Here is a 121,896-nt window from a genome sequence, read left to right on the forward strand (position 1 = left end):
CAGATTACGAAAGATGTGACCTTGAAACTAGAGAGTGGATGGGACACAGGGTAGGAAGGACTCCAGGCGGACAAGGGGCATGAGAACCAGGGCCGGGAGAGGGAAGAGCTTGACCCCGGGAGCCTCTTGCTGCAAGTGCTCTCAAAGAGGCAGTTTGTACAAGAAAGGACCACTTCGTTGGAGTCAGCCGCAGTCAGCCTGCCCTTTATTGGCTATGTGCCCTGGGATGGGGTCATTTAATTTCTCTAAGCCTTGACTTCTTCATCTAAAAATCCTCTAATAAGGCTGATGTGAGAATTCAACAAGTTAATGCGTGTAGAACACTTAGCATAGTGTACATAGTAGGTGCTCAATAAGTTAGCTTCTTGTTTCAGTTATCTATTGCTGTGTAAGAAAGCACCCCAAAACTTAGTGGCTTAAAACAACACTCATTTATTTGCTCACAATTTTGCCATTTGGGCAGGGCTCAGAGGGAACAGCTCGTCATTGTTTCCCATAGTGTGCTCTGGGGCAACGCAACGGAAATTAGGGAGTCTGCTCCCGAGAGAGCTCGCTGACACATCTGGCAAGTGGATGCTGGAAGCTGGCCGTGAACTCAGCTGGGACTGTCAGCTGGGGCAGAGGGTAGGGGAGGGAGCACCTCGGTTCTCTCCGTGCGCCTCTCCACGCAGCTGATCGGAATCTTTGTACATTATAATGGGGTCCAGGTCACAGAAAAGGCCTATCTGTGCAGACTTGCTTGGAAATCTTCCTGAAAAGACTTACTGACCCCTGGAGAAATTCCAGGCCACTGGTTGGGGCCCTCAGAGGGCGGGCGTGGATGGTTTCTGGGAGGAACAGGCACGGAGAAACCCAGCTCTCTTGGTTAGAGATGATGACCCAGAGCAAGGCGGGATGTGGTTTTCAAAATGGCCTGTCCAGTGACGGAGGCCTTGAGGCTGTGCCGGAGGTGCTGGCTCTCTGCTCCGCCCCGTCCCCTGCCCAGCCCCTGAGCTTCAGAGCTCAGCTGGGGTGTCACTTCCTCAGGAGGCTTTCCCAACCGCCCCCCAGCCCTGGTTAGCACACCCCCGCTTCACTCCTAGCTCCCAAAGCCCCTTCTCCCTAACTCTGGTCCCCTCTGGGTCATTTTCCCACCGTTTTCCCTGCCAGGGCTCCCTGGCCGCAGGGACCTCATGCACCTTGCTCCCAGCTGTAGCCCAGCTCTGGGAATGGCTCTTCCGTTCCCCAGTTGCGCAAGCAAGCGGGAAACTCCTGCCACTGCCTCTCCCCACACATCCCCTAGGTGATAAGATAGCCTCCTGACACCCTTCAAATCCACCCACGGCTCTTCTTCCTCTAGTCCAGCTCCATGTTCCCTCTCAGGACAAAGTACAAGCTCCATAACCCCACAAGGCCCTTCGTGAGCGGATGTTGCTTTCACCCTCACCGTGTCCTTTGTAGTCTAATTTCAGCCACACTGAAGGTTGACTTCCTCAAATACGCCAGGTTCTTTTTCCAGCCTTTAAACCTTTGCCTCTGCTGTTCTTTCTGCTCAGGACAACTTTCCTTCTCACCACTTTCCCAAGTCTTCGTCCTCCTCCATGTCCAGCTCAGGTGCTGCTTCCTCCGGGGAGCCCTCTGGGCTCACACCCTGTGCTTCCCCTCTCACGTGCTATCACACTGTACTGTAATTACATGTTTAATGCCCGTGTCCTGCTCTAAATCCTACAGGACGTTTCCTCAGCCTCAGCATGATTGACCCGGGGGCTGTACAGTTCCTTGTGGCAAGGCTGCCCTGTCCATTGTAGATGCCGAGCCGCAGTCCTGGCCTCTGCCCACCATATTCTCGGAGCACCCCAGCCAGTGTGACAACAGAATTGTAACCAGACAATGCCAAGTGTCCCCTGGCAGCAAAATCGCCTCCGGTTGAGAACCGCTGTCGTCTTCACAGGTACTTTTCAAGTAGACAGTACAGTCCCTGATGTATACTAGGACCTGAACGGACGTTTCCATACAGTTTTGCGGCAGTGTTAGTTGGATCAAATGCTGACAGCTTTCCTGTGAGATGGTTGGCGTTTCCCCAGTTTGACTGGTGAGGAAACAAAGTCAAGACTCACCCAGTGGCCCACATTTTGTCAGTGGCCAAACTGGGAGTCTAACCCAGGTGTGCCTGGCTCCACAGCCTCCTCATTGTGAGTCACCTTCCCCTGAGAGCGTGAGTGTGAATCAGCCTTCAGGACCCTAGACGTGGACCTGTGGCAGGTGCACCAGGAGCCCCGCCCTGAGAAGTCAGGCCCCTCCGAGTGCCCTGTGGCCTTGGGCAAGTCGGGCCTCCTTGTTGGACTGCCCCTGCCTCTCCCAGCTCAGTGCTGATGAGAAGATTAAATGAGATTCATGATATGAGATAAACAGCAGGAGGCACTGTGCAAAGGGGACCCCAAGCAGAGCCTGGCCCCTAGAGAGTAATGGATGGAAGGGGCCCACCTGAGGACCCAATCCAGCATGTTCTCCAGGGGTTCTGCTGACCCTGGGATTGTAAATTCAGATGCCTTAACGGTCACTCAGATTATGAGTCCTTTGGCTCAGATAACAAATCCTGTGCCGTCCCTGTAGGAGGCCAACTAGGTGAAGGTTGAACTGAGATGCAGGCAATACTAAAGGTCAGGAATGTGGGCCTGTCCTGCCAGATTTTTCCTTTTTACAAAAACAGCCCGAAATCTGGGTTTTGATGTGAAATCTCCCAAGTTAAACATTTTGACTACTAAGTATTTTTAAATCCTGTGCAGACCAAACAAAACACCTATGGGCTGGATTCAACTCATGGTAGTCAGTTGGCAAGCCCTGTACTTAACCCTTTGGGGGCTTGGGCCCATAGGCCTTCATGATCTCAGCTGGCTCCTTCTAGGACCTTCTCCCTCTTGCACCTCAGGCTCCCCATCATGCTAGGAGCTTGGGCCATTCTAGCTGGGGTGTTCCCTAGTAAGGATACGCTCCTTTGCTCAGGCTGGGCCTGACTCACTGGGAGGACCTGGGCTGGACACTTGGCTGAGTCAGTGTTGGTACACGTTGGCAATGATACTCACATGCCACCTGCTTGTCAGGAACCAAGAGTGAACTGGGACCGGCCGCCGCAGGGGCCACCAAGGCCGAGGCTGGCAGAAGCACTATTTCCAGGCAGGCCTCCAACAGGACCCTGTCTGGGCAGGAGGTTGGGCCAACAACCTTTATGACCTCATCTGGTTGTTTTTAGTGTCTGCTAAGCACCCAGGGCTCCTCCAGCTGTGGCGTTCTGATTTTGTTCTGGGGTGCCATCCCTCCCTGAACACTCAGTGCATGTAGTCTGGGACTGGGGTCCCAGCTCTGGCTTCAGGGATGAGGACTTGTCCATGAGAACCAGGACTTGTCCATGAGAGTCACACATCTCTCTGTCCACAGTGATTGGTTAATGGATGAGCACATGACCAAGGTGGGACCAATGAGAGCCTGCCTTGGGACTTTTCCTTGTGCTCCCTGGGAAATGGGCTGTTCTGTCCTCTGATGTCTCCAAATTGATAAGATGAAAATCTGAGGTTCTTAGGGGGTCACCAGTGGGAAGATCCCTCCTAAGAATAAAGCCAACCCAGGAGAAAGCTGAGCAGAGGATGGAGAAAGGTTTCAGGTGGATTTTTAAAAAAATAAATCAATTTTATTGATACCTGTTAATAAAACATACAAATCAAAGGTATTTTGTATAATCATATAGTTTTGTGTTCAATCACTTCTTATTAGAGCATTTTCATTATATCAGTAATAATAATAAACAAAAAACAGACAAATGAAAAAATGCACAAGAAAATTCTTTCTTTTCTTTTTCTTTTGTCTTTGTTTTTTTAATTATTACATTAAAAAAATATGAGGTCCCCATATACCCCCCACCCCCAAGAAAATTCTTAACTTCTCAGTCTCTCTATGCTTGCCCTGACGTACATAGCTGCAATTTCTGGCTCCTCTTGCACATTTATTTATTTATGAGCAGTTTTATTGAGATATATTCACATACCATAAAATCTATCTGAAATGTATAATAAATGGCTTTAGTGTAATCACCATATTGTGCATTCATCACCACAAAATTTTGTAGAACAATTTCATTACTCCAAAAAGAAGAACTTCACACCCCTTAGCAGTACTTCCCCTAGAGCTAATAACCACTAATCTAATTTCTCTTTATAAATTGATTTATATTTACATTTTATGTAAATGGAATCATACAATATATAGTACTTTGTGTCTGGTTTCTTTCACTTAGCAAAATGTGTTTTGTTGATATTAACATCTTGTAGTATGAACATACATTTGTTCAGCTTCAAAGAAAAACAGTCATATATGCAATAATCCCCGCGTTCATATTTCACATGCGGTTTTACTATGCTACACAGTTCCACCGTTACATTTTTTAGCCTTCCTTTTAGCAATGTACATAACCTTAGACTTTCTCTTTAAACCCCTTTCATACTCACATCATGTACTGCTAGTTACAGACATTATGTTGGGCTTCCATCTTTTCTATTCATTTCCAAAAATTAACACACAGCCTTTTTATCAATTCTGCATAAGTTAACCTTCAGCTTTCCATTCTCTAATCTCTTTCTATTTTCTGGTGACTTGTATTCAAGTTGTTAACTCCGTGAGATTATATAATATATTTAGTTCATAGTAGCACAATTATACTGTATTTGTCCTTTTGTGCCTGGCCTGCTTCACTCAACATAATGTCTTGCAGGTTCATCCATGTTGTCATATGCTTTGCGACTTCATTTCTTCTCATAGCTGCATAATATTCTGTCGTGTGTATACACCACAGTTTATCCAATCATCAGTTGATGGACGCCTGGATGGTTTCCAACTTTTGGCAATTGTGAATAATGCCGGTACGAACATCAGTGTGCAGATGTCTGTTTGGGTCACTGCTCTTAGTTCTTCTGAGTATATACCCAGTAGTGGTATTGGCAGGTCACATGGCATATCTATATTCAATTTCTTTAAGAACTGCTAAACAGTCCTTTACTGTGGCTGTAACTTTTTACATTCCCACCAACAGTGAATAAGTGTTCCTATCTCTCCATATCCTCTCCAACACTTGTAGTTCTCTGCCTTTTTAATTGTGGCCATTCTGATTGGTGTGAAATGGTATCTCATTGTAGTTTTTTTTTTTAAGATTTTTTTTTTTTATTTCTCTCCCCTTCCCTGCCATTGTCTGCTCTCTGTGTCCATTTGCTGTGTGTTCTTCTGTGTCTGCTTGCATTATCAGGCGGCACCAGGAAAATGCATCTCTTTTTTGTTGTGTCATCTTGCTGTGTCAGCTCTCTGTGTGTGCAACGCCACTCCTGGGTGGGCTGTGCTTTTTTCAAGTGGGGTGGCTCTCCTTGTGGGGCGCATTCCTTGCGCATGGGGCACCCCTACGGGGGGGCACCCCTGTGTGACATGGTACTCCTTGCACACAGCAGCACTGCACATGAGCCAGCTTACCACACAGGTCAGGAGGCCCTGGGTATCGAACCCTGGACCCTCCATATGGTAGGTGGATGCTCTGTCAGTTGAGTCACATTCCACTTCCCTCATTGTAGTTTTGATTTGCATTTCCATAATCATTTGTGATGTTGAGTATTTTTTCATGTGATTTTTTGTTGTTGTTTGTATTTCTTCTTTGAACAAATGCCTATTCAAGTCTTTTGCCCATTTTTTAATTTTGTCATTTGTCTTTTTATTGTTGAGTTGATATATTTCTTTAAATATCATGGATATTAAACCCTTATCAGACATGTGTTTTCAAATATTTTCTCCCATTGAGTCAGCTGCCTTTTCATCCTTTTGGTAATATCCTGTGAGGTACAAAAGTGTTTAATTTTGAGGAGATCCCATTTATCTATTTTTTCTTTTGTTGCACATGCTTTGTGTGTAAAGTCTAAGAAACCACTACCTACCACAAGGCCTTTAAGATGTTTCCCTACATTTTCTTCTAATAGTTTTATGGTCCTGGCTTTTATATTTAAGTCTTTGATTCATTTTGAGTTGATTCTTGTATAGGGATTGAGATAGGGGTCTTCTTTCATTCTTTTGGTTATGGATATCCAGTTCTCCATGTTGGCTATAGAGGTGAGGGTTTATTTCTGGACTCTCAATTCTATTCCACTGATTGATGCGTCTATCTTTATGCCAATACCATGCTGTTTTGACAACTGTAGCTCTGTAATATGTTTCCAAAAAAAATTTTTTTTTGAGGTACCTGCAGCTGGGGAATGAACCTGGGACCCCATATGTGGGAAGCCAGATCTCAACCACTGAGCCACATCAGCTCCCCAGAGTTGGTTTTCACATTTGTTTTTGCTTATTGACTGTTTGTTGTCCTTAGGAGGCCCCAGAACCAAACCCAGGATCTCCCATGTGGAAGCAGGTGTCAACTGCTTGAATCACTAATATGTTTCAAGTTCAGGCAGTGAAAGTCCTCCCACATTGCTCTTCTTTTTTAGAATGCTTTGGCTATTCGGGTGCACTTTCCCTTCCAAATGAATTTGGTAATTGCCTTTTCAATTTCTGAAAAGTAGGCTGTTGGAATAGTGACTGGTATTGCACTGAATCTATAAATCAGTTTGCATAAGATTGACATCCTTGGGGGGGTGGGGTTGAATGGGACCTCACATATATATTTTTAATGTAATATTATTACAAAGTCAATAAAAAATAAAAAAATTAAAAAAAAAAAAAAAAAAAAAAGATTGACATCTTCACGATATTTAGTCTTCCAGTCCATGAATATGGAATGTCTTTCCATTAGTTTAGGTCTTCATTGATTTATTTTAGCATTGTTTTGTAGTTTTCTGCATATAGGTCCTCTACTTCTTTGATTAAATTGATTCCTAGATATTTGAGTCTTTTTGTTGCTATTGTAAATGGAAAATTTTCCCTAATTTCTTCCTCAGATTGTTCAATACAATCAGAAACACAACTGATTTTTGCATGTTGATCTGATGAATTCACTTATTAGTTCAAGTAGCTTTGTCATAGACGTTTCAGAATTTTCCAAATATAGGATTATGTCATCTGACAATAGTGAGAGTTTTACTTCCTCTTTTCCTATTTGGATGCCTTTTTAAAAAAACAATTTTTTATTAATCCCCCTACACCGTGTTGTTTGCGCCCACTGTTTGCTCTCTGTGTCTGTTCATTGTGTGTTTGTCTTCTTTTTTAGGAGGCACTGGGAACCGAATCTGGGACCTCCCATGTGGAAGGGAGGTACCCAATGGCTTGAGCTATCTCCACTCCTGCTTGTTGTGTTTCTCATTGTGTTTCCTCATTGTGTCTCTTCATTGCGCCATCTCATTGTGTCATCTTCTTGTGCCAGCTCACTGTGCCAGCCCATTATGTCAGCTTGCTGTCTTGCTCATCTTCTTTAGGAGGCATTGGGAACCAAATGGGGGAACCTCTTGTGTGGTAGGCAGGTGCCCAACTGCTTGAGGCACAACTGCTTCCCTGGATGCCTTTTATTATTATTTTTTTAAATCTAATTTCTTTAGCTAGAACTTCTAGTACAATGTTGAATAACGGTGGTGACAGTGAGCATCCTTGTCTTGTTCCTGATCTTAGCAGGGAAGTTTTGAGCATTTCCCCATTGAGTATGATGCTGCTTGTGGGTTTTTCATATATGCCTTTTATCATATTGAGGAATTTTCCTTCTTCTATTTCTATCTTTTGAAGTGCTTTTTTTTTTTTAAATCAAGAAAGGATGCTGGATTTTGTCAAATGCCTTTTCCATTTCGATTGAAATGATCATGTGGTTTTTCCCCTTCAGTTAGTTAATGTGGTATATTATGTTAATTGATTTTCTTATGTTGAATCATCCTGGCATAACAGGAATAAATCCCAATTGGTTGTGATATATAATTCTTTTGATAAGCTGCTGGATTTTATTTGCAAGTATTTTCTTGAGAATTTTTGCATCTACAGTCATTAGAGAAGTTGGTCTGTAATTTTCTTTTCTTGTAGTATCTTTATCTGGCTTTGGAATGAGGGTGATGTTGGCTTCATAAAATGTGTTGGGTAATTTTCCCTCCTCTTTATTTTTTGGTGTTAATTTTCCTTGAAATGCTTGGTGGAATTCTCCTGTGAAGCCATTTGGTCCTGGACTTTTCTTTGTTGGAAGATTTTTGATGACTGACTCAATCTCTTTAAATGTGGTTGGTTTTTTAAGTTCTTGTATTTCTTGTAGCATCAGTGTAAGTTGTTTGTGCATTTCTAGGAATTTGTCCGTTTCATCTAGGTTGTCTAGTTTGTTGGCATGCAGTTTCTCATAATATCCTCTTATGATCCTTTTTGTTTCTGTGGGTCAATTGTAACTTTGCTCCTTTCATTTCCGACTTTTTGTATTTGCATCTTCCCTCTTCTTTTCTTTGTTATTCTAGTTAGGGGTTTGTCAATTTTATTAATCTTCTCAAAGAACCAGCTTTTGGTTTTGTTGAATTTCTCTATTTTTATTTGTTCTCAATTTCATTTATTTTTGCTCTAATCTTTATTTTTTCTTTTCTTCTGCTTGCTTTAGGAATGTTTTGCTGTTCTTTTTCTCCGGTTGTTCAGTTAGAGCTTTGATTTTATCTCTTTCTTCTTTTTTAATTAAGGCGTTTAGGGATATAAATTCCCCCCTCGAGACTGCCTTTGCTGTAACCCATAAGTTTTGATAAGCTGTGTTCTCATTTTCATTTGTCTCAATATATTTACTAACTTCCCTTGCAATTTCTTCTTTGACCCACTGATTATTTAGGAGTGTGTTGTTCAGCCTCCACACATTTGTGAATATACCTCTTTCCTGTCTATTATTGATTTCCGGTTTCATTTCATTATGATCTGAGAAGGTGCTTTGTATAATTTTGATCTATTTATATTTATTGGGATCTATCTTGTGACCTTACATGTGGTTTCTCTTGGAGAAAGATCCATAGGCATCTGAGAAGAATGTATAACCTACTGAGTTTGGATGCAAACTCATTTAGTTGCCTATAAGGTCTAACTCATTTATCGTATTGTTCAACTTCTTTGTTTCTTTGTTGATCTTCTGTCTAGTTGTTCTAACTAATGATGTGTGAGATGTGTTGAAGTTTCCAATGATTTATTGTAGAGATGTCTATTTCTCCCTTCATTTTTGCCAGAGTTTACCTCATGTGTTTTGGAGCACCCTGGATATGTGCATAGATATTTATGACTCTTAGATCTTCCTGGTAGATTATCTTATAACTTTTTTGCATTTAAAATCTGTTTTGGGGGTGGCAGACTTGGCCTAGTGGTTAGGGTGTCCGCCTACCACATGGGAGGTCCGCAGTTCAAACCCCGGGCCTCCTTGACCCGTGTGCAGTGGTTCATGCACAGTGCTGATACGCACAAGGAGTGCTGTGCCATGCCATGTAGGGGTGTCCCCCGCGTAGGGGAGCCCCACGCATAAGTAGTGCACCCCATAAGGAAAGCCGCCCAGCGCGAAAGAAAGTGCAGCCTGCCCAGGAATGGTGCCGCACACATGGAGAGCTGACACAACAAGATGATGCAACAAAAAGAAACACAGATTCCCGTGCCGCTGACAACAACAGAAGCGGACAAAGAAGACGATGCAGCAAATAGACACAGAGAACAGACAACCCGGGTGGCGGGGTGGGGGGGAGCGGGAAATAAATAAATAAATAAAAATCTTTGAAAAAATCTATTTTGTCTGTTATTAGTATAGCTATTTCTGCTCCTTTTTGTTTATAGTTTGTGTGGAGTATCTTTTCAATCTTTTACTTTCAACCGATTTGTATTCCTGGGTCTAAGGTGACTCTCATGCAGGCAGCATATGGATGGCTCATTTAAAAAAATCTATCTAGCCCCGCCCCCTGAGACGGCTCCTTCTGTTTGCTCATTGTTTTTGCCTGTTGATTTTGCTCATTTTCTGTTTTTTTTCTCTTTAGGAGGCACTGGGAACTGAACCCGGGACCTCCCATAGGGGAGAAGGTGCTCAACTGCTTGAGCCACATCTGCTCCCAGCCTCTATCTTTTCATTTCTGAGTTTAATCCATTCACATTCAATGATATTACTGTGAATGCATTATTTACTTCCACCATTTTATTCTTTGGTTTTTATATGTCTTATCTTATTTTGGTCTGTCTTTTTACTCTTTTGGTTATTCTTTCTGCTATTCTTTCTTCTATACTCTCCCCCAAGCCTCTCTCTCCTGTCTTTTTTTTCAGGCTGTAAAGCTTCCTTTAACATTTCCTGCAAAAATGGATTCTTTTTAAGAACTCTCTTAGTTTCTGTTTGTTTGTGAATATTTAATACTAGCTGTATTAGTCAGAGTTGTCTAGGGAACAGAATCAACAGGAGATATCTGTAAATAGCATGATATTCTGTAAGAGTCTCTCACACGACCGTGGGGATGCACAAGTCCAGGTTCCGCAGGCAGGCTGCAAACCAGGGGCTCTGATGAAAGTCCAATGAAGGTCCTTGATGAGTTTCCAGGAGACATTGGCTGTCCAAAGACGAGCTGGGAAATTCTCTCTGAATGCTGAAATCACTTCCCCTTTTAAGGCATTCAACTGATTGGATAAAACGTCACTCATTGCTGATGGTAATCTCCCTGGTTGATGGTAGTCGTAATCAGCCATCTGTGCGGTAAACTCCCTGATGACTAAAGCCCATAAATGTCCTTTTATTACAGTTAGCCCAGTGCTTCCTTGACCAAACAGCTGGGCACATTTACCTGGCCGAGTTGACACATGAACCTAACCATCACACTTGTCTTCATATTTGAAGGACAATTTTAATGGGTAAAGAATTCTAGGCTGGCAGTTTTTTCTTTCAGGATCCTAATTGTGGCAGTTTTTTTTTTTCAGTATTCTAATTGTACCATACCACTATCTTTTCACCCTCATGGTTTCTGAAGAGAAAGCTGTACTAAGTCTTTCTGGGCATCCCTTGTGTGTGATGGTTTGCTTCTCCCTTTCTACTCTCAGAACTTTATTTTTGACGTTGGACATTCTGAGTAGTATGTGGCTTAGAATAGGCCTATTTGCATTTATTCCAATCAGGGTTCATTGCGCTTCTTGGACATGTAAGTTCATTTTTTTCATGAGAGAATTTTCAGCTATTATCTCCTCAAATACGCTTTCCGCCCCCCTTTCTCTTCTCCTTCTGGAACTCCCATGACATGTATGTTGTTGCACTTTGTGTTATCATTCAATTCCATGAGCACTTACTCAATTTTTTCCCCATTCTTTTCTCTCTTCAATTTCAGCAGTTCTGTCTTCTGTATCACTTATTCTTTTTTCTATTATTTCAAGTCTCCTGTTGTAGGGAAGCGGACTTGGCCCAATGGATAGGGTGTCCACCTACCACATGGGAGGTCTGCGTTTCAAACTCTGGGCCTCCTTGACCCGTGTGGAGCTGGCCCATGCGCAGTGCTGATGCACGCAAGGAGTGCCGTGCCACACAGGGGTGTCCCCCACGTAGGGGAGCCCCACGCACAAGGAGTGCACCCCGTAAGGAGAGCCGCCCAGCGCGAAAGAAAGTGCAGCCTGCCCAGGAATGGCGCCGCCCACACGGAGAGCTGACATCAACAAGATGACGCAACAAAAAGAAACACAGGTTCCCATGCTGCTGACAACAGAAGTGGATAAAGAAGATGCAGCAAATAGACACAGAGATCAGACAACCAGGGTGAGGGTGGGGGGGAAGGGGAGAGAAATAAATAAATAAATCTTTTTTAAAAAAGTCTATTGTATGCCTCTATAGTATTTTTTTAAATAGGTGGATATTTATTTGTTTGCTTATTTATTTATTTATAGGAGGTATCAAGGATCAAACCCAGGACCTTGTACATGGGAAGCAGGCGCCCAATCACTGAGCTACACCTGCTCCCCTCTGTTACTTTTGTTTTTTTATTTCTCCTCCTTCCCCCCCACCCCCATTGTCTGCTGTGTCCATTCACTGTGTGTTCTTCGGTGTCCGTTGTATTCTCATTGGTGGCTCTGGGAACCCATCCTGGGACCTTCTGGAGTGGGAGAGAGGCGACCATTCTCTTGCTCCACCTCAGCTCCCTAGTTTGCTGTGTCTCATACTGTTGCATCATCTTGCTATGTTAGCTCTCTGTGTGGGTGGCTCTACTCTTGGGTGGTCTGCCCTCTTGTGTGGGGCTGCACTCCTTCACGGGGGCTGTTCCTTGGGCGGGGGGACACCCCTGTGTGGGGCAACACTCCTTGTGCATGGCAGCACTCCACATGGGCCAGCCCACCACACGGGCCAGGAGGCCCTGGGTATTGAACCCTGGACCTCCTAAATGGTAGGCGGAAGCTCTATCTATTGAGCCATATCTGCTTCCCTGTTACTTTTTTATTCAGGGTTTCAAATTCTTCTTTGGGCTCACTCAATGTATTTTTTTTTTTTTTTAGGTACCAGGGCTGAGGATTGAATCTAGGACCTCAAATGTGGGAAGCAGGTGCTCAACCCCTGAGCCTCATCAGCTCCCCTGAGTTGGTTTTTTCATTTGTTTGCTTTTTGTTTGTTTTTGTTTTTAGGAGGCACTGCAGACCAAATCTGAGAACTCCCATATGCTCATTGTCTTCCTGATGGCCCTTATCTCTTTAGCTATATTGTCTTTCAACTCATTAATTTGATTTTGGAAATTTGATTGCATCTCATTGATCAGTTGTCTCAAATCCTGCATCTCTTCTGGGGCTTTGATATATTCCTTTTCTTGGGTCATTTCTTCCATTTTCTTAGTATGGCCTGTAATTTTTTTTGATGTCTAGGCATCTGATTAGGGTGGTGAGTTTACATAGATGCTTGATTTTTCTCTCCTTTTTAGGTTTTAGCGGTGGGAGGCTGTGTGTTGCTGCTGTTCTTTGATCTTGGTTCAACTTGTTCTGGGTGTTTAGGATTGCCCTGCGAGTTCTTCAGTTCTGGGCCCTCGACCCAGTAATGGGCTACAGACTCACTTTCTAGGGCCTTGGGGAGGGAGGCTATAAAAATTGGAAAAAGCCTCTGTTACTTATTTACTTTTAATTTCTGCCATGCACTTCCTTGACCTGCCAGCAGATGACTGTCTTTGGCAGCTCTCTCAGGTCAGTGCCTGGTTGAGTGCAACACAGACCTGGTCAATGTGATAGACGATCCTGCCCAGAGCCTAAGAGCCTCGTAATTCAAATTACTCAGAGGCAGTTCTCCAACCTTTGCTGGCAACCTTTTCCCAGATAGGATTTAACTTTGCTCACCTCTGGGTCCTCAACAACCAGTCTTGGTCAGTAGAGAGGGAGATTGAGAGGATCAGATTTTTAGTCCCCAGCCGGCTCCCAGGGCAGACGATGGTACAGCTGCTCCCAGCCTGGAAGGTTCCCAGGGCCCAGCAGACCAAATTTGTGGGTCAAAAGCTGAGTCAGCCTTAGGCTGTGTCCCTCTCTCTTCACTTTCCTGAGGAGGTGGATCCCTGGGGCCCTCTTGGTCCCTGTAGCCACCAGCCCCAAGGCCTGACAATTCAAAAGTGTCTACAGAGTGGGGGAAGATGCCAGCATTTGCATCCGTGGCTTTTACTATTCTTTTCCTTTGCTCCTCTCTCCTCTAGGGAGTGTCCAGCCTACCCTTGGTGTCCTAAATCCTAGATTTTTTTCCCAGGTCATTTCTGCCTGTCCTTTAGCTATTTTTCTGGGAAAGAAGAGAGTCCTGCATCTTTCTAGTCCACCATCTTCCCAGAAGTTCTCCCAATTGTATTAAAAAAAAAGAGATGTATTTATTTATTTCTCTCCCCTTCCCCCCCTCCCCCATTGTCTGCTCTTTGTCCATTCGCTGTGTGTTCTTCTGTGTCCACTTATATTCTTGCCAGCAGCACCAGGAATCGGTCTCTTCTTGTTGCGTCATCTTGCTGCATCAGCTCTCTGTGTGTGTGGTGCCACTCCTGGGCAGGCTGCACTTTTTTTGCATGGGGCGGCTCTCCTTACAGGGTGCACTCCTTGCGTGTGAGGCTCACCTACATGGGGACACCCCTGCGTGGCAGGGCACTCCTTGTGCGCACCAGCACTGCACATGGGCCAGCTCCACACGGGTCAGGAGGCCCTGGGTTTGAACCCTGGACATCCCATGTGGTAGGCGGATGTTCTATCAGTTGAGCCAAATCCTCTCAGTTGGAGTTTGAATACTTGGGTTCAGTAGTTTCTGAAGTTAGAGCTATCCTCCTGGACTTATCAGTTACAAATCTCCTTTTTTGCTTATGTCTTTTAAAACACAGTGTCTGACATTAGCTGAAAATGTCTCTTGCTTTTTCCGACCCTAAGCTTCTGTGATTCAAATTCTAGTTCAAAATACCTTTGGGAAATTTTAGACCAGTTGTTTCTCAAGTTGTATTAGCTGAGTGGCACCTGCTTTAGGATCATCCTGGTGGGTTGTTAACACATTTCTGGCCTCAGACCTACTGAAACAGATACTTGGACAGATACTTGGGGGAAGTGAGGGCTGGATTGTTTTGTTTTAATTCCAGTAACATATATAACTTAGGGCTGAATTTTTAACAAGGCTGGGTGATTCTTTTTTTTTTTAGTAGGTACCAGAGACTGAACCCTGGACCTCAGACATGCAAAGCAGGTGCTCAACCACTGAGCTACACCTGCTCCCCTGGGTGATTCTGATGGAATTGAAGGAAACCCCCCAGGGGTCCCTCTGCATTCTTGCCCAGAGCAGATGAATTGGAGTCCACACTGGGATGGTCATGAGAGAAAGTGGGTTTATTAAGTCTGGTGGGACAGCAGGCAACCGGGGTGTCTCAAATCTGCCTTCTCCAAACCAGGGGAGCAGTAGCTTTTGTGGATTTAAACAGGGATAAGACCTGTCCAGAATGACCAACACAATAGCAGATCTAGGCTAAATCCAGCCAGTCTCAGCAACCTCTGACACCAAACTTTTGCTATTTTATAATATAAAGGCATCTATATAATGATTTTATAATTGTAGTTATTTGTTCATTCTTAATGCTTGGTTACAGTTTCAGGCTTCATTTTCACTTTGAAACAAGCTGGGCACTATTGTTTATCAATGAGGCAACTAAACGATTTTAACGTTAGGTTACAGAGGACAGGACTGCCTTCATCAAGACCCTGGTGTTCACAGAAACCACGGTTTCTGAGCTGGGCTTAAAATGCTGTGCTTCAGAATCTCAGGTTTGAGAACACTGGCCGAGCTTCTGCTCCTTCTCCTTTCCAGCCTTCTTCCTCCATTTTTTTAAGTAAATGATGCTTCCCGTTGGTTGACTGGGCGGAGAGAGGATACCTGACCCAAATTGGGGCAATTGGTTTTCTTTTTCTTTTTTTTAAAGATTTATTTATTTGTTTATTTCTCTCCCTTCCCCCTCACCCCAGTTGTCTGTTCTCTGTGTCTATTTGCTGCGTCTTCTTTGTCCGCTTCTGTTGTTGTCAGCGGCATGGGAATCTGGGTCTCTTTTTGCTGCGTCATCTTGTTGTGTCAGCTCTCCGTGTGGGTGGCGCCATTCCTGGGCAGGCTGCACTCTCCTTCGCGCTGGGTGGCTCTCCTTATGGGGTGCGCTCCTTGCGCGTGGGGCTCCCCTACGCGGGGACACCTCTGTGTGGCACAGCACTCCTTGTATGCGTCAGCACTGTGCACGGGCCAGCTCCACACGGGTCAAGGAGGCCTGGGGTTTGAACCGCGGACCTCCCATGTGGTATGCGGATGCCCTAACCACTGGGCCAAGTCTGCCGCTGCAATCGATTTTCTTTACCAAAAAATTTGGAATTGGGATCCAGAGACTCCCTCAGTCTTTACAGGCTGTATGTACCTTCTTCCACCTCACACGGAGGCAGAAAAGGATGCTTGATAGAGGGCGATGGAGGAGGAGGCGTGAACAGGGCGGAGCTGAGACCTTCCAGTGCAGGGCCCTCGTACAGTGAATTTCCCCGGCACAGCTCTGGCACCTCAAGGCCACCTTTCTCACTGCCTGCGGGCCCCAGGATTCTTATAACCCTGCTCTCTTTTTGCTGCGACTAACTTGGGTGACTTCCATTACTTGTGAGAGAACCATACTTAAGATGAAGTTTACAGGAAAAGGATGTGGTTCAAGCAGTTGAGCACCTGCCTACCACACGGGAGGTTCCAGGTTCAGTTCCTAGTGCCTCTTAAAAAGAAGACAAGCAGAGGGCGCACACATGAACAGACACAGAGAGCAGGCAGCAAGAGCAAACAACGATGGGAAACGGACTTGGCCCAGTGGTTAGGGCGTCCGTCTACCACATGGGAGGTCCGCGGTTCAAACCCTGGGCCTCCTTGACCCGTGTGGAGCTGGCCCATGCGCAGTGCTGATGTGCACAAGGAGTGCCCTGCCACGCAGGGGTGTCCCCCGCGTAGGGGAGCCTCATGGGCAAGAAGTGCGCCCCGTAAGGAGAGCCGCCCAGCGTGAAAGAAAGTGCAGCCTGCCCAGGAATGGCACCACCCACACTTCCCATGCTGCCGACGACAACAGAAGCGGACAAAGAAACAAGACGCAGCAAATAGACACAGAGAACAGACAACCGGGGTGGGGGTGGGGGGCGGAATTAAATAAATAAATAAATCTTAAAAAAAAAAAGAGCAAACAACAAGGGGGTGGCGTGTAGAAACAAATAAGATAAATCTTAAAAAAAAAAAGATGAAGTTTACATCTTAGGGTCTCATTTTCCTTATTTGTAAAATGACCAGAGTTGTGAGTCAGTGCCCACGTGTCCCCATCTGCAGCAGGTCCTCACTGAAGATTCCAGGTGTAACCTACTCCATCAGGAAAAACCTTGGGTGATTAGGGCCATAGGGGCAGGAGTATTTCACTTCAAGAGTGCTTCTCAAGCTTTGGTGTGCATGGAAATTACCTGGAAACCTTAAAAATGCAGAGTCCTAGGCCCTCTACAGGGAGGCTGTGATCATTGAGAAGGTCTGGTGGAGCCCAGTTATATATATGTATATATATATACACACATATATATATATTTTACAGTTTTATTGTAGTCTAGTTGATGCACATTAAATGCCACATATTTAACAAATTGTTGAGTGTGCATACACCCACACCTGAAACCATCACCACAATTAAGACAGTAAACATCTCCCGTCACCTCCAAGTTTTTTAACGCCCCTTCATAATCTATCCTTCCCTCCCCACTCCCTTCCCTCTCCTCCCAAGCAACCACTGATGTGCTTTCTGTCATTATAGATTAGCTTTTCTAGAATTTTACATAAATAAAATGATACGGTATGTACTCTTTCCCTGGCTTCTTTCATGGGGCATAATTATTTTGAGAAGTATCCATATTGTTGTGGCTATCAGTAAATCTTTCCTTTACTGCTGAGTATGATATATCATAATTTATCTATTCAATCATATATTGATAGATGTTTTTGTTATTTCCAGTATTTAGCTATCACAAATAAAGCTTCTGTGAACACGTGTCCAAGTCTTTCTAGAGCATATATTTTCATTCCTCTTGGGTAAACAATAGGAATGCAATGGCTGCGTCCTGTGGTAAGTGTATTTTAACTTATTAAGAAACTGCCAATGGGACGCGGACTTGGCCCAGTGGTTAGGGCGCTCATCTACCACATGGGAGGTCCATGGTTCAAACCCCGGGGCCTCCTTGACTCGTGTGGAGCTGGCCCATGCACAGTGCTGATGCGCGCAAGGAGTGCTCTGCCATGCAGGGGCGTCCCCGCGTAGGGGAGCCCCACGCGCAAGGAGTGCACCCCATAAGGAGAGCTGCCCAGCGTGAAAGAAAGTGCAGCCTGCCCAGGAATGGCGCTGCACATACGGAGAGCTGACATAACAAGATGACGCAATAAAAAGAAACACAGATTCCCGTGCCGCTGACAACGACAGAAGTGGACAAAAGAAGAACACACAGCAAATAGACACAGAGAACAGACAACAGGGGTGGGGGGGGGGGCTGGGGAGGGGGAAGGGGAGAGAAATTTTAAAAAAACCTGCCAAATTGTTTAACTGTTTTCCTACATGGCACACTGCTACCACGAGTGTATGAGAGTTCCAGTTGCTCCACATCCTCGCCAACGCTTGGTATGATCAGTCTTTTTTATTTTAACCACTCTAACAGGTGTTTAATGGTAGCTCATTGTGGCTTCAATTCGTATTTCCTTAAGACTAATGGTGGGGGAAGCAGACTTGGCCCAGTGGATAGGGCGTCTGCCTACCACATGGGAGGTCCACAGTTCAAACCCCGGGCCTCCTTGACCCATGTGGAGCTGGCCCACGCGCAGTGCTGATGCGCCCAAGGAGTGCCGTGCCATGCAGGGGTGTCCCCCACGTAGGGGAGCCCCACGCACAAGGAGTGTGCCCCATAAAGAGAGCCGCCCAGCGCGACAGAAAATGCAGCCTGCCCAGGATGGTGCTGCACACACGGAGAGCTGACACAGCAAGATGATGCAGCAAAAAGAAACACAGATTCCCATGTCACTGACAACAACAGAAGTGGACAAAAAGAAGAACATGCAGCAAATGGACACAGAGAACAGACAACTGGAGGGGGGTGGGAGGGGAGAGAAATAAAATAAATCTTAAAAAAAAAAAGACTAATGGTGGACATCTTTTCATGTACTTATTTACCATTCATTCATCTTCCTGGCTGAAGTATCTATCAAGTCTTTTACCCATTTTTAAATTGTCTTCTTATTAAGTGTTAAGGGTTCTTTATATATCTAGATACAAGTCCTTTGTTGGGTGTATTAGTCAGGGTTCTCTAATCAATGACAGATATCAATAAGAGATATCTGTCAATAGTATGCAATTTTGTAAGAGTCTCTCATGTGACTTGGGGATGCACAAGTCCAGGTTCTGCAGGCAGGCTGCAACCAGGGGCTTTGATGAAAGTCCAATGAAGGTCCTTGATGAGTTCTGGGAGATGTTGGCTGTCCAAAGACGAGCTGGGAAATTCTCACTCAATGCAGGAATCACTTCCCCTTTTAAGCATTCAACTGATTGGATAAAGCGTCACTCATTGCTGATGGCAATCTCCCTGATTGATGTGATTGTAATCAGTTATCTATGATTTACCACTGCAGTAAAGTCAATGGTGACTAAAGTCCATAAATGCCCTTGTATTACAGTTAGCCCAGTGCTTGCTTGACCAAACAACCGGGCACAATTACCTGGCCGGGTTGACACATTAGCCTAACCATCACACTGGATATGTTTTTTTGCCAATATTTTCTCCCATTTGGGCTTGCCTTTCTATTTTTGTTACAAGCTCCACAGATCACTTTCAAACACACTGAATCTGAGAACCTGTCTTCAAAGACAAACAATGCAAATGAAAACAGCAGGGAAAGGTGCTGGTTTATTGCACTGGTGAAGCTCAAAAAGAGGGCCCTTGGCCATATGTGACTGAGGCTGGATGGGGCACTCCCATTAGAAGGAGAGTACAAAATCCCATGAGGGCTATTTGCTGATGGTTCACCAAAAATCTTTGAGGCTCTCTCTGCCTAGAGAAGCCTGCATCAAATCTCCGTGTATATTCCCATCTTTCTATCTTATTTCTCAGCAAGCTTTGTTCTTTCCCCCCATTTCCTAATAAATTCTTTTTTCTGGCCTAACTAAACTGGCGTGCTCTTAAATTTTTTTATGCAACATAGCCAAGAACCTTGAGGGATCCAACACTTCCCCATCTTCATTCGGTGAGCCACTGCCATGAGACAGAAAGGCGAATGGTGCGCCCTGACCCCCGCTGGAGACTGATCATATGCAGAGAGATACTGAACATGTTGCAAGTCCTGAATCAATGCCTTCCAGAACGAGATATTCGTCACGCAGGGATTTCAACCCATTCCAACCAGTGTCCAACCTGCCTGTCCCTGACCTCAGCAGAATAGCTAGAAAGGTTTACACCCTGTCGTGCAGGGACTACTGCCCTCACCAGCGGGAAGTAACTACAGAGAATGACCATCGCCCCTCAGCACCCCCTTCAGGATAAGGGCATGAACTCTGAGGGGGGTTGAGGCAGGTGAGCCAGGGAAACGAGGAGAAGACAAGACGACACGGCCGACAGACGACACAGCTGCGAGACTTGAGTTTAATCCTTCATTTATTTATTTATTTATTTATAATTTAATCTTGAGGTCTCAGTTTCTCTTTCCAAGACCTCTCCCTGGCTCTGGTCTCACCATTGGCCCCACCACTGGTGGGGTAACCAGTACCAGCTGGGCCTCTCCCCTTCTCTTCAGCAAGGGGGAGGGATGTTTAACAGTTTAAAAGGTAACCACACAAGGCAGAGCTTGCTCTCTTTACCCAGAGGAACCCACGTCAAGTCTCGGTGCGTATTCATGTCTTTCTCTCCCATTTCTCAGCAAGTCCTGTTCTTTCCCCCCATTTTCCAATAAATTATTTTTATTGGCCTAACTGAAACAAAACAAAATGAAGCAAAACAAAGATCTTTGAATGTGGGTTCATTTGACTCAGCAAGTTCAATATCAGGAATTTCTCCTGAAAACATAAACAAGAGCAGTAAATCGTCCCAGGATCTTTGGTCTTCAGGCTGTGCTGAGAACACGGGTCTGCAGGAACGGCTGGCCGGCTGGCCCCGGAGTCTTTGGATTGTGCCCTTTGGTGGCTCACAGCCCATTTGCGTCAAGCCTGGGTGGAAGGCTCAGAGGGGCTTGGAGGTCAGTGGAGCTGGAATTCAACCTTCCCCAGGGGGTAGCCAGAGGGACACGAGTGCGGCCTCACCCCACTGCCTCAGGGGTCCAGGGCCACTCGAGCCTGGGCTGGACCAGGATTCATGCTCCTCCCAGCCACCAGCAGGGCAGAGTGGGACCTGGGGTCTCTAGGGCTGACACAGCTTCCTAGGACCCTAGGAAGGACGGAGCTTTGCTCTTCAAGCACCAGTCGTTTCCCAGGGACTCGGGGAGGGTGAGCCTCACTCACGCTTGGCTGGGAGTGCAGAAGGGGAGCCGAGAGCCTGGAGACCTGGCTCTGCATCAGCCCTGCCCTGCTGGGTTGTGTGGGAGAGGCCCCTCGCCTTTCCTAAGCCCCACTTTCCTTGGCTGAAGAGCGAAGGAGGTAGATCAGATAGCCAGACTTCGCCAGCGCCTCGAGGAGTGATTGAAAGCATGGTTTCTGGAACTATCTAGACCCGAGTATTCCTTCTATTTCCATCACTTTCAGTGACTTGGCAGGCTAATTAGGCTCTTTATACCTCCGTTCCTTTCTGGACGTAAAGCCCTGTAATGGCTTCCCATTGTGCTTAGGAAAAAGGCCTTGTGTGATCTGCCCCTTCCCACTTCCCCGGCTTGTGCATTGAATGCAGCTGCACTGGCTGCCTTCAGTTTAGGGGGGTCTCCAAGCTCCCCCCACCAACTCCAGGGCCTTACACACATGCTCTGGGTTCTGCCTGGCCTGTTCTTCCCTCTCTCCCTGGTTAGCTACTCTTCGTTTTTTTTTTGTTTGTTTGTTTTAAAGATTTATTTCATTTGTCCACCCCCTTGTTGTTTGCACTTGCTGCGACTGTTCATCTTCCTTGTTTCTTTGGGAGGCACCGGGAACAGAGCCAGGGACCTCCCATGTCGTGGGTGGGAGGCCAGTTGCTTGAGCCACATCAACTTCCCAGCTACTATTCGTTTTTCAGAGCTCAGCGAGGTGCCGCCTCTCTAGGGACACTCTCCCTCACACTAGACAGTCACTCCTGCTGCTGGCCCTTCTCGTAGTACTTCCCTTTTGCAGAGCTTGGCACCTCCACAATCACTGAACAATTACGTTTATGTAGTTATTTGTTTGATGTCCTTCTCCCCTGCAGCACTGGGAGCTCCCTAAGGGCAGGGACGAGTCAACCTTATTCAGGGTTGTGTCCCCCCCCATATACAGGCCTGGTATAAAGTAGGTACCCCAGTAATTTTGTTGAGCAAGTAGAGCTAACTCCATATTTCATCCATTCTAAGATGCCCTCTCCCCCATATTTGAATATCCCTGAAATTAGGATACACATTACAGTTGTCATGGCCAAGTAGCAACTGTGACATGTTCATCAACACTTGCACACGAGTATCAGCTTGGGAAGCGGACTTGGCCCAGTGGTTAGGGCATCCGTCTACGACAGGGGAGGTCCGTGGTTCAAACCCCGGGTCTCCTTGACCAGTGTGGAGCTGGTCCATGCGCAGTGCTGATGCGCACAAGAATGTGTGCCCCATCAGGAGAGCCGCCCGGTGCGAAAGAAAGTGCAGCCTGCCCAGGAATGGTGCCACACACACAGAGAGCTGACACAACAAGATGATGCAACAAAAAGAAACACAGAGTCCTGTACAGTTGAAACAACAGAAGTGGACAAAGAAAGAACACATAGCAAATAGACACGGAGAACAGACGACTGGGGCGGTGGGGCGGTGGGGCGGTGGGGTGGGGAGCGGGGAGAAGGGGAGAGAAATAAATAAAAAAAAAACTAACTGGCAGCTTGACACAGCGAACCCTATTGTGGATGACGAACTGGTTAGTATTAATACTAGAAATACAAGAATGTTCTAAAAACAAACAAACAAAAACTGGCAGCTTGTATTTCCCCAATATAACATTGCTATACTCATTTATAAACCCCCTTATCATGATTCTTCTACTTCTTCTATTTAAACCTATAGTTTTCCATTTACTTGTTCAGTATATTTCTCAGAGACTTGAAGCCTTTGGGTTGTCCTTTGCCAGTTGAGCCCTGAAACCCAGCAGAGTCGCAGTCAACGCCTTCTCTCCCGTTCTTCAGGCTCTGGATGACTAACAAAATGGTGACGATGGACCAGCCCCATCCCAAAGGCAAGGAGTATCTTCAACTGCAAGCAAACAATCCCACTGTCCTGTAATGTCTACGTCCCTGCTCAGCCTGAAGCACTCAGAGTGGACATTGTCCCAAGTCCCTCAAGATTGAGGAATGCACAAAAATAAGAGGGGAGTGTAACCACTGGCTAAAGTAGATTTATTGTTATTATGGTTATTATCTTGTATTAGCTGAGTAATTATAACATTGATATAAAAACAATTTTTAAAATAAAACTTGCAGTTTGGAAGGATAGCCCAGAGACAATAGGGGTGCCATCTTAAATAAAAGCTGTATCACCCATGCTCTTGATGGCAGAGGATGATACTGAATGGAAAAAACATAGACATCAATAACAGAACAACAACAAAAATGATCCAGAAAAGTCAAACTCTGAATATGCAAAATTTTAGGGATACTTTAAATTATTTTGATTATAGTTTCCTTTTTATGTGTTCACAAGAATGAAAGGTGGTGAAACTTTGTTTAAGCTGGTTTAAAAGAACTCCTTCAAGGGAAGTGGATTTGGCCCAACAGATAGAGTGTCTGCCTACCACATGGGAGGTCCAGGGTTCAAACCCAGGGCCTCCTGACCCGTGTGGTGAGTTGGCCCACGCGCAGTGCTGATGTGTGCAAGGAGTGCCGTGCCACGCAGGGGTGTCCCCCGTGTAGGGGAGCCCCATGCACAAGGGGTGCACCCTGTGAGGAGAGCTGCCCAGCAGTGGCCCTGCACACACGGAGAGCTGACGCAGCAAGGTGACAACAAAAAGAGACACGGATTCCTGGCGCCGCTGACAAGAATACAAGCGGACGTAGAAGAACACAGCAAACGGACACAGAGAGCAGACAACTTGGGGGGGGAGGGGAGGAAAGGGGAGAAAAATAAAAAATAAATCTTTAAAAAAAAAAGAACTCCTTCAAAATTCTAAGTGATAAGGAAGCACTGTACCATATTTTTCAGTGTCACAAAATTAATGATGCATCTTACAGCTGGAGGTTTCTTAGAATCGATTAAATACAGTAATGCAGTTCCTGCCTTACGGAATGGCAGTGCGGATCCAGGAGGAGGCCCGTGGGGGGTGCAGAGCTCTGGGCTGGGCATGCAGGAGGTACCCTGTAAATGGGCAACTTCTAACCCAGAAGGTGGAGAGAAGCCTCGTTGCATGTCATTCTCCACATGGCCTGAAGGCGGCGACACTTACCCACAGCTCTGCGCAGTCCTGAGCACAGCTTGGGCAGTGCCAGGCTGGAGGGTGAGGAAGGGTGCGGCTGGGAGTGAGGCGTCGGGAGTGTCCTTACCTGGCAGGGAGCAGGCTCTTCTTCACCCCAGGAGAGGACACAGCAGGTTCCACCAGCCTGTCCACCCCGGTACTGCTCTGGGTGTGGAGAGAGCTTAGGAACAGAAGTCAGGGCCCAGCCGAGCCTGGGTAAGTTCTGTGATTCGGGGCCCCCTGTCCTTACTGGGCCTCAGTCTCCCCCCGCTATGCAGGGAGGGTGTGGGAAGTGCCGTCCCTGAGCCCTGACGGGTGAGACTTTGAGGTGGCCCAGAGGCCTCCCCCTGCCCTGCCCGAAGGCTGCTGTCTCTCCTGCTGAGCCCGAAGCCCAGGGACAGCCCGCTTCCCGTCGGACCTGACCCCTCCCACCCAGGCCACAGCGTTTCCCTCGCCCCCGGGTGAGGAAACTGAGGCCCGCAAAGGTTAGGTGACTTTCCCAAGGTTGCACAACTCTGTATGGAGCCAGGAGTAAAAGCTAGATCTTCCTGTTCCTTCTGTGTGCGCCTACCTTCCTGTGATGAAAGAAGACGAGCAGTGTGGGGGAAATGAGCTTAGAGAAGTTCCTTGTTCAGATGATGAAAACTTTTGCTCTTCAAAGCCGCAGTTAAAAAGACTAACAGGAAAGCTGTAGACTGGGAGAAAATATTTGTAATATGTGTATCTGACAAAGGACTTGCATCCAGAGTAGATTAACAATTCCTACAACTCAGTAGTAACAAGACAAACAACTCCGTTTAAGAATGGGTAAAATATTTGGACCGTTACTTCACAAAAGAAGATAAGCAAATAGCCAATAAGCACATAAACAAGATGATCAGACTCATTGGTTATAAAAGTACAAATCAAGACGGCCACAGATGAAGAATGGCTAAAATGAAAGCCTGGCAGTGCTGGTGACAATGTGCAGCAATTAGAACTCTCATCTAGTGCTGGTAGGAATGTAAAATGGAATAATCATTTTGGGAAACAACTTGGCAGTTTTTATAAAATTAAACCTATACTTACCGTATACTTAGCAAATACACTCCTAGATATTTACCCAAAAGGTATGAAAACACATGTCTGTCCACACAAAGACTTGTCCAGGAATGCTCAGAGCAGTTTTATTGCTAATAGGTAAAAAGTAGAAACAACGCAAATGTCCATCAATGGGCGAATGGTCAAACAAATCGTGGTGCATCCCTGTCACAGTGGGTGCTGCGAGGGAATCTACTCAGTGATAAATAGGAACCGTCTGTTGACACATACAACAACAAGAGTCTCAAAATAATGATGATGAGTAGAAGGAGCCCTACAAAATAGAGTACATACTGCATGATTCCATTTATATAAAATTCCAAAAAATGCAGACCAATCCACAGTGACAGAAAGGAGATTGGCGGTGCCTGGCCAAGGGTGGGGTGGGAGTAGGGTGTGGACAAGGAGGAAGAGATTGCCAAGGGGCATAATGAAACTCTTGGGAGTAATGGGTATTTTCATTATCTTGATTTTAGTTTTGCTTCCATGGGCATTCTCATGTATCAAAACGTCAAACTGTACATCTTAAATACGTGCAGTTTATTTTTTATTGGTTATATCGCAATAAAATTGTAAAAAAAAAAGCAAGGCAATTATCAACTTCAGGAAAAAGAGTAAGAAAGGAAACACAATGCTCAGTTGTGAATGATATTTGCATGAGAAAAATCATGTGAACACCGAAGAGTGGTTTCTTTAATGAGGTATAAAATGCACACCACGACTTGCTTAAAGAAGTATACAAATCTGAAGTGTGACTAGTGATTTAACCAAAAATTACCACATTATGAGATGATGGAGGAGGGAAAAGAAGGATGGTGATAGAGAAAAGCTAAATCCTAATTTATCGTAACAGGCAGTGGGTGGATAATGGTTAAAACGAATGACTCAAAACAAAGCAGTATGTGCATATTGTTTAGAAACATGAGATGTGTGCTAGGAAAAAAAAACATCTTGAAGAGTCACAGTGGTTGCTTCTGGGGAGATGGAGGTGATGAGGTAGGGGCCAGAGAGGAAACCACTGTGTGTTGTTTATGCCTTTTAGAACAGGCTTATATCCTAGTTCATCAATTCTAAGATGCCCAGTTATTCACATTTTAACATCTTTAAAATCAGGATGCATCTTTTTACAATCAGTGGTGCACCCAACATCTATAATTGGCAGTAATTTTTCTTGATAATGGTGCATCTTACAATTATTGATGTCTTAGAGTCAACGGTGTATGCTATTGCTTTGATAAAATAAAATTATTTTAAAGAAAAAAAAGGAGCTAAATTGGAACAGCTGCTGTTTATTGAGCTCTCACCATGGGTCAAGCACTGGGTTTCCTTGACAACCCTGGATTATTATTCAAATTTTTGAGATGAGGAAAATGGAGCTCAAAGAGGTTAAGTGACTTCCTGAGTGTCACCCTGTCAGTAAGTGATAGACATATGAGTCAAAAAAGGGCCTGCCTCCTCCTGAGAGTGTGGCCTCTGTTTCGACTGGTTTAAAAAATAACCATCTATGGTCCTTTGGTTCTAAGGCCCAGAGAGAGGCAGTGATTTGCTCAAGATTACACAGCAAGTCTAAGACTGGGCCTTTAACACCCACTGTCCTTCCTTTACGGGGATCCCGACCCTCAGAAGACCGCTGAGGACTTGGACTGCAGCTCCTAAGTGCAGGTGACACTTAGGGGGTCCAGGCAGAGCCCCGGAAGGTGGACCCCAGGAGGGCAGGGCCCTTGCCTGTCCTGCTCAGGAGCAGAACTTGCTGCCTGCTGGGGGCTCAACAAACCTGTGTCACCTGACACAGCAGTGAGTGTCTGGATCAGCAGCCGGTCAGGCTGGCCTCAGGTCAGGGCAACCCCAGAATTACCCCACGGAGGGGCCCGGGGATACCCAGGTGTGGGGAGGCCAGGAGCTTGCACCTCGAGCTCACTGTTCTGGCTTCAATGTTGTGTTCGTTTGGGGTGGCTGGGGCAGAGGGGCTGCTGATGGCTGCTACGTGGGGACCAAGCCACTCCCCTGGCTTTGCCTTCTCTTTTGACCAGGAATCACTGCCACCTCCCAACACTGCAAGGAGCCCTCGTCACCATTTTCTGAGTGCCATTTCACCAGCCCCTCTGACAAACCTGCACAATAGGTTCTATTCAGAGGCTCAGAGAGGTCGAGCCACGCCTTGTGGTCACACAGCCAGGACGCTGTCTGACTCCAGAGCCTGTGGTCTAATCACTTGATGTCACCGCCCCTGCCCTGACGTTCGTGTATATCCGATGGCACTTGTCTATCTGGGCCACCAGCCCCTTAAAGGTAAACCCACATCCTGTTTCCAGTTCCTCCGCAAAGATATGACTTTGCGATAATAGGGTCTCGAGAGGCCTGCCCCCTCTCTCCTTCCTCTCTCCCCTGGCCCTGCCGCAGAGCCTCTGCCACCCCCGCCTGCACGTGGCCTTGGCACTCGCCAGCCGTGTGGGTCTGCAGCATTTCACACCTCATGTCTCAGAGCCTCGGCCTCCTCTTCTGTGGAACGCGAGGCAGAGTCAAGCTTCCCTGCTGGGTTCTTGTGGAGGCGGCGAGCTGACCCGCAGTCCCCGCCCGGGGCGAGGGGGCCTATCGAGTGGGAGCTGCCGGGTGGGAGTCTGCGCGTGTGGAGGAGCAGGGGATGCGGGTGCGACTCGCGGCTCTGCCGCTGACCAAGGCAGGTCTCTGTCCCTCTCTGAGCCTCGGTGTCCTCCTCTGTCCGATGGGTGTGGTGACCCTGTCCCGCCTTTCATTTACCTAAAGCGGGTTGGGGTGGGTCCAGGCGTGAGGTCGCGGTCGACACCCTTCTCCCATCGGGAAAACTCAACTGAGGCCCCCCTGCTCGGGAGGGCTCTAAGCCGAGAGCCCCCTCTTCACCTGCAAAATGTGCGCAGTGATTGCACCTGCCCCACTGGAGGGAGGGAAGAAGTCAGGCGCTCATGCTCGTAGGTTGCCTGGGAGACTTACCCCTCAGAAGACTCCCTTCCTCCCGTGTGCAAAGGGAAGCGAGGCAGACGTTGAGCGCAGCAGCTGGGGTGGGAACGTCACGTGAGTAGGGTCTTGGTGGCCCAAGGGGCCCTGCCCGCCTCCTGGGCTTCACTGCTTGGGGCCCTTCCCACACGGACCGGCGATGGTCTGAAGGACCAAGGGTGGCGTGAACGTATGTTGCTTCTGAGACTAGGCTGTAAAAGACTGCAGGGGAGCGGGTGTCGCTCAGTGGTTGAGCACCTGCTTCACATATATGAATGAGGTCCCAGGTTCAATCCCCGGTACTTCCTTAAAAAAAAAAACAAAAAAAACTGTGGCTTCCGTCAGCAAACACCTAGTCAGATCAGCAAACACCTAGTCAGAATCTAGAACACAGGTTACCAGGGGACGGGTTGAGGGTAGGGAATGTGGAATTAATGCTCCCTTTGCACAGATTCTCTATTTGGGGGTGATTGGAAAGTTTTGGTAATGGATGGTGATGGTAGCACATTGTGATGTAACTCACAGCACCAAATTATATGCTTCAGTGTGGTTAAAAGGGGAAATTTTAGGCTGTATCTATGTCACTAGAATAAAAATAATTTTAAAAACACAAAACCATAGGGCAGTGCAGTATAGTGAACCCTCTTGTAAATGATGGACTGTAGTTAATAGGACAATTATAAAAATGTTCTTTCATGAATTGTAACAAATGTACCACAGTAATGCAAAGTGGTAATAAGAGGGATGTGTATGGGAACTATGTATTTTATGCTTGTGGGTTTTCCATAAACCAACAACTTCTCAAAAAAAACGAAACAAAAAACAAAAAATATTTAAGGGAACATTAAAAAAAAAAAAAGACCGTGGCTCCCATCTTGGGCCACCTTCTTTCTCATCACGCGGTCTGCGGCAGCGGCTGCCACATGGTGAGCACACTCAGACAGCCGATGAGACCCCACAGGTGCGGAGCTCAAGCCTCCAACCACCGCCAGCGGCCACCGCCAGCGGCCACCGCCAGCGGCCACCGCCGAGCCCCCTCAGGCGGCCGCGGCCCTGCCCACAGCCTCCCTGCAGCCGCGGAGACACCCTGAGCGGAACCTCAGGGATAGTGAAAGCCTGTTCTCAGATGCTCCGTTTCGCTTTGTTTTGTCGTTACACCGCCGTCATGCCACCTGCTCTCTACCCTGCCCGGCACAGTCTGGGCTTTCAATAAAAAGCAACTTCTATTATTTTTTATGCTTTGTGGTTTGGTTCTTAAATTAAAATGAGGGACCATGTGTAAAAGAGAGAGTCCCAAAGCAGAAGACTGGTGTGATTTCCCCGCCAAGGAAAGACCGTGTTAAAGTTTTAATACTTTACATTAAAAAAAGAATGTGTGCTGCATCCCGAGGCAGCGTATAAGCGAGAGGGAGGGACTTCCTGGTCTCTCCTTGGAGCCCTTCAGGCTTTGAAGGAGAGCTGAGGCGTCATCCCCGTGAAAAGAGGGGCCCCAGCCGTCCTCTTTCAGCCTGCCTGCTGGGTTCCCAGCCAGCCACTTGCACCATCAACACTGGCTGGTGGTGGCAGGTTGTATTCCCACCATCCGTGCACATCAGCGCGGCCTATTGATTCTCAGGCTGCTACTGCGGGGCTAAGTTTGTTTTTATTTATCTATTTATTTGTTTGTTTGTTTGTTTATTCTAGGTACTGGGGCCAGGAATTGAACCCGAGACCTTGTAAGTGGGAAGCCAGCACAAAACCACTAAGTCACATTGGCTTTCCTGGGTTGGTTTTCCATTTGTTTGTTGTTTTCTGGTTTTTGGGTTTTTTTTAGGAGGCACCTGGAACCAAACCCAGGACTTCCTATGCGGGAAGCAGGCGCTTGACCTCTTGAGCCACATCTGCTCCCCCAGAGCTAAATTTTGGAGTAATTTGTTATGTAGCAATAAATAATGAGTACTGGGCCCCATTAAATACATTTTAGGGTACCTGTGCTTTGGAATGCCAGACCAATGTTAAAAAGAATGAAGTAGAGCTCACTATGTCCAAGATACACTGCTAAATGAAAGGAAAAGTTGCAGAACGATACGTACAATATTATTCTTTTTGTATAAAAATATGTTGTCCATGCACAGGAAGAAAAAAATCTGGAAGAACATGTCCAAACTCTTAGCAGTGATTATCTCTGGTTGCGGAAGCAGGGAGGGATTGTGGGGAAACTTAGTTCATTTCTGCGATGTGTGAATTTTTTTACAATGTATGTGTTTTAGTTTGGAACCTGGCGGAACAATGTAATCATTTTCAAAAGCTTGGCCCAAAAGGACCCTGAGGAAAAAACAAAACGGCTGCAATAACCAATAGCACTTGAGAGCCCAGTATTTAAGAGATTAGAGGTTTATTCCTCGCTCTCATGAAGTCCGATCAGCAGCAGGGACAGGGCGAGGGTGGGAGGGCGTTACCCCTCGGCGTTACCCCTCAAAGCAGTCCGGGGGCTCCTGCTGATGGCGCCTCTGCCGTCGTCATCCTGTGGCTTCCCGGGAGGCCTCTGCAGGGCAGCCACGCGGCAGGTGCGGTAAGCGAGAGGGCAGAGGATGGAGGGAGGTGTCTGCGGCCAGGGCTAGAAACGGCACCCAGCCTCTTCCGCCCACCTCGGGCCCCGGGCCCCCCTGCCTCCTGGTCCTCGGATCTCCTGGCTTCATGTCCGCTTTCGCTGCCGTCCTCCGATCCCAGAGCCCAGGGCACAGGACCAGGGCCAGGCTCCCCTGCCGGCCCTCGGAAGCTGCCGGGCGCCCAGACGCAGGAAGCTCTGATGAGGCCCGTTCTGGAAGCGATAACTCCAGGCCCAGGGAGGCCCGGCCAGGCTGGTGTGTCAGCCAGTCAGGAACTCGGAGTTCCTCCCGGGTGCTCCCTCCTGCTGCGCCCTCCCAGGGGCAGGGCCCACCCTCACCCGGGGTTGGGCTGTTTGAGGAGGGGCCCGGGGTCCTGAAGCTTCAGGAATAGTTGGCAAACTGCTGGGCGCACCCTGTGCATCTGAAGGCTGACAGGGCCAGACTCACCAAGGTTGAGAAGCGTGGCGGCGGCTGTTCTGTGTGCCACACACCACGTGCTACGCTGAGGGCCAACCCTGCAGGAACACACAGGACCTGGCCAGATGGGGAAACCGAGGCTGGCTCAGAGAGGTGACATCATTCACCCAAGTTCACACAGCTCCCAAAGGGTAAGGCTGAGAAGAGAGAGCAGGCAGATCTGCCTGACTCCAAAGTCAGGGTTCCTAATCTTTACTTGATGTTATTCAATTCATTCCTTCATTCATTCGCCCCTCCTGTGTGCCAGATTTTATCCTGAAGATAGAGCAATGAGCAAAACCCCAAAGCAATCCAGTCCTTTTCCTCATACAACTTATGTTTGGAAGTAGAGAAGACAGAATAATAAAAATAACAGCAGCAAACACATACAGAACTGTAACATGCCAGGCATAGGTCAAGCACATCATAAGTTCTTTAATTCTCTCAACAATTCAATGATTCAGTGTTTTATTGTTATGCCTACCTCACAGACGAGGAAGCTGAGACCCTGAGAAACTAAATAACTTTTTCATGGTCAGAACCAGTACGTGGTAGAGCCAGATTTGAACCAGAGTCCAAGGCTCTTGATCATCACACTCAACTGTGTCTCTAATTTAAAAAAAAAAAGTGACCAATGTTATGAAGATGATAAAGATATAAAGCAGGAGATGTGAGGGAGCGTGCCAGGGGAGGGTGCGGTGGGGTGGTCAGAGTTGAAATAAGTTAAATGGAGGAAGTGAGGCCTGAATGACAAGGAGCCGGCCATGGGAAGATGCTGGAAAGGCCTACGAGGCAGGTGGCAGAGAAGACGCGCCGCGTGCAAAGACGCTGAGGCAGGCAGGGACAGGGAGGCCAGTGAACGAGGGGGAGGGGGAGACAGAACCCGAGGTCAGAGAGTGGGTGGGGGCCATGCTGGCGCCTCCAGGATTTAAAAAAAAGTAGTTATTGTCTCTTTAGTTGCTTTTTTTTAAAATTGTGGAAACATATGTAATATACAACATAAACTTTCCCATTTCAGTCACTCCCAAGCATACCATCCAGGGGGATTAATCACATTCACTATGTTGTGCTTCCCTCACTATGGTCCATCGCCAGAACTTTCCCATCACCCAAACAGAAACCCTGCACCCGTTATGCATTAACTCCCCCTCTCCCACTCACGGTACCCCGTCCCCTACTTTCCGTCTCTATGACTTTGCATGCTCTAGCTACTTCCTGTAAGTGGAACCATCCACTAGCTGTCCTTTGTGTTCTTCATGGTTCATTCGTGTGCTGGCATGTATCAGAACTTCGTTCCATTGTATGTATACACCGCCTTTGGCTTATCCATTCATCTGTTGTCGGCCAGTTTGCTTCCACCTTTTGGCTATTGTGAGTAATGCTGCTATGGACATCGGTGTACAGATACCTGGCCCAGTCCCTGTCTTCAGCTCTTTTGGACATAAACCTAGAAGTGGAATTGTTGGGTCATGTGGTAGTTCTCTGTTTAACTTTTTGAGGAACCACAAATCTTTCCCACAGAGGCTGCTCCATTTTACATTCCCACCAATATTTCATGAGGGTTCTTTATTTCTCCACATCCTCCTCAACACTCATTATTTTCCATTTTTTAAGAATAGCCATTCTGGTAGGGGTGAAGTGCTGACTCATTATGGTTTTGCTTTGCATTTCCCTAATAATGGCTAATGACGTTGAGCATCTTTTTACACGCTTACTGGCCATTTATATCTTCTTTAGAGAAATGTGTATTCAAGTCCTTGGCCCATTTTTAAATTGGGTTGTTTGTCTTTTTGTTGTTGAGTTGTAGGAATTAGTTAAATATTCTAGATATTAAACCCTTATCGGACATATGGTTTCCAAATATTTTATTCCACTCTGTCGGTGTTTTTTTTTTTAATAGCCATTTTATTCATAATAGTCCCCAAACTAGAAAGAACCTGCCATTCACTGGCAAACGGATAAATTGTATCTAGCCACATAATGGAAAACTACTTAGCAATAAAAATGAACTACTGAGGACAACCAGCAAGATGGTGGTGGAGTCAGGAACTCCTAGAGTCAGCTCCTGCTACAGGGCAGTTAGCAAACACCCAGAGCTCTCTGGAGCTAGCTGAAGCACCTGTTTGGGGGCTCCAGGAGACCAGACGAGCATCCTGCCACATCCTTGAAGGAATGGAAGGAGGAGACTGCCCATCTGCAGAGAAGACTCATAAGTAGAGTGCTCCACGCCACAGAGGCTGGTGCCCATCCTCCACTGGAAGCACAAGTTGCCTTGGGAGCTGTTCTGCAGCTGGAAATGAAAGCTCCACTTCCTGAAAACTGGGGAGGAAGAGACGGTCGGGCACCAATTTCAGCTCCTGATAAGTAAATTCAGCAGGCTAAAGTATAATCCTGAGAACAGCTCAAGTTTGAGCCTGGCCAAGTCAAAAAGAGGCTGGGAACCACCATCTTAACTCTGCACCTGGCATGAGGGGAAGTGGGGCAGACTGAAAATCCCAGTGCTGGTAGGGACTGGTTTCTTTCCCTCCAGATCAGATTGCAACTCTAGCCTAGGCCCCAGCACCACCTCTGCATGGAGGAAGCTGGGGAGACCTGTGCTGGCCTCTCCAGGAAATTGCCGGCCAAGCTCGGAGGCTGGTGATTATCCTACTCTGGTAGCACGAGCTGCCCAGGAGCTATTATTCTGGATTTGGAAGCTCCATTTTCCAAAAACAGGGGAGGAGACGGTTCACTGCCAATTTCAACTACTGATTGGCAGACTCAGCTGGCTAAGATATAAGCCTGGGAACAGCTGGGGTGTGAATGTGCCCAAGTTGGAAAGAGGTTGGTAGCTGCCATTTTGACTCTGCCCCCAGCTTGAGGGGAAGCTGAGCTGACTGAAAATCACAGTGATGGTAGGAACCAGTTTCTTTCACCCAGATCAATCTGCAGCTCCACCTCTGGCAGGGAGGAGGCTAAGGAGCCCTGCATCAGCCTATCCAGGTAACTGCAGACACCTTTGGCTGACACAGACTGACAATTGCAAGTCTACCAGGATAACTGCAGTCATCTTGGACCCACACTGCATAGATTCCTGCCCACACCTACAGCTCCATCCCCGCCCCAGGCAGGGGAGAAAGGGGCGTGAAACTTCATCAGTCTCTCTGGGCAACTATAGTCTAGGCCTGCATGACTTGGCTTATTCCACACAGCCGTGACTCTGTCCCTACCCGTGGGAATGGAGAAAGTTGGGAGAAGCTTCATTGGTCCCTGGGGCAATGAGGGCAGCTTGAGCCTCCACAGCTTACAGACCAACTACATCCTTGGCTTCCTACTGCATAACCAGCAAGGGAGAAAGGGCAGGAAGCCCTAAACTAAAGAGAAAAACTCCACCCAGAGTAGATACTCTAGTAATCCAGATGCCAAGACACCAACAAAAAATTACAATCTACACCAAGAATCAGGAAGCTATGGCCCAGTTAAAGGAACAAGATAAGCCTCCAGATGACGTAAAGGAGTTGAGACAACTAATTATAGATATTCAAACAAATCTCCTTAATAAATTAAATGAGATGGCCAAAGAGATTAAGGATATTAAGAAGATATTGGATGAGCACAAAGAAGAATTTGAAAGCTTACATAGAAAAATAGCAGATCTTATGGGAATGAAAGGCACAATAAATGAAATTTTAATTGGAATCATATAATAGCAGATTTGAGGAGGCAGAAGAAAGGAATGGTGAACTTGAAGAAACGGCCTCTGAAAGTGAATGTACAAAAGAACAGATGAAGAAAAGAATGGAAAAAATTGAACAAGGTCTCAGGGAATTAAATGACAGCAAAAGATATGCAAACATACATGCCATGGGTGTCCCAGAAGGAGAAGAGAAGGGAAAAGGGGCAGGAGGAATATTTGAAGAAATAAAGGTAAAATTTCCCAACCCTATTGAAGGACATAGATATCCATGTCCAAGAAACACAATGTACTCCCATCTGAAAAAATCTGAATAGACCAATTCCAAGACACATACTCATCAGAATGTCAAATGCCAAAGACAAAGAGAGAATTCTGATAACAGCAAGAGAAAAGCAATGCATAACATATAAGGGATACCCAATAAGATTAAATTGCTGATTTCTCACCAGAAACTATGGAGGTAAGAAGACAGTGGTCTGATATATTTAAGATACTATAAGAGAAAAACTTCCAAACAAGAATCTTATGTCCACCAAGACTATCTTTCAAAAATGAGAGCGAGATTAGAATATTCACAGATAAACAGGGAAGCAGACTTGGCCCAGTGGTTAGGGCGTCCGTCTACCACATGGGAGGTCCATGGTTCAAACCCCAGGCCTCCTTGACCCGTGTGGAGCTGGCCCATGCGCAGTGCTGATGCATGCAAGGAGTGCCCTGCCACGCAGGGGTGTCCCCCATGTAGGGGAGCTCCATGCGCAAGGAGTGCGCCCTGTAAGGAGAGCCACCCAGCGTGAAAGAAGTGCAGCCTGCCCAGGAATGGTGCTGCACACATGGAGAGTTAACGCAGCAAGATGACGCAACAAAAAAGAAACACAGATTCCCGTGCCACTCACAACAACAGAAGCGGACAAAGAAGACGCAGCAAATAGACACAGAGAACAGACAACCAGGGTGCGGGGTGGGGGGGGAAGGGGAGAGAAATAAAAAAATAACAATAATAATTTCCTTTAAAAAAAAAAAGAATATTCACAGATAAACAGAAACTGAGAGAATTACTAAGCAAGAGACCAGATTTTCAGGAAATGCTAAAGGGTGTGCTAGAGCCTGAAAAGAAAAGAAAAGAGAGAGAGGCCTGGAAGAGAGTCTAGAAATGAAGATTATATCAATAAAAGTAACTAAAACTGTGAAAAGAGTGGTGAAAATAAAATATGACAGATAAAACTCAAATAGGAATAAACCTAACCTTTAAAACAGTGTAAATAAAGCATTTGTATTCAGAAAACTGCAAATCAATGTTAAAAGAGATTTAAAAAGGCCTAAATAACTGGAAGAACATTCCATGCTCATGGACTGGAAGACTAAATATCATTAAGATGTCAATTTTACTCAAATTGATATACTGATTCAATGCAATCAAAATAAAAATTCCACCAGCATTAAAAAAACAAACAAACTGAAAGCATGATCATCAATTTATTTGGAAGGGTTAAGGGGTCCTGAGTAGTCAGAAACATCTTAAAAAGGAAAAGCAATTCTCATCTCCAGACTTTGAATCATATTACCTAGCTATAGTGGTAACAACAGCATGGTACTGGCCTAAAGACAGACACATAGACCAGTGGAACCAAATTTATGGTTCACAAACAGACCCTCACATGTATGGTCAAGTGATTTTTGACTAGCCTGTCAAAACTACATTGCTTGGGCATAACAGTGCATTCAACAAATGGTGCTGAAAGAATTGGATATCCATAGCTGAAAGAAGGAAAGAGGACCCCTATCTCACACCTTATCTAAAAATTAACTCAAAATGTATAAAAAAACTAAAAATAAAAGCAAGAACCATAAAAAAAATTCTAGAAGAAATTGTAGGAAAATATCTTCAAGCCCTGGTGGTAGGTGGTGAATTCTTAAAGGAGATAAGAGGAGGACTGAGTGGACTACTGATGTTTAATGTATGTAGAAGTTTTAATTCCCTTTAATGTGAAAATGTGGAACTGTATAGAGTGGATGGTAACACATAGTAACAGCTAGTTTGTAAATGGGGATGTGGCTGAAAATGGTAGTCTAGGTATGTAAATGCCAACTGACAGAATGATAGAGAATAATCTAGGAACTGAATAGCACAGTAAACCAAGAGGTAGATGAGAATTGTGGTTGATAGTACAGATGCAAGAGTGTCCTTTGAGAGCTAGAGGAAATGTACATCACTACTGCAGGGTGTTGGGAATGTGGAGAAGCATGGGAAAAATACAGCTGGAGTGACCTATGGACTGTGATTAGTAGCAATAATATAATATTCTTGCATCTATGCGAAAGATGTACTGTGTTGATGAGGCAGTATGGAAAATGTGAGCCAAATATACACTATGGGCATGGTAACAATCAGATGATCTTATCTGTAGCAAATGTTCCACCACAGTGTGGTGTGGTGATGGAGGGGTGTTGTTTGGGAATCCTGCACATGTGCATGGTTGTTTTACAAGTTTACAACTTCTGTCATAAGAAATATATTTAAAAAATAATCATAGGGTGGGTTAGGGGAAAAACACACCAAATGTAAGATTAGGACTATGTTTACTAGTAAGATTTTGACAATATTCTTTCATAATTTGTAACAAACGTCTCATGACAATGCAAGGCATTGGTGGAGGGTCGATGTATAGGACCCCTATATGATATTATGCATGTTTGCTTCGTAAGTTCACAATTTTTACTATACACTTAATGGTTTATGTATGTTCATATATAAATGATAGAAAGGTAATAATAATAGGGTTGGTTGGGGGAAAATACTTTGGTTAGTAGTAATATTTTGACAATGCTCTTTAATCTTTAGTTAAAAAGGTTCAACAATGCAAGGTATTGGGGGTAGGGTAAGTTATGAGAGTCCTGTATGATGTTATATATGTTTGTTTTGTAAGTTCACAACTATTATTATACGTTTATTGTTTATGTATGTTTATGTATGAGTGATATACTTCAATAAATTAATTAAAAAACAAAACAGGGAAGTGGACTTGGCCCAATGGATAGGGCATCTGCCTACCACATGGGAGGTCTGCAGTTCAAGCCCCGGGCCTCCTTGACCTATGTGGAGCTGGCCCATGTGCAGTGCTGATGCGCGGAAGGAGAGCCCTGCCATGCAGGGGTGTCCCCCACATAGGGGAGCCCCACGCGCAAGGAGTGCGCCCCATAAGGAGAGCCACCCAGTGTGAAAGAAAGTGCAGCCTGCCCAAGAATGGCTCCGCATGCATGGAGAGCTGACATAGCAAGATGACGCAACAAAAAGAAACCCAGATTCCTGGTGTCACTGATAAGGATAGAAGCGGTCACAGAAGAACACACAGCAAATGGACACAGAGAGAAGACAAATGGGGGGGAGGGGGGAGAAATAAATAAACAAATAGGCAAATAAACAAATAAATAAATAAATCTTTAAAAAAAAACAACCTGGAGGCGGACGTGGCCCAGTGGTTAGGGTGTCCGTCTACCATACGGGAGGTCTGCGGTTCAAACCCTGGGCCTCCTTGAACCGTGTGGAGCTTGCCCATGCGCAGTGCTGATGCACGCAAGGAGTGCCCTGCCATGCAGGGGTTCCCCGCATAGGGGAGCCCCATGCACAAGGAGTGCGCCCTGTAAGGAGAGCCGCCCAGCGGGAAAGAAAGTGCAGCCTGCCCAGGAATGGCGTCACACACACGGAGAGCTGACACAACAAGATGATGCAACAAAAAGAAACACAGATTCCTGTGCCGCCGACAACAACAGAAGTGGACAAAGAAGACGCAGCAAATAGACACAGAGAACAGACAACCGGGGTGGTTGAGTGGGTAGGGGAGATAAATAAATAAATAAATAAATAAATAAATAAATAAATAAATCTTTTTTTTTTAAAAACCCGAAAAATGGACTACTGATACATGCAGTTATATGGGTAAACCTCAAAAACATGATTAAGTGAAAGAAGCCAGAACCAGAAGACTACATGCCAAATGATTCCATTTTCATGAAACTCTAGAAGGGGCAAAGCTATGGTGTTGGAAAGCAGATCATTGGTTGTGGGGAAAACAGATTGACTGAAAAGAGGCAGTAGGGAACTGTTCGGGGTATGGCAAGCCACCCTGATCATGGTGATTGCATGACTGTGTCCAACCGTCAAAACTCACCAAATCGTACACTGAAAAGTGGGTGAGTTTTATTGAGTGTGAATTATAATCCAATAAAACTTAATGTTAAGAATCCTCTATTTACCCATTTCCCTTAGAGGATAAGCTAAAGTCCTTAAAAATGCTTGCACACAGCACACAGTACACACAGCCCTCCTCCCCCCGCACCCCGCTCTTGCTCTCCCCTTTCCCCATGTCCCCACACCCTTCCAGCCAGGCTGTCCTTTCTACTTCCTCTAACACAAGGGCAAAGCATGTTCTGAGGACTGGAGCTGGTCAGAGACATGTTCCTTCTGGTCTGAGACAAGTTAAGTACAGAAACTTAGAGTAAGCAGTTAGAGAACAACTGACACTGCTGTTAAGTATCAAGGGCAGGATATTTTTTCTAGTATTTTACAAAAGTATACCAACTTGACAACGGGGCTTAAAAGTTACTCAGGGGAAGCAGATTTGGCCCAGTGGTTAGGGCGTCCGTCTACCACATGGGAGGTCCGCGGTTCAAACCCCGGGCCTCCTTGACCCGTGTGGAGCTGGCCCATGCACAGTGCTGATGCGCGCAAGGAGTGCCTTGCCACACAGGGGTGTCCCCCGCGTAGAGGAGCCCCATGCGCAAGGAGTGCGCCCCGTAAGGAGAGCCGCCCAGTGCGAAAGAAAGTGCAGCCTGCCTAAGAATGGTGCTGCACACATGGAGAGCTGACACAAAAAGATGATGCAACAACAACAAAAAAAGAGACACAGATTCCCAAGCCGCTGATAACAACAGAAGCGGACAAAAAAAGAACACGCAGCAAATAGACACAGAGAACAGACAACTGGGGTGGGGGAGGGGGGAAGGGGAGAGAAATAAATAAATAAATAATAATTTAAAAAATAAATAAAAGTTACTCAGAAGCATCAGAATATGAATGTGGCAGTTTTCAGAATAAAAATGTTTGCTTCCATCCCCCCTATGCCCCACTATATACACATGCACAAGAGTGATGTGATAAAAATCTATGTGTATATAAGTCTAAAAGTTCATGAATACACAATGAGAATTCTAAGTGATAAAGGAAAGTTTCATTAAAGGAAATATTAAAACAAGAACACCAAAAAAATAATCATGGTGCCATTTTTTAAGACATGCTGCACTATCAAAAAATTGCCCACTTCTAAAGATATCCATGGTTTTATTAACAAGGGACCAAATCAGTAACTTAGGTATAAGGCAGATGCTAAAGAAAATGGGCCTTGGACATTTGAACATCATATTTAAGAATTAAGAAGAGGTGGAAAAATTAGCATTGGCAACTCTCTGAAAGTCTGTCTATTTGTCTTTAAAAAGATTATAGATTACACAGTCTTTCCCTGGAAGTTTTTTAATAAAGAAGTTCGATATTAATCAAGCAGGTATTCATTAGGATTTTTTTTTCTCTCCCCTTCCCCCTGCCCCCACAGTTGTCTGCTCTCTGTGTCCATTCGCTGTGTGTTCTTCTGTGACCGCTTCTATCCTTATCGGCGGCACAGGGAATCTGTTTCTTTTTGTTGCATCGTCTTGTTGTGTCAGCTCTCCATGTGTGCGGTGCCATTTCTGGGCAGGCTGTACTTTTTTGGCGCTGGGCGGCTCTCTTTACGGGGCGCACTTCTTGCATGTGGGGCTCCCCTACGCGGGGACACCCCTGCATGGCATGGCACTCCTTGCGCGCATCAGCACTGCACATGGGCCAGCTCCACACGGGTCAAGGAGGCCCGGGGTTTGAACCGAGGACCTCCCATGTGGTAGGCGGATGCCCTAACCACTGGGCCAAGTCTGCTTTCCCAAAGATCAAATTTAGATCCTTTCCAGGTCTCCTTTTCTTCTAATATCTAGGATGATCATTTTTATAGTTTATAGAATAGTTATTTACTGGCTTCTGTGATTTAATTCTCCTTTACTTTTACTAAAATGCTTCAATGTTTCTGTATCATTAGCTGCTCCAAAGTAACAATAGAAGAGCATCTTATGAACTTATGTAGCTTTGCATACCTTCAGATGTGTTCTAGACCAAAATAAACATTTGATGATAGGATAATGGGTCAATAAAACAAAGCATAAGATAGAAAATACAAATGAAAGTATATTGTACACAATTAAGGCCTTTGTATTTCACGGCTCACTAAGGCTAAAGAAAAACGAGATCATTTTTTAAGTCCTTCACAAAAATTTTGCTTTCACTATGTCCCTGTCCTCAGCTATTAAAAATGGTCTGACCAAATGGTAACAAAACAAACACTATAAATAACACCAAGTCCCTTAAAGAAGACTGTCTCAAATGTTATTTCTTGGTGTAGGTGATCTTCGTGGCATGGGATGGTGTGATCTTAAATCCTTGTAAAGCATCCCTGGCAGCTCCAGCCTGCCCATCATTTTCAAGTTCAACAAAAGCAGCTTCTTTATAGAAAACTGATGTTAAATAAAATGAATTATCCACTTGGTCTCTGAATTTTATATTACTTCAATCAATCAATTTACTATGCTATATTAATCTAGGTGTTTTTTCCATTCATATGGAAATATCCTTATTAACATTTTTACTTATACTTCTAAAGATTTAAAGAAGGAAATATTTGCACTTAAAACAAAGTTTAAACAAAATATATTCAAAATAAATGGCCAGAAAAAATTATTTTTAAAAAAGTGGCTTCACATTTTCGAGATACCAGACTTCCTTGAAACCAGGGAATTGATTAAACTTCATCAATAACATAATTTCATTAGTCTCTTCTTGTAAGTTTTTAGGGAATAAAATACAGTTTGGGGGAAGCGGACTTGGCCCAGTGGTTAGGGCATCTGCCTACTACATGGGAGGTCTGCAGTTCAAACCCCGGACCTCCTTGACCCGTGTGGAGCTGGCCCATGCGCAGTGCTGATGCGCGCAAGGAGTGCTGTGCCATGCAGGGGTGTCTGCCGCGTAGGAGAGCCCCACATGCAAGGAGTGCGCCCGTAAGGAGAGCCACCCAGGGGGAAAGAAAGTGCAGTCTGCCCAAGAATGGCACAGCACATGGAGAGCTGACACAACACGGTGACTCTATAAAAAAAAAACCCACAAGATTCCCAGTGCCACTTATAAGGATAGAAGCAGTCACAGAAGAACACACAGCGAATGAATGGACACGAGAGCAGACAAAGGGTTTGGGGGCGGGGGAGAGAGAAAAAGAATCTTAAAAAAATAAAATATATTAAATATAGTTTGGAGGAAGTAGATGTGGCTCAGGCGACCTCCCATGGTAGGTCCGTGATCCTGTTCCTGGTGCCTCCTAAGAAGACAGCAAGCTGGCATAACAGGCAGGCACAGCAAGCTGACACAACAAGATGACACAAGAGACTCCAGAAGAAAAATATGAGAGACACAACAAAGCAGGGAGCAGAGGTTCCCAGTGCCTTCTAAAGAAAATGAGCAAGACAGTGAGCTGACACAACAGGCAGGCAAAGCAAGCTGACACAACAAGATGATGCAACAAGAGACACAAGAAGAAAAAATGTAATGAGAGACATAACAAAGCAGGGAATGGAGGTGACTTAAGTGGTTAGATGCCTCTGTCCCACATTGGAGGTCCCAGGTTCAGTTCCCGGTGCCTCCTATGGGAAGTGGATGTAGCTCAAGCAGTTGGACTCCTGTCTACCATATGGGAGGTCCAGGGTTTGATTCCTGGGGCCTCCTGATGAAGGCCAACTGGCCCACGTGGCGAGCTGGCCCAAGTGGAGTACTGGCTTGCACAGGAGTGCTGGCTCGTGCAGGGGTGCTGGCCTGCATAGCAAGGTGGCCTGAGTGGAGAGCTGGTGCAGCAAGATGACACAACAGAAAGAGACACAGAGGAGAGATAATAAGAGACACAGCAGACCAGGGAGCTGAGGTGTCACAAGAGATTGAGCACCTCTCTCCCACTCCAGACGGTCCCACGATCAGTTTCCGGTGCCGCCTAAAGACAAGACAGGCAGACACAGAAGAACCACAGGGAATGGACACAGAGAGCAGACATTGGGGGTGAAGAGGAAGAGGCAGGGGGAGTTTGGAGGGTAATCAGGAACCTGAGAATTTGGTGTGATATTTCCTTGGGTGTTAGTTTAATTTGGTATTTCCTGACCAGGCTTTTTGTTTGCACTTGTTGCAGTCTTTTCCAGAAGTTTTTTTTTTTCTTTCTTTCTTTCTCTTTGTCAGCAAAAGTGCCATTCATTTTAGGTATTATAACAGAATCTGTTTTTGCATACAAGATTTGCATTGGTTTACCACAAAATGGAAATTCTTGTAACTGTCTCAAGGCATTTTTTTGGGTGAGTCAATGAAAGCCTGTTTGCCCCCTCATCTTCACAGTCTGTAAAGCTACAATACCTACCACACGGCCAAACTGAGAAAACAGGGCATGCAGGGGCCTCTTCTTCTATTTCAGTTGTGTCATTCATATTGTTAATATAAATTGTATGGTTTAATCTGCTGTCTGTGTTTTGGGCTAAATTGTCCAAATCACCTGAGGTCTACTCCATCTCTCATAGGGACCAAAAGCTGGAAAAATGCTCTGTTGACTATCTTTTCCCTTTTTTTATCATGTCCTAGATGCATAAAAAGTTTTAATTTTGGGAAGCAGACTTGGCCCAATGGATAGGGTGTCCGCCTACCACATGGGAGGTCTGCAGTTCAAACCCCAGGCCTCCTTGACCCGTGTGGAGCTGGCCCACGCGCAGTGCTGATGCGCGCAAGGAGTGCCCTGCCATGCAGGGGTGCCCCCCGCACAGGGGAGCTCCACGTACAAGGAGTGCACCCCGTAAGGAGAGCCGCCCAGTGCAAAAGAAAGTGCAGCCTGCCCAGAAATGGCACCGCCCACATGGAGAGCTGAAACAACAAGATGACGCAACAAAAAGAAACACAGATTCCCGGTGCTGCTGATAAGGATAGAAGTGGTCACAGAAGGACACACAGCAAATGGACACAGAGAGTAGACAACGGGGAGGGGGGAAGGGGGGGAGGGGGGGAGGGAGGGGAGAGAAATAAAAAATAAATCTTTAAAAAAATGTTTTAATTTTTATGAAGTCTGTTTTATCTTTTTTCCTTTTGTTGCTTGTACTTTTGATGTAAAACCTAAGAATCTATTGCCTACTACAAGGTCCTGAAGATACATCTCTATGTTTTCTTTAAAGAGTTTTATAGTATTAGCTCTTACATGTAGGTCTTTGACCCATTTGAGTTAATTTTGTATGTGATGAGAGGTGGGGGTCTACAGCCATTCTTTTGTAGATGCATTTCCAGTTGTCCTGTCACCACTTGCCACCTGGGCCCCTCCAGCAGACAGCTCGCACCTTGGCAGCTGGCCTCCCCCAGAGCAAGCATGCAAGAGAGCAAGAGAGGAGACCGAGCCTTTCGTAACCTAATTTCCAAAGTGACATTCCACTTTTTTCTTAACAAATTTTTGAGTTTGGAGTAATGCTAGATGTATAGAAAAATTGAAAAGATAGTACAGAAGTTCCCACATACTCCTCACCTCGTTTCCTAGAGTTATCATCTTCACTGACCCTGGAACATTTGTCAAAAGAAACAACCTTAGGTACATTAGTACTCACTGACCTGCAGCCCGTCTTTGGATTTCACCCATTTTTGTACTCCTGTCCTGTTTCAGGAGCCAATCCAGAACACCACATTGCATTTCGTCATGTCGCAGTTCCCTCTGGTCTGTGACAGTTTCTGTCTTTCCTTGGTTTTCATGACCTTGAGTTTTGAGGAGTCCTGGTCAGAATTTCGCAGCATCTTCCTCAATCTGGGATTCTCTTTTGCTTTCCTCACGATTGGATGGGGGCTGTGGACTTGGGGGATGAGTGCGTGGAGGTGCGTGGCGCGCTTGCCTCGTCATGTTATATTAGGGGCTGTGGAACACCCGGGACGGTGAGGTTACTCCACGGCCCTTGAGGAAGGGAGTGTCAGCCTGACTTCTCCACTGCAAAGTGCCTACTTTTCCCTTTTCCATACGCTAGTCTTTAGAAGCAAGTCATTAAACCTAGCTCCACCTCCCGAAGGGGAAGTAACTATATAAATTATTGGGAATTCTTCTAGGAGGACAATTTGTCCCTTTTCCCCCGCTTATGAACTCCTTATTTATATTAGTATGTACGTGTTTATGTATTCTATACATTGGATTGTAATCCAATACCGCAGTTTATTTTGTTGCTCAATTTGCCCCAGCATTGGGAGTTCATTCAGGTGTTCCCTTGACATGTCCCACCTTTTTGTTGTTTGGCACTTCTTTTCTGGCGCTTTAAGATGCTTCGGGCTTATCTTGTCTTTTACCTGCCCTAGCCTGAGAATCAGCCTTTTCTCAAAGGAGTTCTGATACCTCTTATTGGAGAATAGTGTTCAGAAGCCAAGCTCTGGAGACTGGATCTTCTTGTTGCCACTGTTGTGTCACAGCCTCTAGGCCTTTTTGCCATCCCCTCACTTTTTTTTTTAAGATTTATTTTATTTACCCTCCCCTCATTGTTTGTGCTCACTGTCTGCTGTGTCTGTTCGTCTTCTTTTTAGGAGGCACCAGGAAATGAACCTGGGACCTCCCGTGTGGTAGGCAGGAGCCCAACCACTTGAGTCCCGTCCACTTTCCCAACCCCTCACTTTTGCTGCATTCTGTTTGTTAGAATCAGTCATTCAAGGGAAGGGGATTGCCCAGGGCATGAATACCAGGAGGCAGGGGTCACTGGGGCCATCTCAAAGGCTGCTCACTGAAATGGTGCAGAAAAGGTCAGAAGCCAGCCTCATAGACCATAAGCACGAGGGGAATAAGAAGCCATCTCCGAGACACTCTATAAGTGGAAAGAGCATGGAGCAGGGTCACAGAGATGGCATGATGTCTTATTTTTTTAATGAGAGAAAAGGCAGAATATATATTTACCTTCACTTTTATTTGTATAAACTACCTCTAGAAGGGACTGCACACTTATATATATATTTGGAACCATGTGAAGGTATTATCTGTTCCAAAAATTAAATTTAATACAAAGTTAATAATTTAATACAAAAATTAAATTTAATACAAAGTTAATAATTTAATACAAAAATTAAATTTAATACAAAGTTGCTGATGATTTCCTTGTGGTTTAGAAAGAGGCGTGTAGCGGTAGACTGTGGCCCCGAGTACATACAGGCTTAATGCAATGGGCAACGAGGTGGGGCAACCACTCATTTCTGCAAACCATTCTCGCCTGTCTGTCCTGTTGTTTGTGCGATGGTCTGAATGCTGCCGTTTGGTTAATTTGTCACCACGTAGAGTGGTGATCGAGAATGTAGGGTCAAACCCAGGCTCTGCCACTTCCCAGCTGGGCAATCATGGGCAAGCGACTCACCTCTCTGAGCTTTTTCTCTCAGTTTCCCCTTCTGAAAAATGGGAACAATAATAGTTCCTTCCTCATTGGTGGTGGTGAGGATCTGGTGAGTTCATACACGTGAGGTGACAGAGCAAAACCTCAGTACACATAAGGCGGTATCATAGTCAAGGTCATATATATTTCAGGAATAGAATTTTTAAAAATTCTGAGACTACCCTCCCCCTGGCGTGCTGTAACAGAGATGTGCCCCCTTTTCAACAGGCCTGTGCATTGTCTGTGGTGGAGGCGCGCTGGGCTATGCATCCTTCTTCTGGCCTCACAGGTGCACAGGACCCACGCCCAGCCCAGCACTGCTCACACGTGCACTGACATTGTCTGTCCCCACCCCCAGTCCCAGACTGCGACGGGAGCTCAGCAGGCAGGGAGGTCAGCACCTCCACCACAATGCCTGCCACCAAGCCAGCACTCGGCAAACAACTGATGAATCACGAACACAAGCAAGCACGAATGGAAAATCCAACAGTGTGCACGTGCCCACGTAACCGGATCTACCCGTCAGTGATCAGGGAAGGCTTCCAGGAGGAAGCGGAGGCAGGCTGTGGTGAGAGGAGGAGGAGGAGTGCGTTCCTGGCCAAAGGAAGCACACGCACAAAGGTCTGGCGACCAGAAAGTGTTGTAGCTCTTCGGGAAACTGACGCAGGTTAATCTGGGTGGAGAGGGTGAGGGACTGGGGCGGCGAGGGAAGCAGGGGCAGGCAAGTGAGCAGGCACGAGATCACTCAGCATCACGAGGAGGCAGGCTTCACCCTGAGCGGGTGGGGGACGGGGCCCGGGATGGGGCATGAGGCCGGTCTGGGAGCAAAGGAATCCCCGGGCGGGTTGGAGCCTCCTTGGCTGCATATCCACTGTGTGGGCCTTGCACAAGTTGTTTCCCTTTCTGAGCCTCACTTCTCTCATCTGTGAAATGGGCACTGGCTCCTCGTGAGGTTCCAGCCTCAGACTGGGCCACAGTGTGCCCTCCCCAAGCCTGCTGGTGGGCTGGTAAATTGGTACCGTCTTCCGCAGAGCAATCTGGCAGAGTGTAATATTACGCCCTTCAGATTTCCAGTCCTTCAGCTCAGCAGCGCCTCTTCTCAGAATTCACCCTGAGTAATAATTTAGAACTGAAGAAAAGACTTGCCTCCAAAGATGTTCATCGGTGTGGCCTATAACGGCAGAAGCGATCCAAATGCCAGCATTAGAGGGACGGGATGCTGCGCTACCAAAAGTTGTATTAAAACAGTGACGTAAAGGTTGTCATAGTAGGCTATTTTTTAAAAATTGTACTGCAAAAGCAATACGTGCTCACTTTTAGAATCTTCAAACCCTGGGCCCTGGGTCTCAGCGGAGTTGCGGAGTCTGCCCTCCAGTTCCTTGGGCTCACCCAGGACAACCGGCAGGGAGATGGTGGTGGAGGGTGGCTGTCCCGGGGAGCAGGGAGAGTCTACGGCTGCAGGCGGGATGGTCCCATCCGTCTGCCCCACGGGATCCGGGCCCCCTCTCGACTGGAGGTGGAGTGGGCATCGCCAACCCGGAGTCCTCGGGGTTGTGGGGCGGGGGGTGGGCTGGAGTGGACGTGCTGGCATTCTCCTGTGGACTTGTGATTCTAGCAATGGAAGAATTTGTGTTGTTGATGTGGAGGCGGTGGCCACTGGGGGTCCTAGGGAGAGGAGAGGGAGGAATGGGTGTGATATGGGGGCATTTTAGGGACTTGTCCTGGATGGCATTGCGGTGACAGAATCAGGCCATTGTATGCCTTGCCAGGGCTTGCAGGGTTGTGCGGGCGCAAGTGAACTGCAGTGTGTGTTGGAATCCGTGCTTGGTGGCGATGCTCCAGGCTGGGTTCATCGGTTGTGGCAGGTGTACCCCGCTAGTGAGGGATGTCGTTGATGCGGGGAGTGTGGGAGGAGTGGGGCGTGTGGGACTCTCCCGTATTTTTTTGTGTGACATTTGTGTAATCTGAGTGTCTTAAAAAATAATAAAAAATATATTTTTAAAAAATTAAAGAAGAGTATAAAGTAAAAAGAGAAAGGTACCCCTTTACCTACCCATTTCTACTCCTGAAACCACTGTTCACAGTTTAACAAAGAAAATAAACAGGGAAGTGGATTTGGCTCAACTGATAGAGCATCCGCCTACCACATGGGAGCTCCAGAGCCTCCTTGACCTGTATGGAGCTGACCCACCTGCAGTGCTGATGCACACAAGGAGTGCCATGCGGGGGTGTCCCCCGTGTAGGGGAGCCCCACATGTAAGGAGTGCACCCCTGCAGGGAGAGTCGCGCTGCATGAAAAAAGCGCAGCCTGCCCAGGAATGGCACCGCACACACAGAGAACTGACGCAGAGCAAGATGATGCAACAAAAAGAGACACAGATTACGAGACAAGAATACAAGCGGATACAGAAGAACACGCGGCAAATGGACACAGAGAGCAGACAACAGGGGGCGGGGGAAGGGGAGAAATAAATAAATCTTTTTTAAAAAGAAAATAAACAAACATCTTTCAGACTTATATCAATGCATACATAAACATATAAATATATGTACATGTATATGTACCATACAGCACGTTATCAGATATTTTATAAGAGTGTGCATCGCTTCTTAGTGAAGGACGATCTTATTACCAACACTGCAGCACGCTGACTCGCCTCCGGGGTCCAGGCCCCGCTGTGGGACCCTCTCACGTGGACTCTGGGCCTGGCCGTGTGACTGACTTTGGAAAAGGGGATGTTAGCAAACAGAGGCTTGAGAAGAGCTTGTGCTTTGAGGCTTGTCCTCTTGAAACCCTCACTCTTGAGATTCAGCCGCCACGCTGTTGGGAAGGTCGGGCTAGACCACGGACTGGTGAGAGCCCACATGGACGGAGACCCTGGAGGGTGAGAGGCCGTTGGCTCCTGCAGCTCCAGCCGGGCCCCAGCCTAATGCAACCGTGAGAGCGACCCCAGCTGGTGCCATGGATGGCAGAAGAACTGGCCCGTTTGGGAGTGATTTAAATCACTCAGCAACGGATAACTGACACATAAATGGCTCTGCAACTTGAAAAAAATTTGAACAATACATATCCATCACAGACATCCTTCACATAGACCTGCTCATTCTTTTTAACAGCTGTGTAGTTTTCCACAGGCTCGATAAACATGCTTTACTTATCCTACTGAAGCACATTCCAATTCTCTGCCATGACAAACAATGCTCTTTGTGTAAATATTGCTGCTGGCTGGTGTTGGAGTTTCTTGATTATAAATTCCCAAAAGTGGAATTGCTGGGTCAAAGGGTACACACTTGAACATTTTCACAGACATTGCCAAATCACCCTCTGAAATGTTATACAGATTTATACTCCCACCTGCAGTGGGTCAATGGGTCTGGTCCTCAACCCTTGCCCACACCCGTGACCCACCTTGAATAACCATTTCAACAACAAAATTAGCTAGAGCGTGAGAAAGCGTAACAGAGGGTGGCTGGGGGTGGGGTGGGGGCCTGGACTGGGGGGAAGATCTGCTGTGCCTGCAGGGAGCAGGGTCCGGGCCCCTGCCTGCCCGCCCCCCTCGGTTCCTTCCTCTTCCGCCCGGGCAGCTGAGCTCAGCACATCCCCTTTCAGCACTGCTCTTGGAGGCCCTTTCCCAGCAGACCCTCCTCACGTTAGGCCCACGTTCCTCTGGGCTTGACACCCTCCACCCCCACCTGCGCTGCTCACAGTGACCCTGTGGCTCAGATGGGCACCAGCCCCAGCCCCCACCACCTGCAAAGAGGGAGGCAGATGCCAGGCCTCGCTGGTTCACCTTGTGACTTCGGACAAACCTCTGATCTTCTCTGAGACCATTTCTGCTTTTGAAAAATGTGGGTGATAGTAATACTCACCTTTGGGCTCTGTCGTTTATTCTTTCAGCAAATATCTATTTACTTACTTATTTATCTAGTTATTTACATATATCTTCAGCAAACGTTCACCATCCTGGCCCCCATGGCCAATGAATATCCACAAAGATATACATTTATGTGTAACTTGTATAAGGAGATGCATCTTGTGAAAATGAGTGCAAGTACTCAGGAACCTGAGTGAGTTGGAGGGTGGGGCAACTAGATGGCCATCACTCTAAGACCAGAGGGATGGAGGCGCTCACCAGGTCAAGGCAGCAGCTTTTCCGGCAGGTGGAATGCCTTGTGCAAAGACCCTAAAGGAAGAGGGATGTGCCACACTCTTTCCTGGGACTGAAAGAAGCTGAAGCGCAGAGACTGTAGGGGGGTCTGAGATGCAAGGCCTTGTGGGCCATGGTGAAATGCTTACCTTTAAACTAAGAGCACAGGGGAGCTACTGAAGGGATGGTGAGAAGACTAAATGAGATACTTCCTGTAAAGTTCTTAACCTGGAGTTAGTGTCCAATAAATGCTGCCATTGTCGTCGTCGTCATCATCATCATCATCATGTCAGTGTTACACGCTTTCTCCAACCGTTGGGGCTCAGGGCAGAAAATTCTCTTTGATCCCCAAGTAGGCTGGGCCAACTGTGTTCCTTCACTGGGAAAGACCCCAGACATGGCCCTAAAGTTTTCAGGAAAAAATCCACGTGTAAGTAACTTGCCCCCTAGGTCACCCGGGGAGTCAGTGCTGTGACTTGAACTCAAGTCTCTGATCCAGGCTCGGTCTGTCTCATCCCATCCCAGCTGCTAGAGAAGCAGGTTCTCATCATCTCCCAGGCCCTGCTCGAAACCCTCCGTGGGTCTGCATCGTCTCAGCCTGGCCTTCGAGGTCCCCGTGCAAGGCTCGGCCTGCCCCCAGCGTGAACCCACACCAAAGCAAGCCCCTCTGCTTAGGATGCCCCAGAGGGCGCGAGGAAGCCTGCCACTGCAGCCTGCCCCACCTGCCACCACGCATGCCGGGGCGGAGGCCCTCGCTTCCTTCCCCAGTCGTTCCTGCAGCCCATGGGCCCATCTGTCCTCCCGTATGAGTTCCCTATTGCCTTTGAAACAAATTACCACAAACTTAGTGGCCTAAAAAACAACACACAATTATTACCTTACAGCTCTCAGGTCAGAAGTCCCCAGTGGGTCTCACCACGCTAAAATCAAGGCGTTGGCAGAGCTTCCTTCTGGAGACTCCGGGTGCATTCTTGGCCTGGTGGTCCCCGTCCATCTTCCAAGCCAACCACATGGGTCAAGCCCTGCTCACACCGCCTCCTCTCCCGTTCTCTCTTCTGTCTTCCTCTTCTACAGTTACGGCCTGCAGGGGTTGGTGTGGACCGGCTTGGATAACCCAGGACTCTCCCGATTGGAAGGTCAGCTGATATCGACTTTAATTTCCCTCTGCCATGTCACGTAACAGCTGACAAGTCCCTCGGAGGATCAGGTGGACATCTCTGTGGGGAGATTGTTTTGCCATCCATACCTCTTTCCCTCTGCCGCCAGCTCTGCCCTTTCCTCCCCACCCTTTCCAGGCAGGTGCCCGCAGGCAGGTGAGCAGGAGGAAGTGTGTGCTGCTTACATTTCTGGAAAGGAAATGAAGGCTTCTAACAAGGCACCTTTCATGTCCTCTGTGAGTTTATAAGGGACTTCCACACGCTAGGGGGTTGGTTGTGTTTGTCCTCCACAGCTGAGAACTCGAGGGCTGGAGAGGTCACGTGGCTGGCGCAAGGTCACAGGGTCAGGCCGGAAGGCGCTCAGACCCAGGCCTGACGGCGGCGCCCCCAGCCCTTCCCCCACCCTGCAGGGGCTGTGCCTCCCTGCAGCCCCTCTGAGTGATTTTCCAAGGCCATTCCAAGTGCGTGCTGGGGCCAATTTGCCCGTGCTTCTGGCTTCTTGCCAAAAGTCATGGGGTCACACTTGAAAGACTTCCTCAAACCTGGCAAGTCATCACTCCGGAGGTTTCTGCCTGAATTAGAAACAGAGACTGTTTCCTACACACTGTCAGTAGGGCTGTATGTAATGGGTGCGGATTTCCAGGAGCGCTTTTGTCAGTGTTTCAAAAGTCTTAAAAAAGGTGCATCCTCTACCCAGCAATCCCAATGATGTAAATTATCAGACAAATGTGAAGAAAAAAAATTTTTTCACAGACAAGATTGTGTATCACAGCATTATTTATAACAACAAAACATCAAGGTCGATCAAGATGTCCACCAATATGGCCTTGATTAAATAAAACAACATATCCAAGGTTGGAGTACCATGCAGTCATTAAAAATGGTAATATAGATTTCCACTTTTACTTTGTGTAAAATATATATAACTTAAAACCTTTTTATTTTCTTAAGTTTTGTCATCATTTTTAAAATAATATGTTTTATTTATTTTTAAAATATACATAGATCACACAAAATGTTGCATTAAAAATATAGGAGGTTCCCATATACCCCACTTCCCACACACCCATTTTTCCCACATCAACAACTTCTTTCATTAGTGTGGTATTAAAACCATTTTAAGCATCTTTAAGCATATACTTTAGTGGCAGTAAATATATTGAAAATGTTATGTAACTTTCACTACTACTTCCAGTCCATTTTCATCATTGCAAATAGAAACTCTGCACCCATGAAGCAAAACCTTCCTATTCCATTGATTGATACACAAAGATGGCCTTGAACAAGCACCTGAAACCAGGCTCCACTTCATTAGTCACCGTGGAAACTCAAAGTAAAACCACTACATACCTAACAGAACAGATAAAACACTGATCATGCCAAATGTTGGGCCTTGCAGTCACTGTTGGTGGGACTGTAAAATGGTACAACCCATTTGGAAAACAGGTTGGCAGCTTCATAAAAAGTTAAGCATATACCTACCATAGTATCCAGCCATTTCACTCCAGAGTATTTACAAAGAGAAAGAATACATCCGTTCATATAAAAACTTGCCTATAAATGTTTACAATAGTTTTATTTTTAATAGCCCCAAATTAGAAACAATTTAAATATCCATCAATGGCTGAGTGGATAAACAGCCTATGGAATATCCACACAATGGAATACTGCTTGGCAATAAAAGAGAACAAGCTACTGGGACCTGCAACAACATGTATGAATCTCATAATATACTTAAGCGAAAGAAGCCAGAACCCCCTCCAAAAAAAAAAGAGAGACAGAGACAGTATGTACCCTATGATTCCATTTATGTAAAATTCTAGGAAATGCAAACTAATCTATAAAGATCAGTGATTGCCTGGCAATGGGGGGTGGGGCATTGTGGGAGGAATTACAAAGGGGCACAAAGAACCTTTTAGGGGTCATAGATATATTGGTGATCTCGACTGTGCTGATGGGTTCACAGGTACACATATGTTAAAATTTATATTGGGAAACAGATGCGGTGCAACCATTTGGGCTCTCATCTACCAAATAGGAGGTCCAGGGTTCAATGCCCAGGGGCTCCTGGTGAGGGCAAGCTGGCCCAAGCGGCGAACTGGCCCATGTGGAGTGCCGGCCCACGTGGGACTGTGGCCCCACGCAGGAGTACTGCCCTGTGTGGGAATGCCGCCTCGTGTGGGGAAAAGTCCCCTTGCGCAGGAGAGTTGGCCAATACGGAGAGCTGGCACAGCAAGATGTTGCAACAAGAGACACACAGGAGAGAGAATAAGAAGATGTAACAGAACAGGGGCGTTGAGGTGGTGCAAGAGTAATCACCTCTCTCCTACTCCAGAAGGTCCCAGGATTGGTTCCCAGAGCCACCTAATGAGAATACAAGCAGACACCAAAGAACACACAGCAAACGGACACAGAGAGCAGACAACAGGGGGAATGAGGGGGAGGGGAGAAATAATAAATCTTAAAAAAATTTTTAAAAACACAAAAACATATATTGCACACTATAAAGTGCAATTTATTCTATGTCAGTTATACCTTATACCTCCAGTTATATATATGTGCAGTTTATTCTATGTCAGTTATACCTTATACCTCCATAAAGCTATTGTTTTGAAATGCCCTCTTGCTACATTGCTGAATTAAAAAAAAAAAAAAGCACAGGTCCCAAACAGTATATACAGTTTGGTTTCCTTTCTGGAAAAAAAAAGTGTTTGTGTGTATATCTTCAGGGTAATGGGATCGAAGGTGATGTTGACTTTTTTCTTTAAACTTTTCTGCATTTGCGTAATGCTTTTAAAAACCACACGTCTGCATTTATATTTATAATAAATGAAACAATTTCCATTTTGCAAGAGGAAAACAAAGTAAGTGCCCTAAGCAGCGCCTAGCCCCTGCTGACCTCATGGAGCACTCTGCTCCAGGAGCCTGTCCTCTCCGCCGGAGACAGGAGTTGACACAGACTCAAGGGCTTCCTGTGCTTTGGCAGCTGAGCTCTTCCCAGGCACGCACAGCCGCAGATGCTTCCCGGAAGCCCCTGGGGTCACTCTCGATTAGACCAGAAAATCACCCACTGGTGCTGGTCTTTGCTGTGCTGGCTGCTGGTGGGACCAGTGTGTTTCCTCTGCACTGGAAATGCAGGCAGCCTTTGGACGGAGTAAGGCAAGCCCATTCACACTTGGAAGCTTATTCCATGGAGAAAGAGGAGGCCTGCGGGAACAGAGGGCAGGCGGCGCAGCCCAGCTCATGAGGGCCTGGAGGAAACCTGGAGAGCCGGAAGGACCCTCTTGAGTTCTTTGGGGCCTTCTTAGTGCTTTCGCCCAGCTTTTTGGGGCACTTGGCTATTCCTCACAGGTAGTTCCTGTGCCCTGGTTCTCAGTCCAGCTCCCGAGATGGACTCTGACTAGCCCAGCCCTGGTCAGATGGCACCTAGTTAGCCAGTGCGGAGGGGTGAAGGTTACGAAAATGCCTACAAAGCACTGAATTGTATACTTGAAAGTGGTTAAAGTGGGAAAACATATGCTGCATATATGCTGTCACAATAAAATTTGAACAAAAAAATTAAAAACAAGCAACAACAACAAAAACCTTTGAAGATGTTCTCAGGAGTTCTCAGGGGAGGGCAGGGTTTTGCCTGGACTCCCTAAAAGCTATCCACAACATTCTTCAGAGACCATCTGACTGGATGTTTAGCCCCCAGACACCAGGGTGCCTCCCTAGGTGGCAGCTGTCCTAAGGGGTGCAACCATTAGACAGCCAACCCGGGCCAAGCCCCTTCCCAGGCAGAGCCCCCCAGATTCTGCAGCCTAGCGCCTACCTCCCCACGACCCCTGGCTTCAGCTGCTCAGGAGGGCAGTGGTGAGGGGTCCTCTGAGCAGTCTGAGCGAGGTTGCAGGGGGAAGGTCAGGCTGTTGTCAGTAACCGCAGAGGTGGAAAGGTACGCCCAGCCAGAGCCAGCGGCCCAGTGAGAATGCGGGAGGACCCCCTCACACCGCTCTGCCCGGCCCCCTCCCCTTCACCCTTCAACCTAGCATCAGTGTCACCTCCACAGGCGGCACAGCGGCCGTGAGATGAGCTTCTGAGGGGCTCGTCATCACCGTCACCAGAGCTACAGTCGCACGGCTGCGGGTCTGTATGCCCCCTAACCATCCTGTCGGGTAGGCACTCTTACCCCCTCTTTACAGATGGGAACTAAAGCACCAAGAGGGTCAGGAGCCAGCCCCAGTCCACAGAGCCAGCATTCAAACCCGTGCGGTCGGTGTCACACTCATAACCATTGTGTTCCACTGTCCCCCAGACACTGCCGTGTGCCTGGCACTGACCCAGGCACTGGGATACAGATCAAGAGCCTACCTCGTGGACCTCACCTGCTGGGGAGAAAGAAAGAAAGAGTAAGGACCCACGAGAGGAGCGGCTCACCGAGGCTCTAAATGCTACCAGCTCGAAGCTCAGTCCTATCTAGAAAAAGGCCGTCCTCGCCTGGGGAGGGCGCCCCTGTGGAGGTGACCCTGATGCTGAGGTCTGCAGAAGGAAGGGGAGTGGGCCGGGCAAAGCGGTGGGGGTGTGGCGGGTTGAGGTTCAGGTAAGACGGAACAGGGTGCACCTGGATTGGGCATGCGCTCGGTGGCAGGCACGATAAGGACCCTGCCCTGGCCTCCACGTGGACTGGCAGCCCTCTCCTGGCTCTGCCCCGCCTTCCCGCCAGCAGCCACGGTCGAATACCCGCAGCTCTCTCTGAGGAGGCCGCAGGACAAATCAGTGGATGTGTCTGGAGAGACGTTTGCTACCAAGGGAAGGACATTAATCACGTTCGTGCCAGGTTTGCCCGAGTCATGATGATTCAGGGGGAAGGCTGCTCGTTGGAGCCTGGAAGGGAATCGAGCCAGTCCAACCACCCATGCACGAAGATGCTAATCGGAGGCCGTGCCCGGGCACTGCTCACCTTGAAAAGTGGGGCTCCAGCTGTTAAGGCGGAGCAGCTCTGGGCCCCTCTCCAAGGGTTTATTTTTAACATTTCTGGCTTTACTAAATGAATTACAAAGTCAGCGCTGGGGCATTTGAGAAGTGCTGGGCTTCAGCCACCTGGTGAAGCTTCTTGATAAGCAAGGCCAGTCTTTGGACCCCCAAAGCAGCCGTAAAGCCGTACGCCTGGGTCCCTCCCAGGGTTGGGCAGGGCTGGGCCGGCCAGGCCAGTGGTCTGTGCTCATTTCAACCAGATGACAAGGCTGACAGCAGAAAGTGGGGGTAGGGAAACCTGCGCATTTCTGCCCTCTGGGTGAAGCTGGTTCCGCCTTCCTGGAGGGAAAGTTAAAAATGTTCTTGCCCTTTGGCCCAAGGTTTCTACATCTGGAAATTACTGCTGACACCTTCCCACCAGCACACAAGAGGCATTTAAAAGGGTGCTCACTGCAGTGTGGTTTGAAATTGTAAAAAACTGCACACTCCAGACATATCCTGATGGAACTGGGTAAAGGCGCTGTAGCCCCTGAAGAAAATGTTCTGACAAAAAATGGTCTCTAAGGTTCACTGTTAAAGTATACAAAACAAAACAAAAAAACAAAAAACCCTTAGAAGTGACAGAACAATGTGTACTGTATGACTGACACATTTGCTTTTAAACAAAGACCTGACTGCAAGCTTTGAAAAAACCCTCTGAGGTGTCTAGACCACACTGTTAGCAGAGGTTATCTCTGGGGAGAGACTTTATGGGGGGACTTTCACTTTTTAAGTGTTTACTTTATAGTATAAAATCATACAATGCTTCAATTTTAAAATGATGAGCCTGTGTTACTTTTGAAATCAGTAAAGGTAAAGATTAAAGAAGGTCTCGATAGCACAGGGGTTAAGAGCTCCAGCACTGCCTGGATCTGAACTCGATTACAACTTCAAATTACAATCCACGTGACCCTCGGCATGACAAGGCTTCTCTGTGCCTCAGTTTCCTCACCAGGGAAATGGGACATGCCTCATGGGATTGTTGTGAGATCAATTCCTGGGGCGTATGCTAACTGGGCTTCAGTAAGGCGTTAGCCGCAATGATGCTGGGGGGCGGGATGACAGCTGCAGCTGCTCGGCTTGTGGGATGCCTGGTGCTGAGCCCAGCGTGGCAACCACCAGGCATATGCGATTGAGCTCCCTGGCCCGCAAGATCTCAAGGGCTCTTGCCTCTCACTTTGATGCCTATCTTGTGGAAGTGCTAACATCAGTAGTGTTGGTTTGGTCATTCATTCGTTCATTCAACACTCACGGTCTGGCCCCTTATTACATGCCAGGTCCTGGTGGGGGCAGATATAAGCCCGCTGTGCTTTTATCCCCTCCTGGGTGAAACGGGGATAAGGAGGCACCGACCTGCTGGTCACTGTGGGCTTTTGAGGAGCTCTTGGGAGCTCAGGGCTTGGCACAGGTCCTGGCCCACTGGGCAAGGTCAATACCCAGAAGCTGCTGTTATTTGGAGAACCACGGCCTTCTTTAAAGCCAATCTCTTGCAGGTGGGGTTGAACCTTCGACACCACGCGGCCTTAAGGCTGCACCCCTGAAGTGTTGATTTCCTGCCCACCCAACAAAAGCTCACGGAGGACAGGACTTTTCTGATTGTTCTCACGAATATCCCCAGTGCCTATCATGTAGGGGTGCGACATTTATGGCTCACACTGGGTGAACGCTCCCTGTTTGCCAGGTACTTCACAAAGCCCCTGGACCCACATTGCAGCTGTAAACACTGTGCCTGAGACTCCAAGTAACTGGCTCCAGGTCGCAGGGCTAACAAGTGAAGGAGGCTGGAACTTGCACCCTGGTCCAATGTCCTGACCCTACTGCTCCCCTACCCTTACTGCCCCCCAGGATTCCCCCACTGCCTCTCCACTAAACAGCACCACTGATGATTTTCACACTGAAAAACAATAGTTGTTGCTGACAGGAACACCAGGGACTATGACTAAGAATTTAGAAAACCAGCAGAGCTCAGCAAGGCCAAAGGGCTGCGTGCATGCCTGTACCAGAGACGGCAGGGAGGCGACCTGGGAACACCTCTTCTCAGTAATCACGGCCCTGATCACTGGGTGAAAGGTGTCGGCCCTCAGCCCGGTTACGTAAGCTCTGTACCCAACCTGCCGACGCCTGGCCCGGCTGCGTGGGGGTTCGGGAAGGTCCAAAAGACCAAGGCTAGGCTCGGGAGAGCTCGTCTGAGGTGGCCGAGTGCGTGGTCAGGCTGCCCAATAAAGGCCTCAGTCAGCCCTTCCCTCTACCCCATCCAGGCCATCCGGGCCCAAGGGCCATTTCTGAAAAATGGTGTTTCTGTTTTCCTTTTGAGAGGCCCCTTCCAGCCCCCTTCATGGCTTTGGTTGGCCCTTGCACAGAAGAAATTCAACTGTACTCCAATTCCGAGTGGCTCTGTGCCAGACACTTTCCCTCACTAAGTAATGTTAGGGTGCAAAGCAGGTATCATTATCTCCATTTTACAAGGTGAGGAGACTGAGGGTGAAAGAGGTTAATGACTTGCTTGAAGCGATACGGACAGGGAGTGGCGGCCGAGATCTGAAGTCAGGTCATCTTAGGCAGAGGGAAGCAGACTTGTGAGCAGGGAAGGGAAAGGTGAGGGGCTAAATTCCTGAATCCCAAAGGCGGCAAAGGCCCTGTGGGGAACTGGCCTAGAATAATCACATAATTCCCTAATACCTTCCATGACTCCCTCTTACCTTTAGGGTCAAGCATAGCATCATACCATGGCCTACGAGGGACTGGGCCTGCCATCTTTCTTTTTTTTTTTTTTTTTAAAGATTTATTTTTATTTATTTAATTCCCCTCCCCTCCCCCGGTTGTCTGTTTTTCTGTGTCTTTTTGCTGCATCTTGTTTCTTTGTCCGCTTCTGTTGTCGTCAGCGGCGCGGGAAGTGTGGGCGGCGCCATTCCTCGGCAGGCTGCTCCCTCCTTTGTGCTGGGCGGGGGACACCCCTTTGTGGCAGGGCACTCCTTGCGCGCATCAGCACTGCGCATGGGCCAGCTCCACACGGGTCAAGGAGGCCCGGGGCTTGAACCGCGGACCTCCCATGTGGTAGACGGACGCCCTAACCACTGGGCCAAAGTCCGTTTCCCTGGGCCTGCCATCTTTCTAGCCATGCCCCTGCCTCTGGCAGCTCCTGGGCTCCTCCTTCCCTCCTGTTGTGGGCCAGCTCAGACTGTCCTCTCCACTCACCCGCCTCCCTCCTAGCTAACTTCTACCCATTCATCAGACTTGGGCTTACACGCCACTTTCTCATGGAAACCTATGCTGACTACCCCCTCTATGTTCCCACGGCTCCCTGAACTCCCCACCCACCCACCATGTGGATTACAGCTGTCGCTGCTTGGGCCACATCTACATGCCCACCGTTGCAGCCTCGTTCCCAGAGTAGACAGAAGAACAAATGCTTGTGGGTGAAAAATAAAATGAACGTAGAGCTCGGCAGACCTTGGAAACCTGGGGTAGGAGGCAGATACAGGGTGAGGATGGCAAGAGCCGCTGGGCCAACCTGCAGATTGTATTGCTAGTACTGCGATGGCAAGGCCAGTTCCCAGAGGCTAGGATTAGTCTGAAGAGTTTTGATTTTGCCCTGTCAGCAGCTTGGAGCCCTAGGTTTAAGGCATGCTGGAGCCAAAGCTCTAGTTTAAGAGGGTAAAGCTGCCCTCAAGCTGAGGGAGGAGATAGGCGGTTCCGGGTAAAGCCAGCCGTGGGTCTCTGGACCCAATGTAAATAGGATAAACATACTTTTATATTTCAGTCCTTGACTCTGGGCTGAGTTTGCACAAGGTCAGGTCAGGCATTGGGCCTCATTCTTTTTATTTGCTCATCTATCAAACCTGCCCCCAAATCCTAGAAGGTAGGGATTATGTGGCCCCTACAGGATAGATGGGGAAAACTGAGGCTCAGAGAGGTGGCATGGCCTTTTCAAAGTCACCCAGGGACCCTGGAACCCGTGCCTTAATTATAACTCGGTATTGCAGCTCACTCAGAGGTGGGGAGATTAGATAACTCCTAGACCTGTATGGTCTAATACAGTAGAATTTAAAATTCAGTTCCTCAGTCACAATAGTCACGTTTCAAGTGCTGAATAGTCACGTGCCTAGTGGTTATTATATTGGACAGCACATGTATGGGACTTTTCCATCACTTAGAAAGTTCTATTGGGCAGCACTGTTCTAGACGATGGAGGTGGACTAGTCCTCAAAGACCATTAATTCAATGCTTTTAGTTAACAAATCGAGGAAGAGACGTCAGGGACTGGTTCAAAGTCACACAGTGAATCAGTGGTAGAGGTGGACTCCAAAACCTGGGCTCCTGAGTCCCAATCCAGTGCTCTCTCCACTGAAGTAGACTGACTCATCTCCTAGCTGGGGCTTGGTAAGGGGCTTCTGTAAGGCAGAAGGATGCCATAATCAAAGTCCAAAGAGAATTGATTAAGTGGAAGAAATGCTTTAATGAATAGAAGAGGTTAGTATCCATAATATATAATGAGCTACTACCAATAAACAGGCAATTTCTAGAAGAAGAAATTCAAATATCCGAAAAGTATATGAATAGATACTAATGACAAGATCCTCAAGGACGAAAACATCTTTTGTAAAAAAGATTGGTAAAGATAAAGGAAGTGTGGGGAAAGGGGAATGGACACTTTCTTATACTGTTGGTGGGAATATAAAGGGATCCAACCTTTAGAGAAGGCAGTTTGGCAACTTCTCTCAACAGTGAAACACGCAAATACTCTTTGACTCAGTAATCCCAGGGCTGCAGCCCAGGGCACTCTGACTCTAGAGCACATGATCTGAACCATGACTACCCTCCGTGAGTGATGGTCAGTCAGGCTTGGGTTGGAAAGGGCAGAGTTGGCTTCTTTAAAGGGAGACTTGTGAACTTGGTGTGGGAGGCTTAAGCAGGACAGATTGCTGCGGGCGAGTTCTTTGGCGCCTTTATCTTATCGTATGACTGTCTCAGATATTAGCAAGGAGCCCAGCACAAATCGATACATCTTTGGTCAGCGGCTGCAATGGCTCAGCTGCCATCCAGTTCTGCAAATAACTGGAGTCCAGTCACCAGTGAATCAGCACCAACTGCCCATGGCAAGTGGGGCTGGGAAAGCGAATTGGCGTGACATAGATGCATGAAGCAGGCTCTGTGCTGGGTCAGGTGATGGATAGCGCAGGCCAGTTGGGTAGCTGCCCACACGGTGATTTGGGCAAGTGATTTTTTTCCCCCACCTCTACCTCAGTTTCCCCTTTCTTTGTTTATTTCCCTTCCCTAAATATCAAGTATCCCAAGTATTGTACTAAGCTCTGGGGACATAGAAAACCGAAGGCCAAGATCTCTTTTTTCCTGCACACTGTTGCTTGGTAACATGGGGCACAGAACAGGAAGTAGGTATTGTACCTGATTTGGGAGGTGGTGGGATGAGAGAGGGTTGAGGCAGATACTTGAGCTTAATCTTGACAGCTGAGTAGGTGTCATCAGTGAACAGGAAGGGGGAGGCCGGGGACTCTCAGCAGGGATGCAGGGGTCCGAGGCAGGCAGGCGGGCGAGAGGGAGAGTGGTTGCTCTGGAGGAACCTGAGTGCCAGGTTAAGAACCTTAGATTTTCTGGAGGATGATAGAGAAGCATGAAGGGCCTTTGTTTTTAATACCCTTATAATTATATATTGTTAAATTACAAAACTAATAAAATGCTCATTGTAATATCATCCTATTATAAAAAACAAACAATATGCAAGAATACTGATTAAAATAAAGTCAAAAATTTCCCTCCAATCTCGCTGTTAAGAGGAAGGCTCCAGTTTATGGTTTAGGGTGTATCCTTTTTGTAGGCATGCATAAACATATCAGTTTTTCTATAGAAAAATAAGCTCATCCTTTACAGTGGCTTGCTTTGCCACTGCTGGGTGGATGTCTCCCACCTCAGTACACACACATTTCCCACATCCTTCTCAATAGCATTCATCAAGGATACCGCCCTTCATTTGACAAACTTCCTGGGCTGTAGAGAGAGAACTGCCCTGCCTGAACTAAGCCTGGCAGCCAGGCCCACCCGGCTTCCAGCTGGAACGGCCCGAGCTACTCAGGAGCTGGCCAGGCCTTGGGACAGCTCTGGCAGGCTCCCTCCCCTGAAATCCTCGCAAGGGGTCAGGTAGCCACAGGTGCTTCCCTGTGGCGCAGGCCCAGAGAGGATTAGTGAGAGGAACTTGCCCCCGCCCCCATCACACCGGCAGCAGGGTTTAGCAATCTAGAGCCCGTACTCAGGGTCAGGACACTAGTAAATCATTAAAAACTCTCCAGGCCTCAACTTTCCCATCTGTAAACAGAGATAAATAATAGCAGTGGGAGCTGCTCTATTATCATTTTTCTTCCACCTGGCTGTGCTTCCTAAATTATAGGCCAAACTGGAGAGAAGCACGGCTCACCGCCCATTTTATGGCTGGGAGAACTGAAAGGGAGTAGAAAGAAATCTGAAATCTGAGTCCTTGGTTACCTGTTCAGGCTGAACTGATTTTCAAATCCAGTTGAATCTGCTACTTGAATGCCTCTCAGACCCATCCTCATGTTTTTTTCCCCCAATGCTGAGGTACACCTGGATCACACCATAACAGGCCCTTCACCCCTGTTTCCCATCTCCTCCCCCCACGTTACCTGCAGCCAAGAGTAAGCTTCCTACCACAAAAAGCAAATCTGACTGTGTCACACCTCTGCTCAAAACCTGTTGGAGGCTCCCCACTGAACTTAGCAAAGTCTAAACTCCTTACTCTAGGTGTGCAAAGCTCTGCAAGATCTGGCTGCCGCAGGTCTTTCCAGATCTTGCCCCCTCTCCCTTAAATCGCCACAATGCAGCCTGATGGAGGTCTTGCAGCTTTCTTTGGGTCTCTGCTCCTTCTGGCTCTCTCTGCCTGGACCCTGCCTGACTCACTCTTCCCCCACTCCCTCCTGCCATCCTCAGGTGCGTCCTTTGAGAACCCCCAGCCGCCTGTACATTCCCTGTTACAGCTCGTGTCCATCAGATTTGTCCCTGCCTGCTTCTTCACATGGTCTTGAGCTTAGAAAGGTTGGAGAAGGAAGGCCGGCCGAGCAGATTGCCCACTAAACACTTGGGGACTGAATCAATGAGCTACAATAGTTTTGAGGCTTTCTTTGGTCAGACCTGGGGGGTACGAATCTCCGGAAGTGGTCCCTGCTCCCAGAGCTTTTGATTCAATCAGGGAGACCAGCCATAACCAGGCAAGAAACTAAACGACCGAAGAAAAAAAAAGACTTAGATAACAGTTTAGGACGATAGGAGCTGGCACGATGTTGCGTGATGAACTGCTCCAAGTCCTGGCGGAGCGTTGAGAACTAAAAATTCGGAGGCTGAAGACCTGCTGAGTCTAGTCCCGGCCCCCTCTTGAGCGCCAGGTTTCTGAAAATGCGACTCACTACTTCCCAGACCCGATTGGGCCCCACAGGGAGGAACACAGGGATAGTTCTCATATCGTTTCTCCTTTTTCATTGTTTCTTTTTTCCCTCGGCTCGCGCTCTCCTCTCACGCGCCAGCCCCACTCCCCCGCCCTAGGACCCCCCACAGCCCTCCTGGGGGCCCCACTCCTTTACCCTCGGCTCCGCCCGGAGGAGGAAGCGGGTCCGGCCGCGCAGCGCACCAATCTGGGAGCCTCGAGCTGCCTCCGCCTCCCGCGAGGCCCGCCCCCCGCCGCCGCCCACCAATCGCGAGCAGGGACACCTCCCCGGGCCCGCCCCGCCGGGCCGCCCAATCGCCTGCGGGCTGGGCCACCGGCGCCCCGCCCCTCCCGCGCTCGGCGGCGGCTCCGCGGGCGGCCGCGCAGGGCCTCGGCATTCTCGCACCGCGCCGAGTCGGGCTCGGGCGGCGGCGGCGCTGCTGCTCGCGGGGTGCTGGTCAGAGGCGGCGGGCGAGGCGGGCGCCACCGGCCGGGCCGGAGGGGCGCCTCGGCTCCGCCGGGGCCCGCGGCGCGGGACCCAGGATCGAAGCGTAGGCGACGCCCCCGCTGCCCGGGGCCCGGGCCGAGCCCGGAGCCGGCTCCGAGGAGAGGCGCGGCCGGACGTTCCCGGCCCGAGCGCGGACGCCGGGCCCGAGACCCCGGCTCCAGAGCTTTCGGCCGCCGCTGGCGGTACCGTCAGTTCCCCCCGGCCTCACCTGCGCAGGCCGCCTGGCCCCCGGGTGCGGGGGCGTGTGCGCGGCGAGGGCGCCTCCCCCAGCCGCCGGCGGGGCGGGGGCGCGGCCGGCCGCCGCCCGCGGTCCCACCGGTCGGCCTGCGGTGCCCGGCCGCGCGGCGTGAACTCCCCGGGGGCCGCGGCTCGGGATGCTGCCCGCCAGCGCGGCCGCTCGCGCGCCGTGTGCCACCCCCGCCCCTGCTTCCCGGGCCACGCGCCGCTGTTTACATGCCGGTGAAGCCCCCGGCAGCTCCGAGCTCCTCCGAGCCCCGACCCCGCGGGGGTGAAGCCAGCCGGCCCGCGAACTGGACTGGACGCCCAGACTTGGGATCCCCGGATTCAGACCCCCGCCTGCTCTGCCGCCCCTGCCAATATCTGGGCAGGATCCGGCTCTGGTGTTTTGAGGAGGGGGTGTGGTGCGGGGAAAGGAATCCTGGGGATTTTTGCACACCTCCCCACTTCCTCCGCTATTTTTTGGCCTTTGGGGCTTCAGACTCAGGTAACTCGCCCATGGCTTTCTTGATGAAGAAGAAGAAATTCAAATTCCAAACCACTTTGACCCTGGAGGAACTGACTGCGGTCCCCTTCATGAACGGGGTCCTCTTCTGCAAGGTCCGGCTGCTGGATGGCGGGGATTTTGTCAGCTTGTCGTCAAGGTAGGAGCAGCGGCAGCCCGGCCAGCCTCTGCAGGGGAGGAGGGTGATGAGTGAGATCCAGCCGTTTGGCAAGTGTGGAAGCGCCCATCTGGGGCCTGGGGAGAGCCCTGGGGAGCGTTTGACCCTGAGGCAGATTAGCATGCTGGACTCTGGGAGATCTGGAAGGCCAGGGCTTGAGGAAGCCACTGCCAGAAGACCGCAGTAGACCCATTCTGCAGACTTGCCCCCAAAGCCCAGCGGGACCGTTGCTTTGAAGGGGTGAGAAGGGGAGGGGTGTCCCAGGCCACCTTGCATTCCAGCTGGCCACTCAGGGTGTCATATGACAGGGTCCCCGTCTCAGGCACTCCCAGCCCAGCTGGAAGGGAGATGTCTGGATTTTGGCCTGCCGGGTCCTTTCTGAGTGCCTGTCCTCTTCTGGCTGGAGCTGGGTGGCTTTGCATTGCAAATGCCCTTGTAGAGGAGGCTGCTGCCCTCTGTGAAAGAGGTTCCTTCTAGCCTGGGCTTTTTGTCTCCCTCCATCTGGGTAGGCCCCACTGCCCAGCTTATTACTGAAGGTGACGGAGCTCCCAGGCTGTGCCCCACTGACTGGGCCCACCCCGGGTCACATAGCCCTGGTCTGCTGGGGAGAGAGCCTTGGAACTGACAGATGGGGGGTTGAGTCCTGGCTCTGTCACTTTCTGGGCCTCAGTTTCCTCTTCTAAAAAATGAGCTTCTCCAAGTCCCTCATCAGGGAGCTGTGGAGAAGTTTTGGTGAGATAGAATGTGGGGTGCAGGCTGGCCCTGCCCCTGGACATGCTGGTTGCCTTCCCCGGTCTGTACCTTTGCTCCTTCAGGCCTTCCTGTGGGCTCTGTTAGCCTGAGTTTCCTCACTGTTCAGAGATTGAGTGTGTTAGAGATGGAGAAACTGAGGTCCAGAGAGAGGAACTAAGTGGCTTTCCAGGCATCTCGCAGGTGACCGTTGCCAGTGGAGCTTGACCTGTTTGGAGACCTGTTGGATGAATCCCGAAGTGGAATGCGCTGCTGGCAGGAGTGGAGGGCAGTGGAGTGGCCTAGTCTGGATTTAGCGGTCTTGAATATGGGTAGGCTGGGGTGCCGCTTCTGGGCACTTGGGCCTCTTATCTGAAGAATTCGGGTGGGCTGCCCTTTGCCAGTGGTGCTGGGGATGGGGTGGGAGCCGTCCTCTTGCCTGGAAAGCCAGGACCCTGTGGCCCATCCACACCGTGGCTCAAGGTGGCAGGGAGAGGGCTGTGTTCAGAGCGAGGGCCTAGAGTCTGCCACGCACTGGCTGGGTGACCTTGGACTTGGGCGAATTACCTAACCTCTGGTTCCAAGAACCATTACCTATTGGCGCTGTGCTTCCTGTTATAAAATATAAGTACCTCTTTCTTACCCTCTTGACTGTGCTGTGGAGAGGGGCTGGGGGCTCTGTGTATTCATTGTCCCCATTTTACAGAGGTGGAAACCAAGGCTCAGAGAGGATGTGATTTGCCTGAGTTAATACAGCAGAGCCTATTCAGACTCGGGGTTTGCTTTTAACTACTACCCTGTTCTGCCCCTGAATCTCAGTTTTCTCTCCTGTAAAATGGGGAAGTCATCCCCACCCTAGTGTTGTGAAGGGGGCTGGATGATGTTGGTACCGTGTCTAGCCCAGGCAAGGTGCTGCAGGTGTTGTGGTCGCTGTGGGCAGAGGGGCCCAGGCCCCAGCCCCAACCTGGGTCTTGGAAGAAATGGGTAGAATCAGCAGGAGGTCTGCATGTGAGCTCGCAGGCAGCCCAAGGCCTTGAATCCCACCTAGGAATTGGTATGAACCCCAAGCTGAGGTTTGGTCTGGCCTGTTTGTTGGGTTCTCCGTCTGCCCTGAACCTGCCCCTGCATTATCTGGGAAAGTCTGGAAAGTTCCCGGCCGTGACCTACAATGCTTGGATTTCACCTCTGCCTTCCCTTCCTCCCTCCTGGCCAGGGGCCAGAGGTTCCTCAAACCCAGCTGAGGCCACATTGCCTTTCTTGGCCCTCATCCTGGATGAAGCTGGAGTGAGGCTGAGGCGAGAAGAGCTGACAGTGCTCCCCAAGGCTGGGCCCTTAGTGGGATCTGGGTTTCTGTTTGCAGCTGGGGCAGGTGTGGCTGGAGGGAGTGCACAGAGACATTGGGACCTACAGCTGGGCTAGAGCTGCTTTGGCTTTGCTGGGGTCTGGGCGTTTGCCTAGGAGATGGGGGTTCTTTCCTTCTACCCCAACCCCACCCACCTTGGGAGCCCCTTCACAGCCAGTCCCTTCAGATAACCAAGGGCCTTTTTGTTTTCGAGTTTGGGGAGGATCAGCAGGTGGAGTGATGATGTCTGTCTAGAGCCTGGCCCGGATCCAATGGCATATTCCCCCCAGTCCCAGAGACCCTGTGCTGACAGCATGGTGGTATCAGAGTGAGGCAGGCCCCGGGCCCTACCCTGTATCCACCCACTTAGTCGGAGTGTTTTCCTGTGTGGGGAGGGTACCATGGCAACAGCTGGGTACACGGCTCTGGTCTGACCCAATTCGAGCAGGTAGAACAGGTGGTACGTCAGGCTGTTCCTTATCCTCCTTTCTCTAAGATTTCCTTATGAGCTACAGCCCTTGCAGTACCATGTTCAGAGTGCCCATACTGTGTGCCAGGCACTGTGCTGGATGTTTTGCAAATGGTATTTCCATTAATCCTCTCAGCCATTTGGAAAGGTACCGAGGCCTGAGAGGAGAAGCCACATTCCATAGGTCACCTCGCTGGTAAATGGCAGAACTGGGAAATAATGATTTATCAATACTGTTTAAGCCACCTTTGCTGAGCACCTCAACTGCATGATCCATTGTATCCTTTCAAGTTACCCCATGAGCTGATGGTGCTATCCCTATGTACAGATGAGGACACTGGAGTCAGGAGAGCTAAAGGGACTGGACATGTATCACATGCTGGGGACTAGTAGGGATGTGATTTAAATTTGGGTGGGCCAACTCTAAAGCCTCACCTTGCCTTGGTAACAGATGGCTACAGACCTACACGATGTGTCCAGACTTTTTTTTTTTTTTAGGACGTACAGGGAATTGATCCTGGGACTTGTACATGAGAAGCAGATGCTCAACCACTGTGTTGCACCCACTTTCCCCCAAACTTCTTAAATTCTGGGTTTGAATAGTTTGGGGGTATGGATCTAGGCCTTGTGAGATCCAAGGAAAAAGGGTGCCCAGGGCCATAAGATGGGGGATAGAGTGGGGCTGCAGTCACTGCCATGGATTTAGGGCCAGGCGCAGGCTGGCACTAGGGCACAATGGGCAGTTTTGCCAGGATCCCCAGCCTGGAGGTCTCCTAGGCTGGTGTATCCAAAGGCTTTCCCAGGGGTCCCGGGAGGGATGCAGCCACCCCAGCCAAGTCTGTGGCAAGGCAGGAAGCAGCAGGCTGAGTTATGGTCCCGCCAGGGTGGGCCAGGCAGCAGGCCTCCAGCCCTGACCCAGCCTGTCTGAGCAGGAAGAATCCCAAACATCCTGAGAAGTCTCTGCTCCTAGCTGGCACTGGTCCTGTGGCTGCCTGGTACACGTGGCTGGCAGTGCCAGGGGAGGGAAGTCCGAGGAAGGACTGGCTGACCTCATAACAGGTCCTCTCTGGAGGAGAGAGTGTCTGCCCAGACAACGGACAAAAAAACTGAGGCCTGGGGTGATGTGACTTGCCCAGAGTCACTTCATAGGAGGAACTAATGGCACAGCCAGGTGAATACTTGTCTCACGTGCCTCAGTAACCCTCTTTGGAGCAGTTTAGGTTGAAAAAACCTTCTGAATATGCAGCCTTTTGTTGGTTGAGAGACCTCTGGGAGATATTTGGGTTTCTTTGGGCATGAAGAAGGCCTTGGAAGGACAGCTCTGCAGCTGGAGGCCCTGGCCCTGACCCGGTCTTTCCACACACGCCACAGGCATGGCCAGGGCCTCCGCTTCCCTGAATGCCTCTCCCTCCCTCCTAGGAAAAGGCTGCAGAATGCACTGGAATATGTCCCTCTTTGAGGCCTCTTCTGAGGGATATCTTGGTGTGGAGGGAGGGCAGTGAAGACGTGGACACACGGTCCTGTCCTGGGGAAGTACAGTGGGTTCACCAGGGTGGGGAGGGCATCCAGTGTCCTTCACGAAGCCGGTGTCGTGTGACCTGGCCCTGGAGGCTGCTGGTGGGTGTGGGGGCCAGGAGACAGGCAGGCCCGTGTCCCTTACGCCACATGTACCGAGCACCCCTTGGTCCTGGTTTCCAGAGAGCACCACCCTCGTGGAGCTCCCAGTTGGGTGGGGGGCAGTGTGACATGGGTCCCACAGAAATTCCAGAGCCAGATCTGGGGGCGGGTGGTCCTGGAAACCACAGACACCAGCCTACCAACTTGGAGAAGCATTTCTGTTTGAGTGTCTGTCCATCCTTTGACAACTGTTGATGGAGCACTTACCGCAGACTGTTAGACGGGAATTTAAATCCTGGACCTGGTGGGCACATCCTTGTGATAGGGAGGGCTTCCTCAAGGAAGGGACCCTTACAGGAGCCTGAGGGTTGAGGGGAATTGGACTGAAGAGAGGTCAGGAAGAGCTTTTGGTGTCAAAGCCCCCGGCCAGGGAAGGCTCTTGATCCTGGTGGTCCCCAGCAAGGGGCTGGCGAGGCTGGAGTGCGAGGAGGCCCAGGGAGGGGCTGGAGCGAATGAAGATGGAGGGTGACCGGGTGGTGGCCTTGGGAGTCCTGCCGAGGGGCAGGGGAGTGATGTAGGCTGGTTTGCCGATTAGATGGTGGCTCTTGGCTGCCGGGTGGAGAAGATGGAAGAGGGCCTGGCCTGTGCCTGTGAAGGGGGAGTTGGAGTCAGGAAGGTACCAGAGATGAGGCGCGCAGTGCTGGCCTGACTTGTCTGGGTGATGTGGGGAGAGGGAGGCTTGGAAAGCAGAGTGGGCAGGTTGATTTCCTCATCTGACCTGCCTGGCCCGTGCCCAGCAGGTAGCAGGTAGTAGGAAATGGGAATTCATCAGTCGCATGGTGACCAGCTGTTCCAGGATTTTGTTGACCTGTACAGTGCTCCAGAAGTTTTTGATGACGTAAAAAAAAATCCAGACTTTTGGTTTCTTTTACGTTGGAAGATCTGGCAACAGTGCTGCATGGCCACATTTGGCTCAAGAGCCTTCTCAGCTGCCTCTTCACACAGGCCTGCCTGCTTTGGGCTCTTCCTGGCCCCACCACCCATCCTTGGATCCTTGACTGTGGCCTGCCTCCCTGGGTTTACTCAGGCCAGCCTGCGTCCCTGGGAGCCCCTGCAGACAATTTCCCATGTGAAGCCTGGGGCCTGGGGAGTAAGGGAGGAGGCCCCGGCTGGGAGACCTCAGAAGCCACCTCAGACAGCAGGGCTCTGGCCCCGGGCCAGCTGTTGGCTCCCCTCGAGGTCGGACTGTGCTGCTGGTGGCCTTGGTGAAGCCTGAAGCTGCTCAGCCTGTGCCTGGCCTTGGTGTCTGCTCCTTGGACCCAGCCTTTGCTACCAGCTGGCCACACCATTGGCAGGTGCCGCCTTGGCAGCCCCTGTCGCCACCCGCCAGCCTGGCACTGGCAGCAGCCCTGACCCGAGGTGATCTGGCTTCATGGAGCCAAGGCTGTCCCTTGAGGCCTCTTATTCACTTTGAGCTCTGTCCTGGGAGCTGCTCTGGCCAAGGGTTCTTAGCAGCAACCGTACTGTGTACCTGCGGGCCCTGCTTGGCCAAGGGTGGCTGAGACCATCCGTGGGCAGCTCCCTGGGACCCTTCTCATTGTTTAGTACATGGAAGTCCTAATTTATGTTCTGGGCCTTGGGATAGCCACTAGCATGTGTGCTCATGGATCTCAGGAGCCTGCGGACTGTGAGGACTGGTGACTGCCATGTGGCGACCTCATCTGCTGCTGGGCAGAGGCAGTAATATTTGAGGGAACCATGGTGAAGCATTCTGATTTATCCTTTTTTCACCTGGGGGCCACAGAAAAGTGTAAGCAAGCAGGGGAGAGACGTCAGATTTGCTTGGTGGAGAGTGGGGGAGGTCTCTAGCAAGTGCTTTGAGAACTTTGGGGGGACGCTAGACTTGCCCCCACGGCCTCAGATGTGTTATGTGACCTGAGGTCGGTCACTTCTGGGTCTGCTGGCTCGTTGTGAGATTAGAACTGAGGAGGCCTGAAGCTGCCCAGCCTGTGCCCGGGCTTGGTGTCTGCCAAGGGCTGTGTGGCTCTGAGCCTCTCTCGGCACCCAGGGCTTGGAACAGCTCTGCCGGGCAGGCCTGGAACCGCCTGCCCATATGTCAAGTGGGAGAGGCCACAACTTCCTCCAGCTGACTTGTTTCAGGGTTGGGAAGAAGGAGCTCTTATGGAGAACTTTTTGCCTGGCCAGAGGTGGGGAAGAATGGGTTTGCTCAGGCTCAGTGCCTTGACCCTTACAGACCCCAGGGAGATGGCGAAGATACAGACTGACCTTCCAGCTCTGCCTCTGTCTTTCACTGCCTGTGTGACCTCAGGCAAGGGACCTAGTTCCTAAGCTTCGGTGACCTTCTCTATGAAATGAACCGCTGGTGCCTGCCTTGGAGCGTGCTCAGGAGGAGGCAGTGAGATGATGCCTGTCACGTCCAGCTCTGCTCCTGGCTTAGGGTGGACACACCATACATGCCGAACTCCATCCCCGTCCCTGGGGTTGAGCCATGACGGTGGGCCGAACGGTGCCCCTCTGTTGTTCTGTGGGGCAGCTGGCACCGATTAAGGTGCTGACTGTCTCACAGTACTACTGGGGGCTGCAGAGAGAGGGTGCTCCTGCACAGGGTGCCTGCCCTCTGGAGGGGCAGGAGCAGGCGAGGAGCACACCTGGCATTGGATGCTGGAGCCCCGTGGCGTCTTCATTCTTTCTTGCCCCTTTGGCTTGAACCTCCTCGTGATAGCTGCGTGGCTGTGAGCCATGAGATCTGGAGCCTTCCCCCTGGATCAGGCCACCCTGGGAGGGGCTGCTTCTGCCTGTGGAAAGCTGGCTCTGGGACCTATTCTGGCAGGCCAGAGAAAGCTCCCACATGAGGTGGGGGGCACTGGCACAGGGCAGTGGGCAGGAGGCCCCTGCCACTCTTGTCCCTCGTCTTGTCCCTTTTTTTTTTTAAAGGCAATACCGGAGATTGAACCCTGGACCTCGTACGTGCATAGCAGGCGTTCAACTGCTAAGCTTCGCCCGCTCGCCCGCTCCCCCACTCCCCGCTTTTTACCCTTCTAGCTTCCGTGCCTTTGCCCCTGGGGTTGCCTCTTCTTCAAGCTCCCGGCCCCCACTTCTTCATCTGGCTGAACTCTTGCTCAGCTTCCTTTGGACTCGTTCACCCACTGAGGGCCCCCATCTCAGAGCACTGCAGTCCCCACCCGCTTCCCCAGACTGTGGGCAGGAGTGACCTCTGATACCTCCTGGTCTCGGAGCTTCCTGCTGTGCGTTGGCTCTGGCCCGGGCTGGGACTTGTGCCCCCTCACCCTGAACCAGCATGGGTGCTGATGATGCTGGGCTGCACAGCGGCCCCTGCCAGCTGCCTGGGTCCAGCCCACCCTCTCCCTGTGCCTCGAGGTGTCAGTCTGTGTCAGGGGCAGCCCTCACCCGCTTACCAGGCAGCTGGGCACAGCCACAGGCTCGGGCTGCGATTGAGAGGCAGCTGGCAGCACTGGTGGCTTCTGTTGGGTGTCTCTCTTGCAGATCTGGGCCTGCTTGGCTGTGGGGCTTAGCAGTTCAGAGGGAGCCTCCTGAGGCTGCCAGGTCATGACATTTCTCCCAGCCTTGGTTTCCTCTTTGGGAAATGGAATGAAGTGGGGCTAGGGATGGTCACAGCAGATGGTGGGGCGGGGGAGGGGGGGGAGGGGACTGTGGCCTCACCCCAGCTCTGCAGTTGGTGTTCAAGGGCCTTGCTTGTGTCCTGTCCCATTGTCCCCCTGCCAGCTTCATCTTCCTCCTCTGTCAAATGGAGGCGATCATATGGGAGATGGGGTTACCTGAGATCAGACTGGTGGCCAGTAAGGTGTTCAGAGCAGGCCCCAGCAGCTGGCAGCTAAAAACAGACTAAAGCCTCCTTGTGCTGGGGAGAGGGAGCAGAGCCCGGAGCTCGGGGAGGGGAATCTGGGTCCTCTTCACACGCCAAGCGCCCTCCCCTCCCCTCCACTTCCTCTCTGAGGGCGGCCAGAGGGCAGCCGGCTACCCTGCACATGTGGGGCTCCCACAGTTGCTCAGCAACTATTTCCTGAGCACCTACTGGGGGATAGGCTGTATCGGGCCCCGGGGACTCAGCCCCTCCTCTGAGGGGCCCCTTGGGTGGGGGCACGTGACCTGAACTATCCCCCAGTCATTTGGTTGTGTTTGGGATTGGTGCTATGGTGGCAGCTGTGAAGAAATGGCACTGGGTGGGCTGGGGTCTGCTGGGGTTAGCCCCGTGGAGGGCAGTGAAAAGCAGTCCAGACCAGAGAAACGGGGTGACCTGGGCGGGGAGGGGCGTGGAATGGGGCGGGAGAGTGGCAGGAGCCACCAAAGGGTGAGACTGCCAGAGGGACCCAGTTGGTTTGTATTTTGGAGCCCCGAGGGTAGAGATGGCTTCACCACTTGGAGCTCCAGGTTGCAGAGGGGTGTGGCTGTCCCTGAGGAGTGGCTTTCTGCCCTAGATGCGGAATAACAGAAAGCAAAACTCTGGCGTAGCACACAGCAGCGAGAGCAAACCAGCTGCTGCTCCCCACAAGGGCGAGTCTCACAAACAGAACATTGAGTGAAAGAAGCTGGAGACAGGCGTGCACTGTAGGATGCCACTTAATTTATTTTATTCTTTATTTTTTTAGAGGAGTTGCAGGTTTAGTGAAAAATCATGCAAAAAGTACAGAATTCCCATATACCGCTCCTCACTCACATGGTTTTCCCTATTAACATTTTGCAATAGTGTGGTAAAAGCGCATTACAATCAATGAACCAGTATTAGTGAAATTCTGTATTTTACGTTAGGGTTCATGCTTTGTGTTGCATAGTTCTGTAAAGGCTTTAAAAAATTTTTTTTAATTGTAACATGCAATATAAAATTTCTCGTTTGATGCCATTTATTTATAAGTTCTAAAACATCCAGATACAAGTCAGGCTGATGTCTTTGTCAGGGGAGGGGGCATGACTGGAAGGGGGCTTTGGGGGGCTGCAATGCTCTCTTTCTTGGAGCTTGGTTACTCAAGGATGTTCGCTCCAAATCCTTGTGTACTAACTGCATGTGTTTGTCTGAGCCAGAAATAAGCTTGGACTAAAGTCGTCTGGACAAAAATGTGGCATCTGGAAGCCTGGGGCAGGTACTCGGATTTTTTCCTGCGCCTTTCTGGTGGGGCAGCCTGGACCATTCCAACCTGATAAGTATCACGCCTATTTATGAGGCAATAGCTCATCTTGGCAGCTGCTGGCAGTCTTCTCTGGTTGGGGACTTTTCCGCCTGTCTCTTGGAAATCCCGGATGGGCCTGCTGGGTTTTGGGGCTTGGCAGTTTAGAGGGAGGCTCCTGAACCTTGGTTTCCTCATCTGTGAAACTCCCTCTTGGTGCTTGTATTAAATGGGTTAAGGCCCACTGTGTACCGCATAGCCCCTGGTCGCAGAGTGAATGTTCAGGAAAGGCTGGCAGTGTTTGGTACTAATTCTGGGCAATTGTTGGAGGGCATCCAGGGGTGGGAGGAGAGAGGAAAGGTCCATGATCCTTCCTCTCTCTAATTGTTTCTCTTCTCTCTTCCCTTGGTTCATCCATTCAGCCAACCTTTGTCGTTAGAACCAGGCTATAGCCCTTGTCCTTGGAGCTAGACATATCCATCTCTCAGAGAAGTGCTGAGCACAACAGGGAGAGGTAGGCATTGGCCTGCCCTTGCCTGCTCTGGCCCTGAACCCTCTCTTTGGGGATGGGCCATCAACCGATGGGTGCTCTCCCTGAACGCCAAGAGATGGCCTGACTCTTGGGCTCCAGCCCCTCCTAAGGCCTTTGTGTTGGGCCCTGGTGAGGACGTCACATTCATTTTGAATGCAGGCAGGACAGGCCCAGCCTTGTTACACGGGTCCCCAGTATCCTGCATAGGCCTGGCTCATAGCAAGTGCTCAGTGAATGTTTGTGGAGTAAGTGAACCAAAGAGGCAGCGGCTGGCCCAGGGCAGGTCAGTGAGTCTTTGGGGGAATTGTGTGTCCCAGGGAGGAGGTGGTGGATTGGTGAGTCAGGGCCCCATGGTCCCTCCGGTCCCTGAGCCCCTTTCTCCTGTGATCAGAATCTAGGGGAGTGGCTAAGATGGTTAGAAAAACAGGTCTGAGTTTGAGCTGAACCTATGAGAAGGTGTGACTCTGGCTGAGTGGTCCCTGCTTATCCCCCAGTCACCTCAGAAGTCCAGGGAGCCGCAGGGAGTACTGTGTGGATCAGCAGGAGCAGTGGGCGGCAGCTCCGGAGATGGCGCTGACCCCTGACCCCTTGGATTCTGCAGTGAGCCACCATGGCTGGGAGGCCCCTTGCCTGGAGAGAGAAATGTCAGTGCGCAAAGGCTTAGGCACAGCCCTTGCTGGGAGCCGGAGTGTGAAGGACACCAAGCACCTGCTCGGGACAAGGGTTGCGGCAGGGAGCAGAACAAAGACCCTCCATCCAGGAGCAATGCTCTTTGGGAAGTGAGAGCCTTGTTCCATTTTCATCACACCTAAGAGGAAATAATGTCTGGCCTGCAGTGGGAGGGAGGGCGGCCCTCAGGAAAATGCACTGAGTGTAGGGGCTCAGAGGACAGGGACACCCCTCTGGCTTGAGTCCAGCCATTCACGGATCAGTCCAGAGGTACGCAGATTGCTCCCATCTCTCTCTTCCCTTCCTCCTCAGGCGGTGCAAACACCATCTGGGTGTGAGTCAACCAGGAGTGCCTGGACATGCCTGGGCCACCTGCCTGCCTACCTACTGCCCTGGGCATCCAACCAGGGGTCCCGGCCCGGTTCAAGGCCTACGGGAACGTCCTGATCCACGGGCATGGGCGGGGGCTCTGCATCCCCAGCTCCTGCCGGGCCAGCTCTCCCACAGGGACACTCACAGTCACTCTCAGTTCCTTCTGAAGGTCTAGCCTTGTCCCATGCCGTGTAACTGAGTCCCCGTCATGTGTGTGCTAGGCCCTGTTTTTTCACTAGCTCCTCGCAGCAGCCCCAGTAAACGGGTGGTGACCAAGGCCTGTAGAGGTCAAGTGTCCAGAGGTGGCAGGGCTGTGCTTGAATCCTGGCCTCTCTGTCTCCTGGGTCCGTGACTTGTGAGTGGATCCTTGAGGCTCAAGAAGGGAAATTAAATTTCCCAAGCAGAGCCAGCCTGTAGCTCTTTTTCTACAGCTGTGGGTCCTGAGGAGAGGAACCTGCTGACCACAGCCCAGCGTGATACCAGCTGTGACTTCTTGCTGTGAATCCCGGGGGCCTCTGACCTGAACCAGCCCTGGCACTGAGCCCAGTTTGGGGCTCTGGGGTCAGGCGACTGTGGGTTCTCCTGCCCCATCCCAGTCATGAGATCTTTGACAGTTGACTTCCCTGCTCTGGGCCCCCATTTCCTCCCCTGTGACATGGGAATAGTTGGGGTGTGGATTCCCAGTGGTCAAGCAGGGAGAGCTCTTGGCCCAGCACATGAAACTTAGTAAATGCTCAGGAGGTAGGAAGTTGATGCTCTGAACTTGCACAGGGTGCGTCTGCTGGGGATCGTTTGTGCCCTCCGACCCGAATTGACCCGGCCTGGGTCAGCTGATGGGCTTGGCTCAGGCCGTGCACCACTGACCCGCACTCTGGCCCAGTGGCCATTGCTCTCTCGCACCAAGCCTGGTCTCAAACCTGTCTTCCCTGGCACTGAGACTCACGGCGAAGGGTCAGCCCACCAAGCACAGGGCCGAGGGCCACCACTGCGACAGACACTCACCCTGACGCCAGAGTCCCCTGAGAATGGCTCTACTGTCTTGGCAGATTTTCCCAGGGATACCTGCAGGGTGGGGTGGAGACTCCTACGGTGAGGCCTGGAGAGGTAAAGACCACTTCTCACTCCCTGTGTGGCCTGCTTGGACTCACTAATTGTCGATTTTCTCATCTGTAAAGTGGGGTGGTCATGCCTTAGGGAGTTAATGCTTGAGAATCACCTGGCACATGGGAGGGTGACCAGGAAACAAGAACTAGGCTGGGCTGCACTGAGTGGTGGCGGCACCTTTGCATGGGAGTTGCACCAGTGCTCCATCAAAGCCAACAGTTTACTTTGGCGTTTGTCAGCAGCCGCTCTTCTCTCAGGCTGTAAGAGCAAGAGGGAGTGACCTGTTGGAATCAGCTGAGACTAGCGTTCATGGGGCGTTTGCATGGGTGGTAGGGGCTCAAGCCACCTGCATGACCTCACGTTTTGCTGTGGAAGGCAGAGCAGGGTGGCTGTGTATGAGCCTGTGTCTGTAAAACAGGGGTGCCAGCACCTGCCCCCGTGACTTCTTTGAAGATCACTGTCTCTGGGTTATTTGGTGAGCAGCAGGATTTGAACCAGATGTGTCTGACTCCAGGATCCTTACTCCTAACCTTGACACTTTCCCAGCAAACATGAGTGGCCTGGTGAGACCCCATCCCTTTTCCATCTTGGGGTCTCTGTATTCTGCAGAAACCACTGGCTGATGCCAGCCTCTGCTCCCAGCCTGTCTACCAATCCCTGAGCCACACTTGGGGCTCACATTGGCAGAGGAGCACAGGAGCGGTCTTGGGGTGGCCAGGGTGGTTCCTCTGAACCTTCCAGTATCAGGAACAAAATTATTCGGCTTCTAGGAACTCACTGCCGCCTCCTTGCAGGAGGAGGGGTCTGGCTATGCCAGAGCTGTTACAAGCTGGTTCCCTGCACGGCCCTGATTTCCTGGCAGGAGCCAGACATTGCTGTGCTGCCACGTTGGCCACGTTGCCGGGATCAAGACTCTTCCGCCCCACAGCCCCTGGACAGATGCCTTGGCTGGTCCCGAGAGTGGGGCCCTCCCCCCGGCAGCTATCTGTTCTCTTCGGGGAAGCACAGACAGATGTTGTAGATTTAAATTGTTTCCTTATTAGACGCTTGCCTCTCCCAGCTTGGGCCTGGGCTGGGTTTCATCATCCGGGAACCTTGATTGCCTCATCGCAGCCGCTCGCTCCTCTAGGAACCCGGCCAAGGGCTGGGAGTTCAGGCCTTCATAGAGGTGATGTGGCTCCAGAGGCACAGGCCGTGGCAGCCCCTCAGGGGCCTTTGGACAAGCGGGGAGACTCAACTGTGCCTTCAGCCCAGGGCAGGATGGCCCCGCGCGTCTTTCTCCCTCTTTCTGGGGGTGGGGTGCATGGAACCTGGTTACCTTCCGTTACAGGGGCTGAATAGGAGGAATCGGGGCTCAGGGCTCATCCGGCCTTCTCAGGAACCCTGGAACCCGGCTGGAGGCTGGGAGGTGCTGAGAGTCTCTCAGGTTCTCATGTTGTGCTGGCTTCCACCCCGTCTTGGCAGGGTGCCCAGAACCACCTGCGAGCTCGTTTGAAGTGTCCTGGCCAGGGCCCGTGGCAGTGGCCCTCAAATGGGCGATTTTGCTCCCCGTGGGAGGTGTTTGGCAACGTCTGGAGACATTTTGGGTTGTCACAGCTGGGGTTGTGCTACTGGCAGGATGCTGCTAAACATCCTGCAATGCACAGGGCAGCTCCCTTCACCAGAGAATTATCTGACTCAAAATTTATTGGTAAGTTTGGCGTTGAGAAACCCTGTGCCACAGAGTCTTTAGTTCTGACAGAGTCTGGGAACCTTCATTTTTGCTATGTTAGGAGCTTTTTCTATGATTGTTCAAGTCTGACAACCCCTGTCCTGCCAGGCCTTGCCACCCCACTGTGCTCAGGTTTGAGCACCTGCTCCATGCCAGGCTGGGGCTCTGTGATGGGCCTGCGTGGTGAGCAAGACAGGTGTACAGACAGAGGTACTTGGAGCTGGGCAGCTGGGAAGGTGAAGTGCTGAGGGAGGATGTGGCATCACACTGAAGCCCTGGACCGTGGCCCTGCCTGGGGCCCGGGCTGCCCCCGGTTCCACAGGTGGCCTCCCCTGTGTCTGTGCTCCTGTGATGACTGCCCGCCTGTGTGTGCATTGGCTCCTGATTCTGGAGAGGTCCCGATTGGTCTGTTTAGGCCCTGGCAGCAAGGACTCTGTTGGCCTGGCAGCTGGTGGTCAGGTGGCTCCTGTGACGCTGGCCCTTTGTTACCTCCCTGATGGAGAACTGGGGGCTTGTTGCCCTTACTGGCAGTGACAAGGACCAGGTCCCGCCAGGCGCAGGGGATGTGGCAGTGAGCTGAGCGCCGGGAACCACAGAGCCCAGACCCTGGCTCCTCTTGCCGGGAGCCCTGGGTTTTCCTGGGAAGGAGGGCGGTGGCTCGCTTAGCCTGACCTGTCACCTGCACAGCCTTCGGGCCTTTCCAGCAGCCTTTGGGGCTGGTGGATGGGAAGCATTTCCCTGCCCCGCGGGCTCCACTTGCCTTCCTGCTTTTGAGGGGAACCAGCACCTAGGGTCAGCAGCCCAGCCCTGCTGTTGCAAACCTTTGGGCCTGTCCTGTCCCCTCTCTCTGGCTCTGGTTTCTTTGTCTGTAAAAGGGAAATGATAATGGCACATACTTCGTAGGATTGTAATAGGATTCCCATAGCCACGAATGTATATACATGGCCCGCAGAACGAGCTCAGTGAACAGGAACCAGCTTTACTCTTGCTTAGCTAAAGGTGACTCTGCGGGGCAGGGCAGCCTGTTCTAGCATAGGGCCTGGGGGAGGGGTCTCACTCCCCGGCAGCCGTCCTGGGTTCTGGGAAATGGTGGTGACAAAGACATAAGCAGGCCCTGCCTGCTTGGGGCCCACAGCCCCTTGGGGGTCTCCAGGTGGGTTCCAGTTGCAGCCTGTCCCCTGAGATGCAGTGGGGCAGATGCTAGGAATACAAGGCCACCCACACCGCCCTGCCCTACCCCTCCCTGGCTGAGCAGGACAATGGAGAAAGGAGCCTGGACTCAACTTCAGAGGGTCATCCCAACAACCCTGTGCGATGGGCAGGATCACTCTTTTACTGACAGACATCGAGGCTCACTGCGGTGGGGGCTTCCAGGCCTTCCCTGCAGCCCTGCCCCTGTGCCCATGGCCTTCTCTTGGCTCATCAGCCTGCCCCTGTGCCCATGGCCTTCTCTTGGCTCATCAGCCTGCCCCTGTGCCCATGGCCTTCTCTTGGCTCCCCCTGGGAGCCACCTCTGTCCTTCCGGGCCCTGTGCTGTTCCCTCTGCCTGGAACATCCTTGTCCCCAAATCATCATCTAGCTGACCACCCTCAGCCTTGAGGCCCAGCCCTGCTGATGGTGCTCCGGGAGCCTCCCTGCCTCCTGCCCTGCGCTGGTCGGTGCTTCTGTAACCCTGGTCGGCTTCCTAGAGGCTGGCAGCCGTGGGCATTCATTTCTCGGGTAAACGTCCCTCTCCTCCACCTAACCGGGGGCTCCTCAAGGGAGGTTTGCTAACGTTGTGTCCCCACACCCAGCACGGCCTGACCCGTCAGTCTTTGTGGAGGCTTAACAGAGGCCCCAGTCAGGATTTGGATCCAGGTCCCCGTGTCTCCCCACACTGCCCAGTGCGGCCACCTGGGAGGGGCCCGAGGGTGGTCAGGTCACCCATCTCGCCTTCCTGGGGCCAGGGGAGTTTTTGTGGGCTGAGGACACCAGCCTGGTGGGGATGCTCTGCTCTATTTCAGGACAACCCAGAAATAGCTAAATTCTGCCCCTGTGATTGCCACAGGGCTGTGGTGGGTGGAGGGCTCGCCCCTGCACCAGCCCTTGCCATGCCTCTCTGGGGTTTGGGCGTCTAATTGCATATCTTAAAGCTAAAAATGAAACTCTCCTGCAGCCACCCTGAAAACCCAGCCTCTCTAATTACCTGTCCCCAGCAACTGGAACTGGGGAGTCGTGCCCTGAAACCCTGGCCTGGGTGGGGGGCCGGGCCCATTGCCTCCTCTGTCCAAGGGGCACCCGGTCCTGCCAGCAGGTCCCACCTACCACGTGGGGCTCCCACGTCGGTGGTGGCTCAGGGGAGGGGCTGGCGAGTGTGGGCGCAGGCCTTGCATTAGGTGAATGGGGGTCCCGATCCCTTTTGCCTTGGACCAGCCCGCTAACCTCACACCATCTTCTCATTTTTCAATTTCAGTTTCAATTATGGAAACAGCTTGAGGACAGAAACAAAGAGAAAGGCTCTGGCAAACCTTTACCCCCACCCCCCTTAGCCAGACCTGCTCTGAGTGAGCTCCCCTCCTTGCTCTGGCTGTTGTCTCTTCAAGTTTACGTAGGGATGGAAGAGCCAGTCAGAGCCTGGAGTCCAGGGCCCGGGCCTCCAGGGTGAGACCATCTCCTCCCCCAGCCCTGCTTTCTGGCCCTGTCCCGGGCGGCACCAGCAGGCAACAGGAGGGGTGCGCTGTCTTGTGTTTCATTTATTTATTTATTTTTCTTGCATTTTCTTATTCAGCATTTTATTTATAATTATAAATATAATTTATAATTATATATAATTCATAGCTGCTTTTTTTTTCTTTCTCACTTTCTCCCTCTTTCTGAGATAGGCGGCTCGCCGCTTCTTCTCACTCTTGGTCATGTATTTGGGTGCTGTGACACAGGGGCCCCGGTGCCCAGCAGCCCATCGAGGTCCTGGCCAGCAGAGGTGGCTCTCCGCGTCCAGGATCCCAGACTCCCAAGGGTGGCCTCCGCTCTCCCCCAGAGTGCCTTCGTGGCCTCCGACCTCATTGCAGTCTCCAGGCTTCTCAGACGTGCTTCATAGAAAGGTCACAACTAATACTTGCCCATCCAAAAAGGGCACAGCCTCCTCTCCCTTTTCCTCCATACCTACCCCACGGGCCCTCTTGCAGTGTGCGATGAGCACCTCTGGTTTTTTTTGTGCACACGTGCATTTATATATTTCACTTAAAAAGTTTTACACAATGGGGGTCTCTTGTAGATACTCTCCTGCACCTTGCTTTTCCTGAGTGGGGTGGGGCCATCGTTGCTTCTGGTGAGCATAGGCTGCCCTCCTTCTCGGTGGCCGTCACGGGGCTGCCTAATGCCAGTTCAAGCAGCTTCCTGTTGTTACGCATCTGGGTTGTTTGCATTTTCCAACTATAAATACCGCTGTTGTGGCCACTCATGCACATGTGGATGCCAGCAATTGCCATCATCCTCCACAAGGCCCTGAAAAGTCCCTGTAAATACGGAGCCAAGATTCCCTCTCTGGTCTCACTTCCTAACACACTCCCCCTTGCTCACACTGCTCCAGCACACTGACCTCCTTGCTCTTTGTTAAACATGTTGGGTGCATTCCTACCTCAGGGCCTTTGCACTTGCTGTTTCTCATGCTTGGACTTCTTTGCACCACACCAAGTGCATGGCTCACTTTCACCTCCTTCAGGTGTTTGTTCAGATGACACCTTCCCATTAATACCTTCCCTAACTAATATTTCCCTCATGCCCCCTTTGCCCAGGCACTTCCTTCTTCCTTCCCTGGTTCCTTTTTCTCAATAGCAGTTACCACCAGAATGTTAGTTTCTCTAGTTTTGTCTGTTTTGTCGCCCACTGCCGGAGTGTAAGCCCCTTGAGAACAGGTATTTCTATCTGTTTTGTTCATGTTTATGTCTCTATGACCTTCAACAGTCCCTGATTCATAGTAGGTGCTCAGTAAGGTTTCTTGGTGAATCTAGTCCCTGAGATTTCCTCCTGCGGGTCCTGAGTGACCTCGTAGGCTCCCACCCTAAGGCTCGTGGCTGCCTACCTGGCATCCTCGTTCCCACCTCTGGGGAAGCCTCCTTTTTAGGACCGCCCCACCCCACCCCAGACCTAGTCTGCTCCCTGCATTACCCCTGCTGTGTGCCCGGAATCCCGTACCACCTGATTAGGGTTACCCAGCCCCCTCCCTCCGCAGGGGCCCTGGCTCTGGATGAGAGACTGTGTGGGCCCTGGAGATGGCTGCAGGCCTGAGCCGTGTCTGGGCCCTTTGGAGCTCTCACATGAGCCCGGGCTTGAGACCTGCCTCACCTGCTCTGTGACTGGGTGAGTTCTGCAGCCTGTCTGAGCCTCACTTTCCTCATCTGTAAGGTGGACCCTGATCATTCCCACCTTTCAGTGTTGTGGAAGATTCCAGGTGGTAAACAGGAGGTCCTCAGGAAATGGCCCCTGCCGTGGTGTTTATTTCCCCTTGCTGTGACCTCCTGGGGCTGGAGGGGGTGGGTGGGGCTCTTAGCTTCTTCCCGTGGGAGTGGTGGCATATAATATGTGTATGTTTTGAGCCCTGTGGAAACGGGAGAGGCCCAGTGCTGATCCTGTGAGCCCTGCCCTGGCTCACCTTCCTGTGCAGAGAGGAAAATGCCCATACCTGAGCCTGCCTGGGAGGGCCCCACGTGCGTGCTCTGGCCCAGCCTGGCAGGGCCGACAGGAACCACAAGCGAGCCCAGGCTTCCTGGCCAGGCGTTCCCACAGCAGACTCTCAAAGGGCAAGGGAGAAAGCCTAAAATTCTATATCGGCTTTTGTTCCCAAATGCTAATCCCAATTCCTCTGGGAGTTTGAGCATGCCCAGCGCCGTGAGTTTCCTCCTCAGACTCCAGCAGCTGCTTCCAGCTTCGGGGTGGGGTTTAAGGGAGGGTCTAGGGAGTCTGAGGGTCCACAAGGGAGACAAGGCCACTCCCCAGGCCTCTCACCCGCTTAGGCTTGGGCCTTTGGCTGCTTGGGAGGCATTTCTGCTTTCTCTGCGTTTCCATCCACCTCCTCCATGACTGTTCCTACCTCTGCGCAGAGCCAGAATCCACAGAGCCACTGTGAGAATAAGACCCAAATTCCTTACCACGGCCCTCAAGGTCCATGTCCTGGCTTCCTGCTTTACTGCCGACCACACTTCCTCTGCTCTTCCCTTCCTCTAGTTCCCCTTCAACCTTTGGCCTGCCTGCTGTTTTCCCATTTGCCATGTGTGTTTCTACCTCAGGGCCTTTGCACCTGCTTCTCCCTCATCTGGAGGGCCCCAGGTCTTTGCACCCTCATTTCATTCACCCCCTTAGCGGGCTTCCCTGACCACCCACCTAAAGTAGCAGCCTTCACCTTCCCAATTCTACCCAGCAATCCCCACCTACTTTCCCTAACCCTGCTTTGTTTTTTCCCATTTTTTCTCTATGTCATCTGATCTACCATGTATTTTTTAACAGCTTTATCAAGATATTCACATACCATTTGTACTAGTCAGCCAAAGGGGTACTGATGCAAAATACCAAAAATCGGTTGGTTTTTATAAAGTATTTACAGTTACCAGGCCATAACGCACAAGTTACCTCCTTCACCAAAGTCTGTTGCCACGGGTTGGATCAAGATGGCTGCTGACGTCTGCAAGGGTCCATGCTTCCCCTGTTTCTCTCTTCCCAGGGCTTGCCTATCTCCCGGCTCAGCTGCTCTGCTCTCTCTACAAGGCCAACTGTAGACTATCAGGCAAACAAGCTTGTCTCTTTTCCTGGGGCCTCTGCTGAGTCTAATCGGCCTTCTCTCTGCTCCGCTGTGTGCTTATTTCCCGGGCTCCAGCATTAAAACTCCAACTCTCTTCTCAGCCAGGGGAGTGGGGACTTGACGTCCTACCAACATGGGCTGATCAAAGCCTTCATCATTATTTAATCAAGTAAAAGTGAAGTCACTGAATCTAATAAAATCTAATATGCCCGGAGGGACAGACCAGTTTACAAACATAATCCATTGTCTGTTTTTGGAATTAATAAACAATATCAAACTGCCACACCATTCACTTCACCCATTTAAAGTGTACAGTGCAGTGGTTTTTAGTATATTTATTCACAGGGTTGTGCAGCCAGCACCACTATCAATTTTAGAACATTTTTACCATCTTTTATCATGTGAAAGAAAGAAACCCTACACCCCTTGGCAGGCCCTTACTCTCCCAGCCCTAGTCAACTACCATTATACTTTGTCTGTATGAATTTGCCTGTTCTGGATATTTCATATAAATGGAATTATGTTATGTGTGACTTCTTTCACTTAGCACGGTATTTTCAAGGTTCACCCATGTTGTAACATGTTTCAGTACCTTGTTTCTTTTTATTGCTGAATAATATTCCATTGTATGGATATACCACATTTTATTTATCCATTCATCAGTGGATGGACATCTGGGCTGTTTCCACTTTTCAGCTATTACACATAATGCTGTGAACGTTCCTGTACAAGTTCTTAGGTGTGGACATGTTTTCATTTCTCTTGGGTATATACCAAGGAGTGACCATATGAGTCATATGTTCAACCTTCTCAATAACTGCCAAACTATTTTCCAAAGTGGCTACACTATTTTCCATTTCTACCAGCAGTATGTGAAGGTTCCAGTGTCTCTACGTCTTCACCATTGTGTGTTAATATCTTTTAATCATAGCCGTCCTAGCGGGTGTGAAGTGGTGTCCTGTTGTAGTTTTAGGTTTGCATTTCCCTCATGATTAATGATGTTGATTTGCTTATTGGCCATTTGTATATTATCTTCTTTGGAGAGATGTTTATTCAGCTCCTTTGCCCATTTTTAAATTGAGTTATTTGCCTTTTTATTATTTAGTTGTAAGAATTCTTTATATATTTTCTCTGTAGATACCTAGTCTCTTAACATATATGTGCCTTGTAAATATTTTATTTCATTTTGTAAGTTGTCTTTTCACTTTCTTTATAGTGTACTTCGTAACAGAAAAAAAATTAATTTTGAGGAAGTTCAATTTATCTACTTTTTTCTTTTTGTCGATTGTGCTTTTGGTGTCATGTCTGAGAAACTGTTACCTAACCCAAGGTCACAAAGATTTTACCCCTGTGTTTTTTTCTAAGACCTTTGTAGTTTTAGCTCTTAAATTTAGGTCTTGGATCTCCTTTGAGTTACTTTTTTAATATGATGTAATTAGGGTACCGATCATTCTTGTGCACGTGGATATCCAGTCGTCCCAGCACCATTTGTTGGCAAAACTGCTCTTCCCCTTACTGAGTGGTTTTGGCACCCTTGTCAAAAATAATTGACCATAAATGTGAGGGTTTATTTCTAGACTCTTCAGTTCTCTTCTGTTGATCTACAGGTCTGTCGTTATGCCAGTATCACACTTTGAGTGCTGTAGCTTTAAAGTAAGTTTTGAAATCAGAAGTGTGAGTCCTTTAACTCTGTCCTTCGAGATGGTTATGGCTAATCTGGCCTTGTGAATTTGCATGTAAGTTTTAGGATCAGCTTGTCAATTTCTGCAGAGAAACCAGCTGGGATTTTTATAGGGATTGTATTGAACTGTAGATCAATTTGGAAGTATTGCCATCTTAACAGCAGTAAGTCTTCTGATCTGTGAACATGGGAGCCTTTTTGTTTTTATTTAGATTTTTTATTTCAGAGTGTAAATTTTATACTTCTTTTGTTAAATTCATTCTTAGGTGTTTTATTCTTTCTGGTGCTATTATAAATGTTTTTCTTACTTTCATTTTAGGTTGTTCATTGCTAATATACAGAAATAACAATTGTTTTTTATCTTATATTTTGCAGTCTACCTGAACTGGCTTATTAATTCAAGTTGGTTTTTAGTGGATTCCTTAGGACTTTATAAAAGATTATGTCATCTGCATACAGAGACCGTTTTACTTCTTCCTTTCCTCCACCTTGTATTTTTGTGGTTTGTTGAGCCTTTCTCCTCGCTCCAGGGTGTAAGCGGTTAACGCTGTGTTTCCATTGCATAGAACAGGGTATGGCACAGCTGGCACTCACCTGTTTGCCGAGTGGATGAGTGGAGTGGGGGTGACTGGGGTCACTGCTGCCCTCCACCCAGGGTGCTCACTCCCGGTGGCACCTGCTTCCTGTGGGGTCCCACCCATATCTGCCAGGGCATGAGGTACCCCCCCCTTCTTTTCCCCTTGCCTTGGCCCTGACCTCTTCTGCTTGTCCCAAGCTTGGGGTTCCAGCACCTCACTGCCCTAATGAGTCAGAGCATTCTGGCAACTGAATTCCCCTAGATGCTCAGCACCTTCATCAGACGAGACACCTTCTCACGCAGCGCGCCTCACCAGGCACTTGGCAAGGCCCGCCTCACTGAATGCGCCAGTGCCCACAAGGGAGCAAGTGGTGTGCCCGTTTTACAAAGTGGGTGGAGAGGTTGAGGCCCAGCCTGAGCTATGCGGTTCCTGTGAGGGCCGTGGGTCTGGGTCTGCCTGACCAAGTCCAAGTGCTCCTCTTCACGGCCCTAGCAGGGACGTAGGATAAGCCTTGGTCCCATCCTCAAAGCCAGAAGGGTTTTCCTGGAGAAGGCTTCTCGTAGGAGGCAAGACTTGGGGGCTTTCATTAGCTGAGGAAATGGACTCCCCAGTAGAATGTACATTCTCACCTCACGCAAGCTGGTGCCTCGTCCTGGAGCTGTCTCTTTCATCTGGCTTCTTCCCACGTGAACTTGAATGTCACCTCCCTGTAGCCACTCACCTCCCTGACTCACCCGTTCACCTCAGCCTCCCTCGGTGATGCGCAGTCATCACTGGGGTGACTGTCAAATGTCAGTCTGTGAGTAAGTCTAGTGCAGTGGCCCATTGCCTAGCACATACTTGGCACTCAGATACATGGATGAGTAGGGGGTTGCACGTGGCTGGCCCCACAACCCACTATGTTCTGCCTTTCAGGCCTTGCTGGGTTCCTTGGGGCCCGTGAACCGAAGTGATGGCTGAGTGCTCTGGTTCTGAAGTCTGACAGCCCTGGGTCGAAACCCTGCGTTGTCACTCACTTAGGGATGTGACTTTGGGGAGGATGTGGCTTTCTCTTGGAGCCTTGGTGCCCTCAGCTATAGGAGGGGGTGGCATAGAGCCTACCTTGCAAAGCTGCTATGAGAAGCAAACAGACATGTTCAGATGTTTGGCTTGGCTTGTGGCCCTTTCTGACCCTCTGCCCTCAGGCCCTAATCTGGTAGTTAACTCGTGGCTCTCCAGTGTCACCCAGGGTGTGGAGAGGTTACTTCCTCAGCTTTCTGCTTGGCTGTTGCACATAGGTGGGATGAGATTGGAGATAATTTTTCTCACCCCACCCTCTCCCTTCCGTGGCCGCCGCTTCCTGAGCTTGGCTGCTGCTGAGGGCCAGGGGAGAGCTGTGGGAGAGCTGGGAACTCCAGAGAAGTGCAAGGCCCGTCTTTGCCATGTGCCACTGCTGCCCCCAGATCTTGCCGAGGCCCCTGCAATACCTGGGAAAGGCTTGGGTGAGCTGGTCCCACTCTTGGAGCACACGAAATGCCTCTCCAATAAAGGGGTGCTGAGTTACTCAGCTTGGTCGTGCTAAGCCGTCCCAGGAGGAAGTTGGGGGCTGGAAGGCCAGTCCCTCGGTTCGTGTCAGGGAAGCCACGGGCCCCGAGTTGGTGTCGCAGCCCTAGCGTGGTGAGAGTTAAAGTGTGTTGCCCCTGGAGCCCGCCTGCAGGGGTTCAGTGCCTGTTCTGCCTCCTGCCAGGATGGACCTTGGCCTATGGTAGTAGCTGCCCCCGGAGAGCTGTTAAAGGGTTCGGCCTGGTCACAGATCCCCAGCACTGGGAGCAGCCTTCGGGGCCTGCTGGCCTCGGCAGAGGGCTTTGAACAGTGCCTGCCACGTGGTGAGCCCTGTGTGAGTGTCAGCTGCTATGTCATTACTGGTGAAGGAAGAGGCCCTGGAGTCAGGCGAGGCTAGACTTAAAGCCCCGCTCTTCCCCTGCGTGGCTGGGTGACAGCGGGCAGTTCACGGAACCTCGGTCTCCTCGTGCGTACAATGGGCTGATGGTAGTCCTTTCTGGGAGGACCGTCAAGGGTCAGGTGAGATGGCCAGCAGGAGCCTGGCTGGCGGGAGGTGCTGGCAGCAGAAGGCGGCCCAAGGCCACAGAACAAGGTGACGGGAAGAGGGGGCAGCGCTGGGAGCAGAGCAGCCTGCGGGCCAGTGACTTCCGCAGGAAGAGAGCTACCCCCAGCCTGACCTCAGCCTGACCTCACCCCTACCTTGTGTTTTTTCACTTTCTATTCCATGTTCCTAAAAATTTTAATAACTACACAAGCACATTCTTGTCAAAATTGTCCTTTCGTGATAGGAAGTGAGAAGTGAGAGACCCCCTCTCTCACTTCCTCTGGCAGGAAGGGCCCTCGCCTCCCAGAGAGAGCCGCCAGAGCCCCGTGCTGTGTGGGGTCCCCTTGGAGTTGACCTGCTGGCCGGGCGTGCGTGGGCCAGTGCCCGTGTACGTGCACGCGTGTCCACACCACACGTCCCCGTCTGGCCCACAGGGAGGAGGTCCAGGAGAACTGCGTGCGGTGGCAGAAGAGGTTCACCTTCGTGTGTAAGATGAGTGCCAACCCGGCCACCGGCCTGCTGGACCCCTGCATCTTCCGCGTGTCTGTGCGCAAGGTGAGGCCAGGGCCTGCAGGGCCAAGCTGGGGGCAGCAAGCCCAGGGCCCGTGGGTCCATCCCCAGGCTTACCCCCCACCCCAAGGGCAAACGAGATGTGCCCCTCTGCCTCTTTCCTCGTCGGACCCAGAGGGATTTAGGGAGACCTGTGTGGTCCCCTGGATTCCATAGTCACCCCAATGCTTGTGTTTCCCTCCCTGTGTAGGAGCTGAAAGGCGGGAAGGCTTACTCCAAGGTAAGCGGGGCTGTGTGAAGGGGCGGTGGGCTGGGGCGGTGGGCTGGGGCGGTGGGCTGGGGCGGGACACCTCCAGCATGAGAGAAGCTCCCAGGACTTCCAGTTCTCTCTCTGCCCTCAATAGGAGACACTCAGCCTTATGGGAGTTGGATTATGTTTTGGAAAGGTCTTTATTGATAATGTTTTTATTGTTAGGAAAGTTGTAGGTTTACAGAAAAATTAGACATGAAATAGAATTCCCATGTACACCCTTTTCTTAACACTTTGCATTAGTGTGGTACAGGTACACTTGCTACAACTGATGAAAGAACATTTTTATAATTGTACTATTAGCTATAGCCCATAGTTTACAATAGGGTTCACTGTGTTGGGCAGTCCAGTGGTTGTTTTTGTTGTTGTTGTTTTTAATTTTTATTCTAGCAACATATATACAACCTAAAATTTTCCCTTTTAACCATGTTCAAATATATACTTCAGTGCTGATAATTGTGTTCATAATGTTTTGCTACCGTCACCACCATCCATAACGAAAACTTTTTTATCACCCCAAATAGAAACTCTGTTCAATTTAAACAACACCCCATTCCCTACCCCGACACCAGCCCCTGGTAACCTGCATCCTAGTTTTTATGAATTTGCTTATTCTAATTACTTTATGTCAGTGAGGTCATATGATACCTGGCTGATTGTGCCTGGCTGATTTCACTCAGTGTGATGTTTTCAAGGTTCATTCCTGTTGCCTCATGTATCCACTTCATTCCTCTTTATGGCTGAATAGCACTCCATTGTATGTGTTTTGTTTATTTGCTTATTGGTTTATAGACACTTGGGTGGCTTCCATCTTTTGGCAGTTTACTAATAATTTTTGCACTGACTATTATAAAGGCAGCCTGGGTCTGTTGTAACACAAATGGTATAGAAGTTCAGAGAATTAAAAAGGACTTTTCCATCCCTCTTCCTCGCTCCAGGCCTCCTCCCTAGACCTCACCGTTGGGATTGATTAGGCTCTTCCCACACCTTTCTAGAAAAAATAAATCATTGTGAAACAAGTCCGGTATACAGAGCAGTGAATAAAAACATGTATATGGTTAGAGAAATGTAAAGTGAACTTCCTGTCTATGATCTTATACACATGTAAACAATAAGATTTTTTGTGCACAGATGGGATTGATTCTAAACAGATTCTGCAGCTTGGTTTTTCTTACTTACCAGTAAAAATTGTATCTGGGCAGCTCTTCATGTCAACACAAGCACATTTCCTTGTGCCTTTTGCAGCAGCAGAGGACCCTGCCGTCGGGTTGGGCTGTGACTGGCTCGGCCGTTCCCTGCTTGCTCACCTGGATGCTCTCCCAGTTTCTCACTGCCCCGCACACCAGCCCTCCACAGGAAAACCTCTCCCCTGGGAAAAGTGGAAGACGAGCGCTTTAGGAGGCTTACCTCCGGCGTTGAATAAGCCTGCCCTGCCCTGGATGCCTCTCTGTGGGGGCTCTGGGTGCACCCCCTGTAGCTCCTGGGAAGATGCCCAACAGGAGGGTGGGCTTGCGGGGGGAGAGGCAGAAGTGCCCTGGCCTCACCCCTCAGCCTGCCTGGAAGGCCTGAGGGTGGCGCTGCAGGGTGTGCCCCCCCCCCCCAAGAGCTCAGGAGGCTCAGTGGGCCTGCAGGGCGCTCAGCCCTGGCCCCAGAGGCTGCTGGCCCTCTCAGAAGCAGGGGCAGGGTGGCCAGGGCTGGGCTGTGGAAGGTGTGGGCTCCCGTGGGCAAGGACAACAGCCTGACCAGGAAAGGAACTACCAGCAGACGGCCAGGAGCATCCCGCCTCCTCCAGCAGACGTTTATTGGGCACCCGGCACGTGTCAGACGCTGCCACGCTGCCAGGCCCCTTCTCTTCTGTTATCTAATTCACCTCACTCCGTGCTTTATTCCCATTAGACAGAGGAGGAAACCGAGGCCCAGTTGGGGTGGGTCTGGGTACTGGTCAGGCCTGAGTTTCAGTACTGGCTCTGCTGGTTAAAGCTATGTGACCCTGGGCAATTCCCTTCCCCCTCGAATCTTGGTTTGCTCATCTGTAAAATGGGGCTCACTCTGTGAGTCAGTGGCAGAGCCGGGATCCAAAGCCAAGTGTCTGATTCTGGAGCATGTGTCCTTAAATGCTGCAGTGGAGTTGTGCCCGGCAGGTGCTCAGTAATCACCCCTGGGTGGCCTGCTTGTTCCCCAGCCACCAAGCCTGGTACCCTCGCCTCAAGTGCGGTTTTCCCGCCAGGTGTGGGCAGTGTGCCCTCTTCTCACACTCTCCCACTTCCCTGCCCATCCCTGCTTCCTCACTTGAACGCGGCACCAGAGGAGCAGCCCAGATTCCCCTTCCTTGTCTCCCAGAGTTCCACAAGGGCCCCAGAGTTCCAGGGGGACCTGTGGGCTACAGCCTTCCTGGGTTCTTGCCTGCCCTGCAGAGAGCCCCTTCTCCCAAACCCCTGCCCCCTCCCCACTGCCAGGTTCCCACGGGCCTCCTCTCCTCCCCTGCTCACTCGCCTGGCAGCTCTCGACAGCACGGCCTTGTTTCCCAGGGAACAATGCGTCTGTGTCACAGACAACAATGTCCTTTCATCTCCGGCGCACAGGCCCCAGTGCACACTGGGCTGTGGCACAAAGGGTGCTTTGTGTGGCTCAGGGATGTGAGCTCCTGGCCTTGCCATGTCTGTGACGCCTACCCGGAGCCTCTGTTCTTGGGGCCCAGTTATGGGTCAGGGCTGTGGGCCGGGCCCAGGGGCTTTGCCCCCCCCCCCCCCCAGTTAACCCTTCTGGCCATGTCTGCCAGCCAGGCACCCGCACTCCCTGCAGCCTCACACTCTCCTGCTGCTCTTCTCCCAGCTGGGCTTTGCCGACTTGAACCTGGCCGAGTTTGCGGGCTCGGGGTCCACAGTGCGCTGCTGCCTGCTGGAGGGCTACGACACGAAGAACACCCGCCAGGACAACTCCATCCTCAAGGTACCAGGGACCTTCCTGCCGTCTCGGCCCGCACCCCACCAAGGGGGCAAAACCCAGCTCCTCATCAGTGACCCAGGGGTTGTGAAAAACGCAGGTTCTCGCCCCAGACCAGGCAGCAAGAGACTGGCAAGACACGGGCCCAGGGGTCAGGAAACCATCAGAGGCCTGCACAGCCACTGGCCTCAGTTTCCCTACCCGTAACTGGGGGTCGAGGGTCGAGCTCGGTCTCTTTAAAGGCTCAGTGAGCACAGTGGGTGAGGTAAGGCCTGTGCTGCGAGCTTGCCGCCACTTACCTCGTGATCCCGACCGCAGCCTCAGGAGGTGTGGGGTCTGTTATTAGTCCAGTTTTGCATAGGTGGCAGTTAAGGTACAGAAGGTGAGTCATTTGCCGGGGTGGCCCCTGGCAGAGCTGGGACTTGAACCCCTAGCCACTCGACTCCACAGTCCAGCCCCTAACCATTGCCCCACATGACCTTGCTGAGCTGGCCCGAGCTCCTGGGTGGAGTGTCCGTGAGGGGAGGAACCTGCGGTCTCCCTGGACCTGTGCAGACCGTGGGAGGCTGCTCCGAAGGCCGCGGGGCAGGCCCGGCCCGTCCTGGTTTCCAGAGCCGGGGGCAGCTCCCTCCCGCAGGCACCTGCTCTTGGCCTCTTGGGAACAGAGGTGCCTGGGCTTCCCCTGCCAGCATAATCTTCCTCTCTCCGCACACTTCCATCTGGCTGAGGGTAGTGTTGTCCTCACATCTCTTCTGAGAACTGACCTGGAGGAACTGTGTTGTACCCAGAGCAGAGCTGGGCAGGGGCTCGGGGCCTCCTGGGCCCTTTACAGAGGGAGCCACAGGGAACCAGCAGCATAGAGACCAAAGGTCCAGGCCGTGGGGGCAGCTAGGGCTCAGGTGGCCAGGTTCAAGGCCTCCCTCCCCCTTCCCAGCAGCAGGATCTTAGGCAGGTACTTCCCCCCCCGCATCCCGGTGCCCCACTGCAGCCTGAGGCTGTCACCTACTTTGCCAGCTGCCATCAGGGTCACCTGGGATAATCCATAACAAGCCTCAAAAAAAGGCCACCATTTTTGTCGCTGGTGACCTTGGGATCTGAGCACCTTTTCCCCATCCTGTCTCCCTCTGCCCATTGCTCTCAAAGTCTCAGCGCAGACTTTGAGACTTGAAACCTTGCCGTGCTTGGGCCATTGCCAAAATCTTGGCCCAGATGGGTGTTAAATTTCCAGTGACCTCATGCTTTACTCAACAAACTGTCACTGAGCCCCTGCCTGTTGGCTCTGAGTGTGCCTCCCTCCTCCCCGCACCGTGTCAGACTTGGCGAGCCCCCATGCACCAGTCCAGGCTCTGAAAGCCACCCACCTGCCACGAGGGGCTCAGTGAACCCTCGTCGCACTGTGTGGGGCTCTGTACACCCCCACCCTCTCGTCAGGCTTGGTGAGCCCCCCCCCCACTATGAGGGCTGTACGTGGTCACTGAGGCTGGGGAGTGAGAGAGTGGCCCCTGCCCTTCGGGAGCTCACGGGCTAGTGATGACTCGAGGATAACAGCAGCCAGCGTCTGCTGTGCTTGCTCCGTGCCAGGCACCGCACGAGCGAGATGCTTGGCAACTCCACGAGGCCGGCGTCAGGGTCATCTCCATCCTCCAGATGAGGAAACTGGGCTCTGTGGGGCCAGTGGGCCTCACCAGAACCACCCAGCCAGGAAGGGGCAGCGCCCTCTGGGGGCCTGAGCCGAGGCGGCCGAGACCGCGCAGGGCGGCCCGGCTGGGGTGGGTGGGAGTGACTGGTTGCTCTTCCCCCAGGTCACCATCGGTATGTTCCTGCTATCTGGAGACCCTTGCTTCAAGACGTGAGTGCTGCGCAGGCAGGGGCGGGGCGGGAGCGCAGTCCTGGGCACTGGGGCGGGGGACAGGGACTTCACAGGCCCCTGGGCTCCCCGTCTTCACCTGGTCCTGAGGGAAGAGCCCCCTAGTCACGCCTCGCTGTCCTTCCAGGCCCCCGTCCACTGCCAAGTCCATCTCCATCCCAGGCCAGGATTCCTCCTTGCAGCTGACGTGTAAGGGTGGTGGAACCAGCGGCAGCGGCAGCGGCAGCAGCTCCCTCACAGGCTCCCGGCCCCCCAAGGCCCGGCCCACCATCCTCAGCTCAGGTACTATTCCCACCTCCCCACCCCTCCCAGCAGCTGAGGGCGGTCACCTGCTCGGTGTCCCCAGGTCCCCAGGGAGTCATGCTGAGAACAGGAAGTGGTGGGATGGTGTTTCCATCTCATCAGGCCTCCGTCCGGTAGTCGTTTGCTGAGCGCTTGCTGGGTGCTGAGCCCTGTGTGGGTCCCGAAAATCACAACGGCCACCTGGACCCAGACTGCTGCGCTATCCCTGCTTCGTGGCCCTCCCCGCCTAGCAGGAGAGACGCCTGTTAATCCATAATAAGTCACACACATGTCCCCTCAGATGTGACAAAAACTGGGAGACAGGCACAGACAGCAGGAGAGGCAGCAGTGGGGTGGCACTTGAGTTGGCATCTGGGGGCACAGGGCACAGTGTTCCTGGCAGAAGGTGTGGCGTGAGCTCTTGCTTGCCCGCTTGCTTTGGCATCCTCCTCGGTAGGGTGGGATCAGTGGCCGTAGCTGAATCCTGGCTTGGTTTGGGCCTAACTGAGGAAATGTGTGAGAGTGCCATGCCTGGCCCATGTTACGTGCTCAGTAGATAATTCCTGGTTCTATATTTGTACTTCCATTATTACTAATATTGTTATGAAAAATGAGCACGAGTCCAAGTCCCCAGAGGAGACGGCATGGCATTTTGGGAGGAGGTGGTGGGTGCCACCTAGAGAGGAGGCTCTGGTCTTCCCCAAAGTATTTGCCACACTCCCCCGTACCTTGCACTGTACCGAATGAAACAGGCTCCCCGGAGGTAAGAGCCTTGCCCCTTGCCCCCCACTCCTCTCCCCAGCAGGAGAGCTCAGGGCTGGGAGGCAGTCTGCCCCGAAGCTGATTAGTGAGCAAGACAGCATGTGGTGGCCCTAATTTGTGCCTCAGGAGCAATTAGAGAAGGCATCTGACTTCATGCCACTCAGCAGATGTTTGCTGAATAATTCTGCCCCACCCCACCCCCGGAAGAGGGGAGCAGTGAGGGACCCTCTGATCTCACGGACCCAGCTTCCTTCCACTTCCATTTTCTGCACTCAGCCAGCTGAGGAGGACAGAGGGCTAGGCCCAGAGCTGAGAGCTCAGGTTCTGCCGGCACAGGGGATGGGGCTTCCCAGTATTAGTGCTCGCTCCAGCTTCAGAGAACAGGATCACCAGAGGAGAGCTGTGGGGACTAGGGCCCCCCCCCCCAACTAAGGGTGGCTTTTGTGCAAAGTAGAAGAGACACCCCTTCCAGGCAGGGTGAGATTTGAACCCGTACTTGCCCCTGCAGCTGGTGGGCTCCCCCCATCCCCCCACCCTGACCCCATATGCAGAGAACCTCTTAGGGACTTGGAAAGCCACATGGCCTTAGGGTGGGACACAGGCAGGCCGGGAGTCCAGCGCCTGGCCTGGGCGTGCTCATCTTTGAAGAGGGGCTGGAGGAGTCCTGCCCTGTGGTGGCTGGAGCCCTGATGGTCCTGCCCACGCACGCAGGTGCCGCGCTGGTGGCTGTTGTCCGGCTCCCTCGCGCCTCCTGAAGTTTGCTTTGAAATGGGGCTCCAGGTGGCTTGGAGCAGGGCTGTCGGCTCCTCTCCCCCACCCTGTGCCCCCGGCCTTACTCGCTCCATCCAGCGCCACCCACCCAAGTCCGTCCAGCCTCAGACCTTTGCTTATGCTCTGCCCTCTGTCTGGAAGGCCCTTTGGATAGCTGACCTACTCCCCCCCACCCATCCTGGCACCATCCGTCTCCCCAGAGATGCCTGCCCTGACCCCCACACTCAGCTCCCAATACTCCTCCTCTGATACCCCCTCTGATACCCTGATACCCCATCTTCTAATACCCATCTTCTACACCCCTCACTGCTGTTGTAGTTACTTGTGGCTCATTTTTTGTTCAACATTCTTTCTCTCCACTGGCCTGTGGTATCCTCTGAGGTAGGCACCCAGTCTTCAGTTCACAGCACCCAGTAGAGGGCCCTGCATGGAGGAGATCCTTGACATATTTCTGGAATGAACAGACCTGGGCTCAAATGGTGAACTGTGGCTTGGGGCATTTGGCTTCTTTCCGTCTGTAAAATGGAAATACTTAGTGGGAGGCTGTGGGGCTCAGATGACAGGGGTGAAGGGCTGGGGTGATGCTGATGGTAACCCCACACCCCCTACCTCACCCTGCCTTCCAGGGGTGCCCGAGGAGCCAGACCACAACCTGTCCAGCCCTGAGGAGGTGTTCCACTCCGGCCACTCCCGCAACTCCAGCTACGCGAGCCAGCAGTCCAAGATCTCAGGTGAGTGCCCCACCTGGCCCCACCCCAGCAGCCTTCCACATCCCTGGAGGCCCCCCAAAATGAACTGCCCCCTTGACTGCCCCCCAGGCTACAGCACGGAGCACTCACGCTCCTCCAGCCTCTCGGACTTGACGCACCGCCGCAATACGTCCACTAGCAGCAGCGCCTCGGGTGGCCTCAGCATGACGGTGGAGGGCCCCGAGGGCAGTGAGCGGGAGTACCGGCCCCCCGAGAAGCCGCCACGGCCGCCCCGGCCCCCGCATCTCTCAGACCGCTCGTTTCGGTGAGTCTCTCAGCTCCAGCAAGACCTGGGCCAAGCCACAGCCCACCAAGTTACCTCCGGGCAGGGCTTGGCAAGGGCTGCGGAGATCCCAAGGGGGCTTGTACGGGCACCCGCCCTCCAGGGACAGTACGATGCAGTGGGCAGGAAAACTTGGCCACTGGAGTCCCTGCCTGGTGGCTCTCTGAGCTTCGCTTCTTCCCTTGGAACATGGGAGCAAGTGTCCCCACCTCAGATTCAACCAGCTGATGCTCATAAAGCCTATAGCTCCATGCCTGGTGTACAGCACCTGCTCAGAGGTTGCTGTTAGCACTTGAGTGTAATCACAGTGTGACCTTTCAAGCCAGACAACTGGGGTTGAGCCTTGGGTCTACCACTAACATGCTGTGTGGCCCTGGGCAGGTTACTTGACTTCTCAGAGCCTCTGTGTCTTCATTTACAAAATAATAAAAGCACCTACATCCTAAGGTGTTGTGAGGGTAAAGTGAATGGGATACAGGGTGTGCTTAGAACATCCTGGGTACAGTAGGTGCTGCTCTAATTGTTGTCGTGCCTGTTCCTGTCCTGCCTGCTGTGACTCTGCCCCACTCCACCTCTTAGACGGAAAAAGGACTCGGTGGAGAGCCACCCGACCTGGGTGGATGACACACGGATCGACGCAGACGACATCGTGGAGAAGATCATGCAAAGCCAGGACTTCACGGATGGTAGCAACACTGAGGGTGAGCTGCCCACGCTGGCAGAGGGCGGGGTGACAGGGACAGTGCCACCTGCTGCAGGGGCTCCCCGGCTGCCCCTGCCCCAGCTCAGCCGCCCACCTCCCCTGTGTCCCCACAGACAGCAACCTCCGGCTGTTCGTGAGCCGCGATGGCTCCACCACGCTGAGCGGCATCCAGCTGGCCAACAGGTAGGGGGAAGGTTCAGGGGAGGGGTGCGGGGGGCGTGGTGAGAGCGTTGAGTGCCGCCTTTGACCAGCGTGACTTTGAGCACGCCGCCTCTCTTCAAGCTCCAGTTTCCCCATCTGCTAAACGGTGTGGGCAGCACCCCCTCACCTGCACACCTGGGAGAGTAAGAGCCCCGACACCAGGCCGTTGGTTGTGAGCATTCCAAGGTGATCTTTGGAAAGGGCTTAGCCCAGGGCCTGACGCCCAGAAAGGGTTGAATACATTTAACTTGATCCCAGCTTTCCTTCCCAGTCCTGGATCTGGGAACCCTTAAAATACGTTGATGATGATTCATTTATTTACTAAACGGGTATGTATTGAATACCAGCTATGTCCAGGCAGTGTGCTCGGTGCTGGGGATCCAGCAGCAAGCAACACAGATCTACCTTGGTGATTCTCACAGACCAGGGAGTAGTAGGATCACATTTTTGCTTGAATTCAACAATTTACAGTATGTCTTCTCAGTCATTCATTTAGGGCATCTTTGCCACTGCCTGGCTCACCAAATGAATGAATGGGTGAGTGAGTAGAGGAGCTTGCCGTGTGTGGGCTTATGCTGAAGACTTCACCCCGTGATCTTGTGGGAAAGACCTGGTTTAGCCTGTAGGTTCAGAGCCAAGCAGAGACCTGGCTGAGTAGCCCTGGTCCCTGGACTGCCATCTGATACTGCTCTGCTGACCCCTGCTGGCCAAGGCTCAAAATTGCAGCTACCGCCTCCCAGCCAGCCTCCTGGGCTGCCCCAGGTGGGGTCAGCAAGAAGGAAAGAGAGAGGCCCCCTTGGAGGTTTGTGAATATCCCAATCCTCCTGAAGAGGAGGCAGCTAGGATCCAGGAGAGGAAAGAAACCTATCTGGTTGGCAGCAGGGTCATAGTAAAGCTGGAGACGAAGCCTGGTGTGTCCATATCCCCATGGCCGGACCCCAGCCTCAGTGGAGAGAAGGCTGGCTCCTGGCCAGTCTCCCCCACCTTCCATTGCCCTCTTGGCAAACCTCATAACCCTCTGAGCCTCAGTTTGCTCATCTGATAAGTGGGGCTGGCATGCAGCCCCTACCTGCCAGGGTTGCTGTGAGGGTAGGGGTGGCACACCCATGTGTGTTCAGGAAGGGCTAAGGGGCACAGCCTGTGCCAGCGCTGCAGTCCAGCCTTAGGCCTGGTGACAAGTCTTAACTCTGATACTTGCTGGCTGTGTCACCCTGGGCAAGTGATTTAACATATCTGCAAAAACGGAGCCTGTCAGCAGTGCCTGCTGCCATGTGAAGTACCTCCAAGGGCCTGGCCCAGATGAGCACTTGGTAAGTGGAGCAGTAAGGCGGACAAGCTGACCTGCCTCTTTGCCTACAGGGTCTCCTCCGGGGTCTATGAGCCGGTCGTGATTGAAAGCCATTGAGGAGCTGGGATCCAGGCTGGAGAAGGGCCCTGCCTTCACGGGTGTCCAGACCCACGTCATTCCACAAGGGACCTTCGCCTTTGGATCACCATCAGCGCTGCATCTCATCTGTGCCTCCTCTGTGCACTCCAGCCACACGCCTGTCCCTAAGCATCATTCCATAGCCCTCCCTTCCAGGCCAGGACCCTCCTAACCCAGTCGGGCCCAGGCACCACTGTGAATATTCTCCTCTGAACCACTAGAGGGCAGGACAAGCGGGCCCATGCGGCAGGTGGGCAGGAGAAAGCCCGCCGGGACTGCCCTGCGCGGGACTGGCCTGGCCCTCGTCTGAGGACACGCGGCGGCTCGTTCATTCGCAGGGGCTGCTTGTGGCCGAGGGGGTCTTCCTCTTCCCTGTGTCCCCTCACTCCAGGAGCACTGGCTTCAGCCAGCCCCTGGCCAGGCCTTGCTCCATTGCCGCCCTGGCCTTGGGGGCCAGCCCACCCCAGAACTCTGCCACTGTGGCCCTCAGCCTGCTTAGTGCTTCAGCTGTCCATGCCCCCCCCCCCGCCCCCATGTCCGGGGGACCCACTGGTGGCCTCCTCCTGGGAGCCAAGACCTCAGACCCTACCCACATTCCAGATTGAGACATCCACACCCCACCCCCACCCCCCTGCAAACGAATGTTCTCCCGCTGCCCTGGCAGCCTGCACTTTGCACATGCTTGTTTCAGCACAGCCCCCACTGGCCCCCGGCCTCCTCTTCCCCTGGCCCCTTCCCAAGGAGTCCTGAGCTCTGTCTGCTGTGCAGTCAGAGTCCCAGGGTCAAGCAGCCTGGCTGGAACCTGGGGCTGCCTCTCCACCCTCAGTTAGCTCCAGCTCAGGCCTAGGACCTATGCTGAGGAAGGCCTGAGCACCCATGTGGTTTTCCTTCTGCCCAGGGCAGGGTCCTGAGCAAATGTTTTTCCTGTACGAGTGCCTCTCAAGCTCCAGGAGATCGGGGGCCCAGCTAGGCTGGCCTTGGCAAGGAAAAGCCCTCGTTTTTCTCCACTCAAGCTGGAGAGGCAGGTGGGCTGTGACTGGGCAGGCCTGGAGCTGGGTTCCTGGCCGGAAAAGTACCTCAGCCCTCTGAAAGCGGCCCCCACTTCTGGACAAGGAAGAGATGGGGTCCTTTAAAGAACGTGTTTTTCCAGTGGGGAGCAGTCTGGCCCTGCCCCCTGTCCCCTGCCCCTCACTGAAGCCTCTGCTCTCGGCACTTTTCCCTCCCTGGTCCTTGTTACTTGCTTGAAGGAGGGGTCTGATTGCCAGCCAGTCCCTGGACCAACTCTGCCTGCCCCACTTTTAAATTTCAGTGATTTTGTATAAACCCAGCAGGCTGGTGTTTAGTTAGACCTTCAGCTCTTTTTCTTTCTTTCTTTCTTTTTTTGGCATTCACAGTTTGATACTTTCTCCTCCCCTAGGTGAGGGGAGATGATTCTGTTCTCTGCCCTCCCTGCTGGCTGGGTCCCAGCAGGGCTGTGGCTGTGGACGGAAGAGCCAGGATGCTGGGTCTCTCTCTGGCAAGTGTGGGGGTGGTGGTGGTGGTGGTAATCCTTCCCAAGCCAGGAGGGTTCATTTTTCTGTCTGCCCCAGCTGGCAAGATTTGGGGCCGTTGGTCCTGGAACCCCACTAACTTGGGACCAGAGCATTTCTAGTAAGCTGTTTGTTGTTTTGGGTTTTTGTTTTTTGTTTTGTTTTTTAAGTTACCTAACTTAAAGAATGTTAGAAGATGCCTACTAAGGCAGAGTGGAGTGTTTGCTCTGATTGGGGAAGGCTCTGGTCCGCTCCAAGGATCCTTTCATGCCCCACAAACATCTGGCACTTGAGAAGGAAACTATCAGCACTGTCTCCAGATGGGGTGACTCCCAGAAGATGGGGGGAGCACCGACCTTCTGTATCTGCATGACAGCCCAGTGGGAGGTGCATTTAGGGTGTGTTTTGGATTTGGTTCAAAGTTCTGGGGCTATAGGCACAAAATGGCTGGCTGTGGCACTGTTGGGGCAACTTCCCCAAAGCAGGAACCCCCAGCCCTATCAAAGGCAAGGTCTGGGTTTGACAGTCACCCTAGAAAGAGATAGAGCGTGCCATACTCCAATACCAGGCCCTTGGCGGGAGAATTTGATCAACTGAGAATTCGGCCAAAACCAAATGAATGCTGGCTGGACCCAGAGGCCTGAGTCCAGCCTTAGCCCCACGTGGGAGCCTTTTCTTTGTCCCTCTGGCCCCCTTGAGCTCAGTGAATTCCTACCAGGTGCTCACAGCTCCTGGGCTTCAAATTCTATATAGAGAGATAGGCTATATTAGAGATATTTTTGGAAAGGAATCAGTCTATGCAATGCCAGTTTGGAATCTTCTTGAAAGACAGCTTAATGTTTTTACTAGGAGATTTAAAGAAAATAAAGGTCTACAGTATTTTTAGGATTTTATTTTTTCTGGTCGTCCCATAAACCGACCATATGGCATGATCTACCAGGATGAAGAATATCCATGTTTTCCTTCCTTTAGGGAGGTGAGCGGGGAGATGAGGGAGGGGCATCACTTGTTTTTTAAACTTCTGCTCCTTTCTAACAGATGCTGCCACCACTGCCCCCAGATTCAGCAGGCCGTTTGTATCTGTGTCTCCAGCTTCTGTTGTAGAAAATAACATTGTATGGAGAAATCAGTCTAGTGTCAGGGTCTTGGTTTGGGGGAAAAAAATTAAATGTGGTTTTTGTTTTGGTATGGCATGTTGTTTTTTTCCTTCTTACTTCACATCAGTGTTGGGGTCAAACAAAGACCGCGTCAGAAGGGAGCCGGGTGTGTAAGTGAGGTGACCTTCCCGGGGCTGGGGAAGTTGTAGGTACCAGTGTTTTCTCCAAGTTCTGGCTGCAGTCTTAATTGTCACCGCCTTTATTACTCCAGATTCCTGGTTGTTAGAAAGAAAGCTGCACCTATAACAAAACAAAAGCTCACCCGATTGTGGAGGAGAAAAGAATGTTATTAATCTTGCAAGAACAGGCGCACCAAACAGCAAGAAACACTGACATTTATACCCTAAACCTAACACACAGGTCCCTCCCCTGTTCCTTACTGATTGGGTATTTCAGGGATTGCAGCCTATCCAGATCGTCTAAATTCCCAGGTTCCCGCGCTCTCTACACCCCAGCGGGCAGAGCGGCAGGGCAGAGCGGCAGGGCAGAGCGGCAGGGCCCGCTTTTCAGGAGTGAAAGCGGCGCCACTCCCACATCTCACCATTGGCCCTTCTCGCTCTGGCCCCGCCCCCCCTCCATTTTGGGCCTACTTTACAAATTCCTGGTGAGCCAAAGCTGTTAGAATCCCTTTCCCTCCCTCCCTCCAGCGGAGCCGGCTCTGGCTTGCGCTTTGTGAAAATAAAACAACCCTTTCCCATGTGGTGAGGAGCCTGAGACCCAGAGGGGCAGTTACTTGCCAGTCTCATTTGTTGGGTGGCAGGCCTGTGTTTGAATTCTCTGACCTCAGAGGACTTGACCTCAGAACCAGGTTCTAGCCACTGCTCTAGAGACTTCCCCAGTAGTCACGGGTGCCTCTGGGTAAATGACTATCTCTTTTTTTTTTTTTTTTTAAAGATTTATTTATTTATTTAATTCCCCCCCCTCCCCTGGTTGTCTGTTCTTGGTGTCTATTTGTTGTGTCTTGTTTCTTTGTCCGCTTCTGTTGTCGTCAGCGGCACGGGAAGTGTGGGCGGCGCCATTCCTGGGCAGGCTGCTCTTTCTTTTCACGCTGGGCGGCTTTCCTCATGGGCGCACTCCTTGCGCGTGGGGCTCCCCCACGCGGGGGACGCCCTTGCGTGGCACGGCACTCCTTGCGCGCATCAGCGCTGCACATGGCCAGCTCCACACGGGTCAGGGAGGCCCGGGATTTGAACCGCGGGCTTCCCATATGGTAGACGGACGCCCTAACCACTGGGCCAAAGTCCGTTTCCCATGACTATCTCTTAAGCCTCGGTTTCTTCAACTGCAAATGAGAAAGAGGGTGTACAAATTAACTTACAGGAGGTGCGGAGGGTGTTCTCAACCTCTTTAAATCCCCAAGCCCAGGTTGTCTCCAGGCTTGGCCTGGGCCTGTCACCCCCTTCCCCTGGCTGTCCCAAGTCACTGAGGAGCCAGGCAGGCTAGCCAAACTGGGAAGGGCCAATTATCCTGGGACTACAATTAAAGCTCAGAAGTGGTGAGAAGCCTCTGTAGCTTTGAGCAGGCCAGAAGGAGCCTGGTTACATGGCCTGGTCTGTGTCCCCACCCAGCATTAGCCCCATCCTTTCTCAGAACTGACCCCCACTTCTTTAAATCCTGGAGGCTGATTTTCAGCATCTTTCTCTGTGCTAGGCACACCTGGGCTGGGGAAATTTGGCCCAAAGTCAATCCTGAGACAGTTAAGGACTGAGCTGTAGGCCAAAAGAGTTGTTTGTAATCAGCTTTGCAGGGGCAGCCTCCATAGTCAGAGATGGACTCAGATGACCCAAGGAGGTAGGTACTGCTGGCAGGACCAAACCATGCCAGGCTCAAGCCTTTCCTGCTGTCACAGTGGAGCAGTTTCCACACAACCCCTGAAGGAGATCTGGTTTCCCCAGATGTGACTTGAGGCGTTCCAGAACCTAAAAAGAAAAAAATCACAGAATCGAAGCTCATTGATTGGTTCATTCAGCAAATAATGACTGAGCTCTCTGTGCCTAGCCTCATTCCGGACGCTGGGGATACAGCACACAACCCCTGAAGGAGATCTGGTTTCCCCAGATGTGACTTGAGGCGTTCCAGAACCTAAAAATAAAAAAATCACAGAATCGAAGCTCATTGATTGGTTCATTCAGCAAATAATGACTGAGCTCTCTGTGCCTAGCCTCATTCCGGATGCTGGGGTTACAGCAGTGACCACATACCCTACGCTCAGTAAGCTCACAGTCAGGTTGGCTGGACCAACAAGTAAATCAGCTCATTAAAATATGGCAACAAGTGCCATGATGGACTTGCACCCAGGGTGGAGGAGCACAGAAGAGGGAGTTCCTGCCTACAGCTGCTGCAGGCAGCTACCCTGAGGTGGCATTCCCATTGAAACCTGGTGGGTGAGAAGATGCCATCCCTGGGAGCTGTGGGGGGATAGCGTTCCAGGCTCTGGAGCTGGAGGAACCATCAAAGATGATCTGGCCCCACTTCCCCTTGTTCCCAGCAGAAAGGGCCTGTCCACGGGGCCAGGCTAAAGAGCTGTCTGGGCTGCTGCCATACTGGGTCAGAGAGACAGCTGGTGGGGGTAAGGGGGTGTGCTCATCTGGCTCCACTCCTGCAGAGAAGAGGGACACCTGAAGGGTCGACCCCTTGGCTAGGCGGCTGTAAGAGGGACCTCTCTTAGCCGAACAAAATCGTCCCCATCCCCTTGGGCATCTGGACAGGCCCTCCTCCAGTCCAGGCGGGGCAGTGAAATTTCTCTGTACTCCTCGCCCCTGTAAACAAGTTAGGGTCTCCGGACCAGGAAACAGGATCCTCGGGTTTTGGTGTCGATTTCACCACTGACACGGATTGTGACCTCCAGCAAATCCCTAGCCCTCTCGGAGCCTCACTTTCCCCATCTGAAAAAGGGGCGTGCCACCCCATCCAGCTTCGGCTTTGGGACGCTGAAATATTTAGGGATGGGCCTGATTTCTGGGGTGCGTCTAATAGAACGAAGGCCGCGAGGGCCAAGCAGTCTGGGTTTCCACCTAGGTCCTATTCCCTAGGGGAATTCCGGGCACAACGGCCCCATAGTGCCCTTGAGAAACTACAATTCCCAAATGCAAGCGAGGCGACGCCTGCTGATCTCCTGCAACGTGATCCGGGGTGGGCCTGAAGACTACTACTCCCGGCGTGCCCCGCGCTTCAAATCAAGAAGGACCCGGATCCAGAACCGGAAGTGGCTTGCTGCTGTCGCGCTGGGGAAATGGTGAGGTTGCGGTTGGGTGCGGGAGGAGCGGGGCGTCTTGGGGCGGGGTCCGGAGTCCGCTGAGGAGCTGGGACTTCAGCTCTCGAAAACTGGGATTGCCTGTCCGCGGGCACATTGTACGGATGAAAACGCCGAGGCCCGGTACCCCCTCTCCCAGCCTGGAAACCGATACCTAGTTAACTCTCAATAGGTCTGTCTTGAATGAATGGGAAGTTTAGAGCATTATCAGGCTGCGACGCCCCCGCTCCATTACTGCACCTAAATGGAGAGTCACTTGGTCAGCTGAGCCCTCCCTTTTCTCTAGGCCACGGGAACAGACCAGGTGGTGGGACTCGGCCTCGTCGCAGTTAGTTTGGTCATCTTCACCTACTACACCATCTGGGTGATTCTCTTGGTACGTCTCCCTTGCTCTTTGCTTACTTCTCCCTATCGTCGGATCCTGAAGCCGACTGCTAACACCGTTCAAGAGCAGCTGTGTGCCAGGGACTGCTAGGTGCTTTGCCTAATTACCTCAAAGCTCCAGAACCACGCTATGAGGAATATTCTAGTGGTGTCCCCGTTTTATAGATGAGAAGGCTGAGGCTCAGAGAGAAGGGTCTGGCCCAAAGTTTCCTCTTTTAACTGCTACATAGTAAAGCCCTGTTCCTGAGTTCCTTTGCCTTTGATGGGAATTCTAGTCTTTCTGGTTATCGTGCTGTCTCCTGGGTATGGCAAGTGCCAATGGATTTTGTAAGGGTCTTTAGGAATTTTTTTTCTTATGGGAAAATTTGACAGTTATTGCTTAAGAAGTGCAGTGTGTTTGGACAGCAAAATCTTGCAGAACTTGGTATCCTTTGGAGAAAAATGTTACTAAAGAGAACCTTGGACCCCAGGTTGGGAATCACTGGAGATTTCCTCATTTACCCCTTATCTCTGCTAGGCCATTAGTGCCCTAGGGCAGGTCCCTTGTCTTCTGTTCACTGCCAAGTCCCTGCACCAAGCCCGTGCCCTGTAAATAACCATTAAATAAGAGGAGGAAACAAACCAAGAAATCCAAAATGCCATCATAAAGAAAAGCAAACACCATCCCAGTCCCCTGAATGGGGTCAGCCTTTTGGATGGAGGAGGTGGGACGTTTAGGCTCAGAGGACTGAGGGGTGGTGGGGACCTAGGCAAGGCAAGTAATGCTCACCAGAGCTCTGCCCTCGATGCCAGCCGTTCATTGATAGCCAGCATGTCATCCACAAGTATTTCCTGCCCCGAGCCTATGCTGTCGCCATCCCGCTGGCCGCAGGCCTCCTGCTGCTCCTGTTTGTGGGTAAGTCATCACTCCCTCAGTCCTGGGCAGGGCTATCTGGAGGGCCTCATCACCCTCTCTCACCCCTGAACATGCTTCTACATTTTGGCACATGCTGTAGCTCTGCTTGAGGGTCCTTACCCCAGCCCCTCCCCTGGGGTTTTCCTGCTCATCCTCTGAGGCCAGAGGTCAGTAACCCATCTGGTCTTTCCAAAGCCTCTAACTCATCCAGTGGGAGGTCTCCCTGTTCCCTGCCCTCACCTCCACCACCACCATCGCTCTGTTCACACCTCAATCATCTTTTACACACTTGTCACCCTGGCTTGTAATTGCAGCAGCACTCTATCTCCCATGCTTTCGTGTTATGGGCTCCCAAGGGGCTAGGAATGTGTCTTCTTTAATTTTTTTTTTTTAAATATATAAACTACATATTTTGAAATCATTTAAAACTTACAGGATAGTTGCAAAAATAATATAAAACCCTCCATCCAAACACCTAGATCCACCAACTTTTAATCTTTTGTGACATTTGCTTTATCATTTTACCTATCTATCTGTCCATCAATCGATCTATCTATCCATCCATCCAATGAATGTGTCTTAACCATTACTGTGTCCCCAGCACCTGACACAGGGGTTGGCACTGAATTAAGAAATTGGTTTGGATGAGTCAACAATTGGATGACCGGATAATCCTAGATGGGTGGGGAGTGGGTGGATGGATGATAGATTTTGGGTGTGCAGATGGGTCGGGGGTATGTAGGTGGACAAGTGATTGGTTGGCTGTTTAGATGAATAAATGGATGGGTTTTGTTTCCCCACGGAATCCCAAGCTCCAAACACAGTGTCTTGCATGTGGCAGATACTCAGTTGGTATTTGCTCAGTGAATGTGAGTGGATATGTAGCTTGATGAATGATTGGGAAGATGACCAAGTGGCCTGGAGGGTGTTTGGGTAGGTACATGGCCCTGTGTATGGGTGGCTCCACCCTGCCCTGCCCTCCCAGCATCCCGGAGCCCAGATCTCACCCTGCCTGTCTGGTCTGTACAATCCAGGAGTGTTCATCACCTACATAATGCTGAAGAACCAGAAGGTGTCCAAGAAGGCTCAATGAAGACAGTGGGCATGGGGCTGCCAGCCCCTTCCCTACCTCCCCTTCATGACAGGGACTATGGATGGGAGACAGCAGGACCGGTCCAGACCCTAAGGCCTCTCCAGCTGGCTGCCCTGCAGACATCCCATGGGATGGAGCTGTTCACAACTTCCCTTGGAGCAAAGCCCCACTTTTCCCCTGCTCACCGATCCAGCAGCCAGGAGGGGTGGTACCAGGAACTCTCCTTCTCCCCCACTTCTGGCCCAGGACCTGAAAGATGCTGGTCCTCCCACCTAACCGTTAACCTCTCCGTCAGTCCTTTGGCTTCTACTCTCTTTCCTCAGTTTCCCTCCCTTTCACATGCCGAATGTTGGACTTGGCAGACTCTGAGGCAACATGCACTCTCCATGAATACAGTTTTCCTGAGTCTGACACAGCCCAGACCCTACAAGGACTTCTAGACCCAGAAGGCCTAGGGAAAGGACTGGCACCACAGGATCATCACCAGGCATCAGGGCACATTAGGGTGACCACACCGGGCCCCCAGACTGACTGTGTCTCTTCTTTCCCCAGCCCCCCAGCCCCAGAGCTGGCCTGTTTGGAGAGTTTAACAATAAACATTGATCATGTTTCTGTCTCTGTGCCACTACTGATTGGGGGGTGGGGGAGTTGGATGGTGCTCAAAGCTGGCCCCTGTATTAGTCTCAAGTCAGAAAATCCTGGCTCTTGCAGTGACAGTGCCTCAGGTACCTTCTCTGGACCAGCCCTGTGCCAGACTCTGAGGATTAAGCTGGGACTGGAATAGATGTGGTTCCAACCCTGTTGTTACCAGATTTTGTCTAGGTTCTTGACTATGCTACAGAAATGAATTTCAAGAGCACAGCAGATGAGTTAGGTCAGTAGTTTATTCAGGTAGGAAGAGAAAGGAGAGAAAATAACAGAGCATGGATCCCAGGTATAGAGGAAGGGGCTGAAAAGTGATAAAGGGGGCTGGTGTATAGACTGTAATTTCCCATTATAAGTTATAAATGCCCATGTTTTATTTGTGTGTTGATCCATGCAGGGGAAGAAGGAGGCTAGAATCAGCGTTCAAAGGTGAGAGCGAATTCAGGCCTTGCACCTGCTTTTTGAACGGTTAATTATTCCAGCTCCTTGCTATTGGCATAGGAGGAGTCCCAGCTGTTTACTATTTTGATTGATTACCCCACCCATCCCTCATGAGGGCCCAATGATAAAGTCCTTGGGGGAATATCTGGCTGGGGCTTCTCCTGGCTTCCAGAGGAAATCTTGTTCTGAATTGCAGAATATTGTGGGCGAGGGGGTGTCTTCTAGCAGCCATCTTGGGGTTACTGATGTCCACATGGACTTCTTGCCAGGTTCCAGATCCATCTGTTGATTCCTTATCTTACTAGCCGCCTTCACTGTGAGGCTAATCGCTGGGGAATTGGATCTGGATAGTTGGAGTAAGTGCTTAAACAAGCTCAGAGCCTTGATGGCTTGGGTCGGGGTGAGGGGCTCTGGCATGGCCAGATCAGTGCCCCTTAGCATTTCAGGGACCCTCTGGCCAATCCCTTCAAAGCCCAAGCCCATTGCCCATTTGTTTCTTGTGCTCAGCAGAACCCCAACTCAGCTTGGCCTCGGGCAGCAAAGGTTGTGCCTGAGTCAGAACAGTGTTTGGGTGGACTCACCTGGCACAGGCCCCCAGCCCTGCCAGCAGGGGCACCAAGCCCCATTTTCCACAGTGCCTGGCAGAAACCTCCATCCCATCAGTGAGTAGAGGACCTGCCTCTCCCATCACAAAACAGAGTGGCCAACTGCAGTGCCCTTACCTGCTCCACCCTTTCCTTTGTTCTCCAGACCCAGACTGAGCAGCCCACAGGGGCAGTTGGTATTGAGTCCTATCCTCTCCCACTGCTAGAGCTGGCACCTCCTGTCACCAGTGATCTCCCTCTCATGCTTACAACCTCTGCCTCTCAACAGGATCCTCCCATTGTTTCATGAATGTGCTCCAGGCCCCCATTTACAGGACCCTCCATCAACCCAATGATCCCCTCCAGGTAACTCCCTCTCCTCCCCGCCATACAGCCATACTTCGCCTAAAGGCATCTACACCTGCTGTTTGCATTTCCTTGCTTCCCCCTGCGCTCAGCATCCACCCCACCCTGCCCCCTCACTCCAGGAAGGCTGCATCCACTAGGGACTGTCAGCACCCTGCTCGTTGTGCCCAACTGTCAGACACCCGTTACCATCTCCAGGGGTAGCAAAGAGCATATCAATGCCTGCCATCAGGACCAGGGGCCCAGGGGCACAACCCACTCCATGGTTTGCAGGTGTCAGGGTCCCTAATAAAAGCAAGACTCCTGCAGGTGCTGCAGGGAAAGGCGTTTATTCACACAGAGAAGAGACAGAACAAGATTATCTTTGCTAGAGGTGTTGCCTCCCCTCCCTTTCCCCCCCCCCCCCGCCCCCACCATGGCCAGTGGGTCTCAATCTGCAGCCCACGCAGGGAGATAGTCCACATGCACACTTGGTTTCCTGGTGGAAGGACATCGCTCCCTCCCCCTCCCCCCTCCCCCGCCCTCGCCCCAGGAACAGGTGTGCCAAAGGTGAGCTGGGGTGCCATAAAATGGTCCTACTTAGCTAGCCTCTCTCCAGTGAATGTTCACATATGCTGGGGCACAAGGGAGGGAATGTGCCTGAGGAACCTCTGAGAAGGATGTCAGCCCACAAGTTTCATCCTGTCCTGGGAGCCAGGAGTACGTAGTCCCAAGCACAGTGTTTATTTGTGGGTAAGGGGGAAAGGCAGAAAGCTGTGCTTGGACCGTCTCCAACTGCACCATCAGTAACGTCCAGTCTTTCCATCCAAATGATGTTTCCTTGACCCTTCTGCCGCATTTGGGATAGCCATATGGCATCCCCCCCGCACCCCCCCCCCCCAGCACTCTCTTGGTGCCTGCGACCATCCGTTCTCTAGTTTTTGTGTCTCTTGCACTCATGCTGCTCTGTTCTGCCATGAGAAGGTGGATTCCTCAGGCCTCAGGCACGGCCTTCTCACCCCACACCCTCCTCGGTGGCTCATCCATGCCCAGCCCTCCTCTCAGCTCCAGATGCACTGTGCATGCACCCAGTCACTCACCTGACATCGCCACTGGATGCCTCAGTGGCACCTCAAATTTATCCTGCCATGAACTGAACTCTTAGACTTCCCCCGAAACTGGTTGGCCCTTTGTGACCAGCATCTGCCTGTCCCCGACCCTGGCCAGTTGCCGGGCAGACATTCCAGAGCCCAGCTTTCTTTCCTTCACCCCCCACCCACACTGGCCTTTCATTTCCTGGGACTCAATATGGTCCTTGGCACATTCTCCTCACCGGTTTGTGCCAAGCACTGAGCCAGGAAACCAAACAGAATTGGTTCCTGCCTTCCTGGCACCCACCTTTGGGGGTGGGGGTGGGGGGGCACAATAAACTAGTAAATGAACAAGACACCCTCTGATGATAAGGGTGATGTGTAACATAAAACAAGGTGATGTGATCAAGATGGGGGGCACTGCTTTAGAGAGTCAGGCAAGTCATTTCTGAGGAGGTGACAAGGAGTAAGACATGAAAGTCTGGGGATAGAAAGGATTTCAGGCAGAGAGAATAGTCAACACCAAGGCCCGTGGGTGAGAAGAGTGGTTTCTAAGGACCAGGAGGGAGACATGGATGTGTGATGGTCTAGGGAGGGCGGTTTGAGGTGGGGCTGGAGAGCGGGCAGATCCATCACGCAGGACTTGCAGCCACGGTGAGGGCTTTAGATGTTGTTCCGGTACTGAGAGAAGCCACTGGAGGCTCTAAGCACGAGAGTGACATCATGTGATTTATGGTTTTAAACCATCACTCTGGCAGCTGTATCCCTCCCTTTTGCTCATCACCAAATCCCAGGGCCTGGAGCTGCTCCTGGCCCATTGTGGGTGTTTAAAAAAATACGTGTTGACTGAATGCATGCCCCTGACTTCCTGTGTGACCTGGAGGTAGTCACTTCTCTAGCTGGAGCTTAGTTTCCTTACCAGAAAGACAGTGAATCGGTGGGAATTTCACGCCAGCGTGGACGGGCAGGACTGGATTAGTCTACCCCGCCTGCTCAGGCGGCCCGGAGCCCCGAGCCCCGAGCCCCCGCGGGGGCAAATGGGGGCCCTCCCGCCGGGGCACCCTGGCCAAGGCCCGGCGGCCCCCACCCCCACCCCGCCGTAGATAGCTATCCAAAGGGTGCTGCAGCCCGGGAGGCGGGACCCGCAGGCGATGGCCAGCGCCCCCCACGCGGATTGGGCGCCGCGGCGGCCGGCACCGTGCGATTGGTCGGTCGGGAAGCAGGGGCGGGGCCCGGCTCCTGCGGCGGGGCGGCGGGGGACGCGGCCAGAGCCCAGGGAGCTGCTGCAGGGGTGATGGCCGCGCCGAGCCCCGGGCCCCGCAAGGTAGGTGCACACCCGAGGGAGGACAGAAGAGGGAGAAGTTGGGGGGCAGGGGCCGGGCCTACCCTCCCCGAGAAGCGCGGACACGCCCCCATCCAAGCCGGGGAGGGGCCCTGCCCTGGGCGAGGACCAGGACACGCCCCAAATGGGGCCACAGGTATGAAGAGGGGTCTGGCGGGTATCCCCCGAGAACTTCTTGGGTCTCCTCCCCCCGGGAAAATGGTGAGGATAATAAAAGCCCCTCCCTCCTGGGGCTCCTAGGAGGTCAAGCTGGTAGCCCGCTGGCCACATGGCTGGCGCCCACCACCAAGAAAGGGTCAGCTGGTGTCATCTCAGCTCGTGCTGACCTTCGCCCGGGGCTAGGCATGGACGAGTGGAATCTGGCTGCAACAAAGTTGTTATAAACCTTATTTGACAGATGAGAATGTGAGGCAGAGAAAGGTTAGGTGACTTTCTTAAGGTCACACAGCTGGTGAGAGGCTTGACTGCAGAATGCATGTTCTACCTACTGATAATAATACTGATAAACATAAACTGTGCTCTGTTTGGGATGCTGACTGCATGCCAGGTGCTCCGTGGTCCCTCACAACACCCCGTGAAGTCAGTACCAGCATTATCCCCATTGTACGGCGGATACTGAGGCAGAAAGAGGCAAAGGGTGGCTCATGAGGAGTGGAGGTGGGACTCAAACCTGGAGTGTCCAAAGCTGGGGCCTCTCCCCCCGGGGAAGCTGCCACATGCTCTTTGCTTCCTGTGACTCCTCCCCCAGGTCCTGACCCTCTCTCCAGAGGCTGGCTGCAGAGCAGACGCCCCCAGCTCCCGCCGCCGTGGCCTCCTCTGGCACCTGCGAGACAAGCAGTCACGCCTGGGCCTCTTTGAGATTGGCCTGGGGCATGAGCTTCATGGGTTGACATGCATGATGCAGGCAGGGCTGTGGGCTGCCACCCAGGTCTCCATGGAGCATCCCCCTATGGTGAGTGGTCCCATGGGCCTCCCAATACCGACAGCAAGGCTGGGCGATGCCCTGGCTTCACACCACAGGGCTGGGATCAGCTGAGGGGGCAGGACTTTCAGGCAGAGGACACAGGAGCGCGGGGCAGGGAGGGAGGGGCATTCTGGAGTGGGCTCGAGGCCGGGAAGCCCCTCCTCTGTAGAAGCACATCTGGTTGTACTTGGCTTCTGAGGCCCTCTCAGCCCGCCTGGGTGTACCTTTGAGAAAGACCCAACCCCCACCCTGTTGGCCTCGTCCCTCCTCCCTGGAGCTCAAGCTGGGGCCAGGCTGGCTCAGCAGAAAGGCCACCCAAATGCAAGCTCAGCAGGGCCCGCGTAAGCGTGTGTGTTGTCAATGTGTATTCGCATGTACACAATGTGACCACATACGTGGTACAGGGATCTGGAGGTCCAGGGAGAGTGAGGAGCCAGAGGGAGCCTTCTAAACCTCATCACCTGTTGAAAATCCTCCATGGCCCCCTAGTACCCTCAGGATGGAATCTCGGCTCCTCAGCATGGTCTCCAGATCTGCTGGCTCGGGCCTAAGAGGCAGCTGCCCATCCTCACTCCCACTCCGTCCCTCCTTTACTCACTACTCATGTCCTTCTTTCCTTCCTGATGGCCACCAATGCTGTTCCCACTGCCATGGGCAGCCCGCTTCTCCTCTCCCACTCCCTTCCAACTTTAGTTTGGAGGTCATTGCCCCCAGGAAGCCTTCCCTGATCCTGACCCTCCCAGGCTGGGCCGGGCTGGTCCCTTGGCTTCAGGACCATCACCTTGTACTGGGATGACATCCAGCTTCACTTGGCCAATGCGCATGTGCATGTCTGAGAGCATGTGCCACGCCGGGGCTTGGAGCCTGCTGCTGGAGACGGGGTATTGGGCTGCACACCCCCAGCCCTGCCTCCAGTCCTGCTCACTGGCAGCCCCTTCCTGCAGACCCGTGGTTCTCCTGTGCTGAAGGAACCAAATTGGGGGGGGGCGGGGGATGAAGCCGGGCTTGGCTTGGCTCAGCATCTCCCCTCCTGGCCAGATGCTTGGAGATTCTAGGGCAGGCAGTGGGGGCTGAGACTTGCCCTGAGCCCCTTCATTGCTCCCTGCAGGGGCTGCCTAGTGAGGAGGATTTCTCCGAGGTCCTGACTCAGGTTCACGAGGTAGGAAGCCCAAGACCCCCGTGCGGGCCGGGGCAGGTACCCGCCTCGCCCCTCTCCTTCTCAGTCTCCCCATCTGTGCAGTGGGGGTGACGGTCTGCCTCAGGGCGTTGCAGGAAGGATGTGGTCACCTTCCTGCTTCGCCCCAGGACTGCCTGCGCACACCTGGGCCGACCTGGACACCTCCGGGGCTGTTCTCGCTCCCCCGCAGGGCTTCGAGCTGGGCACCCTGGCCGGCCCCGCCTTTGCCCGGCTGCGTCGCTCCCTGGGCCTGGCCGAGGAGGACTACCAGGCGGCGCTGGGCCCCGGCGGCCCCTACCTGCAGTTCCTCAGCACGTCCAAGAGCAAGGCCAGCTTCTTTCTGTCGTGAGCCGGCGGCAGGGGCGGGGAGTGGCGGGGAGCGCCCCAGGACTCTGCGGGTGGGGGAAGGCCGCCCGGGGAGCCCAGCAGAACGGCCGGCGTCAGAGGGCGCCACGGCAGGTGCTGCTCAGGTATGGGGAGGACAGACGGCGGGCGAGGCCCGCGGAGACGAATCCACACATGGACCTGGGCAGGGGGCCCGCGGGGCGCGCTCCACGCCGGCCCGCGCCGTGACCTCTCCCTCCCGCCCTCAGACACGACCAGCGCTTCTTCCTGAAGACGCAGCGGCGCCGGGAGGTGCGGGCCCTGCTGGCTCACCTGCCCCGCTACGTGCAGCACCTGCAGAGGCATCCGCACTCGCTGCTCGCGCGGCTGCTGGGTACCGAGCGCGGGGACGCGGGGCGCGGGGCGGGGCGCAGAAGGCGCCGGGACGGGGCGGGTTCGGGGGCGCCCGCAGCCTCCAGGGCGGGGCCGAAGGGTGGCCAGGTAGGGCCTGTGGGCGGAGCCAGCCCTCGGGGCGGGGCGAAGGGGCGGTGGGGGGGACAGGCAGGAGAGGGGGCGGGCCTGGGGGCGGCTTGGGATGGGGAGGCTGGGGGGGAGAGGGGGCGTGGCTTGGGTCTGGACCCGGACTGTGGCGTTTGGGGCCCCTCACTCCGCCTCCTCTCTTCCCCCAGGAGTGCACAGTCTGCGGGTGGCCGGGGGGAAGAAGGTGGGTGGGGCCGAGACGAGAGACGCGGACGCTGGGCCGGGGGGGTCGGCTGGAGGGGGAGAGCCTGGCCTCCCTCACTCCGCACCCCGCCCCCAGAAATACTTCATCATCATGCAGAGCGTCTTCTACCCCGTGGGCCGCATCTCCGAGAGGTGAGTCCGCGGGGACTGGGCCTCACGGGACTCCGGTCCCAGCCGGAATGTGCCAGCTGACGCGCCCACACTCACTAGAGAAACGGCGAAACTGAGGCCCAGGGAGGGAAAGGAGGTTCCCAAGGTCTCCTGCCCGTTGGACACGGTGACACCCACAAGCAGCCTCTCTGGAGCACTCCGTGTGCCTTAGGCCCTTCCCTGAGCCCTTTGCATTCATTCTCTCCTTTACTCCCAGGACATCTCTGAAGGGTGGGTGCTCTCATCCAATTACAGATGAGAAAGGCAGAGCTGTTAAGTGAGCCAGCGGGGATTCGGAGCAGCCTGTCCAACTGCACAGCGCCCTCTGTGCCTCCCAGCCCCGGCTGCGTCCAAAACTCCCCATTAGTCCCCCCCCCCCCCCCCCCCAGGACCATTGGCCTCCTTCATATGCTCCTGATGCTGCAGTCTAGGGCTGGGTCCCTTGTGTCAGGACACCTCTAGGGATGTCATGGTGCAGACACAAGGTAGGGGTGGAGGCTGGGCTGGGTTTCCAAAGGCCTGACTTCAAATCCCTGCTCTGCTCTTTACTGAACGTGTGTCTTGTGCAAATCAGAGAACCTCTCTGAGCCTCATTTGTTCATCTCTAACATGGGAGCATGGATAGAACGGGTTGTGCTGAGGACTGGAGATCTTAAAGGCAGTGGGTGTGTGCCTACCTCGTCACGTTGTGGAAGCTCTTGTTTTATTACCTTGTGGGGTCCTCTAGGTGTCTCAGTTCTGTGGCCCCGCCCCCAGGTATGACATCAAGGGCTGTGAGGTGAGCCGCTGGGTGGATCCCGCCTCGGAGGGCGACCCTCTGGTTCTGGTGCTGAAGGACCTCAACTTTCAGGACAAGACCATCGACTTGGGTGAGCCAGGGCCTGGTCATCGCCTGCTCATCCTCCATGCAGGGCGAAGTTTAAAAGGGTGTCCCCGGCACTGCCTTTTCCCTAGCGATTAAGAGCCCAGATTCTGGAGTCAGGAAGAGCAGGGTTCAAATGCCAGCTCTATGACTTACCAGCCAGGTATTACCAAGACTCAGTTTCCTTATCTGTGCTATGGAGGCAATAATGCCACCCGCCCTTCTGGGGTGGCAGCCCACAGCCCTGCCTGCATCATGCACGTCAACACATGCAGCTCATGCCCCAGGCCAGGTGCACATAGAGCCCTCGACGTGGTGCCTGGCACATAGTGAGCACTCCGGTGGGGACACTGCTGCTCCGCCAGGGTCCCAGAGGAGCTGGCTGCTCCGCCAGATGGAGCTGGACACCACCTTCCTCCAGGAGCTCAACGTGCTGGATTACAGCCTCCTGATGGCCTTCCAGCCTCTCCACGAGGACGAGAGGGGCCCGGGCCGTGGCCTCATCTTCCGAATGGCCAGGTGGGCCTCCCACAGGGACAAAAGCAGGAATCGAGGTGCTGAGAGCAGGGGAAAGACGGGGGGGGGCACCTTCCCTGTGTGAGCAACAGCCCAAAGGCTCCGCAAATGGGAAGTGCAGTGTTCGTGTGTGTGTGTGCCTGTATGCCAGCATGTGTGTGGGTGTCAGGCCAGAGAAGCTGGGAGGCAGCAAGTACAGGGGGCCACAGCAGGAGACAAGAGAGGTCCCATTGGGCAAGAGTTTTTGGTGCTGACTTGAATAATCTGCCCATTTTCCAGCAGGAGATTCAGAGCCATTCAAGTTTTTGGAGCAAAGATAGGACCTATTCCATTTTCGCCTTGGAAAGAGCCCTCACCCTTAGACTGGTCAGTCCAGTCTAGGACTCTCGGCCGAGGACTCTCAGGCCATGGTCACGTTTGTAGTTGTAGCCTCCATTCCTCGTATGCTGCCCATGTTTACTGAGAGTGTTGCTCATTCCCGGATTAGAGATGTGAAAAAATGATGCTCAGAGAGGGGAAAATGAGGTTGCAGAAGGACCTCTGAAAGCTCCCGTTAGTACATTCCTTGGATTTCACTTGTCCAAGACCCACCCCGGTGGTTGAACAGAATTATATAGAGCTTAGCCCAGGCAGAAAAGAAGCCCCCGAGAGAAGTGGACGCTGAGGTCCACCTTCCAGCCTTCCAGCCCTGCCCCTCGGAGGAAGACTCTGGACGGGGTGAGTCTTAGGCAGAATCCTGGGAAGTGGCTCCCCAGTGCAGCCTGGGGCTGGGCTGCGCACTTGCTGAAGGATGGGGGGAATGCCGGTGCTGGGGCGCAGAACCCCCTAAGTCTGTCCATTCATGCTAGGTCAGCCTCTCCCCCGCCCTTTACCCCCGGGCTGCTGCTTAGGTTAGGCTGCCTTGGGCCAGAATGCAGTTTGCCCTTGATGGTTGTTAATAAACTGAAACACTTCCATGCTGGTTGGTGATTGGCCACTGCCCAGCCCCAGCCTCACCCCAGTTCCCAGCCCCTCTCTTAAGCCTGTCCTCCAGTCCCAACTGAGCGCCCTGCCTCTGCGCTCAGACCACTGGTTCAGAAATAAAACCTCTCAGTGACTCTCCATGGGGCAAGGTCAGAGTCAGACCTGCTTCTGGCTGGGACTGGAGACCCAGCCCAGGGCATCTTCTGATTTGGGATGTATTTTGAGGCAAAAAAAAAAACCATGCTCCACCTGCAAGCAGCGGTTGTATCTTGTTCACCAGGCTTCAGCCCTGCTACCCTGAGACTTGCAGGGTTGGATAACCCTAGACAGAAGTCTGAGAAAACCCCCAAATAAGTGCCAAAGTCCCTTGGCACGTAAGTACAGAGCCAGGATCTACGTGACCACGTGCTGTAGGCCAGCGCTACTCCATAGAAATAACATGCAAGCCATACATGTGTTTTTACATTTTCTAGTAAGTAGCCTCATGAAAAAAGTAAAAAGGAACAGATGAAATTAATTTTAATTTTGTTTAACCCTGTATATCCAAAACATCATTTCAGCATATAATCAATGTAAAAATTATTTCAGGTATTTCCATTATTTTTTTCATACTGTCTTTGAAATCTAGTTTGTATTTTACGCTTACAGCAATCTCAGTTGGGACTCTACACATTTCAAGTGCTCAATGGCCATGTGGGAGTAGTGGCCACATGTTGGACAACGCAGCTCTAGACCATCAACTATAATTTACTCGGCCTCCCAGCTTACCTGACTTCTCAGGCCTGGGCACACAGGAGGTGTGTGAATGAGTGTGGAGAGGAGGGTCAGCGCCAGCACCACCCAGGGCGGGCCTGGCCAGGCTTACAGGGTTGCTAGGCTGCAGTCCCCCACAGAGGCGACAATCTCACCCTCGTGTCTGCCCCCAGATCTGTGCAAGGCGCACAGAGCCCGGAGGAGCCAGGAGCCCAGAACCGCCGGCTGCTGCCTGACGTCCCCAACGCCCTCCACATCCTGGACGGGCCGGAGCAACGCTATTTCCTGGGCCTCGTGGACCTCGCCACGGTCTACGGGCTCCGCAAGCGGCTGGAGCACCTGTGGAAGACGCTGCGCTATCCCGGCCGGACCTTCTCCACCGTCAGCCCGGCTCGCTACGCCCGTCGCCTGTGCCAGTGGGTGGAGGCGCACAGCGAGTGACCGGCGCCCAGCCCCAGCCTCCTTATCTGGACAACGGGCGCGGGCAGGGAGCGCTAGTGGCCTCCGGGGTTGGCAGGGCTCCTGTCCTGCCGTTCCACACGACGGCCAGAAGGGGGCAGCATCCTCTAACACGACACCACCGCCCGCCCCATTTGCTGTTGCTGTGCCAGGCATTGTGCCAAGTACTCTACTACTGTAGTTGATTTAGTCCTCAAAAAGAAAACTAGTATTATTCTCTTTTTACAGACCCTGAAATGGAGACTCAGGGGGTGAAGGGACTGAGCAAGAGCATTCAGCAATAAATGCTGGAGTCAGGACTCGCACGCCATGTCCTTTGGACTCAGGAGCCTATATTCTTCCCGTCCAGCTCCCGTCGCCTGTCCTCAGGCTCTGGGGAAAGCAGAGGCTGGAGGCTCCAAACCTCTTGTCATCCACGTGGGGAACCTGCGGCCCCAAGGTTTTAAGGGGCTTTCCGCAGGTGCACGGCAAGGCCAGCCGTGGAAGGCAGGCCTCCTGCCCCACTGTCCCCAGCTCAAGCAGGGCCTCTCTGTGGTGGCCAGCCTTGCTCCTGCTTCTCTAGGGACGCAGGAGGGAGGAGGTGGGGTGGTGGGGAGGGGGCTTCCTGGAACTCTGGCAGCCTTCTCACAGCTCCATTACTGATCTTGAGTTTGCACTAACGTCCTCGGGGCATCCCGTTCTCGTCTTTGAAATGGGGGCAGGTCTCGATGGCCAGGCCAAGGGCCCTGGCTGCATGGGCACCCCTGGGAGCAGAGGCACAAACATCTCTTAGCCCCTGACCGCCCCTTCTCCCTCCTCCAGGTAACTCCAGCCTCGCCTCTGCCACTGGTCCAGTCCAACCACACCCAAGTGGTCCTTTCCTCCAGAGCTGCTCTGGGGCCTGGCTGTGTGACCAGGGCAAGGTGCTAAACCTCTCTGTGCCTCAGCGGTCTAATCTGTAACATGGAAATGGTGAAGATGAATCTCATTAAATATTTATTGAACACCTGGGCTTCTGCTGGGCAATGGGGACATGGGGGTGAAACAAGATGAACAGATTCCACCTTCACAGAACTCAGAGTCTGGGGAGATAATGACAAAAACAGCCTGGCATGACAAAGCCTCGTGGAGAAGCACATTGCCATGAAGCTTGGGGAAGGGATGCCCACCCAAGTTTTTGATGGACAGGGTTGGGGTCTGGGGAGCTAGCCTCCCAGTCGAGCCCTGGGGTCAGAGTCAGACACATCCCAAGAAGGGTTCCAGGTCAAGGGACCAGCCAAGGCCCGGGGTGAAAAAACAAAGGGAAGGCTTATGCTGTGGGGCTAGAGTGAGAAGTCCTGGAATTTTGTTGTTTTTGTTACTACTGGCATCACCCTAGCAGCCTGCGTGACCTGGGGTGATTAGTCAACCTCTTAGCTGGCATGGAAGAGTCATGGGGAATTTCTTGTGATGGCTCAGCAGGAAACTGAGACGCCAAGTGTGCTCGCTGATGGCTCCTGAGGGGGAGGGCTGTGGGAACTCGGGGGTGGCAGGGGCTAGGGTGTCCCAGGCTACCTCGTGGTCTGGGCCGACAGGGCTGAGTCGAGGTGGCTCAGTCCTGTCACCCCCTTTGGGCCTCTGTCAGTGGGACCAGGCATGGGCTGAGGTTGGAGTGGGAAGTGACTTGTCCAAGACCTCACGGGCCCAGGACCCCTGGCTCTCCTAACTCATTTGTTCAAAGAGATGATCTAGCACCCGGTGCATGCCAGTGCTGGGCTTGTGCAGGAGATGCCCCCAAGTACAGGACTGGCCTGTCTTGCCCGCGTGGAACTTTTGAGTCTAATGGGTGGGTGGGCCATAAACAAGGAACAGTTAATAGAGAGGGTAATTTCAGTGTGTGACAAAGCAATGAAGAAAATAAAACGGGGAATGCCAGGAAGATGGAGGGTTAGGGTAACAGAAGGATCACTTATCTCCCAGAAAAAAATACCCAGAGGAGAGGCAGACTGTCTGGAGGGCTGCTCTGGGGCTCAGAACACCAGGGAAGGTGAGACACTGCCCAGAAGAGGGGTGACGGAAAGGAGTCTCCGCTGGCTGAAGAATGCTGTGAGTAGGGCTGCAAAAGCAGCAGCGGGCGCCCACCCTCCCACCGACAGAGCAAACAGCAGTCTGCGGACTGCAATAGCTGT

General features: G+C 51.4%; 3 protein-coding genes, 1 long non-coding RNA gene and 1 pseudogene across 5 annotated transcripts; 3 read left to right on the plus strand and 2 right to left on the minus strand.

The window, feature by feature from the left end:
• Nucleotides 1–41,235: 41,235 nt before the first annotated feature.
• LOC131279361 (U2 small nuclear ribonucleoprotein B''-like) lies at nucleotides 41,236–44,545 on the minus strand (annotated as a pseudogene).
• A 1,319-nt stretch (nucleotides 44,546–45,864) lies between these two features.
• LOC131279586 (uncharacterized) lies at nucleotides 45,865–64,252 on the minus strand. Of its 2 annotated transcripts, XR_011649455.1 has the most exons (5): nucleotides 64,197–64,249; nucleotides 61,996–62,201; nucleotides 51,321–51,660; nucleotides 49,019–50,846; nucleotides 45,865–47,906 (listed from the first exon to the last, which is right to left on the minus strand). It is a non-coding gene; the product is annotated as an uncharacterized lncRNA (long non-coding RNA). The 2 variants fall into 2 exon arrangements; XR_011649454.1 differs by lacking the exons at nucleotides 45,865–47,906; nucleotides 61,996–62,201 and having other exon boundaries at nucleotides 48,799–50,846; nucleotides 64,197–64,252.
• Nucleotides 64,253–64,838: 586 nt separating this feature from the next.
• On the plus strand, nucleotides 64,839–102,795 carry EEIG1 (estrogen-induced osteoclastogenesis regulator 1). The gene is made up of 11 exons (XM_058302861.2): nucleotides 64,839–65,428; nucleotides 89,706–89,826; nucleotides 90,032–90,061; nucleotides 92,924–93,040; nucleotides 94,837–94,883; nucleotides 95,029–95,183; nucleotides 97,343–97,447; nucleotides 97,535–97,730; nucleotides 98,328–98,449; nucleotides 98,565–98,634; nucleotides 100,012–102,795. The coding sequence occupies exons 1-11, from the start codon at nucleotides 65,001–65,003 to the stop codon at nucleotides 100,055–100,057; spliced, it is 1,437 nt and encodes a 478-aa protein (XP_058158844.1). The 5' UTR covers nucleotides 64,839–65,000; the 3' UTR covers nucleotides 100,058–102,795.
• A 3,103-nt stretch (nucleotides 102,796–105,898) lies between these two features.
• Nucleotides 105,899–109,005, plus strand: DPM2 (dolichyl-phosphate mannosyltransferase subunit 2, regulatory). Its single transcript, XM_004453044.5, has 4 exons — nucleotides 105,899–105,999; nucleotides 106,304–106,393; nucleotides 107,194–107,296; nucleotides 108,331–109,005. The coding sequence occupies exons 1-4, from the start codon at nucleotides 105,997–105,999 to the stop codon at nucleotides 108,387–108,389; spliced, it is 255 nt and encodes an 84-aa protein (XP_004453101.1). The 5' UTR covers nucleotides 105,899–105,996; the 3' UTR covers nucleotides 108,390–109,005.
• Nucleotides 109,006–112,755: 3,750 nt separating this feature from the next.
• Nucleotides 112,756–120,732, plus strand: PIP5KL1 (phosphatidylinositol-4-phosphate 5-kinase like 1). The gene is made up of 10 exons (XM_004453045.4): nucleotides 112,756–112,819; nucleotides 113,586–113,789; nucleotides 114,910–114,960; nucleotides 115,169–115,323; nucleotides 115,572–115,696; nucleotides 115,992–116,026; nucleotides 116,123–116,178; nucleotides 116,953–117,065; nucleotides 117,424–117,577; nucleotides 119,464–120,732. The coding sequence occupies exons 1-10, from the start codon at nucleotides 112,790–112,792 to the stop codon at nucleotides 119,729–119,731; spliced, it is 1,191 nt and encodes a 396-aa protein (XP_004453102.1). The 5' UTR covers nucleotides 112,756–112,789; the 3' UTR covers nucleotides 119,732–120,732.
• Nucleotides 120,733–121,896: the final 1,164 nt, after the last annotated feature.

This window comes from Dasypus novemcinctus, chromosome 8, assembly GCF_030445035.2.
Source record: "Dasypus novemcinctus isolate mDasNov1 chromosome 8, mDasNov1.1.hap2, whole genome shotgun sequence".
In the NCBI taxonomy this organism is placed as follows: domain Eukaryota; kingdom Metazoa; phylum Chordata; class Mammalia; order Cingulata; family Dasypodidae; genus Dasypus; species Dasypus novemcinctus.

Excerpts from the sequence above, each read along its gene's own strand:
- DPM2 (XM_004453044.5), top strand. Across the intron at positions 106,394-107,193 it reads CCATCTGGGTGATTCTCTTG|CCGTTCATTGATAGCCAGCA; the intron begins GTACGTCTCCCT and ends CCTCGATGCCAG. Across the intron at positions 107,297-108,330 it reads CCTGCTGCTCCTGTTTGTGG|GAGTGTTCATCACCTACATA; the intron begins GTAAGTCATCAC and ends TGTACAATCCAG.
- EEIG1 (XM_058302861.2), top strand. The coding sequence starts at position 65,001 with ATGCCGGTGAAGCCCCCGGCAGCTCCGAGCTCCTCCGAGCCCCGACCC. Across the intron at positions 95,184-97,342 it reads GCCCACCATCCTCAGCTCAG|GGGTGCCCGAGGAGCCAGAC; the intron begins GTACTATTCCCA and ends CCTGCCTTCCAG. Across the intron at positions 98,450-98,564 it reads GGATGGTAGCAACACTGAGG|ACAGCAACCTCCGGCTGTTC; the intron begins GTGAGCTGCCCA and ends GTGTCCCCACAG.
- PIP5KL1 (XM_004453045.4), top strand. The coding sequence starts at position 112,790 with ATGGCCGCGCCGAGCCCCGGGCCCCGCAAG. Across the intron at positions 116,027-116,122 it reads GGGTGGCCGGGGGGAAGAAG|AAATACTTCATCATCATGCA; the intron begins GTGGGTGGGGCC and ends CCCCGCCCCCAG. Across the intron at positions 117,578-119,463 it reads CTCATCTTCCGAATGGCCAG|ATCTGTGCAAGGCGCACAGA; the intron begins GTGGGCCTCCCA and ends GTCTGCCCCCAG.